This window comes from Lycium barbarum, chromosome 2 (genome assembly GCF_019175385.1).
Source record: "Lycium barbarum isolate Lr01 chromosome 2, ASM1917538v2, whole genome shotgun sequence".
Lineage (NCBI taxonomy): Eukaryota > Viridiplantae > Streptophyta > Magnoliopsida > Solanales > Solanaceae > Lycium > Lycium barbarum.
The window spans coordinates 9,918,630-10,062,808 of NC_083338.1; the positions used below are offsets into that span (position 1 = coordinate 9,918,630).

Here is a 144,179-nt window from a genome sequence, read left to right on the forward strand (position 1 = left end):
AAGTTTCAAGAAAAATGATGTTGTTCCTACTTTTAATTCTGTTATTCCAGTTCCTAAGAAAGATGTTAGTTTACCTTTTTCCAATTCAGTAGTAGCTAAGCAAGTTGATGCAACTCTATGGCACAAGAGATTGGGCCACTTACTCTATTCATCAATGAAAAATATCAAGTCAGTTTCTGCTTTTATTCATTGTCATTCTGAACTTCCTTGTGATATTTGTCCTTTAGCAAGACAAGCAAGATTACCTTTTAAATCAAGTTCTATTAAAACCAAATCCATTTTTGAACTCATTCACATTGACACATGGGGACCCTATAAAACAGGTACTTATGATGGATTTAAGTACTTCTTGACCATTGTAGATGATTATAGTAGAGGAACTTGGACCTACTTATTGACTACCAAAAACAATGCTTTCTTCATTCTTAAAGACTTCCTCAAAATGGTAGAAAGACAGTTCAATACTCAAGTTAAAATTATTAGGTCTGATAATGCCTTAGAATTAGGAAGCAGTCATAGCACCTCTGAATTTTTTAAAACTCAAGGGATTTTACATCAAACTTCATGTGTAGGAACACCTCAACAAAACGGAATTGTAGAAATAAAACATCGACATCTTCTTGAAACTTGTAGAGCTTTAATGTATCAATCAAAAGTTCCTGTTCCTTTTTGGGGAGATTGTCTCCTCACTGCTACTAGCTTAATAAACAGATTCCCTTCTAGTGTCCTACAGTTCAAAACTCCATATGAAATCTTATATAATCAGCCACCATCCTATGAGTTTCTAAAAACCTTTGGTTGTTTATGCTATGTTTCAACTCTTCCAAGTCATAGATCAAAATTAGAACCTAGGGCTATTAAAGGGATTTTTCTTGGTTATCCCACTGGAGAGAAAGACTATAAAATCATGGACCTCAGCACTAAGAAAATCTTATTTTCCAGAAATGTAGTCTTTCATGAACATTCATTCCCTTTCTCTACTCATTCTAGTCCTACACCTATATTTCCTCATACCTTTAACCCCACTCAATCATCAGATCAACCCTCAGAATCCTCTTCAGATTCTGATGTCTCACATCCTGATCTCTTCCCTGATTCTCCCTTTTTTTCTCCTACTATTTCACCATCTATCTTAGAATCCCCTACTTCTGGCCAATCCTCTCCTTCATCTGTCCTCCCTCTTAACAACACTCCTTCACCTATTCCTCCTCCTGCTATAGAATCAACTCCTCGCCCTTCTCCTATTCCTCTACCTCCACAAAATATTTTATCTACAATCTCTACTACTAAATCGGGCAGACCAACTCACACCCCATCTTATCTTAAAGATTATTATTGCAATGCTGTTTTCCTTACCAACTTAATTTCTTCTTGCTTTATCCCAGCTGTTCATCCTCAAACTCTACCCTTCTCAGCCCTTTCTTTGACTAATCAACACTTACTCAATTCTATTTCAAACATCACAGAACCCACAAGTTATAAACAACCAGCACTACACCCTGGCTGGCAACAGGCAATGTCCACTGAATTTGAAGCTCTGATTGCCAACAAGACTTGGGATGTTATGGAACTACCTATGGGTCATAAGGCTTTAGCATGCAAGTGGGTCTACAAGGTCAAAAACAGGTCAGATGGGAGTTTAGAAAGACTCAAGGCCAGGCTTGTGATAAGAGAGGATACACAAATAGAGGGAATTGACTATACTGAGACCTTTTCTCCAGTTGTTAAAATGACAACTATCAGATGCTTGTTTACTGTAGCAGTCAAGAGAGACTGGCCCATTTATCAACTAGATGTAAACAACGCTTTTCTTCATGGTGAGTTAAATGAAGAAGTTTACATGAGGTTTCCCCCTGGAATGCAGCCTCCTAATCCTAATTTGGTTTGTCGATTAAGGAAATCTCTCTATGGTCTCAAACAGGCATCAAGGCAGTGGTATTCCAGATTAATTGCAGCTTTAAACTTCAAAGGATATGTTTCTTCCTTAAATGATTACTCTTTGTTTTATAAAAAGGACAGGGATTTCATCTCTTTGGTTGTAGTTTACGTTGATGACATATTAATGACAGGCAACAATCCTACTGAACTATCTTCCCTTAAGCAATTTTTGGACTCTGAATTCAAAGTAAAGGACTTGGGGAAAGTTCATTTCTTTTTGGGCATGGAAGTCATTCGTGAACCACAAGGCATTATTTTGTGTCAAAAGAAATATACGTTGGAGTTATTGGATGAATTTGAAACTCAGGCCTCTGCTGCTGTCAACTCTCCTCTAGATCCCACTCACAAGCTCAAATCTGACGAGGGTGACCTTCTTCTTGATCCCACTGTTTACAAACGTCTGTTAGGAAAATTAAATTTCCTAACTCACACACGCCCAAATTTTTCTTTTGCCGTTCATCATCTCAGTCAATTCATGTCCAAGCCTCGTATTCCTCATTTCTTAGCTGCATTACGGGTCATTCGATATCTTACACTTGCTCCTAGCCAAGGCCTTTTCTTCTCCAGTTCACCTTCACTCGATCTCTTGGCCTTTTGTGACTCGGACTGGGGTTCATGCCCTAACTCTCGTCGATCTGTGAGTGGGTTTTACATCACTCTTGGGGGTTCTCCTATTAGTTGGAAATCAAAAAAACAATCATCAATTTCTTTATCCTCCGTTGAAGCAGAGTAAAGATCTATGAGACGAGTTGTTGGGGAACTAACCTGGTTGGTCCGTCTACTTGATGATTTCTCCGTTTCACCGTCGTTGCCAGTTCCGCTACATTCCGACAGTCAATCGGCGACCCACATCGCGAAAAACCCAGTTTTTCACGAACGAACCAAGCATGTCGAATTAGATTGCCATTTCGTTCACCAACAGTACCTCTCTGGCTTGATCTCTTTATCTTTTGTTCCCTCTTCATCTCAACTCGCCGATATCTTCACCAAGCCGTTGACCGGACCTTCGCATTTCTCTGTTCTTCGCAAGTTGGGTGTCGCACAGCTCCCCTCCACCTTGAGGAGGGGTGTTGGAATTTCATCATCTTCTACGAACTCAGATTCATCTTCCACAAACTCAGATTTACAGAGAAGATTGGAAGAAAAGAGAAAAGAAAAGGTCTTGCACAATGTTTTCAAAGACCCGACTGTTTTTGATACACAAAACACGTGGCAAGATGAAGTGGGCAAAAGGGACACCTGTCAACATACAAAAAATAGGGATTAGAAATTAGACATAAATTAATTTCAGTTTTGCATTTATTTTAGTCACATTGTATAGGGAATAATATTGTACAGGTGGCAAAGTTTGATAGGTTAGCTTATACAAGTTTGTTAGAGTAGATTCCTTTTGCTATGTATATATACGTGCACTGTGCACAATGAAAAACAGAGAGAAAATTTCCAAATCTGCTTTAATTTATTGTTTCATTTTCAGCAGTAGTTATTATTGATGTTATTAGTAAGTACTGCTATGTTCATGAACTAACCATTAAGATAATGATAACAAGTTTAACCTAATACATAAAGTGTAGATTAAAGTATTATAAGTTTGTCACTTACGAATTTTACTACAAGATTTTAATTTGTATACATGCAATTCTCAAGCGAGATTTTGATTTACTTTTCTTTGATCATAGAGATTTTGATTTACATGATAGAGGTTGCAATAATGCAAGTTGTATACTCCCAAAGTAAAAATAAATCTTTGAACGTTTACTGGTTGTTAATCGAGAATTTGCAGTTCATAAGATACAAAATTCCAAAAATTAATGTATAGTGTAGTCTCACTATAATCTGTGGATAAATTATAGACTTGCTATTTGATTCGAATATCACAAAAATATAAAGAGGAGCAAAGAAAAAGGAAAAAATATATCAAGTTAAGGGTGTTGTAGTAGTTTTCATCTGAATCCATCCCAAGGTCCAAAACTTTTTTGGTGTTCAGTATTTTAAACTTACTATACATAATATATTTCAGGAAAATGTTCAAAATTACCCCTAAACTATATAAAAATATTTAAATTTGCCTTCGGTTAATAATTGTAAATAAATATACCCTTATTGTTACAAAATGAGTCGGAATATTATTATTCACTAATAACGGAAGTATTTCAACACATGGACTTTTTTCACAAGGGAAAATGTTCAAATTTGCATCTGGACTACAGGAAATGGTTTAGATATGCCTCTGAACTTTGTGAAATTCTGCAAATTTTCATTTTTCTCGGCTGCCATTTATCATCGCTCTAAATCAATTACCAACACATAACAATTGATTATCTTCACACTTAAAAACATCTTGTGAAGACCACATTACTCCACCAATCACTTCATCCCGATGTACACTTGCCAAAAGAACACACAAATATTATGCATTAAAAGTCACCCTATTTAAACGATCTCTCTCACACCTTCATCTTTACCACTTTCTTTGTCACCATTTTACCTCTACCATAAGACCACCGACCCTCAATCACTGTAACCCCACCCGACTGCCATAATATTGTTGCAAATGATTTAGAAGCTAAACACAGTGTACATAGATTTATTTTAGCATTAGGAAGTAGAGGTGGAGCTCTGACGTTGCTATTGATGACCTGAAAAGGATTGGTGATGGAGTTCAGACAGAAAAGGAGATTCATCTTGGTTTATGCAATACTTTATTTGAGTTTCATTTGGGATGATTTCAGGCTTGAGGGTGATTATAGACTTTGCTTATTAGATGATTGCCGAAGAAGACAGTGTCGTTACTATAGGAACAGTGACCCCCTCTTAAAGTTCGCGAGAAAATTAGACCATTTCGCTTTGTTCAAGGAAAAATTTGAGTATTTTCTCTTGTAAAAAAGGTCCATGGGTTGGAAAGTTTTTGCCATTAGCGAATAATGATATTTTTTGGATCAATCTTGTAATGACAAGAGTATATCTGATTTTATGCATATACAATTTATTCGCTTTAATTTTGTCTGGTTTCTCTTAGAAAAATAAAAATCCACATTAATTATTTGATTATTGTTATAGATTTATATCGTGACCTATGATTTTATTTTTAAAAAATCTAGTAATAGATTCGATAAGGTTTGATTTGGCAAGTCTAATCGATTTTCAAAGAATCATTAGCATTTTTAGTTTGATGTAAATACTACAAGTAAGTTGTTGATTAATTTATTTGTAGGCCAAATTTGTGTACAACTCATTCTGGCAAGCCACTTCAATAATTGGACACGTTTCTAAGATACATATTAAGTACTAAACTTTTGTTATTAATCCACGTTTGTTTTGGCAGAGCACCCACGAAAAAAGGTCATTTAAGCTACTAGGAAGTAGTTTATGAGATGGTATTTTGGTTTGACAGGTTCAAAAGGTAGGGACAATTTAGGTAATTAAAGTAGTGAACCGCATGTTACTATCACAATGGACATGAGTTTGTCGTTTTTGGAGACAATAGGGAAATTTTAATTAAATTAAGACGACGATTTTTCCAGTTAATTTCCTTGTGCAAAGTGCAAAAACACAAGTTGACTTGTAAGTAATCGACTTGATATCAATTTGTCGACTTAAGTCTGTTCAAAGGTAGTTCTAATATAAAAAATTGTAAATTATTCCCCCGATCCAAAATTAAAAGGTATATTGACGAAATATCATTCATTGAGTTAACAATGCGTCCATGGTAAATTTGAAAAAAAGAATAAAATGTCTTCTTGACAGACTAAAACATCAATTATTTTGGATCAACTTTAGAGGTTTAATCCTCAATTATTTTGGACCAAAGGAGTATCCGTTTTGGATTAACTTGATTATTTTCAAAATAACATTTTCTTAATAATAATTATGTTCGAATCAACTTGCACATATCTGACTTTCACTTCCATCAGCGCAGATACCAAATAACTCTAACTAAAGTCTAAATATTAAATAATTACACAAAAAATAAAAAGAATCACCTAATAATTTATATCTTAGCTGAAATTTGAAGTTGAAATCTTATAGCTTTTCACCACTTTATTGACCATTAAATCACACATTTAACCATAATATCTCTCCATTTGCTTCTTATTAATTCTTAATATACACTTTGTTCGCGAATACAATTGTTTATCGAGTCGAGAGTCTATCGGAAACAACCTCTCTACCTCTAAAGTAGGGGAAAGTTCTGCGTATATTCTATTAATACTCTCCAAACCCCATTTTGTAAGATTACAATGAGTATGTTATTATTGTTGACACGATTGTTTAATTTATGTACTCCTTCCGTCTCATAATAAGCGTCACTTTAGCCAAAATTTTTTATCCCATAATAAGTGTCACCTTAGGAAATCAAGACATAAATTGATTAGTTTTTTCCAATTCTACCCTTATACAATAAAATAACATCTAAATGATGATTAAAAAAATCACATAATAACTTGATATTGTTGGATTCTTGCATGCTCTAATCAAAAGATAAAAATAATTTATTTATTTTATATAGAATAATTTGAAATTTTTTATATTGCATTATTAATTTTTTAATATGCATATTTTTTATTAACATCACACTTATAATGGACGAAATATCATGGGACGAAAGAGTACTAATAAAAAAACCAAATCTACGCAAAGTTAGTCCAGATAGGTACAAAGTTGTCTAGAACATTATCTTTATCGAACGGAGCAATTAAAAAAATAGGAAATGTAGTCCACCATTTTTCTCCTCTTCACATTATATTCCTTTACAATAAAAAACTCATTTTCCTCTAATTTACCAACCCAAGTATCACCCCTTTTCATTTCTCTCCATTAAAACATATGTACCTATGTTTTATGTTTCTTGAAATTCTCAAAATCCAAGGAAAAATTGTTTTTTCGTGAAGACTTAATTTTTGGTTGATAACTTTTTTTTTTTTCTTTTTCTTAAAGATTGTTTGTCTGATGGGTAATTGTTTTGTTTCATCAGCTAGAGTTGATGCTAGTCTCAGCTCATGTAACATTTCTGGTACATATGTACTTGCCTTTTAATTTATATTCTTGTTTTTACTATGCTCTTTTTTTTTTATTTTCAAGAACTTGTTGAACAACCTATAAAATTAAAGATTGTTGTTTTGTTGCTTATCTTTTTCTTCTTTGAGATGGGTGTAATTTTGTTTTTCCCCTAAACTTATTTTTCACTTTTATTTTATTTAGTATGATGATGATGATATGTAATGGGCTTGCCCTTTTAATTTTTATTCTTGTTTTTGCTATGCTCTTTTTTATTTTCAAGAACTTGTTTAACAACCTTATTTGAGTATGAATAAAATTAAAGATTGTTTTTTTCTTGCTTATCTTTGTGTGATTTTGTTCCCCCCCCCCCCCCACCCCACCCCACCATATATGTATTTAGTATGATGATGATATGAAATGAGCTTAAATGATGAAGTAGGGATTTATTTTTGTTCTTGTTATGCTCTTTTTTGTTTTCAAGAACTTGTTGAACTCCCCTTTTTTGGGTATGAATAAAGTTAAAGATTGTTTTTTTCTTGCATATCTTTTCTTCTTTGAGATTGGTGTTATTTTGTTTTTCCCCTCTATATATAAAATTTATTTTTTACTTTTGTGTTATTTGGCCTATCCTGACTTGTTTGGGATGATTGTTGTTGTTGTTGTTGTTGATTGTGATAATCTTGAATGGTTTCTGATTAGTTTATGAACAGCAGCACCAATTATCATAATTCCTCAGGGGTTCTTTGTATGAATCTTTAATATTCATTCATTTTCATTTGGATGCTTTGAGTCTCATATTCATAGGTAAATTAGAGTTCGTTATAATCTATTCACGTTGTACTTAGAGGCGGAGTCAGGATTTGAAGTTAATGGGCTGGGGATTTAGTTATGTTAAGTTACTTGGTTCTAAGTTAATAATTTGTACATAATCAATGAATTTCCTAAGACAAATACTTGATTTAGACCAAAGATACTAGGTTCGGCTGAACCCGTAAAGTATACACTAGCTCCGCCCGGGTTGTACTGACGTATGAATCTCTAGACACCTAAAATGAAAGCTTGAATTTATTAATTACTTAGTTTATAATAAGTAGTACCTCTTTATTATGACCTTGTTCTAATAAGTGGGAACTCAATGTTTTGGTGTATGAAGCACAAAACTTTTAACTTAGTTTGATTTGAGAAGATGATTAGGTATGGGATACCTGTAGCTTCTGATTGTTCATTGTGAATACTTGTCTGAATTTTATATTGTATGATTGTTTGCATTGGCTATTTCTGTGTTTTGGTTCAGTGAGACTGGGGTTTTTTGTTAGATATTTTGAGCTTCTTTCTCACTCTGTTTGCTTTTGGAACTCGTAGATGGTTTTTTAATGTTTTACGAATGATTGCTTCACTGAAGAACAAGGTTTTGAAATGAGTTGTTACCTGCATGTTTGCAATTCTAATGCCAATCATTAAGCTGAGCACCTTTTTTAGGTCATGTCCAGTTAAAGGCAAATTATTTGCAATTCTCTCCCCTCATGAGCTAGCTTTTGGGGTTGAGTTAGACTCAAGTGCTACATCTTTAGAAGAATAAAGCTTATGACTTGACTGAATTTACAAAGAGATGGTCAGCTATTGTCAAAGATGAATGCTTATAAGAAAGGGACAATTCACATTTGCAGAAATGAGCTATGCTGCATATTTTAATACTTGTGGAATAGGATATTCTTTGTTGAAGGTTATGGGTGATTCATTTTTCTCCCATATAGAATGAGTGATTACTGTGAAGACACGTGAGATTGTATTTCAGTCATAGCATCTTTGTTGATGAATGCATAACTGTGGCCAAGCAAATTGTTTTCTCAATAGTTATATGAATATCACTTACTAACAAACAGCTAAATGGGAATCTTTCTCCCGGTTGCTATTTTTTGTTGCGCATATGACATCTTACTACTATATAAACGCGATGCTTGTTGGTAGATCAAATAAACTAAATTTATTTGATTAGTGCATAACTGCTGACCAGTACATTTTTGGTCCAAGCTATATAGTTAAATGAGTATACTTTCTTCTGGTTACAAATTTGAGGCTTTTTCGGGTTAAATTATATTTTTCGGGTTAAATTATGATTAGATTATTACTAAATTTGACTAAGCAATATTCATTTTATGCTATTCTGTCTTGCAGCTTCTGAAGCATCCAGGATTCCCAGCAGAAAAAGCAATTCTTCTGTTCTATCAAGTCTAAGTATTCCATCTTATAGTCGGAAAAGCAGTGTTGATATCCTTTCTACTCCGAGATCCGAAGGCGAAATTTTGTTTTCTCCCAATGTTAAGTCCTTCTCATTTAACGAATTGAAAAGTGCGACAAGGAACTTTAGACCTGACAGTCTTCTTGGCGAAGGAGGATTCGGTTATGTTTTTAAAGGATGGATTGATGAACATACCCTTAGTGCTGCAAAGCCTGGTTCTGGAATGGTTATTGCGGTCAAGAAATTGAAGCCAGAGGGTTTTCAGGGTCACAAGGAGTGGGTGGTATGTTCCATATGCAGATTTCCAACTTAATTAATTCATAGCCTAATTTTGAAAAGTGCTTTTCAAAAAAGTACTTTTGGTGGGAACAGTTTTTGTTTGGCTAATCAATCTGAAAAGTACTTTGGAGCAGCAATTGGTGTGTGGCCAAACTTTAAAAAAATGCTTCTAAGTGTAATATTCCAAAAGTGTATTTCAAAAAGTAGTTTTGGGGAGAAGTTACTTTTTTCAGCTTCGCAAAAACAGCTACTGCTTCTACTCAAAAACACTTTTCTTCTCCTAAAAGTGTAAACACGTCAACTTTGGAAAAAAACACTTTTGGCCTTGGAGAAGCTTGGCCAAACAGACTACTTATTAAATAACTTATTAATCTTGTTGGCCTAGTAATTGATGACAAATCCTTTGCAGACTGAAGTTAATTACCTCGGGCAACTTCGTCATCCAAACCTGGTTAAACTCATTGGGTATTGTATAGAGGGAGATGACCGTCTATTGGTTTATGAGTTCATGCCTAAAGGGAGCTTGGAGAACCATTTATTTAGAAGTATGTCAGTTCACTACCTAAGCTTTCTCCCTTCCCTTTCTTTGGATATGCCATGCTATAGTAGTTTCAAATCTGTTTACGGAGTACCTTATTGCTGCATCTCCCTATTCAACGAATCGATTCTTTGCTACCTTTCGTGGTGTTTTTATTTTTCGAAAGCTTAGGATTGTTTCATACATCATAATGCATAGATGCGTTATACGAGTTTTTCTGGATTAGTGTAAGGAAGAGCTGTACCTTTTTTACACCCAAGAATATTTGGTCCTGATGAATACCTGAGATAGTTTTTAACTTTTTATCTACTGCTGCATGTTTAAGGTCTTAGAAAGCAGTTTGTTAGTAATCTTATGAGAGGAAATAGTAATGATAAGAGACCAAAAAACTAAAAGGAAGCTGAAGAAATGTATGTAGGACGTATGATCCATTCTATGGCTTAAATACCAAATATCTGATTCTATACTCCGATACATTAAAGTTGTGCAATTACAGGGCAATTTGATTATGTTGAGTTGGCTTCATTATTTCTTTCGTGAATCTTTTGTTGGTCTTCCTTTTGATGAGTATTCAAACAGTGTTGATGAAATTTGGTTAACTCGATGATGATTTCTGGATCAATCCATGGTATGAGTTACAGCCACTGGCGGAGCCACGAATTCAAAAAAGAAGATTAAAAAAAAATTCTTATACCAAGGGGATTCAACAACTTATGTATATGTAAAAAGAACTGATTTTTGCCCTATTTACGTAGTATAATTTTTCAACGAAGGGGGACCCCCTTGCACCCCCTCTGCCTCCGCCAGTGGTTACAGCTCTTGCATGAAATGAATAATATCGAACATCCAAGTGATGACTTGTATTATATGGGGATTTATAAATTGGTGATAATTCTTGGAATCTTGTTTAACAGGAGGGCCTCAGCCTTTGACTTGGTCAACAAGAATTAAGGTGGCTATTGGTGCTGCAAGAGGACTTGCTTTCCTACATGATGCTAAAGAACAAGTTATATATCGGGATTTTAAGGCTTCTAATATTCTCTTAGATGGGGTTGGTATTAATCTTTAACGCGCTCAAAAATTCAGTTGCCTTTCTTTCAATACAACTATGTCAGGTTCTTTTAGAACTAGTGAAAGATAACCTTTCTGTGTTCTGTGACTGCAGGAATTTAATGCAAAGTTGTCTGATTTTGGTTTGGCCAAGGCAGGCCCAACTGGTGATCGCACTCACGTGTCCACTCAAGTGATTGGTACACAGGGCTATGCTGCTCCAGAATATGTCGCTACAGGTTGATATTTTGCTTTTTTGGTTTGCTATATTGAGCATGCCAATTAGATTGTCCTTGAGAGAGATCCATTTTATAGGATTTGCGTTTAAAATGTCGAGAAAACAGTGATTCTGGAACAGATATACCCTAACTTTGTTATGCCATTTTCAACTTGAACATCGAGAACACGTAATCTTGTTGGACATATATTGCAAGCCTTTTTCGTGTATAAGTACTAAGAATGTCGCCAGTCCCTAACCTTGTTATAGAGTATGCTCTATTTTCACGGAGAAGAAAAGGATTGATTTCTTGTCAAAAGTGATCATAACTTTATGCAGTCAATTTGCAAGACTAAATGTGATGATTGTTCTTTAATAAATCTGATTGCTGGAATTCTGTTCTTGATATTGTTGGTTGTTATTGGGTACTTGCTGTCCGCCAGGTCGATTGACATCAAGAAGTGATGTATACAGCTTTGGGGTTGTATTGCTTGAACTAATATCAGGGCGTCGTGCGCTCGATAAAACAAAAGTTGGTGTCGAGCAGAATCTTGTGGATTGGGCAAAGCCATATCTAGGGGACAAGAGGAGGTTGTTTCGAATTATGGACACTAAACTAGAGGGCCAATATCCTCAGAAAGGAGCATATACAGCTGCTAACCTTGCTTGGCAGTGTCTAAGCAACGAGCCTAAGCTAAGGCCGCGTATGTCTGAAGTTTTGGCTGCTCTTGAAGAGCTTCAAGCATCGAAAGGCGCTAACAGAGGATCTCGGATTGAGCATCGAGCCACTTCCAGCTCTGTTCCAGTTTCTCCATTTAGACATCGTTCATCACTCAGCATGACACCCTCTGCCTCTCCGTTACAGGCCTATCATAAGTCTCCACGCGGAAGGTGACTCCAAGAAAACAAACTTATATTTTTTGTCACTGTAAAGTTTTCCTTTATGTAACAAATTTTGTTATCGAGTTTTCATGTAAAATCTTGGAATCAATGAATCATAACTGAACCTACTGATTAATAGAGTTAGCTCTTCTGCTCTTTGGCTGCAATGAGTCTTGTTTTCAATGTGGCATGTGACCTCCTCTGTCAATATGGAATGATGCAAACATGATGAGTTTGTTTCTTGATTTATTATGTCCATCACCCAAAGCATACATTCCTCATTCTAAAAAGGAAGACAGTGCAGAGGCGGATTCAGAATTTGAACTTTATTGGTTTGGGTTCAGGATTCTATCACAATTCATTTGATTTACTAGTTTTAAAGTCAATTATGTACTTGTTTAGTGAATTTTTGCTACTGGATTCAGATGCACGCGTAACTAATCCTCTGCATCCGCCCCAAGTTATTGGGGTTTAACTACCACGGCCCTTTCAATTTACGGCTCGAAGTGATATCAGTTCAGAAGTTAGTCAGGGATTATTGTTTCATAGGTGCAGTCATGCACTTTCTCATAAATGTGCGCTTCAATCAGTGACGCGCAAAGTGATCTTAATGAGAAACAATCACTTTAGCAGAAATGTGCGCTTCGACCAGTGACGCGCAAAGTGATCTTGATGAGAAACAATCTGTACTACTTTTGTACTAATAAGCACTTCTAATTGTTCAAACTTTGCCAAACAAGCTATTAATATAAGCGCTTACTTACCGTAAGGAAGGACATCAATAAGAAGACTTTCAGGGATGCCAAACAAAATGTAGTGCAATTGTAATCTACTTCTAGCCACTATATATATATATATATATATATATATATATATATATATATATATATATATATATATATATATATATATCCAATTTAGGATTAATCATATTTAAATGGATAAATAATAAAAAAAGTAAGTCAACGATATCAAAAGAATTCAAATTGTATCGGTGCATATAATGTACATCCTGAAAATTGTTGAGAATTGTTATCAACAGGAGAGTAGCAAAAGAATATTGTAACTCTGGATACAGCTATAGCTAGGGAGTAGTGTGTGGACATATATCGATAACAATGTGGCTACAAGTCAAAAGCCAAATTTTTGGAACGAGATCAGAGATTTGCACAATTAGGGTCCGGTAATTCGCACAAATGCTCCTATTTCAGGGTGTTCTTTATTTTTGGCCATCAAATTTGTGGTATTTAATTTTTACTCTTTGATACTTTTGGTGTGGCATAACTTAGATTTCGCTTGGCAAAGTTTACGTTTAACTTCGGCATATGTAGCATAAAATCCCACAAGTTATGTCAAAAAAACTTTTAACACTCAACATAATCTAAAAAAAAATATAAATTTAGATATCGCTTAACAAAGTTTACATTTAGCTTCAGCTATGCAGAAGCGAATCTGTGTAGTAATTTGTGACACGTGAACCCATGATCTTTTCATAAAACTAGGTATTTTATGTATATATTTTCTAAAATTGGTATAATATTATCGTTTGGAACCTATACTACAAAAAGGCTAACTGGTGCACTTGGTTTAAGGTTGAGTTATTTACCTAGAGGATTAGGAATCAATTCCCACTTAATACATATTCTCCTCCTTTTTTTTTGTGGTGAACCCATGTTTAAAAATCCTAAATTCGCCTCTGCAGATATGAATCATAACATCCACAAAAGTTATGCCGAAAAAGGCGAAAACATTCATCACTCAACATAATCTAAAAAATACTATACAACTTATGCCGCATAACCTAATTCCTATAGAACTTGTGCCGAGCGAGCAAACATTCAGTTACGAAGCTAAAAATGTTACAGAATTTATGCCGAGCGAAGCAGTGTAAAAATTAAAGACCACAGATATAAGGGACAAAAATTAAAGATCAGTGCATTTGAAGGGAAACCTGTGCAAAAATTTGATTAGGATCGGTATTTAAATGTTGTTGTCGCTTCTAATGTTTATGCGAAATTGGTCAATTTAAATTTAAGGCATAATACATAACACATGCCCTCAAACTTAGACTCAGCTAGCAAGTATGCCCTCCAACTTTGGGTGTGCACAAGTAGGCAGCTCGACTTATCTCCACGTTGTCAGTTGAACACTGCAACTTACAAAATGATCATCTGGACACCTCTAAATTTTATGTGCCACGTCAACATTTGTGTTTACGTGTTCATTTTTATACAAGTTGAGGTGCCTACTTGTGCACATCCAAAGTTAGAAGGCATACTTGCCAGCTAAGGCCAAATTTGAGGGTCTGTTTATGTATAATGCCTAAATTTAATGAGAAACATTTGAACTACTTAAAATACCTTTGAATTGAGAGGCAAAAATAGTAAAGAGACGCTGGCAAGCAAAATTAAAAGTGTGAATTGTGGCATGCAAATCATGACATACCAACATGAAACAAGTCATGACATACCAACATGACTTCATGTTATATTCAACCTGCTTTTGTATTGGATTTCTCACAAATTGTACCGGATCGTCATGATTATAAAGCCACAAGCAAAAAATTAATGAAGAAAATTAAATTCATTTCAGAACCATGACATGCAAGTTAATCATGACAAATAAGTATGACATGCTATATTCAACCTAGTTGTGCTGATGGATACTACACACAAATCATGCCAGATTGTCATGATCTCAAAAAGCTATCATCAGATCATTATGATTTTAATTCAAAGCTACAAACAGAGAAAAGAAATGACATACTTTTCAAAATGTTATATAATTTGTAGTTTTAGAATGAAATAATATTAAAGAATTCTATTTTCACGTACCACAACTCCAAAAGTGAATAAATACATCTATTTTAAAAATTATTTCTGAACAAGTACCATGAATGAAATGGATTTATTTAAAGGATTATTATTTGAACTACCATGGTGAAGTGGATTTATTTAAAAATTATCTCGCATGCAGGTATCATGCGTGAAATGGATTCATCTAAAGACACTGTATTTTCTATATGAGTGAAATACTATATGCAACCTATTTGTTTTATTAGATTACTCACAAATCATACTGTCATGAAATGCACCAACCCATATTGCATGGGAAAATATGTTATTACCTTGTTGGTAAAACAAGATACAACTATATATTTGCAAGATATATACAAAATGAGAATATTAAATAGCAGCCCCGCACGAATTACCCGAGCAATTTTTTGAGAAATGCCTCTTCGAATTTTTGGGCTCTGAATAAAACCCAATGAATTTAAGTTTGTTGCAACTGTCTTACCTGATAGAGACACCCATCTCAATCGCTTTATAGTGTAAAAAGATCTTGCTTTTGAAACAAAAAAGAAAATTAAAGTTGATTTGCATACATCATTTTCTAAATTAGTACTACAATAAGACAAAAACTCGTCAACTAAACAAGGTAAAAGGAGAATCACATCTTATAAATACTTCATGCATTCCTTTAAAATCTTGATCATTTATCTCTTAGCCAATGGCTCCTTCAACTTATAGGGGAGTCGACCATGGAAAGCTTGTTTCCCTAATGATCATTACATTTTGCTTTGTTCTAGATAGTACATCTGCCGAAGTAAGTATTCCTCCGTTTCAATTTGTGTGATACTTTTCTTTTCTAGTCTGTCAAAAAAAGAACGATATCTTTTTATATTTAAAAATAATTTAACTGTAAACTTCTAATTTTATCCTTAATGAGGTGTTTTAAGTCGCAAAATGTCTATATCATGTTTTGAACTACAAATTTCACGAGTCTGTCTTTCTTTCTTAAACTCTGAACTCAATTAAATACCACTACTAAAAATACTTGTTCTCCTATGGATCCGTCGAAAATATGCCCGTCAAAAAATATTTCCGACAGCTTTATCCTAGGAAATCGCTGGTTTCCTATGGGAACACCCGACGAAAAAACCCTATATTTATAGTAATACTGTACATCAGAAGCAGAGGTAGAGTATTGCTTACGGGATCGGATCAACCCAATCATTTTTTCTTAGACTCTATACTTATATCAAAAAGATTATTATGTACAAAAACTTAAGTGTGAACCCAGTAACAAAGACGAGCTATGTGTTCGGTGGTGACAGTTCAGAACTCATACATAATATACTTTAATTCCTGACTCCATCTGTATATACGTTCACATAAATTGGAATGGAGGGAGTTGAAATTAACTCATTTGGTGACTACTTTTCTTCTATTTTTTTTTGGAAAACTTTTCTAGTCATTTCCATGACACTTTTTGCATATGCTTGAACGAATATTCAGTGGTTGAATCATGGTGGCGACATAACAAATAGAAGGTCAGCTATTGGTGAAGTTTTGATCAGCTCAAGAACAATAAACCGCTTGAGATTAAAATGGAAATTCTTGGCTGGATTTGATATTACAGCAACACCAGCAGTTGCAAATGGAGTAGTTTACTTCCCATCATGGAATGGGAATTTGTATGCAGTGAATGCATTAAATGGAGGGCTCATATGGCAACAGAATCTTACAAGGCTCACTGGACTGCCCCCACCAGGTATTGGAATTTGCCCTGTTTTTCTTGTCATTAGGATTTTCTACCATATTTGTGTGTTACATCTAAAAGAAAAACTATTCCCTTTATCCCAGTTTACGTGGCACAGTTGGAATTTCAGATTCAAACTTCAGAATTTTGACCGTAAATTCGGACATAGAAGCTCTAAGTTTTTTGAAATAAAATTTATATGTTTAGAAACTATATAAAAAAAATACAATAACTCACAATAATAAACAACTTAAAATATTTAAAAGGTATATAAAAAGATTTTGATCAAAGAAAAACGTGGTTGACTCTCGACATCTGAGAGGTGTTGGGACCGAGAGAGTAATTCTCTAAACCGTCAAGGTGCCAAGATCAAACTCCAGCCGGGAGGGGCCGAAGACTTGATAGGTGTAGTGACTTAGATTCCATGGAGTACCGTCAGACTCTCATGTAGTTCCGTCTAATCAAGATATAAAAGAAAAAGAAAAGCTAGCTTTAGGAGAGAAACTACAACCGTGCCTAACTCTATCGGTCAAAGAAGCTACTGATGAATCTAGCTATGAGGGATTCCTCATCTCATAGATCAGGGTCTTTTTTAGAGGAAAGTTTTGAACTTTTATAAATTGAAGATGATTCTTTCTCACTCAACGATACAATAACATTCATAATGTAGTATTATAAGTCTTGTTCAATAATTTTAATTTTTTTCTTTTTTAGATTTTTAGATGTAGGTCAATTGTCTGAACCATATTAGAAAATTAGAATAATATGCCTCTTTTATTGTATTTTTCTTTGTTGTCTGATTTATCATCGTTCAAGATTCGCTATTATTAACTTTTGTATGACGCTTTATTATTTCATTCCAACAACAACAGGGAGAGCTATGAATTTGACAGTGTCAAGAGCAACTCCTGTTGTGGCTGATGACCTTCTAATTGTGGGGATTTATGGACCTGCTGTTGTGATTGCAGTGAGAAGGTTAACAGGATCACTTGTTTGGTCCACTCTGCTAGATCCCAGGCCTCTGGCTCTTATTACTCAATCAGGAACAGTTCATTTGGGGTTAGCTATTTCAATTTTGATTTGCTTTATGAATTTTTTCTTCAAGAAAGCATAAATAATACTCCTTCGTCTTACCGCCCGTTTGGATTGACTTATAAGTTGCTTATAAGCTGTTTTCAGCTTTTTTTGAGTGTTTGACTGGCCAGCTTAAAATCATTTTGTGTATAAAATAAGCCTAAAAAAATAATTGGGCCCGTCTGGCTTAACTTAGCTAAAACAGCTTATAAGTTGAAAACAGCTTATAAGCCAAAAAAAATAAGTTAGCCTACCCCAACTTTTTTTTTTTGGCTTATAAGTTGTTTCCAGCTTATAAGCTGCTTATTTTAAGCCCATCCAAATAGGCTCTTATTTTATGGAATGGTACTATTTGACTTTAAGAAAAATTAAAAAAAACGATTTTTCAAACTTGTAAAACTTGTAAAAACGATTTGTGTGGCTATAAGTAATCTAAAATAGACATTTTAAAGTTAAATTGTTACTAAATATAGAAAAATGTCATTCTTTTTGGGGAAAAGGGTCAAATTTACCCTCCATGTATGATTTGTAGTTTGAATTTGCCCTTCGTTAAAGTTTGGGATCAAATTTACCCTCCCCGTTAGAATACTTGATAAACTTATCCTTATATGAATGGAAATTTGACTTGAACTCCACAACACAAAAAATTAGTTACGTCAGATCCACGTAGGCTCCACGTCGGACCCCATACCACGTTATTTTACAGTGCACCCGCTAGTCCCACTCGTATTTCTCCCCTTTAGGATGAATTCAATTGGGATGAAAGAAAGAAACAAACAATTCCCCATATGAAGATAATGATTTTGCTTTCGATTTCAGTGGGCAATTGGAGAGAATTTCTTTCTCAGCAGCTGATGTTGAGCTCTTTGATGGTGGAAAAATCCAACCTTTGAAACCACCATCAAAGTTTCAGTGTGAAGGAAAACACATGGATTCTCCAAAATCTCCAAAAACATCGTTTAAGAAGAAAGATTTTGACCCATTTGTTGCAACTTTAGAACAACATAGTCGAACAGAGGACCCACAAAAGATTACAAAATGGGGAAGAAGATCATAATTTGGAAATGGACAAAGAATTCAGAGTATGTGACTTGTTATTTGATCATGAAAGCAATCAAGAAACCACGAAAAAGTCAGCCTCCTACATGGAACCTACGTGGATTTAACGTGGCTAATTTTTTAATGTCGTGGAGTTCAAGTCAGACTTCCATCCATATAAGGACAAATTTATCAAAATGGGAAGGGGGAAGGGCAAATTTGATCCCAAACTCTAACGGGGAGGGCAAATTTGATCCTAAACTTTGAGGAAGCAAATTTAAACTGTAAATTATACTTGGAGGGTAAATTTGACTTTTTTCGTTTCTTTTTGGGACTAACTAAATAAAGAAATATGGAGGAAGTAGCAATGGCAGCATAGGGGGTGTCAATTGCCAAATGATTCTTGAAAAACCGACTGAACTGAACATTACCAAACAAATTCTTAGGTGTTTTACCCTCTGTTTGGATGGTTGTTTCCCGTGGTTCATTAATGTACAGTATGGTATGGTACAGTATGGTGTTGTATTGTATTGTACTGTATTAATGAACACAATGTTTGGATAGACTGTATCGTTTGTTGTGGTTTAATAACATTTGTATTGTTTGGTTTGACTGTATGATACTGTATAATAACTTGTAAGTTTACTAAAATACCCTTAACTCTTAATTAGAAATTAGTGTATATATATTAATAAAACTCAGGTAGAGAATAAAATAGGAACTTTAAAAAATAAGTAGGTAGTAAGTGAGGGTGGTGGAGGGGTGGGTGGGATGAGGGTGGAGGTAGTGGTGGTGAGGGGTAGTGGGTGGTTGTGGGATGAGGATGGGGTAGTGGGTGGTAGGGTGGGGTTGGGTGGCGGAGGGGTGGGTGGGGTGACATGGGTGGTTGTGGCATAAGGGTGGGGGTGAGTGGTAGGGTGGGGTGGGGTGGGGTGGATGGTGAAGGGTGGGGTATAATGAGGAAATGAAATATGTAACCACGGAAAAACCACCAAATCCGTAGTTATAAAAATTAAGACTTTTCATGGTTATATAACTATGAGATGAACCACGGGTTTACATCACCATACCATATAATTTTAAGAACAATGGAAACAAACATGGTTTCATACAAAACCATACATTAATGAACCATGGGAAACCACCATCCAAACAGGGGGTTAAAGTAAAATTGTAGGTTTGGATATAAATCTATGACCATACCGAATAATAGGGGGATTTTTTTAATTTTTATAAAGAAAACCGAAAAAAGTATCGGATTGTACAGAATTTACATGTATATTTTATATTAAGTTTGGAAATAACAAAGCATTAAGTAAAAATAGATATATACACAAGGGTATAATCCGAGGCGGAGCTATGATTTCAACTTTATAGATTCCTGATTTTAGAATGACTATTTCAAAAGCTACTAACATGGTTCTAAATATAATATTTGTATACTATTTGAGCAAAAGCTGGCCCGTCTTTAGAGGTGTAGGAACGAATATCAAGTATAATCTCCTCTAACAATCGTAGTTGAAGGCGAGTTGCAAAGCTTACTACTATTTGCGAAACTCTAGATTTGAGGAGAAACCTTTTCTTGAGTTGTTGATGATAATCTAGTGATTTAACATCTTGGGACCAACTTTGTAGATTGAAGACACTAAACTTGTTCACAACTTTTTTAACAGTGGATATTATGTGGGAGTATCATCACTGGAGGTACAACTGCCAGCCTCGCAATGCTGCACATTCAGAGGTAGCCTAGTAAAACTAAATGTTAGAACTGGTGCCATTTTATGGCAGACATATACACTACCAGACAATGGTGGAAAACTAGGCGGTTATTCAGGGGCCGCGATATGGGGAAGCAGCCCTGCTATCGACGTAGCCAGAGGATTCGTCTACATAGGAACTGGAAATCTCTACATAGCTCCACAAGAGGTGCTGAGATGCCAAGCAGAACAGAACAATCGAACGACGCCACCAGCTGTGCCTGATCAGTGTTTTGGTGAAGATGTTCATTTTGATTCAATTCTTGCACTGGATGTGGATTCTGGAGAAATTGCTTGGGCCACACAGCTTGGAGGCTACGACGTTTTCTATTTCACGTGTTTGATTCCTAATAATCCTGATTGTCCAACGGGGCCTAACTTGGATGCTGATTTCGGGGAGGCACCTATGTTGTTAACTATATATTCAAATAGAAGATTGCGCGATATTGTGGTAGCTGTGCAGAAAAGTGGCTTTGCTTGGGCGCTTGATCGCAACACTGGCCATATTGTTTGGGCTAAGGTAAAGTCTTTATAACGAGAATTTTCATCTTTCAAGTTCTCTTCACCATCATCAATCAGGGTTTTAGTGTGCTTTAAAAAGTATACATAACTCTTAAAAAAGCAGAAGAGATATGTTGCTTTTGTGAGAAAAAGAGTAAAAGTAGAAATTAAATTACCATAGCTAAGCATTTTGGCCTATGGTTATTCAACCTTTGTACACTGACAATTCTAGTGTAGTGGAAAAGGATGTTCAAGAATTGCTTTTAACTCAAAAGTTCAAATCTTGGGTGTAAATTGTAGTAGTTTTTTGTTCCCTTGAATGAATTCTCGTCTCCCCACTGAGGTTAAGTGACATGCAACAACATGTAGAATACATATTAAACTTATTTGGCATGCGAAATAAAGTAACTAACCTGCTATAACTGATTATATTGCGAGGTGTAGAAAGCAGGACCGGGGAGCTTGGAGGGAGGAGGAATATGGGGTGCAGCGACAGACGGGAGGCGAGTTTACACAAACATAGTCAATGGAAACAGAGTTCTTTTCACCCTGGCACCTTCAACTCAAACAACAACAGCTGGTGGATGGGTGGCAATGGATGCAAACACAGGCCAAATCCTTTGGACCACTGCAAACCCTAGCAACGACACGTCCCCCGGGCCAGTCACCATAGTCAATGGGGTTCTTTTTGCAGGATCTGTGGCTCCTAATGGACCTCTCTATGCCATGGATGCCAGTACTGGGAAAATCTTGTGGACATTTAACACTGGTGCTACTATCTATGGAGGTGTATCAGTTAGCTATGGTTGTGTTTATGTTGGCCATGGATATTCTGTTGGTCTGGCTAGGTTCCATCCTACTTGGACCAGTGGTACTTCACTCTTTGCCTTTTGCATTTGGTGAAATTAAGTATAAATTAATGTATTTTCACTTTCGAATAAGAGTTGTAATACTAATAAGTTTCCCTAACGGGGAGATCGATCATGTTTCTAATAGTATAAAATTGCTTTGCATTGACAATGTATTAAATTTAAATATAAATAGTATCAATGATCTATTTTTTTCTTTTGTGTAAACAATAAGGGAAATTGATATGTATATATCACTTCTAATAATGGCTTCAGAGCATGCTTTTAGTTTCTTCAATAGCATTCATATGTTAGGGTCAAAGATTAAAAGATCATCAATATAGGGGCAAACGATAATATGTGATTTATTCCAAGACTTATAATAGATGCATTTACCTCTTTCACTTTCAATGAGAAGATAATTACCTCTTTTACTTTGACCGAGAAGAATAATTTATCTTTTTTATATTTTCTAATAAAGTTTAAAAAAATACTACAAATTACCTCTTTTAATTTGATTGAGAAGAATAATTTTTTTTTTTTAATATTTTCCAATAAAGTTTAAAAAATACTACAAATTACCTCTTTTACTTTGACCGAGAAGAATAATTTATCTTTTTTATATTTTCCAATAAAGTTTAAAAAATACTACTTCCTCAGTCCCAATTTAAATGAAAGTTGATCTATTTGGAAAATTAAACATCTTTTTCTTTGACTACAATTTCAAATATAGATTCTTTGAGTATTTTTTAATAAAATTTACATATTTGAAAATTATTAGAATTATTTTTTGGTCCAAGTGTTCCACTGCAGAAACTGTCAGAGTTAAGCTAGATGGTTGTTAGAGGGAAGAGCATATCTAAGACGAAAGATAACGGTGGGCTTTCATAAACCGATAGGTACACAAAGGGCAAATGTAAAAAAAATCGCAAACTTTAGGTATAACATTGAACCTTTTCCCCTAAACTTTCCTACGTTCGGAGCTAACTCGTTGGAGCTATTCTTTTGACAGTTTGTTAAGAAAGTAGGAAAAGTTGCTGATCCATGCCTTGCTGATAGCATAAATCTGTACCTTAACAAGCCAGAAGTTCAAAAGGCACAGCATGCCAACACCACTCATCTGCCATATGCCTGGAATTTTTGTTTGGGGTCAGTTTTCTCCTCCCTTTACTTTCTATTACCCTAAAGCCCCGTATTTAAAAGCTTAAACTGTTAAATAGACATGTAAATTTGATCTCAACAGTTAGTTTGACACTTAAACTTATCCAATAATCATGTAGACACTTTAACTAGGTTATAGTGTGTCCCTTAAACACATGATGTGGCGAACAGCATGTCTCAAAAGTCAGTTTTGAGAGTGTGAAGTCTTGTTGTTACCCGTTCTTTTTTATATTTTATTTGATAAACTTGAAAATTCGGTCCTCTCCTTCCCGCGTCATTTGATTAGAAAAATTGGTCACTCCGCCCTGAACTTCTCCCCTCTATTCAAAATCCAAACCAAAATCAGAACTCACTTCAAAGTTTGATAGATAAATAATAGAAATCTTAAAAACATGAAATTTCAAACTTAAAAATGTAAACCTAGATCCAAATAAAGGATGACAACTTTCTTTTTATTTGTAAATGTTTATCTAACAGTTGGGGGACTTCTAATTATACTTTGGAACTAAAATATAACAAGAGGTACAATTAAACAACCCATTCATTTAGACTTTGTCAAATTTAACGAACATAAATTGTTAAATATTTAATGGAGGCAAAATATTAACTTTTGACAACTTAAAGGATCAAAATTGTTCAATACATACTTAAAGGACCATTTTGAGTCTACCCTATAACATAAAGGACCATTTTTTATTATTTTCTCACATAGGGGTGTAAGTGTTAAAATTGAGTCAGAAACCTATGCAAGGAGAAGCAGATCTGTTATCAGACCAACAACATCACTCTCAATAAATACTTCACGTACTTAGAGGGTAAAAATATAAATATGATACTAGTCTGTTTGGTGAAATTTATTTTTCACCCAAAAGTATTTATTTTTTCAATAAGTGCTTATTTGAAAAAAAGTGAAGTGTTTGGTCAAGCTTTTGACAGAAAATAAGTGCTTCTGGCGAGTAGCAGAAACAATTTTTCAGAAGGTGAAAAAAACAGTTTTTGCCCAAAAGTACTTTTTTGAGAAAAGTACAAACAGAAGTACTTTTTAAAAGCTTGGCCAAATATTAATTGCTGCTTAAAAGTGTTTTTTAATTAATTGGTTATACACAAACTACTTTTCACCAAAAGTGCTTTTTTAAAAAGTACTTTAAAAAAAATACTTTTTAAAATAAGCTGATTTTAGAAGCTTGACCAAACAGAATATAATTCTTTAAGGGGTTAACAACAGTTTACCCGATAAGGCAATTGAGTGACTTTTTTCCGCACTGATAAGCCGTTAATTATAAAATTTTAATCCGTTCACCAACCGTTAATTCGATATCTCAACACCAATAAGATAATTTTACGGTTGAGTTATCAGTTACGGTTCGATTTTGAACATCCCCACTCAAGGACTGTTTTGAGTCTACCCTGAAACGTAAAGGACCATTTTTATCCTTTTCTCACATAATGGTGTTAAGTGTTAGATTGAGTAGGGGTATATAGTGTAATTTACTCTTCACGTTGGTAGTGACATGTGGAGGAATAGATATAACACGTGGCAGTGCCTACGTTAAACCAAAAAAATAACTAACTTTTGCTTTTGTTCTCACCAACATTTATGCACAGTTTTCGCGCAAATACATCACAGTTTAATTTCTAATCAATCTATCATCCATCTTTCAGATTAAAAATTTGCAGAACAGCCTTACAGGTACCAGTTTCATTATTACAGTAATATTATTTCCTATATTTGTGGCGTTTAAGGTGTATGTCAGCTACCTTTGACATGAGTTATCAGATACTCCCTTTGTCCCAATTTATATGATGTATTCTGATTTATGTGGTTATAGATATCTCGTTAGGCATAAATTTAAAGTTTAAGAAAATGTGTCATTTTTTTTGGATTGACTAAAAAGGAAAGTTGTGTCATATAAATTGGGACAGAATTTGTATGTTCATAATTTGGTAAAAATCGAATTATCAAATTAAAACTGACCAAAATCGAAATCAAAGTGTACTAAATTTTAATTTAAGTTTGGTTTTGGTATAGTATCTGAAATATTAGAAATATGGGATTGTACTTTTTCAAAACTGTACCTCTGTCTTTAGTTTCCAAATAGCACTACGAAATAAAGAATGTAAAAAAGAAAAGCATCCACACATGTGAAAATGAAAGTTATATATATTAAACGATTTGGAATAATCCGTTAATGTTTGTTGAACCTCGACATCCACGTGTATTCGATGTGGTTGTCGTATCGTGCAAGCCGTCGCTTTACGGGGGATGTCGACCTGGCGTGCCATGTCATCATGTTCATCGTTTTATCACCCTTGTTATACCCAAAATAGGAAGCTTCAAGTATCTTGGGTCCATAATACAAGGGGACGGGGAGATTGACGATGATGTCGCACACCGTATTGGAGCAGGGTGGATGAAATGGAGATTCGCCTCCTGGGTGTTTTGCGAAGTAGGTGTCGCCTAGGCTGAAAGGTAGGTTCTACCTAGTGGTGGCTAGACCAACATCGTTGTATGGGGCAGAATGTCTGCCAGTCAAGAGCGCTCACCTTCAGAAGATGAAGGTAGCGGAGATGAGGATGCTCAAATGGACGTGTGGTCATATTAGGAGAGATATGATTAGAAATGAAGTTATACGGGACAAGGTCGGAGTGACCTCCGTGGAGGACAAGATGAGGGAAGCGAGACTGAGATGATTTGGGCATATGAAGAGGAGGAGTGAGAATGTGCCGATTAGAAGGTGTGAGAGAATGGCTGTCGGAGGTAGAGATAGGCCGAAGAAGAACTGGGGGAGGTGATTAGACTGGACATGGCACATGTTACTGTGGACATGACCTTAGATAGGACGATTTGGAGATCGAGGATTAGGATAGAAGGTTAGTAAGTAGTTAAGTTTTGTCGCGCGCGATATGTGAGAGATGTGGGGGGCTAGTCTTTCCATCTCCTATTCTCCTTTTCTTGGTAGTAGTATTTAGGTATCACGTAGATTATTATCCTTATGTGTGTATTACTATGTGTTGCTATATTTGTTTTATATCTTGATATTTTGCTGTCTTATTTTTCTTTCAATCCTGCATTGACTATGTTTCTTTTGAGCCAAGGGTCTATCGGAAACAACCTCTTTACCCCACAAAGGTAGAGGTAAGGTCTGTGTACATCTACTCCCCCAGACCCACTTGTGGGAGTACACTGGGTATGTTGTTGTTGTTTTTGTATCAGCATGGCGTTTATAACATATCCTGTACACATCTAAGGAAGAAATGCGTTAATCAACTCTGATTGAATTCTGGGTCAAAATTGTTGTAACTGTCCATTTCTGATTTTTTCTAATTTTGGCTGGTGGCAAGGAGCTACTTGGGAACAGTCTCTGAGTATACCCGAGTCCACAGCTCAAGCATAAAGTACAGACCAAAAGAGTTTCACATTGTGATGCTTATTTCTGAGATGGTACCTAGCGGAGAGATTTTCTTGTTAACATTAGTTTCATCTTCAGAAATATTCTTAAGTGGAGTTTATTCTAATATAGAAAGTATGAGCTGTTATTACGTAAAAGTCAGATTTTTAAAGAAGCGGTGCAGCTACTTATAAGTGCAAAACATGTTGTGGCATGGAAATACAATGTTACAGACATTTGTAATAGGTTCTAATGAGTCATGGAACCCTTGAATCAAGTGTAGGCATATGTTGCAGCAATAAATTTTCCTTATCGATCTGGTCAGGCATTCTACTTACGATCTTGTTTAAATTTTTTCTATCTGATGGTTGTCTTGGCGCTTCTCAGGAATAGATTCTTAGAGCCAGGGCTTCTTCTTTGGGTATATTGAATCAAATGGCACAAGCGAAAATTACGGAAAATACTTTGAAACTTGCAAGCTATGATGCTTACTTTGAGATGGTCCAGAACAGAAAAAAATTGCCCCAAAATTTACAGGAAACTTTAACTGATGCATTTGCAAATATTCCAGTTTCATCCTTCCCTCAAGTCCCAGGAGGCAAAGGTATCTAAAATAGATAAGTTTTCTCATAATTATGTTTTTTCATATCCAATGTTGTATCCTAAACGGCTTCTTATACCTCATTCCAGTGATTGAAATAGACGCTGAGACTTCCATAGGCGATGCCGTCAAAATCCTTTCTGAATCCAACATCCTCTCAGCTCCGGTGAAGAATCCAGCTGCTCAGAATAGTACAGATTGGAGAGAAAGGTACTGTTGAAAATTGCTTCTGTCACCGTTGATTTACTAGAATATAAGTAGTTTTGTTGTAGTGAAAATTGCTTCCCTACTGTTGTTTCTTTTACTTAAGTTATCTTTACTATTTTTGTTAATACTTTCTTTCCATCGATATTTTATCATAACTTTATTACTCGTGTATTTTCCAAACCTGTTTTGAAAAACACTTTTCTTGAGCCGAGCGTCTTATCGAAAACATCCTTTCTACCCCAAAAAGGTAGGGGTAAGGTCTGCGCACACCCCACCCTCCCCAGACCCCCTTGTGGGATCACACTGGGTATGTTGTTGTTGTAGTGTTGGAGGACTCTTTGTTTAAATTTGAATTTAAATATTATAGTTGAGATATTTTAGGTATTTAAACTTATTCTGCAGATATTTTGTTTTTAAGTCGGCTATTTAAAGCCTCTATGCTTAATAAAATTGCAGAGACAATTTCAATCATTTTTAATCTTTTTGTTGTTCCACCCTTTTTTTTAAAAAAAAACAACAGGTACTTAGGCATCCTAGATTACTCGGCTATTGTTCTTTGGGTGCTGGAGGGTGCGGAAATAGCAGCAGCTGCCTTATCAGCAAGTTCGGCAGCAGCAGCAGGCGTCGGAGCAGGTGCTGTTGGTGCTCTCGGAGCATTGGCATTGGGTGCAACGGGTCCCGCCGCAGTTGCTGGTCTAACGGCGGCTGCAGTCGGTGCAGCTGTGGCAGGTGGAGTGGCTGCAGATCGAGGAGCGGGAAAGGATGCTCCAACTGCAGCTGATAAGTTGGGTGAGGATTTCTACAAGGTTATCCTTCAAGAAGAACCCTTTAAGTCAACAAAGGTGAGCAGGCCTACTAAATGATCGCCCTTAAGCTTCTACGAAATCACTCTAGCGTAGGGCTGGCAAAATGTTTTAAAAAAACAAGTAACCATCCAATCCGCCCCATTAGACATGGGTTGGATAACTTTTTTTAAAAAATGGATCAAATATGGATATTATTCATATCCATGTTATGCACTAAAAAATGGATATCCAGATGGATAATATGGATATCCAGATTATTAATATTCATTTCCATTAGTTCTTGCTTTATGGGAGTCCAAGCTTATTTTGGTTGTTAGCTTGTTCTCACCTGAATATTCCTGAAATCATGGATGATATGGAAATCCATATTATCCGTTGGTTAACTCATTTTTATCCTTGTTAAATATGAGCGATTTGGATATTTTATCCATTTTTGTTTAACCCATTTTCGACTCGCACATATCCGATTTGTCCCGCCCCTTTTCCGCTCCTACTCTAGCGGTTTGATTGATCAAAAGAGACTTTGCCTTCTTATGTTGCTTATGTCTAGATTATTTAGGCTTCTTCATGTCTTTAGTACTCTCAAACATGAAAAATAACGATCAAATTGGAGAACAACAAAAGCTGTACTAAATTATATTCAGAGAGTTTGACATGAATACATGTGACAAGGGCCAGTAATTATATTTGCAGGTGAGGTCCATTATAAAATCCTATCGGTGGGCACCATTTGTTCCAGTAGCAACAGACAGTTCTATGTTGAGTGTCTTGCTGTTGCTATCAAAATATAGGCTGCGGAATGTACCTGTTATTGAAAGGGGAAGTCCATTTCTTAAGAACTTCATAACTCAATCGGCTGTAATACGGGGTCTTGTAGGATGCAAAGGGAGGGATTGGTTTGACTGCATCTCTGCTCACCCTATATCAGAGCTTGGCCTCCCGTACATGTCCGCTGATGAGGTCAGCTATTTGTAGCCCCTGACATTATATATTTCTCTCTCTGTTCCAAATTGTTTGTCTTAGTTTGACTCGGCGCTTAATTTAAGAAAATAAAAAGACTTTTGAATCTTGTTGTCCTAAACTATAAACTATAAAGATATGTGTGATATACCAAAATGCCCTTTGAATCTTATGGTCTTTAATATGCCATGTAAAATGTTGGGTATAAAGAGTTGCTAAATATAAAAAGTGGCTTTCTTTCGATATAGATTAAAAAGGAAAGTAAGACAAACAAATTGAAATGGAGGGAGTATTTTGATCTTACAGGAGTTGTTGATGGCAAGTTTGTCTTTAAACGTGCACTTCAGGTTATTAGTGTCCGAAACGATGAACTGATTTTGGAAGCATTCAAGAAAATGAGAGATAGCAATATTGGAGGTCTGCCAGTTGTTGAAGGACCAAAGAGGAAGATAGTTGGCAATGTAAGCATAAGAGACATCAGATTCTTGTTACTCAAACCTGAACTATTCTCTAACTTCAGGTATGTCGTACATATAAATTGTTAGTTCCTCACGGATCTGAGTATTTGATAACTTCTAAGATAATTAGAGGTTCAATTCTAGGGAGACTTTCTTATGGTTGAACTTATGCAAGAAAACCAGAAAATAGATGACTATTTGATAACTTCTAAGATAATTAGAGTTTCAATTCTAGGGAGACTTTCTTATGGTTGAACTTATGCAAGAAAACCAGAAAATAGATGACTATTTGATAACTTCTAAGATAATTAGAGTTTCAATTCTAGGGAGACTTTCTTATGGTTGAACTTATGCAACAAAACCCGAAAATAGATGACTATTTGATAACTTCTAAGATAATTAGAGTTTCAATTCTAGGGAGACTTTCTTATGGTTGAACTTATGCAAGGCTTCCTCTGTGACTCCGTCCAATTTATGTGAAGGTGTTACTGTTTGGGGAGTTGAACAATTTTTTCTGACTATGATTTTCTCTAACTTCTTAAAAAATATTTTGAATATGTTGACTTGTAGTGCTTTTGGTGTAGTTTTCAAATATACGAATTTTGTCTTTAAATAATTGAAGAATTTGTACCCGAATTCATTGTCAAAATTAAGTGTTTTGACCCTCATATTCCAAACACCTTCACATAAATTAGGACAGAAGGAGTATATCAAAGTTGAACTCAATACTCGAATGGCAAAACGATTAGACCTCTATCATGTAGGCTCAGAGATGTTCTGTGTTTCTTTGTGCGTTGGTACTTAATTATGCCCGTTTAAATCACAGGCAGCTGACAGTCACGGGCTTCATGAACACAGTTGCTTCGGCAACACATGATGCCACAAAGGCTGCTACACCAATAACATGCAAGCTCGGTTCAACTCTTTGTAGTGTGATAGACACTCTCGCGTCCAAGTTAGTTCACAGGATCTACGTGACAGCCGAGGATGACGAAGAAGTCGTCGGTGTAATTACGCTCAGAGATGTCATTTCCTGCTTCATCTATGAACCACCAAACTTCTTTGATAACTATTTTGGATTTTCTGCACAAGAAATGCTCGGAAAATGATATGTTTCTGTTGGTGAATAAGCGGGATATGGGTGAGTAGAAGATGCAGTAAAAAGAATCAGTACCAGGTTTTTGGCATAAAAATACAAGTAATAGTCTCTTTTACCAGTTTAACATGTGCACGATGATCCTTTTATGTCACTTTTTGAGTTCCTTTTTTTTGTTTCTCCGGTTTATTCAAGGCCGTTCTGTCTTGCTAGCTAGCATGAAGGTTAAGGTTCCATAAAACTTTTTCTAGATAGAAAGTTCTTTTTCTGCATGGTTATAGAAAGCCATTGTATAGAGAATTTGGGATTTACCATTTTCTACCAAGTTTGATCTGTAAGGGTATTGGTCGAGTTCCCGCCCCCTTCGAGTTTGTACTTTACATCTACTTTAATAAAATTCAACCACTTCTAGGTTTCCTTTAATAAAATAACAAAAAATGTTGCCTTGATAGTTAAATTAGTTGGCCTATGTTATGTTGATAGTTAAATGTGTTAGAAACATGATCTTTAGGTAGCGAAACTTATTAGCATTACAACTCTTATCAGAAAGTGAAAGTACATTCACCCAATGCAAAAGGCAAAGAGTGAAGTCCCACTATTCCAAGTAGGATGGAACTTAGCCAGACCAATTGAATATCCATGGCCAACATAAACACAACCATAGCTAACTGATGCACCTCCATATATAGTAGCACCAGTGTTGAATGACCACAAGATTTTCCCAGTCCTGGCATCCATGGCATAGAGAGGCCCATTAGGAGCCACAGATCCTGCAAATAAAACTCCATTGACTATGGTGACCGGCCCGTGGGCCGTGTCGTTGCTAGGGTCTGCAGTGGTCCAGAGGATTTGGCCTGTGTTTGCATCCATTGCCACCCATCCACCAGCTGTTGTTGTTTGAGTTGAAGGTGCCAGGGTGAAAGGAACTCTGTTTCATTGACTATGTTTGTGTAAACTCGCCTCCCGTCTGTCAGCTGCACCCCATACACCTCCCCCCTCCAAGCTCCCCGGTCCTGCTTTCTACATCACGCAAATTAATCTGCACCCCATACACCTCCCCCCTCCAAGCTCCCCGGTCCTGCTTTCTACATCACGCAAATTAATCAGTTATAGCAAGTTATCTACTTTATGTTGCCAAATTAAGTTTTAATATATATTATACATGATGTTGCATGTTAGTGTGTTACTTCACTTCAGTGGCAGAAACGAGAAGTCATAAGAGATGAGAAAATACTAAAATTTCATTCCTAAGATTTGAACTTATGAGTTAAAGCAATTCTCGAACATTCTTCGTCACTATATTATAATCTTTCTTTATATTAAGGGGATTCAAAAGATTATATATATATATAAAAAGAATACGTTTTATGCTATATGCTTATATAAACAGTATAGTTTTTCAGCAATTGAAATTCCTACCTAGTTCCGCCCCTGCTTAACCTGTGACGGTGTAAAACAACTATGTGATGTTGTCAGTGTACCAAAGTTTAATAACCATAGGCCAAATGCTTAGCTATGGCTATTTAATTTCTGCTCTTCCTCTCACAAAAGCAACATCTGTCTTCTGTCTGTTGAATGTTTAAAAATGTTTCTACCTGTATACATACTGCATTATACTACTTTTGGAAGCACACTAAAATACTCATTGATGATGGTGAAGAGCAGTTAGAAAGATGAAAATTCTGGTTATAAAGACTTTACCTTAACCCAAACAATATGGCCAGTGTTGCGATCAAGTGCCCAAGCAAAGCCACTTTTCTGCACCGCTACCACAACATCGCGCAATCTTCCATTTGAAAATATAGTCAACAACATAGGCGCCTCTCCAAAATCAGCATCCAAGTTAGGCCCTGGTGGACAATCAGGATTATTAGGAACCAAACACGCAAAATAGAAAACGTCGTAGCCTCCAAGCTGTGTGGCCCAAGCAATTTCTCCAGTATCCACATCCAGTGCAAGAATTGAATCAAAATGAACATCTTCACCAAAACACTGATCAGTGGTACTTGGTGGTGTTATCCGGTTGTTCTGTGCTGCTTGACATTTCAGCACGTCCGGTGGAGCTAAGTAGAGATTTCCAGTTCCTACGTAGACGAATCCTCTGGCTATGTCGATAGCAGGACTGCTTCCCCATATTGCTGCCCCTGAATAACCGTCCAGTCTTCCGCCATTGTCTGGTAGTGTATATGTCTGCCATAAAATGGCACCAGTTCTGACATTTAGTTTTACAAGGCTGCCTCTAAATGTGCAGCATTCTGCAGCTGGTAGTAGTTCCTCCAGTGATGATACTCCGACAAAATATCCACTGTTAAGAAAGTTGTGAACAAGTTTAGTGTCCTGGCACAACTAATTTTGTTAGGATCGAAATAACCAGGTATCATTCGGAAGCTAACAAAGCAAACCTCGAAAGATGATAGATAAGAAGACAAAAGATAAATATACCAAAGGGAGATACAAAAATTTAACGTGGTTCGGTCAATTGACCTACATCCGCCAGAGGCGAGCAATCCACTAGATAAGAGTACAAAATATCGAGAGAAATAACCTCACAAAATTCACTCAGAAAAAAGAGGTTGACACAAGTGACATGCTAACACTTGTATCTCACAAATTCTCCACCTCAAACAAAAATCTCAAACCCTTTAGGGCTACATTGTGGATGCTACGAAGTGAGACGGAAGGAGCCTCAATTACAGAAGTCTAAAACTTTTTCTTTCAAAAAAAAAAAAAATTAAAAGATTAGCCAAATGTGAAAAAAGTTATATTTTCCTTATAAGAAATGAAAAATCCAAAAATCAGCGCAAACACCTAACAAATTATGGTTAATGACTTAATTAGGCCTATGATGTTAGTAATTTTTTTTTGCCCTACTAACTTATTAAAGTCAGTTTAAGCTCTATACACTGATGGTGTACAAACTATTTACACAATCAGAGTAAATCTTTTGATAAGCATTAATTAGAATTTGATAGAAATAGTAATTAACCGGCTATTATATTAGAGCTCGTTCTATATGCGTACTGTGATTACTTAAGAACATGGAAAATAGGAATACAAAATAGTATCAATGCCTGATATTTGATGCTTTTGGGAAATTCAACAACAACAATATACCAATGTAATCCCACAGGTGGGGTCTAGGGAGCGTAGGGTGTACCCAGACCTTACCCCTACCTCTTGGAGGTAGAGAGGCCATTTCTGATAGACCATCAGCCTCAAGAAAAGCATTTCAAAGCAGTTTGAAAAAGGAAATACAGAAAAGAAGAAAACATGGAAAATTAAAAGGAAAGCAGTACATAGCATTCAGAAAAAGGAAAAACAAAAAGGAACAGTAACAACAATGAAACAATGCCATAAGAAACATAGGGAGTAACAGAAAATCGAAGACTCTTTTTTTGGAAATTCATATAGCAAAAGTGACATAGCTAACCCCAAGTGAACTGTTCCTGATTGAGTGATAAGAGCCAAAGGCCTTGGATCTAACTGAGTTTTCCAAACAAGTGCTCCAGTTAACCTTCTCACTGAAATCACAACAGCAGGTCCATAAATTCCCACAAGTAAAAGATCATCAGCCACAACTGGTGTTGATCTTGACACTGTCACATTCACATATCTCCCTGTTAACGGCAACCCTGTAAGCCTTGTAAGATTCTGCTGCCATATGAGTCCTCCATTTCTTGCATTCACTGCATACAAGTTCCCATTCCATGAGGGGAAGTAAACTGCTCCATTTGCTACTGCTGGTGTTGCTGTGATGTCGAATCCGGCTAAGAATTTCCACCTTAATTTCAAGTTGTTTATTGTTCCTGGGCTGATCAAAACTTCACCAATAGCTGACCTACTGTTTGTTCTGTCACCCCCATGATTCAACCACTGAATATTCATTCGCGCATATGCAAAAAGTTAATGGAGAAAAAAAGCAGTGATTCAATGATATGATTTCTCTTCCTTCCATCTCAATTTATGTGAATGCACGCTACTACAGATATGCGTTTTTCCGACGTACATGATTCCGGTTGAAAATCTGAACTTTCTGTCGAAAACAGCTCCTGGCGAGCATATTCCCGACAGATCCCAATTTATGTGAACGTACACTACTAAAACTATGTGTTTTCAATCTAGCACCAACATATTTCTTTGTTCCACACTTGTTATATACTAGTCAATTAAATTGGTTGAATTGTTGTTCAAATTGAAAGAAGTCGAGATTGATAAGGAGTTGTTTAATGATTCTCGAACATGTACTTGTTTTGGACGAACATTCCCATAAGAAATCTAAGCTTTCCAATGGAAAGCCGTCGAAAACAGCTTCTAATGAGCATATTTCCAATGAAAATCCGTCAGAATTGTAGTGGTATTTGACTGAGTGCCGAGTTTAAGAAAGAAAGACTCCTGAAATCTTGTGGTTAAAAATATGTTATACACATTTTTGGGGTTATAAATCATCTAATTAAGAATAAAATGAAAATTTTAGTTAAAATTATTTCTTAATATTGAAAGATATCATCTTTTACAAACTAAATTGTTAAATATGTCGAATAAATTTAGATAAAGAAGAATACTTACTTCGGCAGATGTACTATCTATAACAAAGCAAAATGTGATGATTATTAGGAAAGCAAGCTTCCCATGGTCGACTTCCCTATGAGTTGAAGCCATATGTTTTATAAGATCAGGTAAATGATCAAGATTTTAATTTTATGGGAATGCATGAAGTATTTATAAGAAATCATTCTCCTTTTACCTTGTTTAGTGGGGGATTTTTTGTCTCATTGTGGTACTAGTTTAGAAAATGATGTAAGCATATCAACTAGAATTTCTTTTTTTGTTTCAAAAGCAAGATCTTCTGCACTAAAGTGATTGAGATGTGTGTCTCTATCAGGTAAGACAGTTGCAACAAATTTAATTAAAATATTGGGAAGTATATATGTCTCAATTTATGTGACACAGTTTGAATTTTGAGAGTCAAACATTTTAGTTTTGACCGTGAATTCGGGCATGGAATCTTCATGTTTTTTGAAATAAAATCTTACATATTTGAAACTAAGAGCCTGTTTGGATTGGCTTATAAGTTGCTTATAAGCTATTTTCAGCTTTTTTGAGTGTTTGACTGACCAGCTTAAAGTCATTTTGTGCTTAAAATAAGCTCACAAATAAAATTGGGTCAGTTTGACTTAGCTTATCTAAAGAAGCTTATAAGCTGAAAACGGCTTATAAGCCACAAAAAATAAGTTGGGCTACCCCAACTTATTTTTTTTTTAGCTTATAAGCTGCTTAAAATAAGCCCATCCAAACAGGCTCATAAAAAGTACTATAAGTCACAATGATTGACAATTCAAAATATTTAAAAGATATATAAAAAAATTACGATCAAAGTAAAACTTGTTTGAATGACGAAATCCGGAAGGTGTAACATATATTGGGACGGAGGGAGTATTTGTTTTCATTTTTGTATATCTTGCAAAATAGGCCGGTGCATTTCTTGACTATGCAGATTATTGTGAAGATCCAGTATAATTTGTGAGTAATTTAAATTGCATAAAGTATGAAATCATACCGGTCTATCATAATTTTTTTTGTTTTCCTCCTTTTTTGCTTGTAGCTTTGGGATCTTGACAATTCGACATGATTTGTAATCCATAGGATAGTAAGGTTGAGTATAGTATGAAGTCATACAAGTCTGTCATGACCTGCATGCCACAATTCTAAAATGTTTCTTTTTATCGTATTTCGCCTTTGGTAAATCACAAAATACATATTTAAATATTTGTTTCACGCATGGTAACTATAAGATAATTCTGTAAATATATTTAGAGAAAATAATTCTTTAAACAAATTCATTTCATTCATGGTACTTCAGAAAATAATTCTTTAAATAAATGTACTTCATTTGTGGTACCTAGAAATAGTTCTTTAACATTATTTCACTCTAATATTACAAATTATAGGAGTATAACATTTTGAAGTACATTTTTTTATCTTCTTTGTTTTTAGCTTTACTATGACAATCCGATATGATAGCTTTGAAATCATAACAATCTGGCTTGATGGCGATCCAACATGATACTAGGTTGTAAATATAGAAATTTCAAAACACTCAGTGAGAATGTAATATGATTTTTATCAAATATTTAAACAATCCTATTCGGTACTTCTTCACTCCTAGATATCTTCTTATCATGTAGTTATATTCTAAATTTCTATTTTTCCCCTTATTTTTATGTTTTTTTTTTAATCTAGACTCTGTCCAGTCACGAATTTTGTTACACTGTTCATCTCTTTCTCTTTAACCTTTGTTCTTAATAATCTTCTTCTTTAACCACACCCCGGACATGGCCAACATTTAGTCCTTCATCATTTTTGGACATTTTAACGGCCGCTTAACACCTAGGAATTTACAGGTTAATCCATCGAGTTTATTAAGAAGTTAAGAGAATAACCATTTACTGAGAGTAACAGATTCATAATAACAAGAAATTACTGAAACATAATTTTATGTAAACATGGGCATAATTTACATAATCGGGGGAAATAGTACAGAAACATAGTGAATAAAAACTTACATAATTTAAAGACGGAGGGAGGTTTCCCTTTCGGGAACCCTAAAAACTACTTCACACCAAAAAAAATTATTGAAAAACTTAGTACAATTTTACAATAGAGGTTTATATTACAAAGGTTTGGATTGGGGAAAGGATTTTAGGCATCTGATGAAAGAGAGAGGAATATGGAAGTTTTTCTGGCGGATGTTGTTAATGATCCCTCGCTTCTCCACAAATGGTCTTATTTATAGGCATCTGGCGGATTTCAACTGCGGATTTCAAAATATTAAAGAATCTTTTGAAGTTTAGTCGGGTGCTCTCCGTGAAACTTTCAGAAGAAACTTTTGCATTATTGTCCTTTGCTGATCTGTCTTTTGTTGTAGCTACTTTATTAAAGTCACTTTTATTAAAGCTACTTTATTTACTTTGTCTTCTAGGCTTTCTCACCGAATCTTCTTTTTCTTGTGTCTTTGACCTTTATGATTACTTCTTCAACTATTTTCTTTGTGTCTAGATTGTGCAGTGCGATAGAATTAAAACTCATTCCCGAATCGACGTCGTTTGGATCTTGTAAATCTTGAAATGCATTGTTCTGGAAATTTACCATATCATCTGAACTATGAACTGGAGACATTCCTGGGCTTGGAGATAATTCTGGACTAGGATTTTGAACTATATGTTTGTCTTCATTTTCTTTTGCTTGAAGAAATCTTTCTAATGTCTGTTTGACTATATTTTCTATTTTTTCATTCTTTTTCTTCTTGGCTAGTATACTCTTCTTTTTAGAGGTATCTCCTTGTGTTAGTGTCTTTGGTAGTCTTCGCTTTATCTGGAGAGATAAACATCCCTCATATTCACTTTTTGGCAAAGTGACAGCCATCAACGGATTTGATAAGTCTTTACTGGCTACCGTTTGAACCGGACTAGCTGTATCCTTATCCGATACAGTGGATCTAACTGCATTCATTGGGGAATGCACACCCGTCTCGTCCATTTTTGTCTGAGATGGAAAACTCTGAGATTGTGCTAACTCGAACTTGACTACTTGTAGACTATGTTCTAACATCTTTACTTGCTCCAATAACTTCATTTTTTCTTGCATCAATGTCTCATTTTTTTGGTTTAGTCTTTTAAAGGCTTCGGTCATAGAAGAACAGTGATCACAAAAATTACTTTGTTTGTGTCTTTTTGAATGGTATACTGGGGAATTTTGTCTGGGTTTTGTGTGAGTGCTGGAGAAATATAGTAATTTGGACTCAATATTCCTCTAGCATAGTCTAATGCCTCAGTAAAATTATTAAATCCTTTGAAAAGAGATTTTTGTATACCTTTAATAGATACATATATATATATGAAGTCCTGCAACTTACATGCCACAGTTCAGAAATATATTTTTTATCACTTGGTTTGTAGCTTTTAAATCATGACGATCCGACTCAATTTGTGAGAAATCCAAGATATGAGCTAGGTTAAATATAGAATGAAGTCATACTCATCTTCATGACTTGCATGTCACAATCCACCGACTTTTATTTTGTCTATTAGCGTCTCTTGACCATCTCTGTCTTTCAGCTTAAGGGTATTTTAAATCAAAAGTTTTTATTAAAATTTAAAATATAACTAATTCTGCATAAATATTAATACGAAAACAAAATTTAAAAACCGACCATAATAATGCAAATCTCTGATCTTGTATCAAAACGTTGACTTCTGACTTTGGCCGCATTGTGATCGATTATGTCCACACACTACTCCCTAGCCATATCCAGAATTTCAATATTCTTTTTCTATGCTCAAGTTGATAATAGTCCTCAGTTTTCAGAATTTAACTTATATATGCACTGATATAGCGAAAGAAAATTTGATATCATTAATACTTATTTAAATTTATTTAAGTAATATTAATCGTAAAGTGAATCTTCATATTATTTTTCAAATCTGATATTCCAAAATACTGACTGAAAATATTGGTCAAGCACAGTATATTTTTATAATAACAAAAACACTACTGAAATTTGGCTAAACACAATAAACATGGAACAATAACGATAATATATGCCCCTTGAAGCAGACTTAGAGCCTGTTTGGATGGGCTTATGCTTATAAGCTGCAAACAACTTATAAGCTAAAAAAAAATAAGTTGGGGTAGTTTAATTTTTTTTTTTTTTGGCTTATAAGCTGTTTTCAGCTTATAAGCTGCTTTAGATAAGCTAAGTCAAATAGGCCCAATTATTTTTTCGAGCTTATTTTAAGCACAAAATGACTTTAAGCTGGCCAGCCAAACACTCAAAAAGCTAAAAACAGCTTATAAGCAACTTATAAGCCAATCCAAACGGGCTCTTATATAGCAACTAGTGATTATTTTACTCATGCCTATTTGTGAAATCACATAAAATTTTCAATTACAATACAATGTTAAGAGCAACTCTATTGGCGTTTACTTCCTAATTTGTATGCATCTATCACATAGCTTGAGTATATATATAGTGGCTACAAATAGATTAGAATTGCACTACATTTGTTTGGTATCCCTAAAAGTCTTCTTATTGAAGTAATTGCTTGGTTGGCAAACTTTCGACACTTAGAATTACTTATTATTTCAAAAATAGTACGTATGTATTTACATTTAACGTTTTACTTTCCTCTCTACCCTATATTGTGTAACCTTTAAGTCTTAACATTTCACATGATCACATGTAAACAAGAAGGACATTTTGATACATTATACACATTTTTATAATTTAAGATTACAAGATATTCAAAAAACTTTCTTACTTTCTTAAATTTCATTCACAGTCAAATCAAGATACATAAAATAAAACGAAAGATCATATTACTTATTTAGAGAGTAAAGATGTTTGACTAAATATTTTGGAAGAAAAAAAACAAGTCATGACTTTGAATAGTAATTGAAGCAATTTTTCCAGCTATGGAAAGAAGCCCTACACAATAGAGGGTGAAAAATCATTTCTACTCACTTGTGAGAATAAAACTCTAAAACCCCTAGCTTTCTACCCTATAAAGGGTGAAAAACAATGGTAGAGCTAGCGTTTGGGTTATGATTGAATTCAGTAGATTTAGTTCAAATCCTATATTTACATTTAAAAAATTTATTGAGTATATACCAATTATTAATTTAAAATTCAATAATTTTAAAAGACTAGAATCTCAAATTCATAAGCTTCAAATGCTGGCTCTCCACTTATGAAAAATAATCTCTACTCCTTTGTGAGAAGAAAATTAGTTCTAGCTTTCTGGTGTGAGAAATGAGAGCTCCTCGTTTGGTCAACTATCTTAGCATTAATATAGGTTACTAGTTTTCTTTTAAAGTGAAGATTTTATGTTGTTATTTTGATAAACTTTTTTATTGTTTACACAAAACACACTGTAGATCATTGATACTATTATTTATATTTGAATTTATTTTATATACACTATCAATGCAAAACAAAATTATACTAATAGTTGGGGGAAACGAGAATGGCAACAATGTCGCAAAGATCATATAATGAGATGATTGGTGAATAAAGTTAATTAATATGAATAATATCCTATTTGGCCAAGCTTATTTTTTTCCCAAAAAGTACTTATTTTTTCAATAAGTGCTTATTTTAAAAAAAGTGAGGTATTGACCAAGCTTTTGGGAGAAAATAAGTATTTTTGGAGAGTAGCAGAAACAGTTTTTCAGAAGCTAAAAAAAATAGTTTTTGTCCAAAAGTACTGAAAAGTACTTTTGAGAAAAATACATATAGAAGCACTTTTTAAAAGCTTGGCCAAACACTAATTGCTGCTCAAAAGTACTTTTTAAATTAATTAGCCAAACACAAACTGTTTTTAGCCAAAAGTACTTTTTTGAAAAATACTTTTGAAAAAAGTACTTTTTAAAATAAGCTGTTTTCAGAAACTTAGCCAAACAGGCTATAAGATCTATCTCACATTTTATTCTTAATATTCTTTTCTATTTATCCATCTAATGTTTAGTTTATTTATCTAACATTTTATATCTCTGTACAACAATTTAATATCTAATATACAGGTAAATATAAAAATATTTTACATGATGTATCAAATGATTACATATAACAACTATATCTCTATATAAAGCAAAGATATATATATATATATATATATATATATATATATATATATATATATATATATATATATATATATAAAGCAAAGTTTTTCATCTAACTTGTATGCTAGCTAGTATCTGTGTTAGAAAACTTAGACAAAATTGAGAGAATTTTCTGTATTTCTTGATGAACAATCTGTACAATGCCTATCTATTTATACAAATACTAGTTTTTGGACACGTGCGAACATGTTAATCACTTCAAACTTTTTTATTGAGACGGGGGAAGTAAATAATATAAAATATAATGATTTAAGAAAAATGTAAGTTCAAACTTATATGAACGGTGAATCTATTCCATCAAACTTGATTATTGCACGTAAAAGATGAGGTATCGTCTGACTTGGGGAATTGAATAACTAAACGGTACAATGTATGTGTAATGAGATCAATTTAAAAGAACTGGTCAAATTTGCCTCTCTTCAATAAAGAGCAATTGAAACTTCAGGACGGTATCTTGAAGTTCAATTTTTTCAGTAGAAATTTAGGAGACTGTCCTCAGATTTTACTTTTGCAGTTGAAACTCAGGAAACTATGTTAGGTACTATAATTAAGAAGTTTTAGAAGAAATAATCCCTACGGTCCATAGTAAATGTCCTCTTAGCCTTTTTATTTTGGTCCAAAAGTGTCCATTTACATAATCAAGAAGGTATTAATTATTATTTTTCCAAATTTATATCTAGTTAGATAAGTCTGTTTTTATGTAATCAAGAAATTTTATTTTCATTTTTTTGCGCGGATTGCCCTTCTTTTGGGGTGGTCTTTAAATTTTGCCCCTCATATTTGTGGTCTTTAAATTATGCCTCTCATATTGATGGTCTTTAATTTTTGCCCTTCGCATTGCAACTCTAAACATTCACGCAGAAATCATGAGGTTCTGAGTTCGAACCCCCGCTCAAGCATAAATTAAAAAAAAAAATTGCAAGGCAAGATTTGGGTCGCGTGTATGCCGGACTCGGCATACTCTTGTTAAGGAATTACCGAATTTATGCCGGACCCGGCATACTCATGCCTTATGGGCAGACTTGGCATAAGTATGTCGGGTCCGGCATAACTTTGGTAATTCCTTAACAAGTTTATGCCGGTAGGGGCATACTTTTAATGGGCAAACTTTTATGCTGGACCCGGCATAAACTTGTGAAGGAATTACCAAAGTTATGCCGGACACGGCATACTTATGCCAAGTCTACCCATAAGGCATAAGTATGTCGGGTCCGACATAACTTTGATAATTCCTTCACAAGTGTATGCCGGTGGGGGCATAGCGAAATTAAACTCTGCCTTGCGATTTGTTTTTAAAATTTTGACTGTGTGGGGGTTCGAACCTGGAACCCATGAGTTTTAGCCGAATGACAAAATTTAAAGATTTCAAATATGATGGACAAAATTTAAAGACCACCCCAAAAGAAGGGCAATTCTGAATTGCCCTTTTATTTTTTCCAGAGAACTGCATAAAAACATCCAGCCAATTAAAACATCCCGCCAACGTTTTTATGTTTGTTAGATATTACACATCGCCCTTCTTGCAATAGGAGCACTGATAATTACAATTACAAAATTAAGCCTTCAAGAAATAACAACTCTAGCTGTTTTCTGATTTCCATTCTTTGAACCTTTACTTTCATATATTTATTTCTCCTAATTAATTATTCTACAGTTTATTGCTCAATGCAACTCTTCCGATTCTCCTAATTATGTATAGCAATGAAAAGGCTAGCACGTAATGGTAAAGTATAAAGGGCTGCATTTATTGTTGCTCCATGCTCCTGAACGTGAGGAGAAATAAGAAAATGGGCCGAAAAATTCCTTTTCATTATCATCGCATTTAAGGTCGTATTATGTACATTAATGAATAATGATCAATTGTTTATTCATTCTGCAATGAACTTTTACCTCATCCATTACAACAATTGATTGGCTTCATAACTGTTTGATTAAGAAATGTTTCTTTAGTAATTGAATGAGAAAACTTAAGGGAAAAATACCCAATAAATATTTAACATTTAATTAAATGTTTTATTACTACATCTTCATTTAGTGCAAGGGCAAAATTGTAATCCAACTTTGAAGATAGGAGCTTCCTACTTTTAATAATATATAATTTGCTAAATAAAGAAACTGTAAAAAAAAAAAAAAAATTATCTACAATTCTATCAATAGAATATGTCCTAGTGTATAATCTTGTAACAAACTATATTCCTATCTATGTAAATACACGGTTCTGTAAGTGTACTATTTTGTGTACGTGTCCCATGGTTCAGAACTTATTTTGAGACACTTAACTAAGACTTATGTTTACTTTGCACCCTTTGGAAACGTTTTCACCCAAAACTCATCTTCATCTTCTTTATTCTTCCTTGTTGAATTCAATACTCCATTTTTCTTTCTCAAACTCTGAAGTTGATCATCCTTAATTCCAACAATCTGCTAAACACTTTCAATTGACACTCTCTTTCATGTTGGTTTTTTCCTCCTTTCCTGCCTTTCACTTTGTCTGATATTTCTTTTTCCTTTTCCTTTTATTTTGTTGTGAAAGCAGGTGGTTCTAATGCAATATTCGAAGCTATGCATAAAATGTTATTCATACTATATTTTCAAAGTCCTAATTCTCTGAGCATAATATCTCAATATAGCCTAATCCAAATATGGATTCCTTCATGAGATGGCAGCATCCTTTCTGCTTTGCTCACCTCTTATTCAATAACATGCGAAGAGAATTCTCCCCAACTTCCACAATATACGAAAGAGTCCACCAAAAATTTACCAAAAAAATGGCAAATCTCTCTTCCACTTTTTCAAACCAATCGTACTATTTGCTCTGTGATTTGGCAAAATCCATTGGTATTGAAGCCTTCAAATTATTGCCAATTTTCAACCTTTCTTCTCCAACTAGTTGTATCGGTGTGCTTGAACTTGTTACTACTAGTAAAGTTCCTGACTTTTCCATTGATGAGTATAGAAAAATAAAGAGGGAACTTCAGAAAGTTGACTACACAACTTCAAACTATACTTTCAGGCATTGGCTTGCTGAGCATTTAGGGCCTTCAGTGATGTCTTCACTTCAACTATGTGAAGACCAATCGACAAGAAAATATAAACAACCATTAACATCTGACAATCCATTCCCTGATTTGCGTCGTGGGTTTCCATGCTTTCTCAGGCCGAGGTCAAGAATGTAGTTTCATTGTTATTGCAAGATTTTCTACTCAAAGAATGTAGTTACATTGTTAAAACTTGAAATATCTATCCAGAGCCTTCAAAGCTCAGTAGTTCTCATTTAGAAGTAGGAACAGTCCCCGTTGTTTCCTAGCTGGTCGAACTTCTGGAACTGGAAGGGGAAGCTATCCATCCTCAATCCCTTGCACCTGCTCAGGGCCTCTGTTGGGTCTCCTCTCCATCGCAAGCAACCGATCTAATAGTTGCTCCATGCGCCTTGTATTCCGACTTGTGTAGCACCCAAGGCCTGCTAGCCATTACATAATTCGAGCAGTAGCTCATCTTGATAAGCCTACTTCTCATTTATTAGTTTCTTCTTTGTACCTTCAGCCTAATTTTTAATGATTAAAAATTTAAAAAAAGAAAGCGGCGACGGCAGCGGAGGAGGCGGCGGCAAAGGAGGCAGCGGCGGCAGTGGCAGCGGTGAAGTGGGCTATCGGAGAGGATGGGTTGGGTTTTTCAATTTTTTTTAATTATTTAAATAGATTTTAAAATAGAGTTTTTGTTAAAATTATTTTTTAATGATTAAAAAAAGAAAAAAGAAAAAAATTGGTCTCTCACGCTCTGTTTAAAGCAGTGAGCTTCACGCGTGTGCCAGCTGGCACAAGGGGGTTCAAATGACACAGTTTATCTTATGTTCGGGGGTTCAGATGATCAACGTTTCAGTTGGGGGGGCTAGATGAAAAATCAGGACAAGTTTAGGGGTCCATCTATGACTTTGGCAAAAAAAAACCCAATTCAACGAATTCTAGGTTTTTAATTTTCCAAATCGCCGGCGCCAACAACCCAGATCTATGCTACGTAGTACAACGTAACATTCATGAAATCCATAGTCTAAGACGGAGAAATTGGTGTAGCAGAATCAACTGAAGCAATTAAGCTACAAACAGGGTATTTGCTAAAAAATCCAAAGTGTAACTATGTTTGGTAATTTTCGGGAAGTATCTGTATACGATGTTTAAGTTAGCTACACCGCGTAATTTTGCTTGGAAGATATATTCAATGATTTGTTTTTCATGCAATATACCTCTAAAATAAATTATCATCAGAAGTACACGAAATTATACTACTATATATTCTTCCAGAATGTTTGCAAAAGTTTCTCAGTTGACACATGGAATAAAAACTAAACTTGTATAGTTTTCTTTTAGTAGTCTATACAAACAATATGTAGATCAATTACAAATTAGTGGCAGCCATACAAAAAGACAACGGTTGTGGAGTTCAAGTAGAAAATCATGCACTATTTTGATATCAATTTTCAGTCAACTGGCTAGAGAAGCAACAAGTCGAAAGACTAATTCAATACTTGAAATTCTGACATATACCTGAAGAGATTAGTTTCGAGATATTCTCTTAGTTCCTGCAAGTTTTTAATGCATTTTAAGTGCATTTTCAGGTTTTGTAATTTTCTCCTCTCGAATTCATATTTTTTTATGGAAATAAAAGCCACTCTATATATCATCATGATAAAACTACCAAATTCCTTGCATTATCAAGGGACGGTCAAGAAAAATTTACACATAAAGCTTTGACAAAACGCCCAAAGCCTTCACTTATCGTGTTGAAAGATTGGACCATCTTAATTCAGGTGCATTAATTCAGTAGTATATAGAATGGTATAAAAGTTTGAAATTTGGTTAATAATGTGCATGTGACCGAAACACCAATTACCGACATTATCATAAAAAATGAGAAATTCTTATATACTTATTAAATATCATAACTTTTAACAAGTACAAATAGAAATGAAAGAATACTATCAATTGATACATCTTATTAAATAGTTTGTGGTTATTTTTTATTTGAGGATCTTGAAAGATACATATTTCAAATAAGAAAATATTTATACTCTTCCTCAAATTTCATGAAATTAAAGACCTGAACTTTCTATTGGTAATTTTAATAGTATTTAAGAAAAAGGAAAAACTCTAGATCTGAAAAAGGCCAAACAGTAAATTCTGAGGGTAAAGTGTAGCTTTTATTTTTGGGATAAGGCACTATTACCCCTGAACTATAACCCAAGTTGCTACGACACACCTTACCTTTCCTTGGTCCTATTACCCCCCTAAACTTATTTAAAACGGAATAATTACCCCCCTAAACGCTGATGCCCACTCTCATATGGGAGAGTGACATACACTCTCCTTGCCACATGTGTATTTTTTTGTTTTAGAATTTTTTTTCAGCTTACGTGTAAATTTTTAAAAAAAAAATAAAAAAACTGAATTTTCTTTAAATAAAAAAAAGATTTTTAAAACCCATTTTTTAAAAAAAAATAATTGAAAATTTTATTATTTTTTTTTTAAAAAACAAAACTGAAAACATGGATTAAAAAACTGAATTTTCTTTAAAAAATGATTTTTAAAACCCAATTTGAAAATTTGATTTTTTTTAAAACCCGTTTTTTTAAAAAAAAAACAAAACTGAAAACATGAATTTTTTTAAAATATGGAAAAATGGATTTGTTAAAAATATGGAAAACTTGATTATTTTTTTAAAATGTCTTTAAAAATCTTGATTTCATTTTCTTAGGACACTTTTATTTTTCAAATAAAATCCAGAAAGAGTGTTTTTCTTGTCAAAATGTGAAAAAACTGAATTTTTATAAAATTTTGGAAAAATTAATTATTTTTTAAAAATGTGGAAAACCCGTTTTTTAAAACTAAATTTGGAAAATTGGATTTATTTCATATTTTAAGAAAATACAGATTTTTAAGAAAAAATTAAGTTTTCCCATTTTTCATGTTTCTCGCTCTCTCAAAGAGAGTGAAACACACTCTCCTTGTCACGTCAGCATTTAGGGGGGTAATTATTTTGTTTTAAATAAGTTTAGGAGGGTAATAGGACCCAGGAAAAGGTAAGGTGTGTCGTAGCAACTTGGGGTATAGTTTAGGGAGGTAATAGTGCCTTATCCCTTTATTTTTTTGGTACAATGGAAAACAACTAACTAGAGATCTTAAACTCGTTCATATGCAACACCGCTTAATATCACCAAAGTCTATTTTTTAAGTACTCCATTTAATATTTCAACTAGCTTCATTACTTGACACCCCTTTCCTTTTGAGAACACATCAAAATACTATTCAGTTTCTTTTTATGTGATATTATTTTTTCTTTTAGTCTGCTTAAAATGTAGGCTAAAGTCATCAACAGACCCCAAAACTTGTCCTGATATTCCATTTAGACCCCCCAACTGAGATATTGACCATCTGGACCCTCGAACACAAGTTAAATTGTGCCATTTGAACACAGTCTAGATCAAGTGTGGTGCGTAAGCTTCACTTGCTGTGACATGGAAAAATAGACCAATAAAAATAAGTCATGTCAACAAAAAAAAATTAAGAAAAATCTATTTTAAAATCTATTTAAATAATTAAAAAAAAATCTAAAAAACCCAAACCATCCTCTCCGATCTGAACCTAGCCCACTTCGCTGCCCTCGCCGCCGCCGCTGCACTTCAAAATCTATTTAGATAATTAAAAAAACGGTGCCGCTTTTCATCGGAGATTTGTTTAAATAGATTTTGAAGTGGAGCGACGGTGGCGAAATGGGCTAGGTTTTCAGATCGGAGAGGATGGGTTGGGTTTTTCAGTTTTTTTTTTAATTATTTAAATAGATTTTTCTTAAATTAATTTTTAATGATTAAAAAAAAATTAAAAAAAAGGAAAAATTTGGTCTCTCACGCTCTTTTTAAAGCATTGTATTGCAAGCATGTGCCAAGCTGACACGATGTGTTCAAATGGCACAGTTTAGCTTGTGTTCGAGAGTCCAGATGGTCAATGTCTCGGTTAGGGGGTCTAAATGGAATATCAGGACAAGTTCAGGGGTCTGTCGATGACTTAAGCCTAAAATGTATTACACATTTTTATAAAGTAATTTAGTTTTAGAACACATTTCTATAACGGAAAAAGGTCAAATATACCCTTGTATTATTGAAAAAGGGCAAAATATACCCCTCGTTATACTTTGGATGCAAATATACCCCTGCCATTATACCATTAGTTCAAATATACCCATCCTCCATTAAAGTTGTCCACCATGGACATGTCATCCTATATGGCAATGAAATTTGATGAGGTGGATGCCAAGTAGCATTGCCACCTCACCACCCCTAACCCATTTTACTCCTCCCCTCTTCCACCACTAAAATTTCCACCCCCTCCCTTCACACTTCACAAACTGCCTCCTCCTTCCCCACCCACTCCCTTCACCCCCATAAGATTGCAGTCCTGTGAAGTTACTGAGAATCAATAACTAATTGAAGTTAATATGGATGAACTTGAAGAAGAAGAAAGCAGTTGGGAAATTTCTGATATATTTTCATTACTCTCAAATGTACATGATCGTGTGCTATATATACAATTGATCTAGCTTTGTAATGTAGTGACAGCTAAGACACAGCTAAGACTAACAAACTAAGTAACTAACCGCCTCATCATAATTACAATTAGAAGACTAACTAACTTCCTACTCAACTAACTAATCGAGCCTAATGACTAATGTCACTGCTGTTGGTATATCAGTAGTGTATACCACGACATATCAAGGCAAATCAACACACTTGCTGAGTTTCTTCACACCTCCCCTCAAGCTAGGTGCTATGAAGATGTTCTTCATACCGAGCTTGGACATAAGATGATTGTGAGGCCCTCTCCCAAGTGCTTTGGTAAGCAGATCAGCAGGTTGTTGAGCTGAAGGAAAAAAATATGGTGAAACTAATCCAGACTGGATCCTTTCCCTAATGAAGTGACAGTCGATATCAATATGCTTAGTCCTCTCGTGGAATACTGGGTTGGCTGCAATTTGTAGTGCAGATTTTCTATCACTTGACAGGGGAATAGGAAGCATAATATCCACTCCTAACTCATGAAACATGCCTGTTAACATACAACTTCAGCAACTGAGGATGCCATTGCCCTGTACTCAGCTTCAGCTGAACTCCTAGAAACAGTAGCTTGTTTCTTGGACCTCCAACAAATGGGAGATGAACCATAATTGACCAAATATCCAGTGATAGACCTTCTGCTGTTCACACAAGAACCCCAATCTGCATCACAGTGTACACTCAAGTGATTGAGGCTATGTGAGTTCATCAAAATCCCCAATCCAAGTGCTTGTTTGATGTACTTGACAAGCCTGATTGCTGCCTCCATATGAGACTCTTTTGGAGAGTGCATAAATTGGCTCAAGCATTGCACAGCAAGTGCTATATCAGGCCTAGTGGTTGTGAGGTAAAGAAGCCTCCCAACAATTCTTTGATAAGCTGTAGGATTGAACAAAAGTGGATCTGAATTTTCTGAAGGTATGTGATGATCAAACTCTATTATAGTCAACTTTTGGTTCACTTCCATGGGGGTATATGTAGGTTTGGACCCTGCAAGTCCCATATCTAAAATAAGCTCCAATGCATACTTTCTTTAGTGCATCAAAATTCCATCTTTGCTTCTAGCAAACTCAATGCCAAGGAAGTATCTAAGCTCACCAAGGTCTTTGATTTTGAAAGCTGCTTGCAAGGCTCTCTTTGTCTCCTGGATCAAATGATCATGATTACCAGTGATCAACAAGTCATCAACATAGGTCAGGACAATCACAATTTTGTCTTTATGGCACTTTGTGAACAAAGAGTAGTCTCTAGTTCTCTGATAGAATCCAGATGAGGTCAAAGCAGTGGTGAGTTTAATGTTCCACTGCCTGGAAGCCTGCTTCAGGCCATAGAGTGACTTCAAGAGTCTGCAGACTTGATTTTTGTCCTTCTCTCCACAGAATCCTTCAAGAATAGTCATGTACACCTCCTCATACAAGTCACCTTGCAAGAAGGCATTGTAGACATCCATTTGCTGAATGTTCCAGTTCTTAGCAGCAGCAACTGCAATAACTGATCTTACTGTGGTCATTTTAACTACTGGAGAGAATGTCTCCTGGTAGTCCAGTCTCTCCTTTTGGTTGTAACCCTTAGCAACAAGTCTAGCTTTCAGTCTTTCAACTTTTCCATTGGATTTGTATTTCACTTTATAAACCCATCTGCAACCAAGTTTTGTTATCTAGGAGGAAGTGACACTAACTGCCAAGTTTTGTTATCCTCCAGGGCTTAAAGTTCAGTATGCATTGCCTCTATCCATTTGGGATGTTTAGCAGCCTCTATATAGTTAGTAGGTTCAACTTCCAAAGAAAACTAGGAAACAAAACTTTGATACTTCTCAGACAAGTCAGTATAATCTATGACTGAACCAATTGAGTAATTACAACTTACAGAACCAGATTTAGTGACATAGTCTTTATGCCATATGGGTGTTTTAGAGGGTATTGTAGACTTTCTCACATCATGAGTGGTAGGTGGTAGAATAGGTGATGTGGCAGGATCAATAGCTGAGGTATGAGAAATAGGGGGATCGGCTATAGTTGGGACAGTAGCTATAGTTGGAACAGGTGGAACTGTATGAGTTGGAGTAGGATTAGGAACTAAGTCATCAAAGGAAAAGTGTTTATGAGGTGTGGCTTGACTGTGCTGATCAAGAGCACAACCTTTGAAAGGAAAAATGGTTTCCATGAACACTACATCCCTACTCATGAAAAATACTCTATTATCCATATCAAAGAGTTTGTATCCTTTCTGAGAAGTCCCATATCCGACAAGTATTGCCTTGACAGCTCTAGGACTGAACTTATCCTACTTGGTGAGATTAGTGGCATAACATAGACAACCAATAATCCTCGGGTGTGTCAAGGTAGGAGACTTCTTATACATGACCTCATAGGGTGATTTGTCACCTAATACAGTAGAAGGAATCCTATTTATCACATATACTGCAGCTTCTATACACAATCCCCAGAATCTATCAGGTAAGCTACCTTGAAACTTAATTGCTCTTGCAGTCTTAAGGATATGTCTATGTCTCCTCTGCACTACACCATTCTGTTGAGGGGTGTATGGACAGGAGCTTTCATATATGACACCTTTACTGAGAAAAAATTCTTTACAGTATTGGTTGAAGAATTCAGTGCCATTGTCTGATCTAACTCTTTTGATTTTCTTACCAAACTGTGTTTCTACTTCAATAAAGAAATGTTTTAACAGCATAATCACATCAGATTTGAGTCTCATCAGAAAAATCCAAGTCCATCTAGAATGATCATCAACTATGATCAAAAAGTACCTCACACCATTATATGTTTCAACCTTATATGGCCCCCATACATCCATATGCAGTAAGTGAAAAATATCAATAGTTCTACTATGACTATGTGGGAAGAGGAGTCTAGTTTGTCTAGCAAGGGGACAAACTTCACAATTATTCAAAGTAAATTTCTTATTACTCCTGAAAAGGGACAGTTTCCTCAAGACACTCATGGGCACATGACACAATCTTTGATGCCACACTGCTGCATCAGGTTCTTCTGTGATAGCCATGCACTTATTTGCTCTTCCTCCTTGAGCATGTGTGTTCAGATTTAGTATATAGAGTCCTTCATTCTCTTTACCAATCGCTCTCACCCTCCCAGACAAGAGATCCTGAAATATGCAGCATTTAGGAAAGAAAGAGACAGAACAATTCGGTTCCTTTGTCATCTTTGAGACTGAAATGAGGTTACACACGAAATCTAGGACACAAAGAACATTTCTAAGGACATCACCTCATCCTAGTTGGTAATTCCCAATATGTGACACCTGTGCTGAGTCACCAGTTGGTAATTGCACCTTGCCTACATTTTCTATCAAACCTTGACTTTGTAAGAATTTCTGATGACTAATCATGTGATTAGTAGCACCTATATCCACAATCCATTTCAAAATAAAGTCACTTTCAGTATCAGGAACATAGTTACCTGCTATGTTGGCATTGGCACTAGTCTCAGATTTGTGATTGTTACTATTGAGCATCCCAAGCAATTGTTGATGCTGATTTGGAGTGAACTGAGCCATTTGACCAGGTGCATATGGAATTGATCCTGGTTGTGCATATTGACCCCATCCTTGAGACAGTCCTGACTGTTGATAAGGAGAATGTTGAGTCATAAATTGAGGCGGTTGATAAGGGGAATACTAACTATACTGTTGCATTTGCTGTATCTGCTGCAAGTTGTGTGGTTGATAATGCAACTCCTGTTGTACTGCAGCATGCTCATTCAACTGCAAGTCACCTCCTGTTACTGCATTTGCCTTCTTGTTTCCTTTAAAGTCTTCAGGATAGCCAATAAGTTTGTAACATTTCTCTTGTAAGTGCCCAGGTCTATGACAGAAGGTGCATTTCATCAATTTGACACAGTCAGCTCTTACATGTCCTTTCATGTGACAAAATTCACAGAAGGAATTTGGATTATAAGGTCTCTTTAGCCTTGAATTGCCATTTCCATTCCTGGCTGTAAACATAATAGATGGCTCCATCACATCCTGCATTAATTGGCTTGATCCTGCAACAATTCTTTGGCTCTCATCCTGATTAAGCATTGCATATACTTGATTTACATTTGGAGTCTGTTGCATCATAAGAATCTGGCTCCTGGCTTGGTTATAGCTATCACTAAGCCCCATTAAAAACTGTAACATACACTAGTATTGTAGATGATCCACATATTCTTTTGACTTAGGACAATCACAAGTAGGTGGTGGGACAATTGAGTCATACTCATCCCACAAATCCTTTAGCCTTGAATAATACATAGAAACATGTAAAACTCATTGAGTGAGAGTGAAGATACCTTTATGCAAGTGGAATTCTCTTGAACTATTCGCTTTGTCAAATCTCTCCTTAAGATCCTTCCATATGTAGTGTGCATCTGTGTTGAACAATATTCCACTGAGTAGATTTTTACTCACATTGCCCATTAACCACGAAACTACAACTGATCCCATAATCTCTCGAGATCTCCTTGATAAATCTGTTCTCTTCACTGATCCATCAATGAATCCCAATTTGTTCTTCCCAAGCAAATCTAGTTTCATTGCTCTACTTCATAGTGTATAATTGTCCATTCCTGTTAATGTGATTTCTGCAAATAACGATCCTGGTGCATCAGATGGATACAAATACAAAGGATGATGATGATCAATGGTTGTGATCATCGATCCTGCAACTGTACTACTCGAATTTGCACTTGTCATTTTCGCGCCAAAAAAAACTTTGTAAATAATGAAAAAAAAATTGATTGCAACTGCAGATCCCTTGAATTCTTCACTTCATTATTGAAGTAATCCTCTCGATCTGTAAATTGCAAGGCTCTGATACCATGTGAAGTTACTGAGAATCAGTAACTAATTGAAGTTAATATGGATGAACTTGAAGAAGAAGAAAGCAGTTGGAAAATTTATGATATATTTTCATTACTCTCAAATGTACATGATCGTGTGCTATATATACAATTGATCTAGCTTTGTAATGTAGTAACAGCTAAGACACAACTAAGACTAACAAACTAAGTAACTAACCGCCTCATCATAATTACAATTAGAAGACTAACTAACTTCCTGCTCAACTAACTAATCGAGCCTAATGACTAATGTCACTGCTGTTGGTATATCAGTAGTGTATACCACGACATATCAAGGCACATCAACACACTTGTTGAGTTCCTTCACAAGTCCACATAACGGTCTCATTTATATTATCTTATACCTTCTTATCTTTTTTGGGTCCTTCAAAAATTATCAAGAATCAGCAAAGCTGATGTTTTATCAGCACATCAACACACTTGTTGAGTTCCTTCACAAGTCCACATTCATGGTTTTGCTCTTTCCATAATCTGCTCTCCAGTAATAGCTTATTTGGGTTCTAAATGGCATTGGTTCAACAATTATTAAGCTGCCGCTCCATCAGGGTAAGGAAAGGTTTCAGACTATTTCTTTGGCAAAAGTTACAGTAGAAACATACTTTGATTTTGCGAGGTTCATAATTAAATGACACTATTCAGTTAGCCCATGTTGTCATGGTTTTCTGGACTTAAATGTCAGGCCAATGACAACTGATTCACGGTAATGGTGGCAATGGTGGTGGAGGGGTGAAAATTTTAGTGGTGGAAGAGAGAGGAGAAAAATGAGTTAGAGGTGATGAGGTGGCAATGCTACTTGGCATCCACCTCATCAAATATCATTCTCATGTAGGATGGGATGTCCAAGGTGGACAACTTTAACGGAGGAGGGATATATTTGAACTGATAGTATAACGACAGAGGTATATTTGGATCCAAAATATAACGAAGGGTATATTTGACCCTTTTCTAATAGTACAGGGGTATATTTGGCTCTTTTCTGTTTCTATAAAGTAATATAACTTCAAACTTTCAAAATCCACGATCAAAAAAGAAAAGAGGACAAGGATACAAAATTAAATCTCGAAATTCTATTATCGAAATCTAAATATTGCAATCGATTAGAGGTTTATCAGATCGATAGGTTTATGCAGCTTCTGGGCTCAAATGGTGCTGTTCCTTCGCAGCAGAGGATGTCCTTTCAAAAATGCTCGAAAAAGTGTAAGAGCTTGTGAAGGAGAAGTAAAGGGTATTTCATGAGCCGCACCCCTAACCATTGCAAATGTTAAATATGTAACGTTTTTGCCTTCCCTTAGCCCTCCAAATGATTGACTCCATCCTCCAATCTGCAAATTACACATACACGAAATTAGTAGTGTCAAATGAGCGGATTGGATTGAATTTGAACGGGTTAAAACGGACTAAGTCAATAAGTGAGCGCGTCAACTTGGGCTGAAAATGAGTTATAAAGCGGCTCATAACCTAACTCGTCTAATTTTTACTAAATCTTAATTTTTTTGTTTGTTCTTTTATAATATTTAAAGTACCTAATAAAAAAGGAATAATTACATTTGATGTTAATTAGGGTAACGATGCTACCAAAATTGACCCACCTTTTTAAATCTTACAAAAAATGACTCACTTCCTCCTCCTCTCTCTGCCGCGCCTCCTCTCTCTCGATCACCAGAAAATCCACTCAGATCTGGTGGTGGTGAGCGAGGTGGTATGGCTGGTTGTTTTCGCCGGAGCTCCAGCGTGATCTCGTTGAGGGAGAGATAGAGATGAACGGAGAGGGAGAAAGTCCACCGCTACTGCTCCGCCGTTGGTGGTGTTGAAGTTAGTTTTTTTATGATAGTGTATAATAGTGTATGTGAGTGTATACACACCTCTTATACACTATTATACATTTTTATACACCTATATACATAATGTATCTATCTCGTATAAAAGTGCAATTCTTATTCAAAATCAGTTCAGATCTATGTTTATACCCACTTATACAATATTGTATAATTATGTATAAATGTGTATAAGTCGTATTTTTATGTATAATTATATTTTTAGTGTATATACCTACACATTATACACTTTCATACACCTATATACATAATGTACCTGTCTTTTGTATATAAATGTAAAACATTGTATAAAAGTGTTTTTGGGCTATATTTTTGCAATGTAAGTTTTGGGCTATATTTTTGCAATGTAAGTTAGCAAAGTATACTTTTATGAAATTTCCCCATAAAAAAAACTCCCTTGTTATGGTTATATATGACATAAAAAAAACGAAAAGTAAAAATATTTTGACAAGTTTTCTCATTGGTCAATTTGGGTTAAATATCAACCCAATTTTTCAGATGAGCTGAATTGGACGGGTTAAAATGAGTGAGCCAACAAATGGGCCAGTAAAAATGAATTGGGCGAATCATGTTTTCATGTGCTAATTTTGTCACCCCTAACGAACCTAACTTTCTGAATTTAGTTGATTCTTGGTATAGCAGCCCTATATCAGGAGCTGGATACTTACCTTATTATTATTATGAAGGGAAAAGAAAAACAGATTAATCTATCACATGGACCGCCTAGAATGAATTCTTAATTAATGCTTTATCCGAAAAAAGGAAGTTGATTTTCTTATTATATCTTCTTTTGATTAGATTAATCTATCACTCGAAAACAGATGTCCATGTCCTTCGTGGATCAAGGAGTTCATACGAACAGGTTCTAGCGCGAACGCACTTGTTGTAAACATATGTTTTTAATATTCTTTTTCGATATGATCCAAAATTGAGAACAGTGGATGTAGTCACATACCTGCAAGCCATCATACCAAGGACCATATTTGTCTAAAGCAACTAGCTTTAAATCACCAGCAAGCAGTTTAGCAATTTTCCTAGTTTGGGTCAGTGGGATTTTTGAATCTTGGTCTCCACTGGGGAAAAAACAAAACATGCACAATCTTATTACAGAGTAGCAGCTTTAACAAAATTTAAAAAGTACTACATAGTTTTTACAAGGAAAAGGCCAAATAGACCCTGGACTATTCGAAATAGGTCAACTTTACCCTCTGTTACGTTTTTGGCACAAAAATATCCTCGCTGTTAGACAACTAGTTGGGGGTGCCATTTTGAGCTAGTTGACTAACAGTGAGGGCATTTTTATGTCAAAAACACACGAATGGGTGAAGTTGACCTATTTCAAATAGTTCAGGGATATTTCTGGCCCTTTTCCTTTTCTACAATTGTGAAGATAGGACGAAATTTGAGTGTAGTAACTTCAAATGTAGTAATGAACTAACCTGTAAAGCAGAACTTGGATATGCTCTTTTAGGATATTTGACAGTAGAGGTATAACGTTAATCGCTAAATCACCTATCTTATAGTGAATGTGCCTGCAAGTTTTTTGAGATTTTAACTTACAGACATGTTTAAACGCGTTTTCTGTCTAACAGTTTAAGCTTTTAAATAAGGAGATGCACACGCTTTAGCATGATAGAAAGTAAAAGGCGGAGAGAACTGACCCCAAACAAAAATTCCAGGCATATGGCAGGTGAGTGGTGTTGGCATGCAGTGCCTTTTGAACTTCTGGCTTGTTAAGGTACAGATTTATCCTATCACAAAGGCATGGATCAGCAATTTTTCCTACATTCTTAACAAGCTGTGGAAAGAATAGGTTCAGGGAGTTAGCTCCAATTACAAAAAGGAAAAGTTAAGGGAAAAGGTTCAAATTTACCCCCTGAAGTATGAGACTTATCTTACATTTCCATTCATTTACCTATCAGTCGATGAAAGCCCCACCGTTATCTTTCGTCTCAGATTTGCTCCTCCCATTAATGGCCATCTAGCTTAGCTCTGACATTTGCCGAGGTGGAGCCACATAGACAAATTAAACATCCAAATTTACCCCTAAGCTATTAGATTAGTTTATATACACCTCTGTAATAATTTGAAAAATGCTCTTGAATAATTGAAAAAGTCCAAATATACCCCTACGTGGCTTCCACCACATTAGCCAAGTTAGACTAACTTTTTCATGGTGGAAAACCATTAGTGCGAGGGCCATATTTGAGACGAAAGATAACGGTGGAGGCTATCATGGACCGACAGGATACGAAGGATAAATGTAAGACAAATCGCTTACGTTAGGGATATACTTGAACCTTTTTCCAAAGGTATATTTCATACCTTTCCATGTATTGTGGCAAATTTTCCAAGGGCTCCTAGTTGTCCTGCTGCACTAGAAGATACACACGTTTGCGCAAGCAGATCGCCCATATCTGTATCGTTTCCCATCTCCTCATCGGTGAGTTCCGACACTTCCGAGCACTCGTTAGACATATTATTATGTATCGATTCCAGCAACATCCTCGTTTCATTACAGATTGTTCTTTTCATAGTAAGCAGTTCATCAGAAATTGCACCATGCGACCATAGATATTCACCAGATTTCACACTTAATTTGAAGATCTAGTAGTGGATTCCCCAGCTGCAAAATTCATTGGATTAAGAGAATATTTGAATGTGTAACAAATTATCAACAAATAGTTCAAGGTGTAATGTAAACATTACTGCAATTGATTTAAGCTTGATTGGTTTAACATTGGGCTTTCTGTTGTAGTCAAGCAGCAATACTGTAAGTTGTGGAATATAGTGACCTTAAAACCAAAAAAACCAAATAGTTAATGAATCTTTGCAACCAAAAGAACAAAATAGACATAGGCAAGTTAAGTTTTGTTGCTCAGACTCTTCAAAAATGTCGACGGGGATGTGTCGAATCCTCCAAAAGTAGTACATTTTTTGAGAATCCGGCACGGGTGCGAGAGCACTTTTGGAGAGTCCGAGCGACATAAATTAGTACATATATGTTAACCTGCATAACTCTCCCCAGCTAAGAACAAATCCGAGTTCCTATATTTGGGGAATTTCTTGAACCAGTTAAGGATGAAGTGGAGATTCTCCTTTGCTATTAAAGATTAAAAAGAACAAAATCAAACATTTCAATTGCATTGAATTACCAAATATTATTTGCTATTTCTGGAGAACTGGTGTACCTGTTGCAGCATCATCCCAATTGGTGTAGTCTGAGCTTGAATTCGAGTATGAAAATCCAACTCCAATCGGGGACTCCACGTATAACATGTTCGATTCTGTTTCGTGTTATAGCAATCAAAATCAGTCACTCTTGTTAGAAAAATACTACAATATTGATACTGAACATAAAAAATACCAACAACTGTTACCCAATTTTTGGGTACAAAATCTTTTTCAATATGATCTTTCGAGAAAAAAAAACAAGAAACATTACCTAAATTCCAAGAATACTTGTTTTTCATCAGGCTCCCATGTTTCCCTGGTTGAAAAGGACCATGCTCCATAAATGCACCATAACCCACAGATGAACAACCAGGGCCTAAGATTTTTGGGTTCAATCAAATTAGTACTCCCTCTCTGTGCCGATTTATGTGATACACTTTTCTTTTTAGTCTGTCCCAAAAAGAATGATACATTTCTATTTTTAAAAATATTTTAACTTAAAACTTCTCCTTTTACCTTTAATGAAAATATTTATAGCCACACAAATATCAATGACTTGTTTTAGACCACAAGTTTCAAAAGTGTTCTGTTATTTCTTAAACTCCATGCCTAGTCAATGTACGCCACATTAATTGGGACGGAGTAAATTTTAGTTCAATTCTTCAAGTGAAAACTAGTAGCTGATTGCCTAAACGGTTATTCAACTTGTAGTAATTATCATCAAAATCATCTATCTTTTTTTTTTTTTTGGGCCTTCCAAAAATATCTTACTTTACCTAGTTCATTTCAGTGGTCATCTTAGACGGATTTTGTACTTTTCAGTGAAAATTAATAACATGGTACGTTTAATTTTTTAAAATAGTTAAAATACCAATTTAGAAACTGGACAGTAAAAAAATTGCCTACGCGCTCATAAGTCTTCTCAAATATGAGTGTTTGGGCATTTTTTAAACTTAAACTTGCCACGTCATCTCTGAAAAGTACAAAATCCGGCTAAGATGACCGTTGAAGTGAACTCAGTAAAAAAGAAGATGATTTCTGGAAGAACAAAACAAAAAGATAGATGACTTTGATGACTAATTACCACAAGTTAAGTGACTATTCAGGCAATTAACTCTGAAAACGAAGGTCATTAGAAGAAATATACCTCCATTGAGCCACACAGTAAGGGGAAGTGATGCTGCATTTTTTGGATCTGCTTCAACAAAATAATAAAATATAGCTCTACCATGTTGAGAATTTGTAACAATATAACCAGAGTACTGTTTGAAGACAATATTTGGAGGCTGTCCAGGAAGAGAACTTATGAGCTCAGCACTTGATTTGTAGTAGAATAAGGAAGAAAAGATAGTGAAGATACAGAACCATGGAACCATTTTCAGATGAAAAAAAAATGAATGTTTGGGTCAAAAAGTTGAAGTACAATAAGTATCCCTGCAGATTGATAGAGAAAAAGATAAAAATGGTCCCTTAGTTCAAAATAGTTTTTTAATTATATACTTAACGATTTTAGTTCTTTAAATTTATTATAAGTTAACAAAAATAGTCTCTTAACTATAAGAGTAGGTTCAAAATAGTCCCTTAACTATGCACTTAACGATTTTTGTCCTTTAAGTTTGCCATAAGTTGACAAAATGGTCCCTTAACTATGGGGGTTGGTTAAAAATAGTCCCTTAAGTATGCACTTAACGGTTTGATAATGTCAGAAAATGATGTCTCGAAACACAAAGACCGACGGACTCTATCTATTAAAACTGAGGGAATCCATCGACTAAATAAAATACATTAGACTTTAGAAATAAATTAGAAATAGCAGAAACTAAAAAAGTTGTCACTACCAAAAACAAACGAGAAAAACGATGGACGGAAACTGATGGATAAAATCGAGGGACACTATTTTTTATTTTTTATTTATTGTTTTTTACGAAAACCAACGAAAGTCCATCGGTTATTTTTGAGGAAAAATGCGCGGAAGTCCATCCTATAACCGACTAACGTCCGTCGGTTTTGTCCCGAGTTATTTGACCGATCTAGAGTTCTCACTAATTTTTTCCTTTTTTTCATAGTTCTCGTCAAATCTAACAAAGAGTTCGATGAATATTTTGTCAAGACTAAAACTGTTAACTTATGGCAAACTTAAAGGACCAAAACCGTTAAGTGCATAGTTAAGGGACTATTTTGAACCTACTCTCATAGTTAAGGGACCGTTTTTGTTAACTTGTAACAAACTTAAAGGACTAAAACCGTTAAGTGCATAGTTAAGAGACTATTTTGAACCTACTATCATAGTTAAGAAATCATTTTTGTCTTTTTCTCCAGATTGATATCCAATTAATATTAACTTAATAGATTGACATCCAATAATTAACTGATTGGAAAGTAGGCCATGAAGATTTAAATATCGGAAAAGGGCCAAAATTACCCTTGAACTTTGGGAAATAGTTCATCCATACCCTTCGTTATACTTTAGGATCAATTATACCCTTACTGTTATATTATGGGGTCAATTATACCCTTATGTCTAACAGCTGCCACGTGGCATCATCCTAGCACTTCAAAATTATTTTCCCCTCAAATAATTTTTTACCTACTAAAATAACTCAACTCGACCCGAATTTGTTTTCCAGCCAAGGGGTAATGGGTTGGGTCCGTATCACTTTGGCTGGAAAAAAAAATTCGGGTCGGGTCGGGTTGGGTTATTTTAGTGGGTAAAAAATTATTTGAGGGGAAAATAATTTTGAACGGCTGGGATGATGCCACGTGACAGCTGTTAGACATAAGGGTATAATTGACCCCATAGTATAACAGTAAGGGTATAATTGACCCTAAAATATAACGAAAGGTATGAATGAATTATTTCCCAAAGTTCAGGGGTAATTTTGGCCCTTTTCCGTTTAAATATTATAGATCAACCTTTAAATATGCATTACTGCCAAGATTACTAAAATCTCACCTACTTCAAAGAAATGTATTTTAATCTTGAACCCAATCAAAAATGGCTTATTGCCGGCAGAGCCAGGTTTTAGTTTATGTGTTCTGAATCACAACTCTTTTTGCTTATTGGGTTTTAAATATATTAAAGTTTAAGCCAAAATTACTGGATTCTGCCGAATCCGTATTTACTACATTGTATCCGCCTACGATCAAGACTACAATCTAGTGGTACTGGCGAGAGTTTTTCACATAATAGGTATGGGTTAAATTCTTGTTGTCAGCCTTCCTCCTTGTCTTCCATGATCCTCTATGTAATTAAAAATAATAATAAGAGATATTCTTTTACTCTTTTTTTTTTTTTTTTTTTTTTTTTTAATAATGGTGGTGTTTAAAATTATTGCGTGTACTTCAACTACTTCACCGATTACCTACTCTCTTACCTAGGATGAGCTCGATCCTCCAAAACGACTAAATCACATCCTCCGGTGCCAAAATTAGGTTGACTTTATCTGGAATATATCTGGCTGCATTGAACTAATCTGGTTGAAAATTACAAATTCGTAAGAGCACTATTTTGTAATTGCTTATCCTCTCACCAATCACTAGGATTAATCATGCTTTGCAGATAGGAAGTTGTAATTTTATTAGCTTAAATCTCTTAGCATCTCACGCCCTTTCCCCCGAAACTATGGACATAAATTGAAAGGTTCGAACACTGCATTTAATGTCACATGGTTTAAGTCCTAATTGACATGTACAAAATAAGCAATTTGTCTCCGTATATGAGCTCTTCTAGTTGCACTTCTCCATCAACCTGAATATTGAAAGGTTCGAACACTGCATTTAATGTCACATGATTTAAGTCCTAATTGACATGTACAAAATAAGCAATTTGTCTTTGTATATGAGCTCTTCTAGTTGCACTTCTCCATCAACCTGAATCAGAGGCGGATTCAGAATTTGAAGTTTATGGGTTCCTATAACGACCTCAAATTAAAATACAATAATAATTGGGTTCACGGTCAAATATTTATCGATATTTTAGTAGATTTCTTATTATATATACATGGTACGGGCAAAAGCTAATGGGTTCCGTGAACGTGTAAATCGTACTCTACATCCGTCAGACGGTCACAGGCCTGAATCATGTGTTTGTATGCAAATGGAATCTCGCACATAATTGGGCAATTTGCACGATTGCCCTTCGTTGAAGGTGATCTTTAATTTTTACCCCTCAAAATGGTGGTCTTTAAATTCTGCCCTTCAGGCAGAATTTTGCTGGGCAGATTTGCAAAATTCTGCCTTGCGAATTTTTTTTTTCTTTTTAACTGAGCTGGGGTTCGAACCCACAACTTTGGGGTGTTAGGCGAGGGGTAAAATTTAAAGACCACCAATTTGAAGGGCAAAAATTAAAAACCAGCCCAAATAAAGGGCAATCCGCGCAAAAAAAAAAGTAAGTAATTGGTGCACGTGTGTCCACCACTGCGGCACTGTCTTGGACTCGAACTATATACATATATAAAAAATGTAAAGATATTCTCTAAACAAAATATGTGGAAATATTAATGGCACTCCAATGCTTTTGAATTATGGATTTGTCTCTGGATTATATAGGAAGTAATTACCGGGACCATTTAAGGAAACAAGCAACTCATACCACAACCAATGAGACACTTAACCACACAAAATGGCACCAAACTGTAACTCTTGGGAACATACAGCCTACAGAGAACTTAGACGACCTGTGTGGTTACTGCAGATCCGTTTCGCTAAGGAGAAACCCGTATATCTCCTAAAGTGGTATTTTTGCTTAAATACTACAAAACACCTTAAATATAAAAACAAAAGTTTCCACTGGCCCTCTAGGTAAAACCTATGGCTGGCCAAGTTATATTCAATAAGTAGGCTTATTTAAAATCCATCACAAAAAAGGAGTACTACAAATACTCTAAACAAAACTTGAGAATCTGTAATTGCAGTCTAGAGAACAGCCGAAAAGAGATTCATCGGATTGATTAGAATGCACAGCTACTGGGCTGCAATGGTGCTGCTCTTTCGCGGTGGAGGATATCCTCTCAAAAATGATCTAAAAAGTGTAAGAGCTTGTGAAGGAGAAGTATAGGGCACTTCATGAGCTGCACCCCTAACTGTAGCAAATGTTAAGTATGTAACGTTTGCATCGTTCCTTAGCCCTCCAAATGATTGACTCCATCCTCCGATCTGTAATTATTCAACAAATTATGTATACACATGTTTTCATTGTTAGATCCCAACAGCAGAGAGATGATCCAAGTTTTAGAATTAGTAGGTTTGAAGCGAGTGCTTTTATAATTAAGTGATGAAAAAACTCAAATATGCACTTGGACTATACGATTTAGAGCAGGTTTATCCTCCGTGAAAAAAGCGTCTTGTTTTTACCCTCACCATTACCAAAATGGCTCAATTTAATTTGCCCTTGTAGGCTAAAGGCAAAAAATAAAGGTTAAGTTTAGACCATTTGTAAATTCAAGAGCAAATCTGGTTCATTCGTGAAGTTCAAAGGCAAACTATTTTACTTCTCTCCTCCTAGAAGCAAATAACGTTTGGTTGCTTTAACTAAAAGATTTCTTACAATTTGTCGTAGCAACTATTCCAATTTGATTGGGCTAAATCAAGTGTTCTTTCTGTCCCAATTTATGTGACACTTTTTTCTTTTTAGTTAGTCCAAAAAGAATGACACCTTTCTACATTTAGTAACATTTTAAATTTAAGATATGCATTTTACCCTTAATTAGATGATTTATAGTCACACAAATATCTATGACTTATTTTAAAACACAAGTCTCAAAAATCTTTCATTATTTCTTAAACTCCGTGTCAAGTCAAACATCATCAAATAAATTGGAACGGAGGAAATAATAAACATCGGAAGACAATAAACTAAAAACCATAATTAAGTTCGGATTAAAGGAAAAAAGAACCCACATGTTCAATTAGTTAAATTGATGTACTCTGACATGTATTTATCTACCTCTTTTAATGGTTATCATAGTTAGTGAGACTTAATTACCTTCAGTTGGATCTAAACAAACTGCTTAGGGTAAAAATGAATTTGCCTTTGAACTTTGTCAGTGATCCGGATTTGTCCTTGAACTTTATGAATGGTCCAAATTTGCCTTTTATGCTGTTGTCGCTAGCCCAGAAAGGAAAATTGAGCTATTTTGGTAACATTGGGGTAAAAGCGAGACACTTTTTTAACAGAGGGTAAGTTTTCTCTAGATCGTATAGTCTAGGGGCAGATTTGGACCTTGACCCTATTCTTAATGTACGTTTTAAAGAGTTTTTCCCGTATGAACCAAACTAAGCACAGCAGAAAGCCGGAAAACAATGCAGGAACAGAGGAACATACCTGCAAGCCATCATACCAAGGACCATATTTATCAAAAGCAACTAGCTTTACATCTTGAGCAAGCAACTTAGCTATTTTCCGAGTTTGGGTCAGTGGTAATTTTGAATCTTGGTCTCCACTAGGGAAAAACAAAACATTCACAATCTTAGTATAGTAGTTTTAACAAAACCGAAAACACCTTATACCTAGACCGCAAAATTGTTAAAATTGTGAAGATCATATTTAGTATTCCTCCGTTTCACTTTGTTTGTCTTCTTTCTAGTCCGTATAAAAAAGAATATCTTACCTTTTTTGACATCTCTTTAGTTTCAACTTCCATATGCCATGTTAAAGGGCATTTTCTTACATTTCATATATTTTATTTTAAGACCACAAGATTCAAAAAATATTCTTTAATTTTTTAAATTTCGTGTCAAATTAAAACCAGACAAATAAATTGAAACAGAGGGACTACTTAATAAACTAACCTGAAAAGCAGAACTGGGATATGCTCTTTTAGAATGTTTGACAGCAGAGGTATAACGTCTATAGCTGCATCTTCTATCTTATACTGAAGGGGTCTGAAAATATTAACAAACTTGTTTTATAATTGCACAAGCAACAAGTAGACAAGAGAAAGTAAAGGTTATTGTAAACATTAAATAAATAAATATAATATTCTATGTTTATTAGTTTAAGATTTTAGATGAAAAAATAATTTTTTTTTTCATATTCAACCCTGAGAGGGCAACTTGAGCAATCAAAGCTACCCCTCTAGCACTGCTGACTATGAACAGGTGACAACTAATGATTTCTACTTTACTAAGCCAGTTCGGTAATGTAAGGTGAATTTGGAAAGAAAGAAGAAGATAAAGACCATATAAGGAAACCAAATGACCCTATCCCCACCAATGTGGGATATTCAACGAACCCCCCCCCCCCCCCAAACCACCAGCACCACACGGCACGCCCAAGATTGGACATCTGGAACGTCATCAATATAGATGGGGGCCTAACATCAGGTGAAACAAGATTGGGTGGGTCTGGCTCTGTTACCATGATAAATTAAGAAATGAATCTTGGGCCTAATTACTCAACTCCAGAAGTTAGCTCAAGAGGAAAGGATTGTCCAGGACCAAATGCTATACCCACCGATGTGGGATATTCAACACAAGGAGGCGATGGGGATTCAAATTCCCTAGGGGTTAGGGTACTACGAACACGAGAGAAGAGCTGTCTAAGAATGTGCCTAGACTACCTAGTTGTCAATAAGGGGAGCAGCAATGAGAGAAGCGATAAGCCCTTTAATCTACTCCTCAAAGTAGGAATGGGGGGCGCTTGGTTAATAATTCAATAGATAGTTCTGCTCACATCAAGAGAAACTGTTCATTAACTGAGAAGTTCACTAGCTCAAACATAAATAAATGTAAGTATATAGTTTCAACTTTTAGATAAGTATATAGTTTAAAGCTTTTAGATGAAGAGATACACAAACATTACTGCAAGGGAAAGTAAAAGAAGGAGAGCACCGACCCCGAACAGATCTCCCAGGCATATGGCAGGTAAGTGGTGTTGGCATGTAGTGCCTTTTGAACTTCTGGCTTGTTAAGGTACAGATTTATCCATTCAGTAAGGCATGGATCTGCAATTTTTCCTACTTTATTATAAAGCTGTCAAAAGAATAGCTGCAACAAGTTATGCTCCAATTCCGAGTGGGTGATATTATGTCTGAAACATAGTTCTCATGGAGCTTAGATTTTCATACCTTCTCGTGTATTGTGCCGAGGTTTCCAAGGGCCCGTAGTTGTCCTGCTGATACACATGCTGGCAAGAGTATATCATCCTTAACTATTTCATTTCCCATCTCTTCCATTCTGAGTTTCCACACTTCCGCACATTCGTTAGATATGTCATTATGTATATACTCCAGCATGTACCTTGTTTCATTACAGATTGTTGTTTGCATATCAAGCAGTTCATCAGAAATGACACCATGAGCCCATAGATATTCAGCAGACCTCACGCTTATTTCAATATCTAGCAGTGGATTTCCCAGCTGCAAATTCATTGGATTAAGTGAAGATTTGAAAAAGAATCAATTATCAACAAATAGCTGGAATATGAAAACATGGTTTGGTAGTTCAAGGATAACGTAAACGTTACTGCGATTGATTTAAGTTTGATCGGTTTGACATTGGACATTCTGTTGTAATCAAGCAGTAATGCTGCAAACTGTGGTATATAGTGACCTAAGAACCAAAAATATGTTAGCTGAACAAATCTTAGTATTCAAAATGAGTATATACAGTCAGTCCTCTCTATCACAACATTTCACTGTAACATATATGTTTTCTGTGGAACCGATCTTTCATGTTGTGTTATATTATTTGTTCTCTTAAACAACATTTCGCTATAGTAGTCAGAAAATATTGGGATAAACGATGTTATTATAGAGAGGTTTGACTGTACAACAAAAGGACCATATAGATTAGGCCAGTTCAGATATGTCAACCTGCATAACTCTCCCCAGTTATGTACACTTCCGAGTTTCTATATTGGGGGAACTTCTCGAACCAGTTGAGGATGAATTGGAGATTCTCCTTAGCTGTAGAAAGATTAGAACGAGTAAAAACAAATATTTCCTGCATTGACTTGCAAATATTATTGGCTATTTCAGGAAAACTGGTGTACCAGTTGCAGCATCATCCCAGTTGATGTGATCTGAGCTTGTATTTGAGTATGAAAATCCTACCCCAATCGGGGAGTCCACATATAGCATGTTCGATTCTGTTTCATGTTTACCAATATAAATCAGTCACTGTTATCAGATTTTCGGGTGTAGAATCATTTCAATATGATCATTCAAGAAATAAGAAACATTACCCAAATTCCAAGAATACTTGTTTTTCACTAGGCTCCCATCTTTCCCTGGCCGAAAAGGACCATGCTCCATAAAAGCACCATAACCAACAGATGAACAACCAGGGCCTAAGATTTTAGATTCAATAAATTAAACGATCTTTGTTTTTTTTTCCTTTTCATTTCAGGTCTTATAAGCGAAAATTAAGGCTGAATACATCCACAACCCTTGAACTTGCCGGCAAGTTTTATTTAGATGCTCAAACTATAACTTGTTTATATTGAGCACTTGAACACATGATAAAATGCTCTTACTAGACACTTTTGGCTCATAATTTTGGAAAAGTCAAGTGGTCCTTACGTAAAGATGTTAATCACATAAAATATGTCTTCTCCTTTAATTATATGCATCATCATCAATTGGAACAAGTCTAAGGTTTTACGACTTGTTGAGCCTAATGCTCATAATTGAACGTGTCTAATAGGAATACTTTATCATGCATTCAGGTATTCAATCGAAATAAGTCGTAGTTCAAGTGTCTAAATGAAAGTTACTGGCAAGTTTAAGGGGATATCGATGTATTGTGCCAAAAATTGATGTTATTAATTAGAGAAATCAATGTACCTCCATTGAGCCAGACAGTAAGGGGAAGTGATGCTGCATTTTCTGAATCTGCTTCAACAAAGTAATAAAATAAAGCTCTGCCATGTTGAGAATTTGTAACAATATAACCAGAGTACTGTTTGAAGAAAATATTTGGAGGTTGTCCAGGAAGAGAAGTTATGAGCTCGGCACTTGATTTGTTGAACAAGAAGGAAGAAAAAATAGTAAAGACACAGAACCATGGAACCATTTTCAGATGAAAAAAAAAAGTGAATGAGTGTGTCAACAAGTTGAAATACAATAATTGTACACCTGCAGATTGATATACATTAATATTTAACTTATTAATTGATAAAGAAGTAGGCCATGAGGATTTAACTGTTACGCCAACCTTTAAATATGTAATTACCAAGAAGCTAAATTCTCACCTGATTAAATTCTTTAACTTATTAATTGATAAGAAGCAGGCCATGGAACCTTTTTCAGATGGAATGATGGCTAACTTAACAGATTGACATCTAACTATTTAAGTGATTATACAGCAAGCCAACCGGGGTGTTCACGGTTTGGTTAAAAACCAATCCAAACCGATTAAATAAACCGATATTTACTTTGGTTTGGTTTTGAATTTTTAAAAACCGATAATATTTGGTTTGTTTGGTTTTGGTTTTACTAAAAGCAAACCAAAGAAAAAACCGAACTGAACCGACAAATTTTATACATAATTTTTATAATTATATATATATACATACAATATATTAGTTTTTATAAATACTTTTAAATAATTTATATACTTTTTAAGCAAAATTTTATTTATCTCTAATAGGCTAATGAACGTTATACTGTAAGCCGATTTTAAAAAAGAAATTCATGAATTCAAACTCATTTATTCAAAGAAACAACTATATGAGATTTATCTAGATTTATTTTTTGTATTTCTTATAAATTTTATTGACTTAATTAAAATCATAAATCTTAAGACATTTTCTCCATAATGCAAGAAACTATAGCTACCACAATAAAAGACTAATAACGGATTATAAGTTGGAAAATGATAGAAAATTCTCTCCTAATTGTAGGAAAAAAAACATGAAAGAGAGAAATACCGTTAATTTTCTTAAAAACCGAAAAACCGACCCAAACCAAACCAAACCGACTACAACCAAACCGATGAATATGTATTATATTTGGTTTGGTTTGGTTTTAATAATTTTAAAAATCGACTAGATTGGCTTAGTTTCGATTTTAACCTAAAACTGACCCATACCGACCCATGAACACCCCTCCGAGCCATATGGATTAATAAAGACATTTACCTTTAAACACACAATACTGCCAAGAACATCAACATCATACCAACATAAAATATTATTACATGCCAACCATAATTCAGTTATTTAATATCCAATAAAGTCTTGGTATAGTTAGTATGTACCTTCAGGTTGACTTCATCTAATTAGGAAGATAGCATAAGGGGCCTTCATCAGAAAATTACATTGTAGTCAAAATTATTCTTTTTATATACAAAGTTGATGTTGAATTTCCTTGAGTTCTTCATGTGTTTTTATTTTATTTTTTTATTTTGAATCTCCTTAGTGAAAATCTTATTTCCACCACTAGCTCAGACCACATGTTTGCTCTATCTAATTCAGATCAGGCTGCATTGGATTCAAGAAACTACAGATTTCAAAAAGTAGCAAGTTTCGTATTGTGCCCCACAATTCTCTAGGATACTCTTGCTTTGCAGATAGGAAGATGGAGCATATTTATTCAAATATGCAAATTGTAATTATTTAAATTGATGGAATATTTTATTTGGGCTTCTTTTATGAGAAATATCAAGAAACTTCAAAATATGTAGTGGCATTGAAAAGGGGGAAAATTACCGTCAAATATACAAAATATGTACACAGTGTTGAAGATATAATATACTATACTATACATATAATATACATATCTATACACAACATATACAGTTGAAGTATATAGGTAGAGTATACTTCGGTCATGTTGGTAAACTAGTTGGCCAAAGGGTACATTTACGTAAGTTCCCTTAAAAAAGATCTTAGCTGATATAAATGGAATGATAAATCAATTAAACCTCATGCCCACACTACTTGGGGTCGTGTATAAGAATCTCTTTTTATCTTGTTCCACTCTATTCAAGCCCATTTTTGTTCTAATACGGGTAAATAACATGTATTTTAAGACAACAATAGCTTGTCTTCAAGATAATAAAAATTAAATAACAATTAAGAAAATAGTGGCTACCACAAAAACCCATTTACTCCTTAAAGTATTCAAATTGAAGCTGTAGCCAAAACTTGAATTCTTAGGCCAAATGATTCAAAAAGGAAAAAAGAAAAAAGCAAAGTGACAAAACTACTAGCATAAGCACCAAATATGCTAATTAAGCATTGCTGTATAAGCACCTACAAAATGAAATAGTACTGTTTTCAACGGAGGATATGATGACTCATTGACAAAGAAGCCTACTGTAACACCTCGTGCATTCGGGATAAGATTTGACTCGTAAGACGGGGGTATAACGAACCCAATTTGAGTATTGTATAAATGGTGTTTGAAACCCAATCAAGACATGAGAAGATTCCTTGAGCAAAAGAAAGTCGGAAACTACCCTACGGAGCGCGTTTTCAAGTGAGTTTGCACCATGCCTCTATTAAAATGAGTATACGGAACAATCTGTAAGGAATTTGGGAACATTTCCTCCTTGAAAGTTGTAGATCTTTGAAATATCTTTCCAACGGTAGGTCGTCCAGCCCAAACAAAGCTACGTACAAAAAGTTATGCCCATTTTACTGAAACCTGTCTTCGCTGGAAATTCTGCCTGTGTTACGGTGGGACGTTACGGACCGTAACACATGTTACGGGCCGGAACATGGAGCCGTAACGTCCCAAAATTTTCCAGAAACTCACTGGAAATTTTCACTAAGGGACGGTCCCAAGTTACGGGCCGTAACACGTGTTACGGAGCGTCCTTTGGGGCGTCCTTTGGTTCGTTAAGTACGTTTCGGGTCACCTGACTTCAAGAGGCCATAACCCTATCATTAATTGGGAATTTGGGAAAACTCAAAGAATGAAAGTTGTAGATAATTTAAATACCTTTCCAACCATAGTCGTGGGCCTACAGGTGACATCGGGATAGGGAGATATGGACGTTTTAAGGCAGAAAGGTCAAGCTGGGTAGTGGACTAGGCCCAACCCGATTTCAAGTCGGGTCAGGCCCATTTCCCCTTGCTATTTAAGGGAAATGTTCACCCTAGCAGCCTCATTTTCTCATATATTCAGATTTTAGAGGGAGAGAGAGGAGAGTTAGAGAGAAAAAGTAGAGAATCAATCAAGTTGAAGGCCCCGAATCTCGAGGCTCATGAAGGATAAAGTGTAGTACAAGTTGTTGCCGTCGTTCTAAGCTAAAGATCGAACTTGGGGATGTTGTTTTCGTGGTGGCTGCTCATAAAAGGTAATGTTTCTACTCCCTAATTATTTATAGTTGTGAATTGATGAATTCTTGGGAGAATAATAAATGGGTTTGATAAAGAGAATTATATGAACTATGCTAGAGTTTTTGGATTGTTGACTTGGGATAGTTGTATTCATGTGGGTGATGAAGAATGATGTTAATGACATCTAATTGAGATTGTAGAATCAGCTAGAAGTAATAGAATGGGGATTGGGTGAAGAAAACACCATTAATGAAGGTTGTGGAACTTCATGCCCACCAAGTGTTTGATAAAATGCTTAGATGAACAAAGCATGGATATTGTTGCTAATATAGAGTCCCTATGACCTGTATTGCTATAGATTAAAGTTGAAGGGATTGAAGGACATTGTGATATGCTCAAAAGTGGGAAGTTAAGGTATGTAGAACTTCCATCCACATGTGGGAATCTCAACGTTCTTCCCCATGATCCGTTTCTTAAAATCTATGAAGTTCAAATCCTAGGGCATTAAACCCAACATATTGGTAGCCCGTATTTATGTATTTATGTACATGAATTTTGTATCTATATTCGTTATTGTATTCCTAATCTTCCATTACGGTTATTAGGAATCCTAGCTTAATCCATGAATCATGAATTCTTCCTCATTTGTTCTCATTATGTTTATATGAAACTTTATGATTTCATCCAGCAGGTTACCAGCATGTTTTCAAGTCAAGTATATATATATGATTACGAACTATTGTTATTACTCATGAACCAAAAACATGTTTTGCAAGACTATGACAAGTTATCTTATGAAACTATACAAGCAAGTTATGATTCATGAACACTATGTAAAAGCAAGTTATGATTCATGATATACCATGGGCAGCAAGTGCCACTATTTTACATGTTCATGTTTTGGGAGTTGCATTAATTACCGAGGAGGGCTTCAGATAGCCTGAAACTACGTAGCCACCGTAGGATGAGGATCGCTCCACCCATGTCCCGAACGATCTCTCATAATGACTGGATCTTTTCATATTTTATCAAATCTCATGTTCCCTGGAAAGGACTGAGTGTTCTGCTGGCGGGACGCAAGCACCAGACCATGGATCGGTTATAAGTTATTGCTCTCCCTACTTATCATGTTTTACTGATGATATATATATATATGTACTCATGCTCATGTTCATGTCCAGGTTTTCAGTTTCAGTTCTTATCATGTTATTCTATGTCCCATGTTATTTCTTTCAGTTGTTTTACATACCAGTACATTCAATGTGCTGACGTCCCCTTTTTATTGCCCGGGGCCTGCATTTCACGATGCAGGTACAAACTTACAGGACGACGCCTCCGCTCATTAGGATCTGCACGTACCAGCTTATTGGTGAGCCCCATCTCATTCGGGGTTTAGTTAACTTTTGTTTATGATTAGTTATGCATCTAAGGTATGCTGGGGGCCTTGTCCCAGTAAGTATGTTTTCCAGTCAGACTCATGATAGAGGTTTCATAGACTAGACAAGTCAGTTATGTCATGTCAGACATTCGGAGTCGTATAGCCATTTTGGCTCATTCATGTTATTTCCGCACTCATGTTTAAACAAGTATTTTTATTAAGTATTATGACTTACTACGTTTTTATAAAGGCTCATCATGCATTCACGTTATATTCCGTTTATGTTATGTATCATGATGATTCAGCAAGTCATGTGGTTCGCTCGGTCACATGCAGTCAGGCACCGAGTGCCGTGTTACGTCCAGGCCATGGTTCGGGGCGTGACACCTACTTTAAGGGTGCGTTTGGTACGAAAGAAAATATTTTCTTTCTCGTAAAATATTTTTCTGAAAAATAAGTGTGTTTCTTATTTATGTTCTTGTGTTTGGTAACTAAACAAAAAATATATTGTCTTAAAAGCATTTGTATATAACTTACACAAGCAATATGGGGATGGGGCGGGGGCTGGGGTGGGGGTGAGGGGGACGGGGACCATGGTAGTTGGGTGGGATGGGGTGTGTTGGACTTGTTTTATCTACTTTCATTAAGAAAATCATTTTTCTCATTTGGAAGATGTTTTCTTAGAGAAAATAATTACTAAATTTTGACCAACCAGCTACACCCTAGAAGAACAACTGCGTCCCAGTTCCAAAGTAACCAAACCTATATTTGGGGAGAGGCAGAACAGAAGTACTCTTGGAGTGTAACAGACTAACAATAGGTTTGATAGATAGAGGCAATGAAGACAGAAGCTGAAGCTGAGAAGACAAGATTTTTATAATAGAATTTTGGAGATTTTCCAAGTTTCTAACATTTTTAGTTGGAAACAAAATGCATTTTTGAATTGTTTCCCGTTAAATATTTTCTACTTTAATAATTCTGATTAAATTTTAATAATCCGAGTTTGGTAAATATCAAACCGAAAGTGCTTATTTTTGATAAATTTAAAGGATCAAAATTGCTCAACTAATACTTAAGGGACTATTTTAAACCTACTACTAAAGATAAGGACCATTTTTATATTTTTTTTCCAATCAGACCAGTTAATGAGTAATTATTTATAAAATTATTTACATTAATTAATAAGCTGATAAAAATAATACCACTCTGCTTCCCAAAGAATTTAGTGTATGCTAATATGATATTGTAATATTAAATTTGGAAAAATAATTTCCTCTAACCGAATGAGATCCTGTTTGATTAACATATATCGAATTCACGTTGTGTAAGGCCTATTTAAGGGGAAGTTGCTCCCGAACGGGATTTTTTCCATACCTAGAACTCAAACTCAAGACCTTTGACTAAAAATGTGTAGATCATATTCATCCCACCACAACGCTTTTTGGTATAAATTAGCTGGACTACATGAATCTTCCAATTCTCTTTGTATAAATTAGCAATTTGTCTCTATATCAAAGCTTAGTTGCACTTTTCCAGCTGCTTGAACCATGTATCTATCTGTCAATTGGAATCTCACATACAAGTAATTGGTGCATGTGCACCCACTGTCTTCCGTGGCAGAGCCAGTATATAACTTATAGGTTCGACCAAACTAAGTAGCTTTGGTTCAAATCTTGTATTTGTCTATATGTACAAACTATTAATTTAAAATCCAATAACTTTAAAGAACTAGAATCTCAAATTCGTAAACTTCAAATTTTCATCCTCCTCTGACTGTCTTAGACTCGAACTATAAAAATGTCACTCTTGGGAACATACAGCCTACACTGAATACAAACAGAGAACATAAATTTCTAGAAATCAAAGTTACCTTCTTTTTCTTTTTCTTTTTACACGAGAATTGGTTCATTCTTTGACAATACCTATACTTACCTTTTTCTGTCACAAGAATTGACAGGGAAAGAAGCTAAAACAAAAACGACAACAACTTTTATCAGAACCATTTCTCTCTTATCCTATTTTCCTACTGTCAAAACTCACAAATCTAGCTAGCTCCTTCTCACAGATGCATAATATTATGCACGTAAGAGGCAGGGGCGGAGCCAAGTGTAACCGAGGGCAGCAGAAAATTACAGTGTATATTGAAAGTTAAAATTATTTTTTTATGTATATATGGTAGGTGTTGAACCCCCTTGGCTTCTTCGTATGTTTACTTCTTCATATTTTTGAACCCCCTTACAGAAAATCCTGGCTCCGCCACTGGTAAGAAGATCATCGATTAACAAGGTGTGCCGATTTTGCATTTGCGCGCACCAGCATAGCGCGTAAGTCGGCCTGCATATGAACCAGGCTTGAACTTGATCCTATGAGGTTTTGTCAATGCAGCTTTTTTCTTGGTTTGTGGCCCTGACTCCACAAAGTAAGCTCCATTTAAGAAAGAATCGCCCTCCGATACCCATTGCCAGTTCTTCCACACGGATTCTGGTGCGTAATCCCTCTTAGTCACCTTCATTTAGCATCATCATGCATGTTAGAAATCCATATAGTACAACCAATAGTGCAGTGCTAACAACTATTCAAAATATGTTACATCTTGGCTAGGACCGATTTCCTAATGGAGAGGATAGTGTCTTGAGCTGATCGGTGGCTAAGCCAGGAATTTAATGTATTAGAATGTCACACTTCGGATTTGAACCTATGACCTAAAACAATTCTTGAAACCCTGTTGCTACTATACCGGAATCTTTCCTTACGTCAAGGGGATTCAACAATTTATATCTAATCAAAAATCTCGTATTTGTCCTATTTCTAAAGTAATGTCCCGATGAAGGGGATTCAATTGAGCCCCGTTCTCTCTACTTAGAGGTTATTGCAACACCAAAAGTGATTATCTAATGGCACTAGATACTTGTGAAACTACCTGATCTATTCATATATGAATTTTCCAAAAAGATGTGATGTGAATGGTGAAGCCTACCTGCTTAGTATTAGGATTATTGGCAGCCTTGAAACGATTACCCTGGCTGATAATAGTGGGATTTGCGCTGCCACCAATCGCGTACATTTCCCAATGAGAGTAGTCATTGTTGACAACATGGAAGAATCCCCACCTGCACCTTGGCATCCTCTGAATCAATCCATGCCCGAACCGATTGAATGCAACTGTGACTTGCATTATTGAATCTTGAGGAAAGGCATCAGTTGCCCCTAAAAGTATCACCTGAATCATCATTGTAAATGACTATTTAGTTATCAAACTAACTCAACTAGTTAAGTCAAACCTGTCTATAGCAGCATTGTCTGTCCGGAAAATTTTTGGCTGCTATAGCAAAATGTTGTTATAGAGAACATATAGCATAACATAATAGGAAAAATTAGTCCCACAGAAACATGGTTGTTATATGACTGTTCTAAAGAGGTCTGACTGTACATAATTATTTAGCGTAGGAAGAGTAACGTTACGTCGTTATGATGATTGAATTTGCAGTTAGAAATGGTAATTGCAGTGGAAGCCATAATGGCATCGACGAGTCCATCAGTACATTGTGACAAAGTGCAATGGTCAATCCAGATATGATTGGAACCAAAAATGGAAATGCCATCGCCATCGCTCACCGTCCTAATACCAATATGTTTAACAGAGTCCCTAATCATGCCACCAGAGGTAGATATGATATGGTGGATCCTAATGTTGTGGATTATGACATTATGCACAAATTGGATCGTTAGGCCAGCGCCATTGGCAATGTGAACAGAGACTCCTCTGCCATCGATCGTCTTGTCACTCGTGATCATCAATTCTTGCTTCAACTTAATTACCATTGATTTCTCAAAAATGATCCACAATGGCTCCTCTTGGATCACAGCATGACGAAGGGTCCCCGGTTTTGGATCCTTCACGTCATCATCCGAGTCATCGGTGACAACATAGTACCTTCCAGCTTTGCCACCGGTCGTTTTGTGGCCAAATCCTCGAGCACAATCTGCCAGCTTCTTCCTGTTTTCAGCCCAGTTTTTGTCACACCTAAAGCATCTGTCAATTGGATTGGTTGCCATGCAACTACTTTTTTCTTTAAGATGCCTCCTTAAGCCTGTATAATTTAGCAATGAACTGCATAGTACATCAAGTAATATTTAAGTCATTATTCTTAAACCTTGTGCAAGTGAAAGTAAATAAACAACTACTATAACTATGTCTCAATCTCAAACAAACAAGTTAGGTCGGCTATATGAAATCTCATTGTCCATGTCGCTCTATTTAAGCTCGTCTCAATCAAATGTTACAAAAAATAGTTTCTTTAACATTAGAGGTGCTCTACATTTTCTACTAGCATATAAATCTCGAGCTAGCCTAAAAACCTTCTAGCAAATATTGGACCTAAATAAATGGGCTCACATAACAAAATCTCAATCAACAACTAAATGATACTCCCTCAATTCATTTTTTTTAGTCTGTTCCAATAAAGAATGACACACTTCTAAATTTGAAAACAATTAACTTTATACTTTCCATTATACCCTTAATGAGAAACTATTATAACCACATAAATATTATGACATGTTTATGGTCACAAGTTTTAAAAGTTTTATAGCCACACAAATGATATGACATGTTAAAGACCACAAGTTTCAAAAATCTTCATTTCTTTCTTAAACTCTGTACTGGCTCAAACTATGTCCCATAAATTAGAACGAAGGGAGTATCGGTTATATACATCTTTCGTCCATTGAACCCTATTTTTCGCATGCTATGTTGCATGGACCCTCCAAAAAATGTTGCCGCACCATGGGCGGATCCTTAAAAAATTCACAAATTTTGGAGGATCTGACACACACCTGGCGGTATGATTGAAGAGTCCGAGCAACACAGTCTTGCATGCAGAGAAAGAAAAAAAAAAAGAATCAAGAAACTACTTACTCTCCAACTTCTTTATTGAATGTATCAGTAACTTCCTCGGGATTTTGATTGTATGCAGCAAGGGAAGAATTGAGGGCTTCCTTAGCTTGCTTTTCCAAATATTCATCAAATTCAGCAATTCCGGCATGCAAATTTGGGATTAATGAAGCTAAGCATATGAGCAATATTAACAAAACTATATTCCCACTTATAAAGGCCATAGCTTTTTATCTTCTTTTTTATGCAACTAATATTGTATCTATATCTCTTTTTTCCTATTCTTTTCTCTATTTTCGCTTGTAGTAATCTTTTTTGTGTTGTTTTTAGGTATTTCTTGCGAATCACTGGAGAATTGTTTGTGCCCAATCTCAAGGGGAGGAGCTAGCATGTCCGTTACGCGTTCGGTCGAACCTAGTATCTTTCATTCGAAAATTCATTGAATATGTACGGATAATTGATTTAAAACTCAATAACTTAAAAAGATTAGCATCCAAAACGTCATAAACTTCAAATCGTGACTCTGCCAGTTACTCGCCTTTTGCCTGTTGTTTAGAGGGAAGCCATGTATAAAGAGAAAGTTGCTTTACATAAATCCTAAATAAGTTCCTAAAAATAGAAAATATAAGGGAAATACATAGAGATATACCATTGACAATGGACTTTGAGAAGAAACACATGGCGGGTACAACGGGTGTCCAAAGACTCATTTTGAGGTTGGCAGTTATGTTTCACTAACTTTTTAACTGTTTGTGTGAAAGAAGTCCAGAAAAATTCAAAAGAAAATAGACTATTGATGATGTAAATTATTTTATATAATTAAGTCACTTATTAGGTAATTATAGGTAAAATCTCATTATAAGTATTGATGGGTAATTAGGTAAAAAAGGTAACTTAATTATCTAGTATCACAGGTTAAAATTCAGTGGTGGTATACATAAAAGTTACACTATTGATGTATATAACTTAAACTATTTATCATAAAATTTAGTATTCTGAGTACGGAAAACCCATTGCTCTTTCGTGCTACTAGGTGTGAAGTATATATTTTTTGTGTTTCAATTTATGTGACTTTTTGCTTATCAAGAGTCAATTTGACTAATTTTTCAAGCTAAATTGAATTAGTCAACTTAATATTTTAAAACTAGAATTTAGATACTCAAAAACTGCACGATAAATACTATAGGTTGCAATTTTTTTCATATCAATATAATTAAAAAAAAAACATATTTAAAAATATCATTTAAAAATTCATATAAATTGAATTTCGATAAGAACATAGACAATTAGCACATAGAGACTAGAGAGTGCAAATAAACACAGTTTATATGTTTCAGAAATTTCGTTTATAAGAAAACACTTGATGTAATTGAAAATGGAAACCATTTGTTTTTGCTCACCTCTTTCTACTTTCTTTTCCAATTATTTTATTTCACCTTATTTTCTTAAATCAAGAAAATATGGAGGTCGAGGAAAATAGGCCACTCAATATCATGAAGGGCCACCTGTGCTCTTGAAAAGTAGGAATTCAGAATTATTTCGAGCCTGATATCGGTAGGAAAATGAAGTTAAGTCTTTCTGCAAATGTTGATACAAGAACGTAACTTATCTGCACTTGGAGTTTACACCCGGCCAGTAGATAAATAACATGTGTCACTTTATTTAACTACAATTATTAGTATTTAACCATAGTTAGTATTTTGCTAATGATCTTAAAATAATACTAATATAAAGAATACTTAATAATATCTTGCTAATCTCCGTTAGGAACATAACATTAATGTCAAATAAATCGACCAAGGAATAACAGGAGGTTATAGAAAACCAGAAATCAATTGGGAAAAACTCAAGGCTCTTTTTCCATCCTTAGGCATACATTTATGTCAGAAGTTATCCACAAATTGTACAAGAGAATGAAGATGAATTTTATGACAAATTATTGATGAGGAAAAGAAGAAAAAATATAAAAGAAGAAGACTACTTCTTGTTCATGGCACTTTCATATACTCAATAAAAATATAAAGAAAATTCCACACTTGAGAAATTATTTTTGTAATTTATTTTTTTCTTACTTCTTAGCAACAAGTAATATCAACAAGTAATATCCTAAGCTTACCTGCAAAACTCTTTTTCCAATCTATACTCTCGATTTTGTTTTTTTGGCATAATACTGTATATTAGTTTCTAGTTGCATCTTTGAAAAAGTACCAAAATTTCTCATAAAATCACCAATGGAAACAAAATGTTAGAAGAACAACTGCGGGAAATAAAGAAAAAACAACACTGGCAGCAACCCTAAAACTTTCAAACTTACGTTATTACTATTCTCTCCTTTTAATTTTTTATTTGTAAAAATAAGACTCCTTAATAGAATGTAATTTGTCTTCTGTGATTAACTTAATTAAAGGTGTAGACACCTGGTGCGTGTAAGTTTTTACCTTATGTCTAATGTGATTCTATTATAATATCTTAGTAATAATATAGAAGACAGATACATTAACACAATTTGAGGGTGAGACCCAACTTATACTACTCGTTGAGTGAATCTTGTTCCTAGCTGATCAAAATGGTACTAAGGAATGCTGAAAGTTGTTTTAGTTACCACAAAAAAAGTTTTAGCATATAAATAGAGCTAGTAATTTTCCGTATTCATATACTATTTAATTTATAACGTAGAAAATGAGTCACATCACCATATTTAGCATCACAGAAATATGTATCTAGACATTAAAAACATCAAATTGATACAGAGTTTTACATACAGGCACCCTGCACTCACCAACAAGCTTTAATTTGGTATAACACCAAATAAGAAATACAAGTCACATGCTGTAGCCATGACATCTCCCACAATATGCATAGCATTTCCCCTCTTATTCTCATTATACGTTTACTATTTTGGAGGTAGATGGAATACAGTACAAAACACATAACAAGCCACATGAAAAGAAAAACACAAGCATCAAACTCTATCGATTCGAACTCATTCAGCCATGATTCACTCGCCAAGATATCCTGCAATTAAATTATTTTGACGAAAAAGAGGAAAATTAATTAATATAAATGCTTAGAAAATAAAGAACCTAAGATTAAAACTAGATAGGGATGAGGTCAAGTCCCCAGTATGCTTTTTAACTGACAAGTAAATGACATATAGCTCATCAAAACCAAAATAGGATTTGCATTGAATCACTAGGTAACGGAGTAATTTTAGAGGAAGTGTGGCTATGTTGATGTAAAAAATGTTGAGAACAATAGGAGTGCAAAAACAATTATAGCTAAAACGTCTTAACGCTTAACGGGGATGTGTTTTCACCCACTGTTCAACAACATAAGACTACTAAACACGCAATTTTTGTGAAAGTGATTTCATATCAAACAACATGGAGCCGAAGTGTGCGAAGAAAATTTTGCCCCAAAAAAGAAAGTATAAATGGTCTTACAAGCGAGGATTGTTGAATGTTAAATGGAGCATAAACTTGAAGACAATGAGAGGGGGAGAGTGCAGGTTTTCAGGGTTCCAAGCAAAACAATCAATTTTTGCACTACGATGTTGCAAGACTTACAGTAGGGGACGATCTTCCAGTGCTGGTTCCGGTTGTCTCCTTTCCACCACTCCCAAAGAGCAACAGTGGTCCCGTCGCGGACACCTCCATGCTCTTTATCAGCATTCCATGCATCCATATTGAGGTTAATGTTATTAACCATCCTAATTGCTCTATAACCATCACCCACATCCCTGCTCTCTGTCCACAAGATTGATGCATCAAGATGGTTGGGGTCATAGGGGACGAGCTGCACCTGTAAAAAAAAAATTAATAGGAATGTAACTTTCTATGCTCAAACCCGTTCAGAAGCCATGTAATATTAGTAAGATAGGGGCCTTGAACAATAGTGTGTTCATTTCCCTCGGGGCATAATAAATTCCATTTTCATGGATTTGCAGCAAAGAAGGAACATGGAGTCAAGAAAGGCTAATATTCAGATGAAGTTGCATATACTACGTGTATGCCATCTGTAGGCAACAGGACAATAGCAATTCCTATCACAAGGAATAAAGTTTAAGATGCCTAAGATCTTGTTTCATTAATTTCCCATTAACTATGAGGTTTTCTGCAGTTAATGGATTCAAAACTTAAACTTAACATGGCTATTTTCAATTTCTATAGTTCTAAAAGAACTTCACCCATAACCTCAGTCTATATCTATGTTTGGTCTACCTAAGACTTCTCCCAGGTTTGGTAAGCTTAAAGTTGCATTTTGTGCTTGCTTGGGAGATTACAAGAATGCTATCTTTGTGCTTATTATAGGAGTCTTTATGCCTTCCTCTTTTTTTTTTTTTTTTTTTGGGGGGGGGGAGGTAGCACTCGTATATTTATCCAAAAAGCAGACCTGCCACAAACAGTTACAGGTCTCCATAGTTACAAAGGAGTATTCAGATCTTCAATCCTATAACAAAAACTTATATAGAACCTAAGACATCCATAAATGATTCTAGATCTTCCATATACTCCTGTTTACACCAAAAGTATAAAGCAAGACAGTTCATTTTCATCTTCTGTAAAGAATTACACTTATATTCAGAACATCTAAGGTTATTTTGAATAGTCGGGTTAAGGAAACTATCTTGTTTTATTTATACCATGTCAAATTTAAGTTGCTAAGACCTTGTGAAGCTCAAACTGTGATTTGAACAAGTTTAAGGCTGGTTCTAGCCTTCTAGGACAAAATATATACTCCCTCCGTCCCAATTCATGTGGCACCATTGGACTTGGCACAAAGTTTAAGAAAGAAAGGAAGACTTTTGAAATTTGTAGTCCAAAACAAACCTTGGACGTTTGTGTGGCTATAAATCATTTCATTAAGGGTAAAAGGGGAAATTTTGAAGTTAAATGGGTTTTTATTATAGAAAAGTGACATTCTTTGTGGGAAAGACTAAAAATGAAAGGGTGCCACATAAATTGGGACAGAGGGAGTATATAATTTCGAAGTCGATTCTCTGAAGATGTCATGGTGTTATATTGGTCACGTGACTGTTTGTTCGAATTGATTACTGGGTTCTCTTTGGAATGTTGCTGCGAGGTTTTACTTAAGTTTTGAGTTCATTTCGGTTGAGTTCAGATTGACAACCTGAAACTAAAGTTCGAAGAACACAGTTCTAAGCTCTGGGCAAGCACAAATTTGAGGGTTGTGGTTGCTATTTGATGTTAGAGATCAAGAGTTGAGCTGAAACCAACCACAGCTACTGCTGGAGTTCGAATTCATTGCAGCTGAACTTGAAGAAAACGAAGAACACTTGCCGAACATCTCTGAACTTCAGGTACTATTATACCCATAGCTTCCTAGAGTTATTTGGTCTCGAAAATCTGAGCTACTCAGAATTTTGGAAGCTTAATTTGTAGTTTTTGGAGTGGAAACCAGTTGACTGAACCGAATAATACCTTTGTGCTACTGTTTCCAATTTCCTTTCGTACTGGAGGCACAAAATTTGTTCCATCATTGTTAAAATAACAAACTTCTTGGGTGAGTCTTGGATCTGAGACTTACGAAAATGGTGTGTTTCATTTAGTGTCTGATTTTGGATTATGAAGGAAGGACAAACCTTAAACCTAAGCGGTGATCCAAGAAATGAGCCTCCAATGCATGGTGTCAGGTCTATGTCCTATGACGAGAATGAGAGGATCGCCGAAATGACCATACGAAACATCAAACGGATGCAAGGTTGAATTCTGAAGGGAAGGAATCTCACTTGCAACAACAAGTGGAAGTAGTCCGACGCTTACCACTTCAACTACTACACCATCTCCTTTGCAAGTGCAACAAAGGCTTCATGGACCATCCATCCAAGTTGCAAGAGTGAGTCCACATCTTGGACAACCTTTCAAATGGTCACTCCTCCACAACATTTCCAAATACCACAAAAATCACCAACGCAACCTACTTCACCAAAGTTGCCTTATATTTCTCCACCTAACTACCAACCACGTACCTACTACCAACACCAATCTTACCACCCAACTACACATCAAGAACCAACTCCACCACCAGAACGTCAATCCTACTACCCACCACCATCTTACTATCCTTCACCATCCCACTACCAATCATATCCGTATTACCAACCACCACCCAAAACACCAACTCCAACACAACAACCACTACCTTTCCCACCTCAACCACAACTCCAACCTCAAGAACCACAAAGAAGAAAGATTAAAGTGTGGAGATGAGAGATACAAAACTGAGAGGAGCAAGAGCAAAGTGACAATCCAAGAGTAAAAAAGGGGCAAATAAGTTGAACAATAAGTGTGGATAGTCACAAGCAGAAAAAAGTAAAGAGCAGAAAGAAAAGTGAAGAGCGCAAGAGGTAAGAAGTGAGAGGAGAGAAAATCAAGAGAGCTTGAGTGAGCTTCTTTCTTTTACTAACTCTAACCTATCTTCTTCTTTGTCTTCTAGTTGTGTGGATTCCTTTGCAGGTATTCTCGAAGAAGAACATGGAAAGGAGCTACCTTTGGAAAAGCTTCAAGATTGAAAGAATCAAAGGAAGTTTAACACTTTCAAGTGAGCAAGTATTCTCCATTTTGGAAAACCAAGGTAAAGAAGAGTGTTTAGGAGCTACTTAAGGTAAAATGGCTAAACCTAACTCTATAGTTACTTAATGTGAGTTTGCCAGTGACTTGAGTGGAATTGTTAGTCCATTTAATTGTGAGTTTGATGATTCTTTACTTAGTACTTCTATGCAATTGAATTGTGGTGCTCACACATTAGTTGAAGATGTTGGTGACGTACTTGATAAAAACAACCATTCTTTGAGTTTTCCCTAGTTTTGAAATTGAAGATGCATATACTTGTTTGGACAATTTTAATGGGTCTACTTGTAAGATACATTCTTTATGAGCTTGTTTGCATTTGATGGTACTCGTGAGTTGGAATTTAAAGAAATGCAAACCCAAAGATGGGAGTTCTTTGAATTATGACTTTGAACTAACTCATTTCCCTTATTTTTCTAGACAACATGTGAAACATTCCCAGCAAGTCATAGCATTTGCATTAGGTAGAAATCTCTAATCTCCTATCTAGGACAAAGCAATCCGTTGCCTATCAAAGTTCATTCCTATGTGAAGTTTAACATTTTATAGGCATCATTGAGGTTATAATCAAGCTATAAAGCACACAAAACTAGCAATATCTAACCAAACAGAATGATAAGAAACAATTTTTTTAATTAATTTTTCAGAACTTATAGTCAACCAAAAATTAAACATACAGGATGACCGGCGCCAATAGAGTGCTTAATGGCCAGTCCTGCAGCTTTGTTAACCAGAGCAAAGCTTGGAAATCCCTCTTCATCCTTCACTTTAGTGCTGTACCTCTCATCTTTATACCAGTGCTGCAACATTTTCCACCCATTATGACAAATTCACAGAAAACAACAAAAGTAAATTTAAAAAAAAGGGTTAATCGCAATTTTGGGTATTCAATAATTGTTAATGCTAATTTTAATCCTTATGATATCTGACTAAGCACGTTTAACCTCCAATTAATTGAAATGTGCATTTTTGATCCTTTTGCTTTTGAATATTCACAAATTTACCGTAATTATTAGTCGTTCAACCACTTAATTACTCATGTGTTATGTTAATCTTTGTACTGTTGCCCCTTAATTGACGACAATATAGTTCTAAAAGTAGTTCAAATACAACATACTTCTTACATAAAAGGACTAAAAACACACATTTCGATTAATTGAACATGTGCTTCATCTACGTCGAATATCACAAGAACCAAAATCAGAATATACCTACTCCCTCTGTCTCAATTTTTTTTAGCCACAACTTAAAGGAAGGGGCATTTTTGTGGACTGGACGAGAGGGATAGTCATTCCGAACTTATGTGGCACACTTTCCTTTTTAGTCTGTCCCAAAAACAATGTCACACTTCTATATTTAGAAACAATTTAACAATATGAGATGATTTACAACCACAAGTATCTAAGGTTTTTTTTATTTTACCACAAATTTCAAAAGTATTATCTTTCTTAAACTCTGTGTCAAGTCAAACGGTGTCACATAAATTGCGATAGAGGGAGTATAATTTAGGGACCAAAAATTATACTCCCTCCGTCCCAATTTATTTGATACACTTTCCTTTTTTAGTCTATCTTAGAAATAATTTCACTTTAAACTTCTCCTTTTTACCCCTAATGAAATGATTTACAGTAACACAAATAGTTACCACAAGTTTCAAAAGTATTCCTTCCTTTCATAAACTGTCTAATCAAACTATATCACATAAATTGGGACGGAGGGATTATTATTCTTAATTAAAAAAAAAAAAAGGAACCTTACTTGAAATGGATCTGATGGATCATTAGAAGCAAGAACAACTTTCCCATCATGGATAGTAAGAGAATAATCAGTACCAGCCTTAGTATAAACCCTAAATGAAGGTTTCTCCATAAGCTCTGGATCTGAACTAGTTTGATGATGGAAAAATGAAGGCACATGTGGTTGAAAACGATGATGACGATCATCATCACGAACACTCTCACTCTCATGTGACACGTGTTCAACTGAGGGATATCCTGTTTGTGGTTGTGGTGGTGGTGGGCCATCATAATAATCAGATCTTGGTGGTGGTGAATCGTAAGATCCGCCACCGCCATAATTAGACTGCCCGTAATTATCAGGACGGCCGTAAGTATTATCCTCCATTGGCGGAGGATAATTAGGCCGCCCATAAGTATTATCCATCATCTGTGGAGGTGGATAATCAGGGCGGCCGTAATTAGGCTCACCACCACCACCTTCATGGGAAGCATGATACACATGGCTAACTTGAGGTGGTGGTGGTTCGTCGTAACGACGACCGGGAGGTGGAAATTCATCTTCACGGTCGTCGTCACGACGGTGGTGATGGTGGTGGTGGTGTCCAAAAGGGTCCATTATGAGATAGCAAAATTGAAGTAGCAAAGATCAGTATCTTTGATTTGATACTAGTATAAACTTTATATAGATGATGTTCCATGCTGTGTGTGACATCTGTCATGATTTTGTTCATCTCCCACTCAATTTGTGTAATATAATTTAATTATATACAAATTATCTCAATTTATGTGATATAATTTAGAGCCTATTTGACTTATAAGTTGTTGAAAATAACCTATAAGTTATTTTTAACTTTTGTGAGTGTTTTGCTGGTTAGCTTATAAGTCGTTTTGTGCTTAAAATAAGCCAAAAATAATAAGGGGCCCGTTTGGCTTAGTTTATAAACAAAAAAATAAATTGATTTTCAGTTTATAAGCTGCTTTTTTTTAAGCTAAGTCAAATGGATTCTTAATTAGATATGATGATAAAAAAAGGAAGGAAGATTTCTAAAATTTGAAATTTAAAATAAGTTATAGATATTTTTGTGATAGTAAGTTATTTCATTAAGAGTAAAAGAAAAAAATTTAAATTAAGTTATTTTTAGATATATATTTTTTTGATAGATAAAAAATATTATATATCACATAAATTGAAATAGATGTAAAGTGTTGTTTAGTTGTTAAGCTACCTGGATCGATTTTAAAATTAGCAATTAAGTCTTCTACATTAAATAAATAAATATCTCAGTTTGTTGGTGTGTGTGACATCTGTCCTGTGATTGGGTAGTTGATATATTTGTCAGGAAGAGTTGTTTACACATTTTTATTGGGAAAAGGATCAAAAATAGCCAGTCGACTCTAATACCGACTAGCTATGTATTTTAATTTTTAATTTAAGTAACAAAAGATGGCCGTATAAAATTTATTCATATAAATGCTTTCACATTTTAAGATCTTCCACCTTTAATGATGCATTTTGCACTCATCTTTTTTGCCTTTTTTTCCATCGAGTAACACACATCTCGTTATCATGGGTAGGGGTGTAAAAAATTTTGAAAACTGATGGTACCGACAGAACGTAATCATATCAAACCAATTTATAGGGTTTTTTTAATATAATTATGAGTTTTTATTTAAGCTTATAACCCTCTCGAATAATTCGGGTGGTCTTTTTCAATTTATAAAAAAAAAAGCGAAAAATTTCGAATCGGACTGAACAACGTTACATGTATAAAATATATTTTATATTTTATATTTTATAAATTGATAAACATGTGAAATTTAATAATAAAATACATTTTATAAATTATGTCTCAAATAAAAAAAAATGGCCTTTGGACTTTGAGCCTTTAGTGGATTGGATTTATTCAAAAGAATACTCAATTATCTATAGTAACCAAGTAATTAGTAAACTATCCCGCTTCTAGACGGCCAAACCTACTATTGGCTAGTCTTGATAGAGAATTGAAGTACTTCTTTGGAAATGAAATCACCACGGTATGAGTCCGGAACTTTTCTAACCAAAAAAAAAAAAAAAAATTGGAACTAAACTAACCCGTTAAAAAAAAAAATCAAGTAGGCTTCACGCACAGAATCTGTGAGTGAAAGGGCCAAAGTATACATTTACACTTTGGTTCTTTCACGCACAGATTCTGTGCTTGAAACTTCTTTCCCCCCAACCCTAACCTTTATTCTTTGGAAATCAAACTCAAAATTAAGCTTTTTCCCGTACTTTGACCGAAGATTAGTCACGTTTCAAAACACTAGAATATAAATATTTTATATAGAACTTAATATTTTTTTTAATGAACAATAATATCGACTCATTACATTAAGTATACATATACATTTGGATCGTCGTTTTAAAGATTGTAAAGTGCTCTGAAGTAAGTTTGAAAACTTGTTATATTTAGGTTTATATTAGGTTGTTTTTTTCTTTTATGTCTTTTTTATTTTGTTATTGTATTGTGTAATTCACACCCATGCTTGATTTGACAACACATCATGCATGCCAATTTCAGCTTTTTTATGACACATAAAGAACCGATTTGACAATACAATGCTGCATTTTTTTACCGTTTATTTGAATTTAATTCATATTACGTAACATTTCAATACGCAATAAATTGAACTATTTTTATGCCCTTCAAAAAATAATTAAATGTTGGATAAAATCGTTATATCTTAACTTTGTCTAATAGCAGACTTTGGTTTCAACTAGAATTTCGTTAGCGAAGAATTTTGGTAAATTTAAATTCATTCTTTTTATTGCTTTTAACCAATCAAATTAATTCCTATTATTATTCATGTTCCTCCTACTCATGTAGGAATAATTTTGAACTTGTGTGGATTGAAACACTTCATCACAAATTTAATTATTTTTGGAGAAGACCAACCAAATACAGTTAATTTTACCTAGGAGTTTTTTTATCTATCAAGCTAAGTGTAAGTCTCTCTATTTTATTTTTCTTTTAGAGTATTGTTTAGAGCTTGGACTTTCTTAAAATAATATAGATGTACTTGATTTTTTTAATAGAAAAATATTAATTACTATATCTGAGTTTGTGATCAACTTATTTTTTTTTAATAAATAATTAAATACTCTTAAAACTCATTGATATTCTTATAATGTAATTTTGTTTAGTAACGATTTCCAATACTTTTGTTACTCTCTTCTCAATTTATGTGGTAGAATTTAATTAAATATCGTAATAAAAAAGAAAGGAAATTTTTTAAAACTTGTAGTCTAAAAATAATTTATAGATATTTGTGTGATACATTTCATAAGAGTAACTAAGAAAGTTTTAAATTAAGTTATCTTTAGATATAGAAATATATTTTTTTTTCGGGCAGATTAAAAATAACAGTTTATCACATACGTTGAAATACATGGAGTATGTAATTGAGTTGTTAAGCTACCTTGATTGATTTTTAAATTAGGGAATCAAGTTTTCTATATTATATGAATGTTTCATTTTGTTGGTGTGCTGTTGTGTGTGACATCTATCATGTGATTTGAGTTGTTGAGATATTACTTGACTTTTTAAAATGGGAAAAATACTTGAGTTGTCATCTAATTTGCCACGAAACGTTGTTTACACATTTTATTTGGGAAAAGAACACAAATAGCCAGTTGGTCCTTTTCTTCTACCACCGACTAGCTATGTATTTTAATTTTTAATTAACAAAAGATAGCCGTATAAAATTTTATTCATATAAATAAATGCTTTCACAATTTAAGATCTCCCACCTTTAGTGCTTCATTTTGTACTCATCCTCCTTTCTTTTTGACCATCGAGCAACACACACCTCATTATCATGGGATTAAGTGACTTTCTTTTTCAATATCATATCAAAATTCTCACCTTCCACAATAATATCAACAACATTTTTCTATCGCCCTTAGTTTAAAGGAATAATATTTTTCATCGCCCTTAGTTTAAAGGAATAATTACTCTCTCTGTCAGTTAGGGCAACAGTGCTATTAAAGTTAACTCACATTTTACTTTATTATGCAGTTTGACATTCATTGTGGACGATTCTTTTTTCCAAATTTAAATACTCTTTTAACAAGAAAGCTTATGAAAGAAAAGGAAAGTGGTGATTTATTAACAAACTAAAAAAGATTGTTCAGTCACAAAGCAAGCATCTGTTTGGATGTAAATGTTTCCGGTATTGAAAATGAACTTAGCAAAGACTATTCTGCCCAATTCTTCGATAAAACCATGAGTATGGAAACAAAAAAGAGGAGAAGTAAAATAATATGAAGAAATCAATTACAGACATAAAGAAAGAAATTAATTAAAGGTGCCTTAATTAAAACAGTTGGAATGGGTAACTTTGTTAGTTGTTTGGATTGTGTGTTTCTCAAATCGATAAAAAATACCAAGCAGAGTTTAAAACTTAAATTAGTGATTCAGAGTGACTTAAATAAAGATGGTTCTTTTTTTTTTCAATAAGCAACAAACTCCCATCATCATGGGATTCAGTGACTTTCAAAAGATTATATCAAAATTCTCACCTTCCGCCTTCCACAGTAATACCAACAACATTTTCATTACCTTTACTTTAAAGGTAAACAATGCAGAGTTTGTTAAGTAATTAGAGAGTGACTTTATTTTGTATCAGTCAAAAATAGCATAAATAGGCAAGTGCACATGGAAAATTCATTTCTAAGATCAGTTGTTGTTCAGTTTCCTTGATTAAGTGCGGTTATTGTTATATCAAAAAATGGAAGAGATGGAAAATAATTTATGTACATTTGTGTAACACTGATTGTACACCGATTTTATGTGTACGTCCAAGATAAATTTATTATAAATTCTATATAAGCAACACATAATCAGTGTATAGATATTATATATTAATTATAAATCGACTCTATATTGATTATGCGTATAGTATACAACACATAATCAGTGTATAGATATTATATATTAATTGTACATCGATTTTACATTGATTGTACATATATTATACATTTTGAGAGTATACATCCAACACCATGGTCACTGCTGGCCACCATCCCCTCCCTTAATCACCAATCAATTTGATTTTGCTAAAAGATGGTCCCATGTAGAAAGAGAAAATTAACTGATATTGAAAGAATTGATATTTGGTGGAGCATCAAAGATTTAAGGGGAAAAACAAAGTGGGCGAGTCTCCAAACATGGGTGTGTTTAATTAGGTTTAAGGTTAAAAATAGTAAAGTACGTGTGATGGTTGTTTACGGAACGTAGTTTTGAAAAAAAGGGTTATTTTTAGTTTTGGATTCATATGGACTGCTAATTGAGTTAATTATTCTCTTTATTATTTTATCTTTGATTGTCGCGGTTCAAAATTGCAGACCTTGATTGGTATCCAAAGCATACTAATTTATAGCCTGTTTGGCCAAGCTTCTAAAAACAATTTATTTTAAAAATATTTTTTTCAAAAGTACTTTTCAAAAAAGTACTTTTGGCTAAAAGCAGTTTGTGTTTGGCCAATTAATTTAAAAAGTACTTTTGAGCAGCAATTAGTGTTTGACCAAACTTTTAAAAAGTGTTTCTATGTGTATTTTTCTCAAAAGTATTTTTCAAAAAAGTGTTTTTGGGCAAAAGCTATTTTTTTAGCTTCTGAAAAACTGCTTCTGCTACTCCCAAAAACCCTTATTTTCTCCCAAAAGCTTGGCCAAACACCTCACTTTTTTTAAAATAAGCACTTATTGAAAAAATAAGTACTTTTGGGGAAAAAATAAGTTTGGCTAAACAAGCTATTAATTAACTTGAGAAAAAAAGCAGTAATTAGCATAAATATAAAATATCATCACAAAGTGGTGAGGTAGAAAATAACTTAAAGTCAGAATACCCTCAAACTCAATAACACTACCAAGGAGCATCTAGTGAATACACTAAAAGTCAATAACACTATCAAAGAGCATCTAAAACACTATCAAAGAGCATCTAAAAATATCTGAGTATAACTGTGGGGCATATCTCAAACAAGAAAATCAGCATAAAGGGAATCGAATTGATGGTCACCACCACAACGAAGATGTGTTGGCTCGCCTCATCCAAACACAAATATTGCCTTTAACAAGATTAGAGTGTATCCACTGCAGTATTTTTACTAGAATTTATACAAAACTAAAACACAACAAGGATTATCCTAAAGCCAAGCAAGGTCACAATCCATCCCGTGGTCGTACCCCTTAGAGCAACAACAACAACATGCCCAGTAGAATCCCATAATGTGAGGTCTGGGGAGGGTAGAGTGTACGCAGACCTAACCCCCACCTTGAAAGGTAGGGTGGTTGTTTCCGAAAGACCCTCGGCTCAAGAGAGAAAACAAGACAAAAAGTCAGATAGGGACAAGCATATCAAAAACAATATGAAAACGAGGAATAACAAAAGCGAGAAAGTCATGATAGAACAGTCCGGAAAGAAAGGAGCATTAGTTACCATAGATAAATAAGATAATCACAGTACAAGGCCCAACAAATATAAGCAGAAATCAAATGGCAATAAACGAATGAGCAAAACTACAACTACTAGGATGAAAGGATAAGCAACCTAGTCTTCTATCCTAATCTGAGTCCTCCACAACCTCCTCTCTAAGGTCATGTCCTCGGTAAGCTGAAACTGTGCCATGTCCTGTCTAATCACCTCTCCCCAATACTTCTTCGGCCTCCCTTTACCTCTCTTGAAACCGTCCATAGCCAAACTCTCATACCTCCGCACTGGAGCATCTGTGTCTCTCCTCTTCGCATGCCCAAACCATCTCAGCCTCACTTCTCACATCTTGGTCTCCACCGATGCCACTCCCACCTTGTCCCGGATATCTTCATTCCTAATTCTATCCCTCCTAGTATGCCCACACATCCATCGCAGCATTCGCATTTCCGCGACTTTCATCTTCTGAATGTGAGAGTTCTTGACTGACCAACACTCCGCCCCGTACAATTAAGTCGGTCTAACCATCACTTTGTCGTATCCCTTAGAGCAAGTCTCCAAAATACTTTACATGTCATGTGTGGGATATAATATAATATATATATAGGTGCAACATCATAAATAAATGAATGGTATCATATATACATTTTTAGCTCAACCTAATTTAGTGATTGAGGTTAGGGATAATTCTATATAATTTAGAGATGGATTAATCCTAGTCTAGTGATTGAGGTTTGGGATAATCCTTCACTCTTAGTAGCCTAAAATTGGACTACGCTTGATGCAACTTGGTTAGGTTAAAGATAATCAACTAAATTAGACTCGCAAATTTATTGAAAAATGGTTAGTGGGTAATGAAATCTAGCAGTTGTTGGGAAACACTATTGGATAATGATTTCCAAAGCTAATTACATTGACTTAAGATTATTTGGTGAGTTTTACTCAATGCATCGGATCAAAACTGTTCGAAAATAATTTGTATTCTCTATTTGTGTGTGATATTGATAAACTTTATTCACTTTAGATTTATCATTTTTAGGATTTAGATCACATTGTCTCTCCGCAAAATGTTTCACTAGCTAAATTAAGGATAATACTTTATTTTCTTGATCGCCCTTATATTGTTCTTCGTGTGATTAAACCCCCCCCCCCCCCCCCCCAACATACGACTGTAGCATATCTCTTATTGAAGTGTGTTGTCAATGTTGTCATTTCTCTTGTGTGAGAACAAAAGAACAAAAGCAGGACGAGACAAGTAAAAAAGAAATTACTCTTTGTGTCTCAATTTATGTGACCATTTTCGCTTCTCGAGATTAAAACTGCATGAATTGTGACTAACATTTTAAGATGCAGTTTTTTACCAAATTGATATGAAAAAAGTTGCAACTTACGGTTATTTTCATGTAGTTTATATATATATATATATATATAGTTAATCTTGAAATATTTAGTTAATCAAATCAATCCAATCTTCAAAGTTTAGTCAAATTAACCTTTGAAAAAAAAATGTGTCACACCAATTGCGATAGAGGGAGTAATAAAAACTGTACAACAAAAGGAGTTGGCATGACTCTGTTTCAATTTATGTGAACCTATTTGACTAGGCACAGAGTTTAAGAAAAAAGAGAAGACTTTTGAAATTGTGGTGTAAAATGAGGCACATATATTTTGTGTGAGTATAAATCATTACATCTTTTTACTATAGAAAAGAGCCATTTTTTTGTCACATACTAAAAAAGAAATAGATTCACATAAATTGAAACGGAGGAATATATTTATGGTACTAAAAGGTATGAAAAAAGAAAATCAAATGAGAAGCATCTTCGAGGAATTGGCAATAGCATATTCTCCTCCATAATGATAGGCATAGAGAATAACCGCATATTCTCACATTGGTTTGTGAAAGAAGTGTGGACGGAATATGAGTTACATCGATTTTAAGTTATTATTACATTTTGTATTGTTTATAAAAAAAATTAAAAATTAAAAATTGAAGCAAAAAACAGAGAAAAACACTTAGAAAGGAAATTCATGAAGACGTGCGTACTTGTTTGTGTGTGATTATTTGCCAGCAAATTAGTAAAAAACTATCTCCATTTCTATGACCTGGATTTCATGCCTGTTGTTAATAATTAAACTGGTTGTTATACTAATGAATTTTCCAACACATAAGAAAATGACAAAAATGATCCTTTACCGTTGAAGGTAAATTTAATTGGTTCCTTATAATATTCTTGAACAATTTTAGTCCTTTAAATTTACTTTAAGTAAAGATTTTTTTGATCGCTCACAAATATTTAACAAATTCTGGTGGTTAGATTTAGCAGAAATTATGTTTTTTTTTTTTTTTTTTAAATATGAATCCATTCTGAAGGTGTCGTTCTTGCTAATCTTTAGAGTGATGCAACTTGTTAAGATATAGGTTGTGCTACTTTTTATATGTTTTGATACAAATTTGAGACTCAAAATAATTAACAATGCAACTTTAATGTGATTATTTCCAACTGTATTGAGTATCACACTTGTAAAAATTATAGTAGGGATTGTTGATGCAATTCTTGGTTTTGCATTTTTTAAGATTTGCCGAGATTTTTCTAGTGTTTCTGATTAAATTATTTTCCCATAATTCTCATAAAATATAACTGGCAGAGTATGTTAAATATTATTGAAGTCAAAAGTACTCACTTTTGACAAATTTATAGGACTAATTGCCCAAAAATATATTTAAGAGACCATTTTGAATCTACCTCAAACATGCAACATCAGTGTTGTCATTTTGCATAACAATATTAGACTTTGATTGGATCAGCTACTATCAATCTTTCCAAGTTTGTTCGGTTAAGATTGGATTGAGAAACGATCACAATCTAATCTGTCGAACTCAAATTTCTCTAATTAAACATGTTACACTTTTGTGATTTTAGATTAACAATTTTGAGAGCCCAATAGAATATGATTTGGCTCATTAATCTGCGATTAGACAAATTATACCAATAATCGTTCGCTCGCTAGTTAGAGTTATATAGGTTGTATTAGTAATGTAAATATCGTTATGCAGAATCTATTTTTCATGCATTTGTTATTTATATAATAATTATTCTATCATCTACTCTACATAAAATAATTAATTGATGCACAATCCACACACGTTTTAATTACGTAAGATGTAACATAATAAAACCGTATGTGATGTGTTGATTTTATACAAAGCAATTAAAAAACTACCAGACATATTTTAGCTATACAAGTGCCAGTTTTAATACTTGTATAATTCTCTTCTTGAATTGTTAAAAAAAAATAAAAAATCTCTTATTGATAAGCAACCAAACGATCCCACAGCAGTATAGTCATTTGGTACACCGAAAAGGTGGTATTCCAGGATTAAGTTTGACATGATTGACGGTATAAATATTAAATTTACAGAGATAAATTTATATAGTCAATCAAGCATAGTGTATATTTAGTCCCAGACTTAATCTTGAATATCCAACTTATCCCATGAAACTTGAATTATTTTATCTTGGCTTAATGCATATGCAACCCCCTAAACTTGTCATTTTTTTTTTTCATTTTGACATCTCAACTAAGTGTTGTTCCTATTGAACCCATGAACTCGTTCTCAAGTGTGTCTATCAAACCCTCTAAATCTGATTTTTATTAGAAGCAAAAATTAAATTGTGGTAATGAAGGTGAAGTAATATTTTAGACGTATAGTAAGCTATTCTTTAGGCCATGGATGTGTCGGTCTCTGCTGATTCTGCTCTTCCACTGCCAGCTTAATTAAGAGTTTACTCTTTTTTTTCCTCACAATTATTGCTAATCTTAGCTATAAGATGACATAATTAAATTAGAATATATATTAGCATGTTGCTACATTGAAGATAGAATACTATATAAGTCAAATTGTGTTTAAGGGACACACAGAAAGAAGAGTTCAGGGGTTCAATAGAAACAACACTTAGTTAAGGTGCCAAAATGAAAAAAAAAAAAAAAAAAAAAACAAACAAATTCAGGAGGCTACATATGCATTAAGCCTTTTATCTTACTTTTCAGATGGAATAAATTAATCTAAGAATTATAATCCCAAACTATAATCCCGAAATAATTTATCAGCAAATCAAACGACCACTTTTTAATATTCAAAATTGACAACGGATCTCTAGGCAGAGTCGAAGGGTTGTGAATGATCCAGGTTGGACTAAGAAAACAACAAATTCCTCAAAACAGAAAAATATAGAAAAGTCCTTTTCAAAATATAAAAAGTCTGTGTTGCCCTCATGTTAGATTTAATCAACAGTCTACAACTCCTTCCTTCACATCCTTCCTAATATCCAACGGTCTAAAACGAACCACCGAAATAAGTTAGGGTTATTCGTATTACTATATAATGAGTTAATATCGCTTTTGGTCCCTTAATTATTGAAAACTTTACTTTTAGTCCTTACATATTTGATTAAGCACATTTAGCATTTCAATTACTTGAATTGTGCACTCTTGATACCTTTACATGTGAGTAACGATACTTGAGGGTACTACTAAAAATACTCCAAATATGACATACTTCTTTCGCCTCAATTTATGTGACACTTTTGAGATTTCAAGATTTAAATAAATCTTTTTTTTATTGTAATTTTTCTTCTATCTTTAAATTATCAATTATTGTAACTTATAGTAATACTTTTTACGTAGTTTCCAAATATGTAAATATTTCAAAAAATTAAAGATTTCATGTCTAAAATCACTGTCAATATTAAATTGTTTGACTCTCAAAATTTGAGCTGTGCCACATAAATTGCAACACGGTGAATATTTCCTACCTAAATAAACTAAACCCCCGTTTGGCCATAAGAATTATTCACTTTATTCCGGAAATTTTTTTAACTTTTTTTTTTCCGGAATCAGCGTTTGGCCATGAGAATTCCCAATACAACTTGAAGTTGTATTCCGGAATACCAAAAACTCAAAAAACTTATTTTTTTTTTCACTTTTTATAACTACATTTCACCAAAAACTATAATTTTAGAAACTATGGCCAAACAAAACTCCAACTCCAACTCCAAAATTTCAAAAAAAAAGTGATTTTTTTTTTCTATGGACAAACAGGGCCTAAAAGGCACACATTTTAGTTAATTAAAGGTCATTACATATCACAAGGAGTAAAATAAATATTTACCACTAAATGAAGGATCAAAAATGCAATTCTCCCTACTATTATAATTTTTCTTTTGCAACAAACAAACCAAGTCATTTGAGAAACACCGGTTCTCTCTCTTTCTCTCTCTAGAACCTTCTTTTTCTCTTTTGCATTTCGATTTTCTATTTTTTTTTTTTTTTGCAGAAAAAATAGTCGCAAAAATGGTGATGGGACCTGGACTTTACTGTGATATCGGTAAAAAAGCTAGAGGTAATTTAATTCTCTTTTCGTATTGTTTCGTGTTTCATTTTATTGTCTGTTACTACGGTAAATGTCCTTTTTATTGTTTGTATTACAATTTTTTGTTTCTCGATTACTATGTGGCACAGTTTTAATTTCGAGTGTTCAACATTTTAAATTTTGAATGTAAATTCGGACATGGAAGATTTATATGTTTTGGAAACTATGTAAAAAGTACTACTACTACTACTGACATTTCAAAATATTTAAAATAGGATTTACATATTTGCAATTTTTTGTTTCTCGATGAAATCATCATTTTCATTACTATTTGGTACTCCTTATGTCCCAATTTATTGTTTGAATTTCGAGAATTGAACTTTTTAAAATTTTGACCGTAAATTCGGACATGGAATATTTAGTTTTTTTGAAATAAGATTTACATAGTTGGAAACTACATAAAACAAAATATTAATTGACACATTTCAAAAACCGTTTGACTCTCGAAATTCGAAAGGTGCTGCGTAGATTAGGACAGAGGAGGTATGAAAACCTTTGTTTGTGCAAAACCAAACATGGAAAGTGTTATTTGTTTTGGAAATATTTTCCTCCATACCAAACAAACCTCATGTATGTTGGTAATTGATGGATTGTATGTCTTTTTGTTGTTGTTTTTAGATCTTCTGTACAGGGACTATGTGAGTGATCATAAGTTCACCGTTACCACGTACAGCACAACCGGAGTAGTAAGTTCCTTTCTGGATATGTATTTGTTTTATTTGTAGTATTATATTCCGGTTCAATACTATGGTTTTATTATTGGAACTTTTGTTTATTGTTCATTTGTGATTGTGTTTGGGGTGTCAGATAAGGAATTTGGAGATTCTATGGTCAAGTATTTAATTGTCATAAATTTTACTCGTATACATGAAATTAGAAGAAGTTATGGGTTTAAGGTAATAATTTTGGTCTTATGCAGCTCCTAGGAAAATAGGGAAATAAAACTAATATCTCTAGGAATTGAGGAGTGAGATGTTAACTAATTTACATTTGCCGCATGGGTTATTATTTTCATCTTCTGGATGTTATTTATTACTATCTTCAAGCAGTGTGTGTGTATTTCTCGGGAAGGATTTCGTTGGTGTTGCCCCACAATGCATGTAGTGGATGCTTCGTGTTGTTTAGCAATGATCTCTTATTATTGAAATTGTCTTCTGGTCGATTATATCTTTAGTGTGTGTGTATTTCTTGGGAAGGATTTCGTTGGTGTTGCCCCACAATGCATGCCCTCACAATGCATGTAGTGGATGCTTCGTGTTGTTTAACAATGATCTCTTATTATTGAAATTGTCTTCTGGTCGATTATATCTTTAGTGTGTGTGTATTTCTTGGGAAGGATTTCGTTGGTGTTGCCCCACAATGCATGCCCTCACAATGCATGTAGTGGATGCTTCGTGTTGTTTAGCAATGATCTCTTATTATTGAAATTGTCTTGTGGTCGATTTTATCTTTAAGAGTATGTTGCTAGAGCTTATGTCTCACATTTCAGGCTATTACCTCGTCTGGTTTCAAGAAAGGTGAATTGTTCTTGGCGGATGTTAGCACCCAGCTGAAGAACAAAAACCTTACCACCGATGTGAAAGTGGATACCAATTCCAATGTGAGTTTGTCAATACTTTTGTTACCTATTATTGCTTTGTTCCTTCTCATTTTTCAGCTTTGATTACTGGCATAATATTTGTTCACCTAACTTTAGTAGTTTAGTAACTTCTATTCTTTTTAATGGAGATACAATATATTTATATATCTTTGGAGATGATAGGTCGCACCATGTCGCAACAGGATGATTATATATTTTATGGTTCAAAGCAGACAAGTCAGATGAAAATGCCACCAAATGCAAACTTATAGTTACAGAAGACTGAATCGTCAAGTATGATATTAAAAGAAAAGAGTTTCTGGTAGTCAAAAAAATGAGTTTGACAATCAAATTTCAAAGGATAGTCAATTGGTGGAGGAGAAATACGTTTTTGAGTTATCCAACTTGTTCTCCCCTCTCCCCTCCTACAAACTCTCACAAAATGTTCTCCGCCTTTGTAGGTTTTGATTTTTGAGACATTGATTGGGAAATTGACAAGTTCAAGTTTCTTTTGTTCAAATTGAGTTGGGCCAGTACGACACTATATTAATCAATTTGAATTGAATGATGCAGGTCTACACTACCATTACTGTTGATGAACCTGCCCCAGGACTCAAGACAATATTCAGCTTCATATTACCAGATCAGAAATCTGGAAAGGTACCTTTGCATTTAACTATATTTCTCTGTAGCTGGTTTGTTGGTTTAGTAGTATCGCGAATTGCGTGATTCTAAGCAATAGAATTGTGTTACAGGTAGAGCTCCAGTACTTGCATGAGTATGCTGGGATCAACACTAGCATTGGACTTACGGCAAGTCCTCTTGTCAACTTCTCTGGCGTTGCTGGCAACAATACCCTTGCTTTGGGCACTGATCTATCATTTGACACTGCCACAGGCAATTTCACAAAATGCAATGCTGGTCTGAGTTTTACTACTTCTGATCTGATTGCTTCCTTAGCATTGTAAGTATTTACGTGAGATTCTCCCCGGACATAATATATTTGTTAGATTCTTCATTTAACAAAGTCTGCCTTTTAGCCATTCGTTCTCTTGCTGGCTGTCAAATGATTTCCTTGTGACGTCTTGGTTTTCTGTCTTTCTGCAAGAAACACTTTTGGAGTTTGGATTTTTTAATCCGGGCTAAATTAATAAATCTTTTATCTGCTCTAATGAAATGAGGCTGTATAATTGCATTGAAGTTCTAGAATTTTGCGGAAATTGTGACTTGGGGACCAACATGTTCCATCATTATTTTGTTGTTTTCTAATCCTGGAACCTTTTTGTACTGAGTACTAATTTTATGCAGGAATGACAAGGGGGATACTGTCAGCGCTTCCTACTACCACACTGTGAAGCCAGTGACAAATACAGCTGTTGGTGCAGAGTTGACTCACAGCTTCTCAAACAATGAGAACACACTGACCATTGGTACGCAGCATTTGTTGGACCCATTGACCACGGTGAAGGCTCGGGTTAACAGCTATGGTAAGGCAAGTGCTCTCATCCAACACGAATGGAGACCAAAATCCCTCTTTACAATATCTGGTGAAGTGGACACCAGGGCAATTGAGAAGAGCGCCAAGATTGGGTTGGCTGTAGCCCTCAAGCCATGAGTTTGTTGCTCCCTTACAGAAAAGCGAGTGAAGCAGTGTCATATGGTATGGTCCAGAGTAATAAATTAGATAGGTTTCAGCACATTGTTCTTCTGCGCCAGTAAGAATAACCTGCAACTGGTAATGCAAACCCATGAATTTTTGCTTATATCCATCCTAAATGTTGATTGAGGGACTGGTTTCTTAACCTTTCACCTGGGCTCTCATCATTCACATAATTTATTAATCTTTCTTTGATCATTATTTATGGTATGAACATTCTGCCATTGTTGTTGGATCACATAAAGGCTCTTGAAAGAGAACTCTTTCGGCCTTTCTTCTTTTCTTAATTCCTGTCAGAAAAGAGTTTTACCTGAGACTTTCTTGATTGGTACTACTTGCCTGGCCATCTACTGAATGGATTACTCTGATATATTTGGTTATTGTCAAAGGTCTGGTCAAGCGCACTGCATCTTTTATAAAAGTTCCTATTAGCTTTGGTAGTAAGCTACAATTGCATAAAAAAGCTCATTGAATATCAAAACCATACAATACAATGCAGTGCATATATTTAGCCATTGCCTGTGCAAGAAACATAAGAACTCCATATTCTTTTCACATAAACCCCATATCCTTCTCAGTGTGTCTATCCTCACCCTCCTTGAAATTACTATAGTAAGATAACAAATGATACAAGTGTTTGAATAACTAGCCTGCGATGTGGTTCTAGATAAGATTGAATGCACACAGTTAGCTCTATAACTAGCCTGCGATGTGTAGCCAGAGCTGACAATACATGGACAGGGTGATTTGGAAACCATCCTCTCTTCAACAGCAATTCTGTCTTCCTTACAGAAATTTCAAGGCAGTTAGATACCTTCTGATCTTCCAAGTTTATATGTACAAAGGGAACCATCATGTCAGCAATCATATCCTGGATGTATTCCCTTGAAGCAAACTGTCTTTACCTCTGCTCAAAAGCCTCATCCTCTGGCTCATGAGGAATGAAAACAGCAGATGAATTAGAGGAGGCACCTATCTCCTTCATTGTATCAAAGTATTGGGTGATCAAAATCATGTCCATGACATCCCTGGTTGATGCCCCTGGAACACTCGTAGAGAAGCCAATCACACTTGCTTCAAGCCCTTCTACAATGGCTTGTCGTTGACGAGCAATTCCTAGCCCCGCTAAATAAGTTGATTCTGCTTCCCCCTCTGCTTGCTTTATCTGCAGAATCTTCTCTCCTTCTGCTTTCTCATATGCAGCTTCTCTCATTCTTGAAGCTGGTTTTCATGAAATTTTCAGCTCATGTTAGAAGAACGAAGGTCTACATGGTCATCAATATGCAAGCAAGAACTGAATACGTAGTTTACTTGGGACATTAACTTTGTATAACTGTTTTGACTCTTTATCAATGGAGCTTAATGCCAAGATGCGATAAAAGGGTAGTCTGATGCACGAATCATCCCGCTTTTTTGAGGGTTCGGGGATGAACAACACCCCATGATACAGGCATCTATGGCTGATATCGCGGGTGAACATGTGACTATAGGTAACATAGAGACAATTTTACCATTACTCCAATATTTTGCTAGTCCCTTTTAATGCCAAGATGTGCTACAAGCACCGACAATGCAAATCAAGTAATCACATGTTGAAAACCAAAAGGTGGTTATCGTCCAAAAAGCCAAAAAGGTGGATAACAAGTCTGGTGAAAAGGTACTCTTTTCCAACTTTCAAGAATATTCTGAGGCAGTGCCAACAACAACTGTATTTTACTTTCATTTTGGGTTGTGGGGGTTGGGTGAGGGAAGAGGGGGGTGGGGGGGTGGGGTGGGGGCGGTTGGAGAAGAAAATAAGCCAGTGAAGTTTAAAGATAACCATACCTGCATTAATCTCATTCATTGAACTTTTCACTTGATCATCTGGTTCAATATCTACAATAAGAGTCTGTACTATCTCATATCCATACAGAGACATTGCCTATGTAATTCCAGAAGGAAAATCAGATATGAATTGACTTAGTTTCTTTTTATTTGTTTGCTTAAGAGTTGGAGTAGTACTAATATAAAGAGAGATACCTTGGTGAGTTGCTTCCCCACTGTTTTTGCTATTTCAGTTTTCTGTTCAAAAATTTTATCCAGTTCCAATGTTGGCACAGTTGCCCTAATAACTGTTAATCATCAATAAGAACCTATTCAGTACAGAAGTTTTTGGATTGTGAAAAGACTTCTTCCTATGAAGATTGGCACGTTTTTTACCATAATCATGTGTTTACTTAACATAGCAGAATGAGAAAAGAACACATTTCAAGAGAGGAATAAGTATTATTTCTACAATATGCACAAGAGAAAGCAAGATCTCTTTAGCTAATGGCATTCACTATGTCACAGGTCTAAAATTTGAAGCTTATGGATTCTGGCAACTCCTTGTTTGCAACCGAGCCCCTAACCCCTTTGTGTTATTGGACTTACGGCCTCTTATATGTACATATTTAGTAGATTTGTCAATACATATATAGGATCTTGGTTAAAGATACTGGGTTTTCGTCGAACTCATGCAATGAAATTCGCCTCTGATCACAGAAAGCAATATTGGTCTGGGTTCAGATCCCAACATAGGCAAAAGACGCCAGGTAATCTCTTCCCATCTGTCTAGGTGTTGGCAGGCAGAAACACTAAATACCAGTGTTGGCGGGGTGTTGGCGGGAGGTAGCAGGTATCCGATAGAATAGTCGACGTGTGTGTGAGCTGGCCTTACCACTACCGTCATTAAAGAAGAAGAATTGCAGGAAGCAATCTTGAAAATTTTGGATACGGGGATATCCTAACAGTACGTTGCGCGAACTCTTTAAAAATGCTGCTGCATCCAAGTCGGATCATCCAAAAATGCACTACTTTTGGAGGATTCGACATGCGCCCGATGACATTTTTGGAGAGTCCCAGCAACATAACTGAGGAGTTTCTATGAGAAAGGTCTTAACAAACAGATAAAAGCTATGATGCACATAAGATTTTCATTCCAACCATCAAAGACATATGCTTGAATCTGCTCCTTTGTGTTGCTTAGTTTATAGAAGGCATCTGCTGCCTTATCTGCCAATGCTCTATACTGGATTGAAGCAACCAGAGTCACAAAAACATTATCCTGAAAATATAGCATTCATGAGAAACAAATAAAAGCATTTGGTTTACAAAATACTTAAAAAGTTCAAAGTACTATAGAATACTGCATACACATAAGTTTATAGAAGAAAAAAGCGTAGTTTTCTTGTTTTGGGTCGAAAAACCCCAAAAGAAAACTGCTGGCAAGTCGCGCAGATGATTCACGATTCTTTGATCAACCTCAGTTGTGGAGGCGAATCCAAGATTTTGATCAAGTGAGTGCAGAGCACTACTACTGCACCCACGATAAGTAAATTTAGTACAAATATACTTTTTTTTTTCCTTCAAAAACTTCAACTAAATACGTAATTCGAGCTAAAAGCAATAGATGCTTCACATGCTGAAAAGTTGTATCTGCCTCTGCCCTCGGGTCAATTGTCATGAAATAATGGGCAAGAAAGCAAAGATAGATACACTTTTGTGTATCCTGGAGACTATTGGTACCTTAATCATTTCAACTAATTTTTTTTTTTAATGATCAAGAAATCGATTTGCTATCAAACCTTAGGATCAACCGCAACTTTCGAAACTCAGAATAATAGGCCCTCCGCTCTATCCTTATTCACTTAAATACCAGGCTTAATTCGCGTTGTGTAGGGCTCGAACATCTAACCTAAGTCACCGGTCCATTTGAACTAAGCATGGGGGCAACTGCCAATTTTAACTTTTAGCAGCTTATAATCATAGGTATTTGCACAAGGGAATTAGCTGAAAAAAGGAATAACAGAGAAGGGGATTATATGAAGTACTAAGAGCTAGCCTTTGAGTAAGAGGATAAAGAAAAATAAAAAGACAACTATGCAACCAGGAACATGTTGTGATTTTTTGAAGAAAGATGCAACCAGCAAGGTTGAAAATATTTATGAAAATCTGTCTCATAATTAATAAACAACAAAGTAGTAGACTCTTATTATAACTAAGATATTCAATAGCAGTAAGAGATGCAACGTCCAACGGAACAAACCTTAGTCTTGGATTCACATAGAATGTCAAGTTGCTGCACTCTGAGAGAAAGATAACCAGCTAATTGGCTTCCAAAACACCAAGGCATAAAGTGGCAACCAGGACCAAGAACATCATTATACTTGCCAAAATTTTCCTTTATAGCAACTGTGGATTGATCCACTTGAATACAACCCAAAGCTTGTCCCATAACTACAAGAATAATCAATTATTAACATATAACAAAGAGGAAGGAAGCCCTTTGAAATAAAAGTTAATGGATAATATTATTAGCAGAATCTTGGTTTAGTCAGACATGCCCAGATCTTAACCGTACAAGTGAAGGACAAGATTCACAAAAGAGTTTCAAGAAAAGGATTAAATAAAACAAAAAATAATTAGTGGTCTGTCTACTTGGTTTTCAAATCATTAATGTTTAGATGATAAGAAGTTGATATCTATGGCTAAAATGGTAAATTAATGTGAAAGTCGACGTCTTTTCTTTTCTAAGAGCCCGTTTGGATTGACTTATAATTTGCTTATAAGCTGTTTTCAATTTTTTTAAGTGTTTGACTGGCCAGCTTAAAGTCATTTTATGCTTAAAATAAGCTCAAAAAAATAATTGGACCTATTTGACTTAGCTTATCTAAAGCAGCTTATAAGCTGAAAACAGCTTATAAGCCAAAAAAAATAAGTTAAACTACCCAACTTATTTTTTTTAGCTTATAAGTTGTTTGCAGCTTAGCTTATAGACATAAGCCATCCAAACAGGCTCTAAGCCACCAACTACTTTTGGATAAGACATCACAAAGTGAATACTACAGAAAACAGTCATTTTCAGCAAGAATTGGTCATTTTGTTATCATCCTAACCCCACACCCCCACCTTGCAAGGGTAACAATCCAATTTCGCCTCTAGAAATTTTTTGTTTCAAATTAGGAAATATACATTAAAACTATCCTAAACTATAGTGTTTTTTTTTTTGTTATTTTCATACTTAAACTAGGTGTTCACATAACCTCCGTGAATTATAAATTTCGTAGTTAAAACACCACTGAGAATCAACTGGCATAGACAGCGACTTCACTTTCCTTGGGGCATATTGAAAGAAAATTAGCCAAAAAAAAAAAAAAAAAAAGAGTAGCTACGTGGCATTTTTCCGTAAGTAAAGAACTTGATATAGTTACTAGGGGCGGAGCCAAGTAGTGGCTAGGGGGTTCACCCGAATCCCCTTCGGTGAAAAATTATCTTGTATACACAATATTAATATTATTTTATATATATTATATATAGTAGATATTGGCTTGACTTCTTCGTTTGGTTACTACTTTATATTTTTTAACCCTCTTAGTGAAAATTCTGATTCCGCCACTGCTGGCAACTTGAATACAAAATTCGATCACAACATCTACTACTTTTCATTTGAAGAAATAGAGATAGTTGTAAATACTCAATTTTTACGCTCACTTTTTATTTTTTTATTTTTAAAGTTATCTTATTTTTATTATTTATTTCATTTCACTTTGTCTTATACAACAATGAAAAATAATATTTTTCCCTAAGTTTAGATGTTTTACGAAGGAAAACAGATTATATACATGTTGAAAACCATTTCTAACTTAGTTTGAGGCTTTGAGCATAGTTCTTAATTACTACTTCCTTTTGGATTTTCATTAAAAATAAAGCAAAGGAAAAAAATAATGTAACATATATTTGTAAAGAAATTAGATTTAAAAATGATTATTTTGAAATGCCTATATTCTCTTTCATTCTTTTTCTTTTCTTTCATTTTTCTCTTTTTTGTTTCATAGTTTTCCTCCTATCACTTTCTTTGTTTCTTAAAAACTGGGCCCTTATTTCTACCAATAGTCCATGTCTTTCTCCCTTTTTCTTTGTCTTTGAATAATTGAACCCCTCTCGTCTCCCCTAATATCCATTCACATTTTTATCTTCCTAAACTTCTTTTTAACTCTTTCTAATAGTTATTCATATCTCTCATCACATTTTTATCTTCTTTTTATCACTTCTTCTCCTCCCAAAACTATCTTTGTCACAAGAAGGGGAGGGAAAGGAGATTAAATAATCTAAGATCAATAGTGGAATGTTAGTCATTTCCTTACCCAATTTTCTTCTATACATAATTAATTGCAAACAATTGTCTATTCGATGACGAAATATCGTGTTACATATAATTCAACATCTGTTATTTGTGTTATTCCAATTGAAATACCATCTTGAAGATAAATCAAAAATGATTTAGGAGTTTGATAAACCATAGGGTTTGAAAATAAAGATCGTGTTCAAGTTTTGCAAGACATGTACTCACAGAAAAAAAAAAAAAAAAAAAAAAAGTACTAACAATATATCAGCCACCCGATTTGGCACGATAGACAGTTGCATACACCTAGTGTTTTACATCAAATTAAATGATTTAACTTTGGCAATTACACGTTAAACTGTGAATATATCAATTAACTTAAACAGCGGTTAAGTGATTAACTTGCATTCATTGGTATAAATAATATAGTCACGCGTGATGTTTCACAATTTTATTCGTCTTTCCTTTTAACAAGTCTAATACATAGACTGCCTTCATCAAAAAAATTTGCTCTAGTGTCCCACCACAAATGGAAAGAAACAAAAGTATATTACCATCTGATAAGACATGAAGACTGCAGTTCAACCCTTGATATTGTTTACCCTTTTCTATGTGCTACACTACATGAAATCTGCAAAACAACCAAAAAAACAAAAAACAAAAAACAAAAAAAACTTTTAGAGGAATTGAATCCGTGACATGTTACTAGTCCCTCCTATGATGTGGTGGGCTGAAGAGAAATGGGAAGAGAGTGATATATCTGACACAAAAATAATATTTACTCCATGGTGCTTACACTACATTCTTCTCAAGTAGGAGTGAAGTACTACATGTTGTACGCCTATACTCTTTGCCAGTCACCCAAAGCATAAATGTGGACCAACAAAATATATTTAGAGGAGAAAGACGAGTAATACAAACATATTACTGTCATTCGGATTCTACGTTTTGCCTTTTGGATTTGGTGAATTCTGAGGAGGTTGATGACGGTATGGAGAAGCATGAGAACCATTTGGAATCGATAGGCTTCTCGGAGGCTGTTGTCCGTTCCTCGAGAATGATCCATGCGTTCTGAGCCCATTTCTTGTATTCGGGCTGGACCCGACCCGGTCTGCTTGTATGGTCTGAAAATAGTAGGAGGAGCTGGCCATGTCCTTGAGGTTTGGCAATGGCTTCAAGGCCTCGACCACTTCACTCATCATAGGTCTGACTTTGGGATCCCGGCTGAGGCATCGGGCAGCCAAATGTGCAGCTTTCTGCGCACCTTTTATAGAGAAATGGCCTTCGAGTCGAGGATCTATCAATTTATAAAACCTTCTTCTTTCGCCCAAATGTGGTCGGGCCCACTCAACAAGGTTGTGTTCCCCGTTTGGCCGGTTCTTGTCCATAGATCTCCTACCTGTCATCATTTCAAGCAGAACTACACCAAAACTGTAGACATCACTCTTTGATGTCAAATGTCCTGAGACAAAGGAGTGGCACACGTTTAGCTTTTAACTGAGGTTCAAGTCATGGAGTTATACAGAGACGTTGATAGCAAGAAAAACTAGATTAAAATGCTTTGAAGGATTTGTAAGCAAACTATATCCAACTAGGTTAGACTTGAGGTGACACTTGGGGTGTGTTTGGTATGGAGGAAAATATTTTTTGTAAGAAATTCTGAAAAACATTTTCCCTAAGAAAAGAAGTTCCTTAAAAATGAGGAAAATGAATTTTCTAGTGAAAGTAGGGAAAATAAGTTCCACATCGATTGTCTCTTCCCCACCTCTCAACACATCCCACCCCTACCCCCACCACCGTTGCCCCATCCCCATCATCCCACACCTCCTACCCCACCTCACCTACCATAATATTTGTCTAGATTATATACAAATGTTTTTGGGATAATATTTTCTACTTACGTCCGAAACACAAGAAAATAAGGAAGAAAACCACTTATTTTCCAAAAAAACATTGTTTGTAAAGAACATTTTACTTCATACTGAACACACCCTTAGAATTAGATAAAGCTGAGCGGGTCGTCCACGTAAAAAAGCAGGTAAGCATTTTACGAAGAAAGAAGCCACCGAGATCTCAATCTTACCCGTCATCACATACTCTGGAGCTGCATAACCATATGTTCCCATGACACGAGTAGAAACATGGGTCTTGTCGCCCTCTGGAGCATCTTTAGCGAGTCCAAAATCAGAAAGTTTGGCATTGTATTCCTGAGAGAATTTATTATTAGAAGAATGATAAAAATGGGCGAGAGATCAATTTGCCAATGTGTTTGAACACACCGCATCTAGCAGAATGTTGGACGTTTTGAAATCACGGTATATCACTGGTCTTTCTGCTTCCTCATGAAGAAACGCAAGACCTTTTGCTGCACCCAATGCTATCTTCATGCGGATGGACCACGGAAGAGGCAGGGACCCTGAAATAAATAAATTATTTCAAAGTTTCATAAAGGATATGCAAAGACATGAACTTCATAAGTACTAACATCAGTTCACCAGATTCAGAGTGCAATACTAAAAAATCAAAGAGATAAAAGCCATCATATTTTGGTTATTCAAGCCTCATTTAGGGGATCAAACAGGGATTGACCCATGCAGTCTCAACTTGTTTTTTCTCGAGTTCAAGGACAGATCAATCCTACTGATCAAAACACCCAGTGTCATTTCCTGTTATTATGTTTCATAAAATGTTATTGCTTTTCAAATGGGATGATTAACTGCCGTTCTTCCAGAATAGAATTAACCCCTCCCCCAACACACACAAAACCTAAAGCTAGCAGCCAACCCGCTTACTTCCTCTCGTCTATCTCTATCTCTAACTGTACCAGCCAAACCCCTTTTTCTCTGGCTCCAACCTACGGTACCGGTGCCCTTCTGACAAACTAGCTCTCTCTCTCTCTCTCTCTCTCTCTCTCTGGTCACAATCTCCAAATTCAAATCCTCACTTCCACACAACCTTGTCTTTACATTGATTCGGCTACATCTTCAGAAATCAGTAGCTACAAGGTTTTCTCGAAATGAAAGAGATAAATTAAATGGTCAACAGGGATACTGTAGATTTCACTTAGGAGTGAAAGGAAAACGTAGCTACATATTGCTTAGTTTCGAGCAATAGAAATAGGTCTTGCTGATTTCAGCCGACAAATTAGTCAAATGATTAATTTCTTTAACCACTGTTTTTTATTTCATTGGAAATGGATTTTTTTGTGAAGAAGGCAATAAGGGTAAAATCATTCCCCTGTTGGTAGCTTTGCTAATATGGAGAACTCCATATTACCATTCCGACCTTACATTTATGAGCAATGAACTGCATTATATCTAATAGAACAATTTTTCTAATTGGTATTGGAACATAAATTAGTTTCATCTTATCTTCATAGATCGTTAAACAGCAACAAGAGAACTCAAGTTATATTCCGCAAGTAGTGATATACCACATGACTAAAGCAACTAGTGGTTGCAGTGGAGGTCAGCATGATGCATATGAATTTTTAAATGGTGTTTAACTTACCTAAGAACTTACTTGTGTAACAAAATCTCTCCAATAATATAAAGAAAACATCATCTCTTTTTTTTTTTTTGGGTTGTGGTGGGTGGGGGGCGGGGGCGGCGGTGGGGGGGGGGGGTTATAAATTTGATAATAAACATTTTACAAACTGATCTTCAAATATAATCAAAATCCACAAAATACAACAATGTAAAGCATATTAGAGAAGGGCCAATTACATACTCCTGAACAGATGGTTTTCCAAGCTTCCTCGAGGCATAAATTCATAAACCAGCAACCTCTGATCATCTTCAATACAGTAACCAATTAATTTAACCAAATTTGGATGAATGAGGTCGCCAAGGAAATTTACTTCCGCCTGCCAAAATGAGATAATAAATTAATACAAACCAACAGGAAAAGCAAAAATAGAGAATGCACCATAAGCTTCTAAGTAAGGGATAATTACATTTTTGGACTACTCAAAAGAATAATAGCTAGCAAACGTATATGTTTTGTATATTAAGTATAAATATACATATGCTATAAGCAAAATAGACATATAATATACATAATCAGTGTACAGGTTTTGTATATTTTGGCTAGCATCCATAATTAATTTCGGCTGACGGACCAAAAAATAAAAAGAAAAAAAAAACCATTTAAATAAAGATCAAGAGAGAAGCAAACCAGCCATTCTTTGTGACCCTGAAGTCCATCATGATTTAGAGTTTTCACAGCAACAGTAAGCCCTGTTCCTGGCTTAACAGGTGCTGTCCCGTTCTCTTCAATCCAACCCTTAAAGACACAGCCAAAACCCCCTTCACCGAGAAGGGATTCTGGTCTGAAGTTTCTCGTAGCCAACTTCAAATCATTGAATGTGAACTTCCGAAGCTGCGAAAAAACTTTAAGTTCCTCTTCGAGTTTGGAGGTGGAAGAATTATTACTTTCAGCATTACTTGTGGTTGTGGATGAGATAATTGGAGCAACAGGCTGGTCTATGCTTGTATCATTTGTGGATTTACTTTCTGCCAATAATGATACAAGATATTAGGAGCATGGACACTAATTACCATTTACCACTAAAGGAAATATGTTATTTAGTTTAATCTTGAAAAGACCTTAAATATTCCTATCAGTTAGGAATAGAATAAATGGTTTGAAAAAACTACTGAAGCGAGGAAAGATGCAACTGACGTAAGTAATATGTGTGCATGTGATACAACATTATTTAAGTCTACAAAGTGTCTAATGTTTTTATTGATATGTTCTCATTATGCCAAGAGAACTATGACTCCAATGACATTATTTTCGCCTTCAAATCTTTATGTAGTCTATGCTTGCATCATTTGTAGATATAGATTTAATCTGTTGTGCTAATCTATAACTAGATGACATTAGCAGTCTAATTTACTATCTCTTCCTCAAGTAAACAAGGAATGGTTAAGATATTTTTTGAGAAAAGTAACATTATATTCATCAGCACAAAGATTTGTAGTAGCAGCTATATTTACAGTTCAGAAATGATTGGAGACAATGAAAAGGAACAGCCTTGTTCATCTTACAAGGATTCTAGAAACTATAACAAAGTTTCAGCTTCATCTGTATAGTGTTCTTCTCACCAGAACTAAAGAGACAATATATGATTCATCTTGATTTTCTGTTGCCATTGATTGTTGATTCAAAATAAGTTTGTCTTGCAGCTTTACATATCAAATGCGAATTTGTACTTTAAGAAAATTGTGACAGGCAAAACATAAGAGAAAGAAAAATAAAACCCAAGAACAACAAGAATGACAGGAGAAAACTCCATATCGCTAACGGCAACATAATTATCTGGAAACACAAACATTATTACCCTGACCTATGAAACAAATTATTTTTACCTATCAAAAGAAGTAATGCCTCTTAAACAATCCCGTTACCCATCTTGAATTTCTTTAAATTGCCATCATTATTAGCTCCTCTGCGTTAATATAATCAACTTCTACAGCTCGAAGAGACGTGTCTTTCCACATCATATTTTCAAATATTACTTGTACACCATTGGTGAAACTCAATGCATTTCACTACCTAAAAACTGGAGATTTACACTTCAAAATCAAAGCACCAAAAAGAACCTCGAGCTAGTAACAACCATAAAGAATGCCCTTAAGACTCAAATGACTATTCCAACAAAAACACCCCTTTCCATTTAACCTCTTTCCCCTGTGACAACTGACTACGAATGCTAAGTGACCAAAATTCTTTAGTAAAAGGTAGGATTAATATCAAGGAAAACCAAAGAACAATTCAATTAAAACTTCCAAGAATAACAAACAATGAAACTTCATAATGCAATTAAAACTTGCAAGCATAACAAATCAATGGAACCTGTTCAAAGTGAGTAAAAAAATTACCACAGCGAGCGCTGATGCCACTGATGGAGTTATCAACTTTAGATCTTGAAGAAATACAGCTACCAATAAACCTCAACTTAATCCAACAACCAGTCTGAGTCTCCTCCACATCCTCTTTTTCTTTTTTCTTCCTTCCTTTTGATTTCTCTACTTCCAAAGACTCCCCTTTTACACCATCACCACCTAATCCCATACTTAACAATACCAAGAATCAAACTCAAAAATCATCAAACCCAACCACCCAAGATACCAACCTTAAATTAACCCCTCACCTCACACAACACTAAAAATCTGTTCTTTTTTTAAATTTGTGTCTATTAATCACCAAAAACCCTTCAATTATCAGCTAAACTCAAAAATCAACAAACCCCACCACCCAAGATACCAACTTTAAATCACCTCACACAACACTAAAAATCTGTTTTTTTTTTTCAAATTTGTGTCTATTAATCACCAAAAACCCTTAAATTATCAGCTAAACTCAAAAATCATCAAACCCCACCACCCAAGATTCCAACTTTAAATAACCCCCTCACCTCACACAACACTAAAATCTGTTCTTTTTTCAAGAACCCTTAAAATATCAGCTAAACAACTGAACCAAAGTTCCCTAAATAGCACAAACATGACCTTATAGAGACCCAAAAAGGAAATTTCAAATATCTCCACTTTCTTCAAAGCTAAATCCTCCAATAACAACACAAAAAAAAAAGTATTTTAAGGGGGGGGGGGGGGGGGGGGGGGAGACAAAAATATAAATATACAGATGAAATAGCTCAGACCAAGTTCTAAAAATCTGTTCTTTTTTCAAACCCTTAAATTATCAGCTAAACAACTTAACCAAAGTTCCTTAAAAATCACAAACATGACCTAATAAGAGACCAGAAAAAAGGAAATCCAAATATCCCCTAGAAAGAAAGTATTATTTTTAAGGGATATAGAGATGAAAATAACTTAGACCAAGTTCAAAAGATCAAGAAAATATGACATTAAATAGCTCTAAAAAAGCTAAAATTTTGATTTCAGATCACAAAGACACTGTATCAGATAATACCACTTCAAAAAAGTGTCCCAAAGAAATATCTGCTAAACAAAGATACTTATATCTTAATTAACAAAGAGAAAGAGACTCAAATATGCTGACCAGTTCTTGGCTACTAAATGGAAAAAAAAAGAAGAAGATACACATGGTAATAAAAATAAATTTTATATAGTTAATTAAATTTGGGGTGGAGGTAAGGGTGAGCGTTCGGTTCTTCAGTTTGGTTTTATTAAATTTCGGTTTGAATATTTCGATTTCGGTTTTTTAAAGGTGGACACCAACACCGAACCCAACTAGTTCGATTCGATTCTTTCGATTTCGTTTGTTTGAAGTTTGGTTTCGATTTTTTCAATTTGATTTTTTTGATATGATATTAGAAGCGATTCCATTTACACTAATTCGTATTCTCAAAAGCAATAAAATAGATAAATTGAAATCAAAATCAAACGAACATGATACACAAGAACAGAAAATCATAACTATAATATAAGATTACTAGGTGTTATGCACAGACATTAAGAATAATTAAGGAAACACCTAAAGGATATACATTAATCCTAAAGACACATCCTAGTCACTTTCTTTTGTTAAGTATATTTGATTTTCTCAACTGAAGTGAAAAATTAGGAATACAAAAGTAAAAGAGGACTTGTTATAATTAGGTTTTTTTGGGCTTAAACTTAATGAGCCTGAACTATTTTAATTTTTTTGGGTAATGTATAAAATTTCGGTTCGATTTTATCAAACTTTGGTTTGATTATTTCAGTTTTGATTTTTTAAAGGTGGGCACTGAACACCGAACTCAACTAGTTCGGTTCGGTTCGGTTTTTCGGTTTCGGTTCGGTCCGGTCCGATTTTTCAAAAAAGTTACTCTTTCTTTTCATTTTGGCTACTTAAAAAGTCAAATTATGTTTGATAAACGCAGTTTAATAGAACAACATTTAATTTAGGTGTCAAAATAAAGAAAGGGATAAATTTAGGGGCTCTATATGCATTAAATTTTTTAAATATACATTACAAGAAGACTTACATATATAAATATAATTTGAAGGATCTAATAGCGTAAAAAATTATTTATCCTACAGTACATAAAACTGAAAGTCATCAATCATTTATTTACTTAAGACTTTTCTTATATTCGTTCTGACAGGTCTCATTTGTCTAATTATTAACTTAGAGTCCGTTTGGATTGACTTATAAGTTGTTTTTAGCTTTTTTGAGTATTTAGCTGGCTAATTTAAAATTATTTTGTGTTTAAAATAAGCTCAAAAAAATAATTAAACCCGTTTGACTTAGTTTATCTAAAACAGCTTATAAGCTGCAAATAGCTTATAAGCCAAAAAAATAAGTTGAGGCTCGTTTGACATAGCTTATCTAAAGCAGCTTATAAACTGCTTAAAATAAGCCCATCCAAACAGGCTCTTAAAATCATAACTGAGATTATTAATACTACAGGTTCTTCAAAGTTTACGCATGTCCTGTATAAATATAAGGACTGTTTGGCCATGAGAATTCCTAATACTGCTTCAATTTGTAGTAGTTTTGAACCCCTGAACTCGTCCTCAAGTGTATCTATCAAATACAATCCGACTTACATAGTATTCTATCTTCAATATAGCAATATGCTAATATATATTTTAATTTAATTGTGACATCTTTTAGCTAAGATCAATAGCAATTGAGAGAAAAAAAAAAAAGTAGCTCTTAATTAAGTTGACAGTAGAAAAGCAAAACCAGCAAAAACTGATACATTCATGACTTAAATAATAGCTTACCACATGTCTAAAATATTATTCCACCTTCATTTCCCCAATTTAAGTTTTGCTGCTAATAAAAATCAGGTTTATAAGGTTTAATAAACACATTTGAAGATGAGTTCAGGAGTTTACGTAATTGGGATGTCAAAATAAAAAAAGGGACAAATTTAGAGGGTCTCACATGCATTAAGCCTATTTCAAATGTTAATTAAAGAGAGAATACATAAAAAAAAACCTGCACTTTTTTTCAATAAGACATATTTACTTTTGAAAGGTCCTATTACCCCCCTCCCCCTCCCCCCCGGTACCACTTATAAAAAAAAGGGCAGCCCGATGCACTAAGCTCCCGCTATGCGCGGGGTCCGGGGAAGGGCCGGACCAGAAGGGTCTATTGTACGTAGCCTTACCTTGCATTTCAAGAGGCTGTTTCCACGGCTCGAACCCGTGACCTCCTGGTCACATGACAGCAGCTTTACTAGTTACACCAAGACTCCCCCTGTACCACTTATATATGTAATAAATACACACTTCTGACCTGGTTTGACAAAACGTGTGTGAAGAAAAAATTTGAGCTTCAAAGAAGTCAATCATATTTTGCCACGTGGCTTGCCAAACTTAAAAAAAAGAACGTTAAGTTTTTAGTGCTGTTATTTTCTGCATTTTAAGCTGTTTTTGGTGAGGTTTGTGCTGTTTTTGGTGCTGTTGAAAACTTAACGTTCTTTTTTTTAAGTTTGGGTAGCCACGTGGCAAAATATGATTGGCTTCTTTGAAGCTCAATTTTTTTCTTCATGCTCCTACAGAGAGTGCACACACATGTTTTATCAAACCAGGTTAGAAGTGTGTATTTATTACATATATAAGTGGTACAGGAAGGTAATAGGACCTTTTGAAAGTACATATATCTTATTGAAAAAAAATGCAAAGTGCAGGTTTTTTTTTATGTATTTTCTCTTAATTAAATTTAGAGGTGGGGAAGGGGGGCGGTTAATATCTTCTGATAAGTACAGGAATGTATGTCTGTGTGGGGGTATAATTGGTTCACAAAAAGTTTACTATTGATAAATTGACATTTACTGAAATTGAAAGCTATGTTCTATATGTAAGTTTTGCAAATCATAAGTTGGTTGCTTTTTAATAAAGAAAGAAAATTACTGCAAATTAACTTCCTCCTAAAAATTAAAGTTTAATGTTCTTTTTATCCCAATAAAAAACATATATTTGTACAAAGCAAGTGTAAATTTTAAGAATCTGTGATCTTTATATATAATCTCAGTTAATCATTTTAAGTTAGTTATAATTGATTGAAGACTCTAAGTTTTACTTATATACTGTAGCGTAAATAATTTCTTATACTATCATTCAAATGATGTACAGGCAAGCTTCCTTGTAATGTTGGAAATAAGATGTCACAACATGTAAAAATAATATGATTGTTAATAAAATTATTTATACTAACAATATATATTACTCAAACTCTTAATTGAATTTTAAGTAGTTGCTTGATACGAAAGAACAAATTGACCAAAAATTTACTCATAGTAGTATTTTACACTCAATCGATTCGATTAAAGACATAACATTTTATGCCTATATTTTTATTATTTAATTATATTTGATAAATATACATTTTCAATTTAATTTACCACATAACTATGATAGGTTAATATAACTTTTTTACTAATAATACACGGGCAATTCGCAGGAATGCCCCTTATTCAGGGTGGTCTTTAATTTTTCCCCTCAAATCGTCGGTCTTTTATTTTTGTCCTTTCGCCTAGAATATCCTAATGTTCTAGGTTCGAACTCCGGCTCAGGCATAAGAATAAAATAAAAATAAAAAATCGCAATGCAAGGGTTTTGGAAAGGATGCCGTATGCGGCATAGATTGTCTTAAGGCATAACTAAAGCTCTGTCGAATCCAGCAGAGGTTGCCTTATAAAGCAGACTTTTAGTTATGCCAAGGCAACCACTGCCGGAGATGGCATAGGTTCTCTTAAGGCATAACTAAAGTTATGCCAGATCCGGGATAGGTTGCCTTATAAGGCAGACTTTTAGTTGTGCGTTAAGGCAACCTATGCCGGTTTCGGCATAACTTTAGTTTTGTCTTAAGACAACCTATGCCGCATAAGGCATACTTTTCCTAAAGCCTTGCCTTGTGATTTTTTTTTTCTGACTGAGGGGGGCTCGAATCCAGAACCTTGGGGTATTTTGGCTGCTCTTTTAAGCGAAGGGCAAAAATTAAAGACTAGCAATTTGAGGGGCAAAGATTAAAGACCACCCCAAAAGAAGGGCAATCCGCGCAAAGAAATGATAATATACTATCAAATACAAGTAACTATTTTCAGTCAAGTAGGGCTGGCCAAATGCCAATGTGATTGAGAAAAGAGTAGAGGCGTGCAAAAACCGGTCTAACCGATAAACCACCAATAAAAATGCTATTGGTTTATCGATGGGTTGTTGGGTTAACAGTTTGTAAACAGTTTTGTAATTTTTTTTATTAGGTTATCGGTTCGGTTCCCGATTTTAAGGATTTAACTAATGGTTAAACTGATAACCCAATAAGCTTATATTAAAATTATATTTTTATCCCTAACTATATATTATTGACTTTAAATTCTATTTTTTACATACGAAATCTATTTCTAAATTACTTACAGCAGGCACGCTTATTCTAATTAATGTTCTCTTAATTCTCAATTATTCTAATTAATGTTCTCTTAATTCTCAATTCTCATACGAACCAGGGCTTGCATGCCTCTTTGTCTCTCTCCCTCAGTTCTCAAACGAAAGTATGGCTTGGAATTCTCTCAGTTTCAGGCGATACCGTTGAGTTGTTTCAGCAGTGGCGGATCCAGAATTTTAAGCTTGTGGGTGCTCACTTTTTAATATAAAGTTACTACAAATCAACATAGTATAAGTGCACAACTATTTAGATGCGGTACTTTAAAAAAAATGAATGAGAAAATGCGATTAATATTATTATTCAAAAATAAAACTCTTCATTTCTTAGAAAAAAATGAATTAACTTGAAAGATTTTCTTAGCCAACCAACATTTCTCAAGAAAAACAACCGAACACTGGTTTTGTCCTCTTTCTTTATCACAAGATATTACATAAAAAAATTAAAAATTAAAACGTAAAATAGATAAATAAAGTATAAACGGAAGAGGATGAATCACTAAAAGTTGATACCAAAGGAAAAGCCATAAATTAGTTAGTCTAAGAAAAGGAATGAAGAACTTGTATTGGAGAAAAAGAAGGAAAGCATTTGGAATTTTGTACGTGGGTCCGCCCCCGTGTTTCAGGTACTTTCTCTCAATTCAATTTTTCTCTTTTGGATTTTCTATTTGCAAGATGAGAATTTCAATGAAGCAATCATTCTTGTTCTTGATTCTCTGTTTGTAATACATATTATGAATTGTTTGAGGTATCAATTTTTGACTTTATGCATGAAGACAGTATATATATGAATAATGAAAATAAGAGAAAGCAAAAATAAATAGCGGAATATTTTTTTATTAATTAAATCGAAAATCGAATCGTTAAGGACCAAAAACTGATAAATCAAAAATCGATAACAAATATCTTATCGATTTGATTTTATTTTAAAGTATTTAAAATTAGAAAACCGATAAATCAAATCAATAGTTCACAAAACAGAATCGAACCGATCGATAAGCACACCCTCAGCAAAGAGTTATCTCGGGAGAGTATAGTTTTGGTAAAATGGAATTCAAGAGTTTAGCGGTCAGTTTTCAGAAAGTGGGAAGTGGAAAAATGTGGGCAACTATTGGGCAGGAGAGTGAAAGGAGGGGACCCGCAATGTGACGTGTCATTCAATGAGTTGCAGATGCCGTCATGTGCGAACTGATTTTTTGTAATTATTACTATGATTTTAATTTTAAGGGAAAAGGGTCAAATTTCCCCTACTACTGGAAAAAATTGATTTTACTATCTGTTATATATGTTTTTTTAATAATTGTGGTGTCTGGGCTAGCTCTCGTACCTCAACTAATTTTACGTGATACCTGCGACCTTCCACCAGCAACAGGTATCAGGTAACTCTGTTCACCAAGACTAGAACGCATGGAAACAATCACCTAGTGTATTTGTCTATGTTGAGAATTAAATTTGAGACCTCATGGTGCTCAAACCACTTCATCGACCACGAAGCCACACCCTTGTATACCATATGTTATATTATCCGTACGAAAATTTCTTCGCCATTACCTATAAAATTCAAATATACCCCTCTACGTTAGGACTATCCAAGGTGAACACTAAATCTCACGTGACACTGATAATTTGATGAGGTGAACGTCACGAGACGCACTACCTCAACGCTCCAATCCATTTTACCCCTATCCTCCGCTATTTAAATTCTTACACTTATTGTTTACACCGAGTTCAATTGGGATTTTCCTACGCTTATATTAACTTCATTGAAATACTCCCTCCGTTTCAATTTATGTGAACCTATTTGACTGGGCATAATATTTAAAAAAGAGTGAAGACTTTTGAAACTCGTGGTTTAAAATAAGTCTTGAATATTTGTGTGACTGTAAATCATTACATAAAGTAAATTTATTTTCAAATTAGGAAAGAGATCATTTATTTTGGTACGAATTAAAAAGAAAATAGGTTCACATAAATTGAAGTATGTTTTTTTATTGGCATTAGAAGGTGTAAGTTTCAAATGATTGAGATGTGCGCCCATAAAATTCAGATCTCTAAGACAAAGTTTAAGGCAATAATTACATCAAAAGCTGACTATCCATGGGTCACTTTACACCCCCACAACCTACAAGCCTACAAACGCGGGCTTTAAGGGGTAATATAAAATACTAACAATGATGGGAGGAATTCAGAAAATAAATTAAAAAAACAAAAGAAAAGAACGAGAGATATATAAACAATTTGAGAAGCAAATCAGAACAAGAGAGCCCTTTTGCGTGTGACACAAGTATTTTCAGTTCTTTTATTTGTCAAACAACTCTTTTATTCAACAGAGGCCTAACACCATTAACAACTACAATAATGTAACGCTCTATCTATTGTCAATCAATTTCATCTCAAATTTAAATGAAACATCAATTGTATGAACTTGTTGTATCTATTTCAATCCAGATTCATTTCATTTCGTAGCGCACATTTAATTAACTGAACATATTCAAGTAACTCAAATGATTTTTTTTTAACCAATCACAATCCTCATTTTTCTAGCTTGAAACTAATTATATCAAAATTTAGAATTTAAAATTTATGAATTCTTATAACCACCAGAGGATCTAAAGCACAACCTTACGGGTACACGGGAACCTAATGATGTACTTCTGCCCAGACAACGCTAGATTGCATTAAAAAAAAAAAGGCAATAAACATCCATTAACAAAATGTGTGGGATAAGTGGATAACATAGGCATGATGATGAGGTCAAAGATTTACCTGTTCAGTCAAAGAGTGGCTACAAAATACAATTTTAAACGTACAAGGGATATGTGCTAAGGTAGGCGTGAAACCACAATAAACCTTATTGTAGTTTTCTTAATATGGCAATTCAAAGTCTTTTGTCACGCTTCTTTCTTCAGATGTGAATAGTCCAGTTTAGCAAATTGTTTTTTTGGTCCAGAAACTCCGCATCATATTAGTAGGTATACTAGTTAATTATCTGCCCCTGTACTTTTTGACCCAGAAAAGAAAAGAAAAGAATTGGCTACATTGGATCTCAACAATTTTAGGTCAATAGGTGTAAATGTAGGATTTTCATAGTAAACTGGTGTAAGTGTTTTGAGTCATAGTATAAGGGTATTACTGTAGTTAACCCTTTAAATTAATACAACCACACTTTTTGTTAATATAAAACGGGTCGGATGATGTAGCTTAAGATTAATAATTAACACGTTATAAATTAATGATACCTTTGTTCATCCTCTTCATCTGAATATATACAGAATCCTAGCTAGACCTGAATATGGAGGCTTCGAGGCAGTGCCCAGTTGTCTATTTCCGCATTATGGGAGATAGGGGTGCCTTGTATCACGTCTATTTTGAGGATGATAAAGATAAAGGCAGGGAACGACAAAAAAATAAATAAAAAAATGTAGTCCTAGCATTATTGATGAGGCCTATCGCCGTGATATAGATTGTAGCAAGTGTGGTGAAGTTTACGACCTAGACCGTAGGGTTTGGGAAGATATTAATTCGGATATGATACTTTTTCTTCTAAATATGATCCTTATTTAGCTACTCATGTAGTAAAAGAAGATACTCGCTCCGTATCATAATAAGTGTCATTTTAGCCAAAAATTTTTGTCCCATAATTAGTGTCATCTTAGGAAACCAATACATAAATTGGCTAGTTTTTTCCAATTCTACCCTTGGACAATAAAGTAACATCTAAATAATGATTAAAAAAGCCACATAGTAACTTGGTATTGTTGGATTCTCAATGTCAAAAGGTTTACTTCTTGTGCATGCTCTAATCAAGATGTGAAAGTAATTTATTTTTATTATATAAGGGTAATTTGGTAAATTTCACATTACATTATTGATTTCTTAATATGCGTGTTTTTTTGCTAAGATGACACTTATTATGAGACGGAGGGAGTAGTAGGTACCGAGCCAACAGAAATTGTGTATTATTCCCTGGACTCTATGTTGTTTTATGATGTAGTTAGTGATCAATTCCGCACTTCTCAAGACCATGTCTCCTGTGGTTTGTCCAGAGCAAAACATACTATAGAAGGTCTAGGAGATTGTAGTGAAGGAGAGTTTGCTCTACTCCACTATGCTGCCAGATCTGTTACGACAGCATTCAGTAACAGTACATTCTATTGGTTTACTGATGACCCGCGCTTGTATGGATATGATATTAACAAAAGTAGATGGTTCTGATCTCCAAGTCTTAGAAAAGAATTTCAACCACATTTCAATGCTGGTTGGCCAACTTTGGCTGCCCTGCCTAATGATAAATTCATGGTGATTTTATCTGACATTGGGCAACATAGTGTAACAATGGCCTCCCTCGCAGTGGACCGAAGTGTCGACTCCTTAACTGTGTCCGTGGAGTATGTTCGACATTATTACTTTGATTGTTATATTCTTGTGGGGGACGCGAAGGCTAGCTATATATAACATCAATCAAGCAATGGATGCCACCATGAAGTTTAATGCAGCATTTCCTGTCGTTGATACTTTAACTGATGAAGAGATTATTGCACAAGTGATTGAAGGGGAAGAACACAAGACCGTGGAGACAAAAGGTGACAATGAAAGCGATGAAGAGATTATTGCACAAGTGCTTACATAATTCACGGTCAAAATAAAGAAGTTTGACTCTCCTTATCCGAACTGTATCACATAAGTTGAGATAGAAATACTGTGTAGAAATTTATGAGTTATGATGAACCCGTCGCGAATGGCTACATATGCATATGTGTTCTAAGCAGATGTTTGGACATAAATTTGGTGATATTTGAAAGAAAAAAAAATGAAGTTATTTGGAAAAAGTATTTAAAAATTGAAGTTGTGTTTGGACATGCATTTCACTTGAAAAATATTGAAGTTTTGTGAGGAATTTGAAAAAGTGTTTAGAACCAGTTTTTGAAACTTAGAAAACCCAACCTTAAGTTGGAGTGAACTACAATGTATGGGTCCGGAACCAAAATGACTCAATAAAAAACCAAGTGAACCAAAATAGCCCAATAAAAAAAGAAGTTACAAAACTACCTTTAGCGCGCTAAAGATTTTTTTTTGTATAGCGCAATAAAATACTGCGCTATAGCGAGCACTAAAAAAAAAAATTTGGTAAACTTTTTTTTTTTGCCCAACGATTAGTCGTGTGTCAAGACTCCGAAACGTCAATATTTTATAAGAACCTGATATTTTTTTCTGCGTACAATAATGTAGGCTCAATACATCAAGGATACGTAGACGTTCGGATCGTCATTTTAGGGGTTGAAAAGGTGCCCAAAGTAAGTTTTGTTTGAAAAAACTTAGTGTTTGACTGTAAGGTTATTTTAGTCAACTTTATATGTCGAGAAAATTAGTCAGCTTTATTTTCAAAAATTGAAATCACAGAAGTGAAATTAACATTCACAGCTACATTATCCCGGTATTTTTACGTTGAAATCTATTGCGTATCATCATATTATAAGTAAATAAAACTGAAAATTTCACTCCAATTTGGGGGAAAATTGAAATTGAATGGGATAAAAGGTGTTTTTTTTTAAAATCGGCTCGGCCAGCGGTTTGTCCACATAGATCTCGGAAAAATACCCAAAAAAAAAAATCGCGTAAATCGGACGTCCGATCGCAAAGTTATGACCATCTAAAGTTTGACCACTTTACAACTAGCTTTTCTCCCTATATTTTTTAAATATTTTTTTATCAAATTGAATTAGATTTATATTCAAAATAAAGTTATGTCTTGATTAAAAAATAACACGCTTAAATCAAAATCTTAAAAAATAAAACACCCAAAACTTTCCAAACAAAACTTACTTCGGGTACTATTTCAACCCCTAAAACGACGATCCGAACGCTTATGTATCCTTGATGTATTGAGCTTACATTATTGTACGCAGAAAAAAATATCAGGTGCTATATAAAATATTGACGTTTCGGAGTCTTGACACACGACTAATCATTGGTCAAAGTATGGAAAAAACACTAAGTGTTACAAAAAAAAAAAAAAAAAAAAAAGTTGGCCAAAAAACACTAAGTTTTTTCAAACAAAACTTACTCCGGGCACCTTTTCAACCCCTAAAATGATTATCCGAACGTCTACGTATCCTTGATGTATTGGGCCTACATTATTGTACGCAGAAAAAAATATCAGATTCTATATAAAATATTGACGTTTCGGAGTCTTGACACACGACTAATCATTGGTCAAAGTATGAAAAAAACACTAAGTTTTTTCAAACAAAACTTACTTTGGACACCTTTTCAACCCTTAAAATGACGATCCGAACGTCTACGTATCCTTGATGTATTGAGCCTACATTATTGTACGCAGAAAAAAATATCAGGTTATATATAAATATTGACGTTTCGGAGTCTTGACACACGACTAATCGTTGGTCAAAGTATGAAAAAACACACTAAGTGTTGCAAAAAAAAAAGTTTACCAATTTTTTTTTAAGTGCTCGCTATAGCGCAGTATTTTACTATGCTATACAAAAAAAAAAAACTTTAGTGCAGTAAAATACTGCGCTAAAGATAGTTTTGTAACTTTTTTTTTGTTGGGGTATTTTGGTTCACTTGGTTTTTATTGAGTCATTTTGGTTCCGAAGCCTACAATGTATAACCAACAGTTAGTTGAAAAAAAGTAGAGAAAAGACATGTTTTAAACCCTGAACTTGACACGAAAACTCACTTTAGCAACTAAACTTAACTTCTATTTATTTACCCCCTTAACAACTTACGTTTAAATTGTTTTCCACCCTAAAAAAATAATACCACTCTCACAATGGGAGGTGTATTACACTCGCGCCACGTCATTGCCACGTCAATGCCACATCATTGCCACGTCGTTGCCACATCATTGCCATGTCACAATTACCAACACATCATTTTTTGTTTTTCTTTTATTTTTTTTCTTTCTCTTTCTTCTTCTTTCTCCTCATCCTCACCCTACTTTTATCAACCACCATGCCACTGCTACCGCCACCGCCGCCGCAAAAAATTGGACGAACTGCCCTTAAAAAAAAATCATCACCATCATCTTTAACCCACACCCACCACCACCACCATCATCTCCCCACCAAATTTCATCAAATTTAAAAGAAAAAAAAATCACCATCACCATCTTTAACCCACATCCACAACCACCACCATTTCTAGCAAACCCATTTCTTCCACAACCATTATTAGCAAACCCATTTCTTCCATAACTTTATTTTTGAAAGAAAATCAAAATACCCACATCCACAACCACCACAATTTCTAGCAAACCCATTTCTTCCACCACCATTATTAGCAAACTCATTTCTTCCATAACTTTATTTTTGAAAGAAAATCAAAATACCCACATCCACAACCACCACCATTTCTAGCAAACTCATTTCTTCCACCACCATTATTAGCAAACCCATTTCTTCCATAATTTTATTTTTGAAAGAAAATCAAAATACCCACATCCACAACCACCACCATTTCTAGCAAACTCATTTCTTCCATCACCATTATTAGCAAACTCATTTCTTGCATAACTTTATTTTTGAAAGAAAATCAAAATTAAAATCAAGAAACCAAAAAATGGTGAAAATGAAAAGAAGAAGAAGCAGCGGGGGGGGGGGGGGGGGGGGTGTGTGGAGTGGGAAGAAGATGGTGGGTGGGGTTGTGGAGTGGGAGGGGGATTGTGAAGAAGATGGTAATGATTTTTATTTTTTAATTGTATAATGTTTATTTTATTTTTAATTGTATAAATTTTATTTTATTTTTAAATTTATAATAATATATATATATATATGAGCGGGTCCACTTTTTTTGTTTTCACTCTCTTAATTTTTTTTTTTTGCCACGTCAGCATTTGGGGTGGAAAACAATTGAAACGTAAGTTGTTAAGGGGGTAAATAAATAGAAATTAAGTTTAGTTGCTAAAGTGAGTTTTCGTGCCAAGTTCAGAGGTTAAAACATGTCTTTTCTAAAAAAAGTACTATAAAATTTGATGTCCAAATGGCTCTAATATAACATGTGCTGCAGACGGTACCAGTATGATTACATTGACATGATACAAGTACTGCATACAGATCAGTAGGTGATGACTAGATGAGTACACTGAAGTTTTGAGAATATATGAAAGTTCTTCACCTCTCCTGCTAATAAGGGAAAATTGTAGTTTCTTAGTTCAGATATGCAATCAAGTACTAATAGCAATTCTAACAAATATGCTTTCAAAATAGGACTAGACCAGACCAGACAGTTGAACAAGGAAACAGTAATATAGTGCTTTGTTTTTCCTTTTACAAACAGAATAGGAGAAGTGCTGCAACAATGATACCAACAGAATTACTATATAAAACAGAGATTCTCTTATTCTTTTCATTCACACACGATAGAAAAGTTTTATTTATTTACAAAGTATTAAATAAAACGTGCACTAATCTTAAATGTTTTGGCATAAAGAGGATAGCTAATACTTGTAATTAGTCATAAACTTTTGTTAGGAAAAATAGCACAATATTGCTATTGAACTTGGAATTAAAAAATGGGAATTTTACACTGTATGTCAGTTACGGCAAAATATTTATCCGTTTTAGCCCATCTTTTTTAAATTACCTGCCATAGCCATTTTTTTCCTCTTCAGTTTCTTACTAGTCTTATACATTATTATACACTTTTATATAAGGTTTATACATTGTCTACAGTAGATGTATAAAGTTATATATTGTTGTATAATATTGTATACTAGTCTTATACATTATTATAAACTTTTATACAAGGTGTATACATTGTCTACAGTAGGTGTATAAAGTTGTATATTGTTGTATAAAGGTGAATATTCAAGTTGTGCCATGAAATATTGGGCTGTAGGTTTGTAATTTAAAATGTGAGCTATGAATATGTAATTTTGACCCATAAATTGTTTATAACTGAAATTTTCCCTTAAAAAATAGTAGCCAAATTATCATAAACGCTGTGTCGTGGCAAGCCACTTCCTTGAAAATGACACAGGTACAATTCGTTCACAGCCGGTCGTTCCCCAAGATTTCACAGTTCTTCCAGAAACATGTACTCGTGGCTAGAAGTTGGAGTATTTTGCACAAAATACAATTGCCCAGATTTCTAGAGGAAACAAAAGGATAGAGAAAAGGATAAGTTTTTGTGTATTGATATGTTCTCAAAGGTCTTCAATTTATACGGAAATGCTAATGCTAATGCGTAGCATTTACAGACAATACGTTATTACAAATATCAATACATCAGTTGTTGATGTTTAATACCATGAGTTATCGTGAATGAGTTATTCATCCATTCAAAGAAAATGCATTGAAAGATCAGGAGTTTGTCATGAATAAATCGACATCATCTGATTTGTTGTTTTCTTCTGTGTTTTTTCTCCCGTCTGGCCTTCGTGTTTTGTTCTTTTTGTGCAGCCGATTCTCCGCTTTTGAGTAGCCGATTCTCCAGTATTTTTTCTCTATAATGGAATTCATTCATTCAAAGAAGTTACATTACTCCAACAATTAAAGACTTTGCATTAATCTCAACAGTCCCCCACTAATGCAAAGATAAAAATTAAGAACAAATTCTGGGCGAAAGGAAGGACATGTACTTAAGTGTCAATATCTTTCTATTTGAATTAACACATAGTGAAATGAGACAACAACTAATATTCACAAAGTGAAGTACTCTTGAACTGAATAGATATAAGTTGAAACCCCTATAACACATACCATATCCTTAATTTTGTGCAACCTCTGCGATACAAACAAAGTGCTTTTATGGTCATGCACACACCTTAGGTCTCATGAGTGCTCTAGAAAGACGGCCCAAGTCTTTCATAAAAAGCGACCACACCTTTACACTCACGTAGGTGATTCCATCTAGTCTATCTCAATATAGACCACCTTAAGGCTATGGAATCATTAAGAGAAAAATAAGCTCAACCTTATAAACACTACCACATGCCACAGGGATAGGAAATATGGTGTATATTTGTTATACCCCAATTTAACCGGGTCAAAGCAGAGTACAACATATTGGTGATTCCTAATTATTTAACTTAAGAGTCGCCACCTAATTATTTTTAAAGGTGAATTAGGACACCTACTTTAACTAAGTAAATGCTAAAAATTAACTCCAATTAATGGTCTGCTTAACTAATGTGATTCTAGGTAAGGGTTCTAGTTATCCTAAAGGAAAGGGGTTAAGCATCCTTTAAGATCCGTTAACTACGGTTAACCGGCCAAAATTAAGCTAATTATTCTAAATCCAATTATGCGATAGTTACATAAAATATATAAAACTTTTCAAAAAATAAAACTTTTCATAAAGTCAATTATTGATATGAGACTAGCTTATAATTTGAAATGTGGTACTTTTATTTTGAAAATATTGCTAAAACTCTGTAAGATATATTAGTATATAAAGTGAATAGTATATATTCAGTTTAATTAAGACAGTAGTTGGACATTGCTTTCAAAAGTGATCGGTCATGAAATGAGTTTGGAAACAAGACTTGCATTTAAACCAAAGATAATTAAAGCTATCAAAGAATGCCATTTTAAAGATAGCTTCCCATACTGCTTAGTAAATGTTAAAAAGAAAACCTTGAATACATATTTATATGAAAATCATTAGGACAAAAAGTAGTCACTAAAGCACTAGTTTTAAAGCCTTAAAAGAAAAGGGTATCATATTATACGTGATAAATTAGCTTCCTAATAGTTAAATATAACCTCACTATTAATCCTTTATTAATCGTGTGTCCTAACAATAACGAATAATTGAAAGTGAATTTTAGAATCAACCAAGTAAAACACACAAGTAAGCCAACATAAAGATGCAAATGAGTTTGGACGACTTTTGTGCACTCAAGTCAGCGAAGAAAGGTAGCGGACAGCTTGCATTGCCTCGCTCCTCTTTCATTTCTTTTGTTCGGAGGCAGTGTGAGGAGGTGAGGGAGATGAGCGTAAGAGAGATGCATGTTTCAAGTCTAGCGGCACACCGAATCTCGAAAGCGTGAGTTCTTACAGCAATGAGTCTTGTAGGAAGACTCCATTTTTTGCTCCAAAGTGTACATGTAAAGAAAGGAGAAATAAAGAAAATTAGCAGACAGTCCCGATTGATAACCAGGGATATATATATGTCACCAAAATACACTGAAACATTTGATGCAATAATATTCTTGAGTAAATTGACCATAGTAATTTTTTTACACCAAGTCATGCACCTTAAAATTACATCACACTTAAAACAAAATCTCATAATCAGTTAACATTTTACGAGCTTATTTAATAGGCTTTCTCCTAGATTTTACAGATAGCATGCGTAAAAATGCTAAAAGGAAGTAGTGTCTAAGCAAAAATAATTTCTTAATGTTCATGTCCTCTACTATTACTACAACAGATTTAGAACAAGAAACAAAGGAGTAATAAATGATTGTTTTGCACCATTTTTTCGCTAGAACATACTCATGTTAATAGATTTCAATATAGGAATTTCAAACAGAGATAGTATAATTGCTGATGACGTGACTAGTGCCATGATTTTTCTCACAAAATCTTAACAAAACAGATATGAAAATGGGGAAGGCCATAAAAAATGATTTGCTATACCAAACACTTTTTATACAATTTTAAGGAAAAGGAACTATAACAAGTTCGGATTTTCACCTGTTTTGGGTGCAACGAACAGGGGCAGGATTCTTAGATCCGACGTACTCCGACCTCCCTCACAAATAAAACGACACGATTAAAGCCAAGGAAGTCTCCTCCACGGCTAAAGTGGACAGAGATCTGAGAAGGAAAAAAAAGGTGATTTATAAAGCTAGTATTTTGAAAAATAATTAGTATTGAACAGGGTATTTTGAGAAGTTTAGAGGGGAGAGGCGGCCAAAAAACCTCCTGAAAATGAACTTGAAGCTAATATTTATAGGAGGAAGAAACAACTAGGGTTTCATTGGGCGGGAATTTTAGAGATTAGAATTTTGAAATGGGTTAAAAGACTGTTCAGATTTGAACGTTGGAGGCCTAGGACAGACTCATCAGAACGAAATCAGAAAAAGAAGAGAGGAGAAGAGGTTTTTACTTGAAATTGGCTAAGAGAAAGTGAAAATGAATAAAGTGTAAATTACCTTACCTCTTTGTGTTAATGCAGCAATGAGAAGAGATGAGTTTGCTTAGAATAGACACACACTCCTCTGATTTTGAGATATGAAAGTCAAAATCTTTTCTAAAAATGAAGAGGAGGTCAAAAACTTTTCCCTACCATTAAAGAAGGTGAAAGAGACGTCCATTAGGTTTTGAATCTATCTAATTTGGACTTAATTCTCTCCATGTTGGGCTGAGTTGGGAAGGAATATCATACACTTGGAATGGGCCTACTGAAATGAAAATACTAAAGCTGATTTGGGCTTCAGATTTATGGACAAAAAGATGGATCTCCTCCTTGCTTTATATTCTTTGGGCTTCTAATTAGATCAATACCTTAAAAAATTGCATCAATAATATATATGTATATATATAGTAATGGTAACCATAATAATAATAATAATGATGATGATGATGATGATGATGATGATGACGACGACGACGACGACGACAACAACAACAACAATAATAATAATAACTAGTAAAAATGGTAAAAGCTAAGGTATTTGATTTATTACCAATTTAAAAGCTCGAAGAAATAAATTGGAAGAAAGGAGGGTCAAAATTGGGTGTCAACAATATTGACGACCTATATGGCTTCATTTGAACACAAACGGGTATCCACCATATTACCTTAATCGATGGGCTTTAGTCCCACCCCCCTGGACGTTTCAAGGATCATTTTCCTTGCTAAACCCTTGGTTAAAGGATCCGCCAAATTTCTTTCGGACCTTACATATTCCAAGGAAATAACACCATGTTTCAACAACAGTTTAACTGCACCATGTCTTATGCGAATATGTCTTCTTTTTTCCATTGTAAACACTATTTTTGGCAATCCCAATTGCCGCCTGTGAGTCACAATGTAAAGAGATTGGTCTAGCTTGTCTTCCCCACAACGACACATCTGCCAAAAGGTTTCTCAACCACTCAGCTTCTTGCCCTGCCAACTTAAGAGCAATGAATTCAGATTCCATGGTAGAATGTGCTTTACAAGTCTATTTGGAAGACTTCCATGAAATAGCACCTGCATCCAAAAGTAAATACATAGCCACTTGTAGGGCTAACTTTATCATTGTCCGTCACCCAGTTGCATCACAAAAACCTTCTAAAACAGCAGGAAATTTATTAAAATGCAAACATCAATCCCTAGTACCTCTCAAATACCTTAGCAAACGATGAAGAGCATTCTAGTGTTCACCATTGGGGTTATGAGTATATCTACTTAATCTGCTAACAACATAAGCTATATCAGGTAGTATAGTTCATTAGAAACATTACACTGCCAATTATTTTAGCATATTCAGTTTGAGAAACACTAGATTCTTTATTCTTTCTCAAGTGTATGCTAGGATCATAAGGAGTTCTCATTGGCACAACATCAAAACAATCAAACTTTTTCAATATCTTTCAATATAATGAGACTGACACAAAGAAAAGCCATTAACAGTTCTTTTGATTTTAATCCCTAAAATCACATCTGCTTCTCCAAGGTCTTTCATTTCAAACTTAGAAGATAAATAGTTCTTAGTCTCATTAACAACATTCACATTAAGGCCAAAGATTAACATGTCATCCACATATAAACATATAATTACACAATTTGATCGTATCATTTTGGAATAAACACATGTATCAGATGCATTAATAACAAATCCATTATCCACTAATGTGACATTAAATTTTTCATACCATTGTTTAGGTGCTTGCTATAGGCCATACAAAGACTTCCTCAATTTGCATACTTTATTGTCCTGTCCTGGGACCACAAAACCCTCAGGTTGAATCATATAGATTTCTTCCTCTAAATCACCATTTAGAAATGTCGTTTTGACATCAATTTGGTGTACAAGACTAAACTATGAATAGCGGCTAAAACAATAAGAGTCCTAATTGTCGATATTTTAGTTACAGGAGAATAAGTATCAAAGTAATCAACGCCTTTCTTTTGGTTAAAACCCCTAACCACAAGTCTAGCCTTATATTTATCAATTGTACCATCAGGTCTCAATTTTTTCTTAAATATCCACTTGGTACTTATGGGTTTACAACCTTTAGGCAAATCATACAAGTCCCAAGTGTGATTAGAAACTATAGAGTCTAATTTACTTTTGATGGCCTCTTTCCAAAACATAACATCTATTGACCTCATTGCTTCATCATAAGTCTTAGGGTCTTCTTCTATTAGGTAAATAGATACTAATTCATCATTTAAAACATGAATATCAAAATTCTCAGTCAAGAAGGCCGTAATAAAATCTGTGTTGACACCTAATTTTGGCTCGACGTGCTTAAAATTAACGTTTTGGGGGGCCCTGATTCGTTAAAGAGCACGAAATACATTTTTTACACATTTTTTACACTTTTTCAACAATTTATTGATGATTATCATTATTTTGAAAATTTTATCAATTTATTGTCATTTTTTTCAAGAATCATTATTTTGCACATGTATAGCGTAATACTACCATTTTCGTGCACTTAATAATTGTTTTCTTAATTTTATAGCAATACATTTTCATATCTTGTACATTAATATTTATACATGTATTAATTAATTATATTTTAGTGCAGTCCGACAGTGCAGAGAAAATTAGAGCAATTAGTTTTTAAATGCAGAGCAAAATTTCAATCAAGTCAAGGTCTCGTCACCTTTTTAAAAGTTGACATTTGAGGTGATAGGTTAGGTTTTGATTAATTAAAATAAATAAGGGGACAAAGGGGTATGGCTTCATTATTTTTGGACAAAAAAGAGGTGTTAGTTTGTATTATAAAGAATGGACGGGGTTATTTTTTTTATAAACTCATCTTTAACACATCTTCTATACACACACACACTTTAATTTTCAGATTTTTCTCTCCTCTCTCTTCCAACAAAACCAAACCCTAAACACTTTCCCTCTCATTTGTTTTTCCCACAGCCGCCTCCGCTTCCCCCGCCGGAGCTCGAAGCTCCGGCGATGCACCCCAAACAGCCCCCGCACCTCCCTCTTCGTCTCCCTCTCTCTCTTTAACTTCCTTTCATTTCTCTCTTTAGTTCCCTGATCCGAATCTTGGGGTTTTTCAAAGTTCAAATCCTTAAGAATTTTTTATGCTAATTTTGAGAGAATTTGTTTCTTTATTTTGTGGGGTTTTGTCTTTCTTGGATTTGATTGGTTCTTTATTTGTGGATTTGGAATGATTTCAATCTTTTGGAGCTTGAAGGGGAAGTGAGGAAAGTGTATTATAGCTTTGGTGTATTGAAAAAAGAAAAAGAAAAAAAGATCCTGTAAGTATAGTGTTTTGATTATGATGATAATGGTGGTGAAAATGAGCACTATACGGTTCTTTTGACCAGAGGAAAAAAAAGAGTTTCAGATAAAAGAAAAGATGTCTATGTCCCCTCTACTGTCAAATCTTTGTTGTATTTGTCACTGAGCAAAAGAAAGAAGACAAAAGAGTGCAAAGACTCTTCTTTTCTTTTCTTTTTTTTCATCCACACGCTTCATTTTTCCTCTCTAAATGTGATGCTCCACTTCTATATTTAACATATTCTTTACTAGTTTTTTTGTTTTGTTCTCTGACTAAAAGGGTCAGCAAAAATGCCTATGTATTTGCCATCTTTTGATGTTTGGGGTGGTTGTTCATGGTGGTATTACATAAAAAACGTTGAGTTTGAAAAAATGATGGAGGAACTTGATTCAATTGAAATTCCTTCAGTTTTCATTTGTCCAATTTCTTTGGAACTCATGCAAGATCCAGTTACCCTTTGTACTGGACAAACATATGAAAGTATTTGGCCGATGAAGAAATTTCCGTCGATTTCCAAGGCCTTCCATGTACAAAGACGGGTTTTTATTTTAAGTTTATTTATTATTTTTTTTAATTCATCCGATAATTATTTATTCTCTTACTAACATTTTTATTAAGTCTCATGCAGGTATCCGGAGTTACTTTTGAAGATGACACTCAAAAGAAGTTCAAATAGCTTCTTAAATTCTGTTTATATTTTTTTTTTTTACATTCTTAAATTATACAAGCATAAAATATAGTGAAACTTTACTTTTTAGGGTGCAGGTTGGTGGTATTTATTTATGATCTGCTTAGGTGATTTAAATTTTATGTGTTTTAGACAAATTAATATTAGACAGTTATTATTTTTGTAGCTAATATTCTTATAGTTATCATGTTTCGCTAGAGTTTTAATTCAATAGCTTAGCACACTTAAGTGAATAAATAGGGTGATTTGCCTCAATATTTAGGCTTTGGAATATACTCTCATAATTAATTGATTAGGCGTACATACTTAACTAGTTAAATTAGTTAACTCACTTCGAGTGCAAAATAATTTCATGTCCATTTTTTTATACCTTTGTCACATACCCAGGTTTCTAAGTTGCACATAACTTTTCTTTTTTAAATAATTATTATATCACATATGTATAAAATACGTATTGCACGATTATTTATGTGAATAGTCATATTAGTTATTCTTTAGTCTAAATTCTACTAATTTTTGTAAATAATAATCAAGCCTTTTTACACATCCCTCGAATAGTTAAATTGGTCCAGCCGGGAACCACATTTGTGGATTCTGAAGGATGCCTAACACCTTCCCTTCGGAATAATTTGAACCCTTACCTAGAATCTCACTTATTTTCGTAGACCATGTTAAGCTGCATATATTAATAATTTATAGGTACCCTAGTATACCTTAAATGCTAGGTGGCAACTCTGTACATAATTAATTATTTCAGATCTCCATAAGTTGTGCTTTGTTTAGCCTTTGGTAAAAATAGGGTGCAACAACATGGCGACTCTGCTGGGGACACTTAGGTTCTAACCATATGGACTCAATTTGTTATTCGAGGTATGTTATCTTTATTTGAATTTTTCCTTTATTTTACTTGCATGTATTTATTCGTCATGTATATACTTTCCCTTGTTCCCTTATTTGTTTACGTACATATCTGCGTTTAATTTCATACACTGTATTATTGCCTTTTTTACTAGCAAGTTTTATTTACCATACTCATTTTTTACTTTATTGTAAATTATGCATATTGCTTTTACTGTTTCTCTTTAACTGCTATCTTTTTGTGGTTTTATATTAATATTCATACGTGTTATCGGTTTATATAAATTGGCATTCCGTTCATATTTCCTCCACTTCTGGAAAACTCACACTATCACACTATCACACGAGGTGTGTTTTGCGCACCCGCGATTTTTTTTTCCCGTAAAATCCAAATTTTAGGAGAGTTGGCGTATGCGCGGGGTGCCCGAGTAACGGGGACCGCGTAGCCTTCTCACTCGAGTAGTCCGCTCGGGAGCCTTGTGTCATTGGAAAACCAACTCTTAGAATTCCTAGGTTACTGTACATTCCATATTGCAGTTGTTTTTAGCTAGGTTGAATTTTATCCTTTATTTCGAACATTCTTTTCATTTTTCACATACTCTTTATTTGTTACATGTTTTGTTTTTAACTAAATATTGTGTTATTTGCTTTGCACTGCCTTAGCACTTTATCTAATTATTTTTAGTTGACTCGTGTTGAACCCTGCATTTTGTAAAAAAAAAAAAAATAAAAAAAAAAATTCAATCATGCATTTTATACCCTATCAGCAAGAACTACGCACACCTGATTCTCTTCTTTGATGAGATACGTAGGCAGCCCTTTTGGGTTCGATATTCATTATTCAAAAAATCACAAAAAAAAAAAAAAAAACTTTATTTTTGAAAAATCACAAAAATATTTTATTTTTTTCTTTCTATCTTATCTGAACGAACTACGCGCACCTGATTCTCATCAAAGATGAGATACGTAGGCAACCCTTTTCGGGTTCGGTACCCCTATTCAAAAAATACAAAACTATTTTTTATATTCATATCTTTGACTTGGTTGGTACCAACACAGTTAGGAATGTGCATAGGAAAGAAACAAGTAACAATCAATATGATGGGGAGGACTGACTTCGTGGTAAACTATAGATTCTTTTGGTACCTCTCATTCACACTTTAAGTGACACTTGAAAAATTCTCTTGCATGCTTGTAAGACGATAACAAAACCAATCTCATTGTTTCATGTGCATTGTGTGGTGAGCTTTAGATAGCGTTCAATTGCATTGCATTGTCATCTAGAACTTGGCCTGAATGTCTGTTGAGGCGAAATTATGAGTAACACTCAGCATAGAAAAGGATCGTAGGCCTTCTTTGACCCGTTTGAGCCTTTCTAGCCTACCAAATGACATTATCCCTAGCATTTCCCCTTTGAGCCTAGAGCCTTTTCTTTGACCACCACATCATAAGCCTATACCATTTCTGAGCGCTTATATGCACTATCTCTCTCTTGCCCAACCTCGCTGAGCGCACTAAAAATGTGCAATCGCGGATAGAGATCTGAGCTGAAGTTTCCAAAAAATAAAATAAAAAATGATTCGACCGTCCCAGAAAAACAAAGGCTAAGAACGACCTCCAAAGCAAGAAGGAGCCCACAAAAACACACACACACAAAAAAAAAAAAACCTCAGTCATTCGGGATCTCGGACATACAACCCGTTATTCCTTTTTATTTTTCACACTCAGGCATACAACCCGGAATTAGTATCAAGACCTCGGGCATACAACCCAGGTCAATTCTCTTAATCCCCACAGAGTCTCGGGCATGCAACCCTAAAAAAAAAAAAAAAAAAAAAAAAGGGCTTGCAACCCTAAACTAAAAAAAAAAGGGCTTTAACTTGCAAAAGAGGTCGCACAAGTACAAAAGAAAGGGACAATAAAACAAAGTAGATCAGCGTCAGAGCACACAAATACTAAGCACAGACATAGCGCAACGCTTAGGGAAGGATTAGTCACTCCTTACCCAAATAATATCCTACCCTTTTCCCAAGCCTACATTACAACCCCATAACAAGCCCTACGTGATTCTATGCTAAGGTTTCTCTCATTAGTGGATACTTACATGACGGCCAAGCTTATGGTATCACAATTGCAAGCATTGAACATCTTTCTCAGTTTGAGTGTACTTCTCTAGACGTCCCAAAGTTCAAAAATACTGAATACGTGTGAAAAGAGACTTTCTTTCTGGTGAGGGCACTTGAAACATGAGGGTAGGTATAGTTCAGAGTCTTTGTTTGAAACAAAATGAACCGATCTTGTCGATCCTTAGGTATGTCTGAGGTACCACTTGAAGCTGTAGGAATTATCAATAAGTCGATCTTGGTTTGTTGGACGATAAACAATGGTGAATTCTTATGCACAATACTAATTGTTGGTACCAACTGAAGTCGGGGCATGTTATATCAATCATTGTGATTATTTAAAAAAAAAAAAAAATTTTTTGCTGGATTTTGCTTTCGTGATTTTGTTATTTTTCTTAATTTTTTATTTTTTATTGTTGCACAGTAAATATAGTTCAATGTTGTGTTGTTACTAACTCTATGAGGTATCCACATCTGGTCTTACCATGAAAGATCCTCGTATATCTTCGCTGAAGCATGAAATTGGGAGAACATTTTTGAGTAGCTTAAAAAAAAAAAAAAAAAAAAAGAAAAAAAAAACCCGCAAGTGCACATCGCATTTCGCGGGAAGTATGCAAATTTTTGTTTGTTTTCTAAACTGGGACAAAATTTTTGAGGGGGCCCTCAAAAATTCCACCAATGGCGCATTTCGAGAGAAAGGGCACGGGCTCGGCCAGCCCCACAGTAGGACACTGCATTGGCTCGTCCAGCCCCACAGTAGGACACCGAGGGCGTCATAGTCTAAAGTCATCATTCTCATCGCCTAAAGGCACCATTTCATGGCCCAAGGACCTTACCTTCTGCACTTCATTCGCGCCGAAACAAAGGCGTTACCCTCTACACCTGTATTGCTTTATTTATTTTTTTTCAAATGCCCCGCGTATGCTTGCGGCCGCATTGCACTGCATCTGCATAAGGCTGCGCACCGCCTTCAATGCTGCATGGGCTGTGCACCGCCCTTTTAAAATTTTTGCATAAGGCTGAGCACCGCCTTTCATATGTTACATGGGCCATGCACCGCCCTTTGTAATTTCTGCATAAGGCTGAGCACCGCATTTCATATGATGCATGGGCTGCGCACCGCCCTTTGCATCGCTTTCATATGTTACATGGGCCATGCACCGCCCTTTGTAATTTCTGCATAAGGCTGAGCACCGCCTTTCATGTTGCATGGGCTGCGCACCGCCCATTTAAATTTCTGCATAAGGTTGCTCACCGCCTTTCATATGTTACATGGGCCATGCACCACCCTTTGTAATTTCTGTATAAGGCTGAGCACCGCCTTTCATATGATGCATGGGCTGCGCACCGCCCTTTGCATCGCTTTCATATGTTACATGGGCCATGCACCGCCCTTTGTAATTTCTGCATAAGGCTTAGCACCGCCTTTCATGTTGTATGGGCTGCGCACCGCCCATTTAAATTTCTGCATAAGGCTGAGCACCGCCTTTCATATGTTGCACGGGCCGCGCACCGCCCTTTGAAAATTTCTGCATAAGACATCGCACCGCATCTGCCTTGTTTTATTATTATTTTCTTAATGCCCCTGCGTATGCTCGCAGCCGCATTGCACCGCACCTGCATTGCTTTATTGTTTTTCAAATGCCCCTGCATATGCTCGCAAGCCGCATTGCACTGCACCTGCATTGTTTTATTGTTTTCAAATGCCCCTGCGTATGCTCGCAGACGCATTGCACCGTACCTGCATTTGTTTGTTTTAAATGCCCTGCGTATGCTCGCAGATGCACTGCACATACATTGCATCATTACTTTGCGAATGCTCGCAAATGCACTGCACATACATTGCACCATTACTTTGCGAATGCTCGCAAACACACTGCACATGCATTGCATTATCACTTTCAGATACCCTTCAAACGCATTGCATCGTGCCAGCTTAAAAAAAATAAAAATAAAATAAAAAAAGGGGCGTTATCTTTTGCACCTGCATTCCCGCCAAAGCAAAGGCATCATCTTCTGCACCTTCATTCTTCGCCGAAGTAAAGGCGTTACATAGCATGACATCCCGAATTATAGTCGGTCTGACTCCCATCTCAGGGATATGTAGGTAACTCAAATTTGAGCACGACCGTTCTTCATCCTACACTTGCTAGGACCATTCTAACAACACTGGGGCAAAATTTTGATCGGACGATCAAAATTTGTCACAACATCCATTAGTTATCACCTTTCGAACTACATTTATCTGATTCTCGTGATTGACGAGATATGTAGGAAGCTCTATGCAGAGTTCGGTCACATCGGAACGAGAATCATTCTTTCCCCAGCAAGTATGCAATCTTGCACCCTTCCAGTATCTCGAAGCTCGATACTGGGGCAATTTTGGAAGCGACGACGTGGGTATGCGAACATTTTTTTCGGCCCTGAACAATCCATCCCGTTTATCATTTTTCTTTTTATTGCAACACCGCCGACGAACTGAGAGTATTGTCAAAGCTCTACTAACGTCTGACCTCATTCTCCGTACATATCCATTTAGCAATTCTTTGTCGAGCCAAAATTGGTTACATGTCAACGTCTTCGTCCGAAAACTCTTTCATCGTCTCCAATCGAAGAGCGACAAGTTGTTGACACCTAATTTTGGCTCGACGTGTTTAAAATTAACGTTTTGGGGGGCCCTGATTCGTTAAAGAGCACGAAATACATTTTTTACTCATTTTTTACACTTTTTCAACAATTTATTGATGATTATCATTATTTTGAAAATTTTATCAATTTATTGTCATTTTTTTCAAGAATCATTATTTTGCACATGTATAGCGTAATACTACCATTTTCGTGCACTTAATAATTGTTTTCTTAATTTTATAGCAATACATTTTCATATCTTGCACATTAATATTTATACATGTATTAATTAATTATATTTTAGTGCAGTCCGACAGTGCAGAGAAAATTAGAGCAATTAGTTTTTAAATGCAGAGCAAATATTCAATCAAGTCAAGGTCTCGTCACCTTTTTAAAAGTTGAAATTTGAGGTGATAGGTTAGGTTTTGATTAATTAAAATAAATAAGGGGACAAAGGGGTATGACTTCATTATTTTTGGACAAAAAAGAGGTGTTAGTTTGTATTATAAAGAATGGAAGGGGTTATTTTTTTTTATAAACTCATCTTTAACACATCTTCTATACACACACACACTTTAATTTTCAGATTTTTCTCTCCTCTCTCTTCCAACAAAACCAAACCCTAAACACTTTCCCTCTCATTTTTTTTCCCACAGCCGCCGCCGCTTCCCCCGCCGGAGCTCGAAGCTCCGGCGATGCACCCCAAACAGCCCCCGCACCTCCTTCTTCGTCTCCCTCTCTCTCTTTAACTTCCATTCATTTCTCTCTTTAGTTCCCTGATCCGAATCTTGGGGTTTTTCAAAGTTCAAATCCTTAAGAATTTTTTATGCTAATTTTGAGAGAATTTGTTTCTTTATTTTGTGGGGTTTTGTCTTTCTTGGATTTGATTGGTTCTTTATTTGTGGATTTGGAATGATTTCAATGTTTTGGAGTTTGAAGGGAAAGTGTATTATAGCTTTGGTGTATTGAAAAAAGAAAAAGAAAAAAAGATCCTGTAAGTATAGTGTTTTGATTATGATGATAATGATGGTGAAAATTAGCACTATACGGTTCTTTTGACCAGAGGAAAAAAAAGAGTTTCAGATAAAAGAAAATATGTCTATGTCCCCCTACTGTCAAATCTTTGTTGTATTTGTCACTGAGCAAAAGAAAGAAGAAAAAAGAGTGCAAAGACTCTTCTTTTCTTTTCTTTTTTTTCATCCACACGCTTCATTTTTCCTCTCTAAATGTGATGCTCCACTTCTATATTTAACATATTCTTTACTAGTTTTTTTTTTTGTTCTCTGACTAAAAGGGTCAGCAAAAATGCCTATGTATTTGCCATCTTTTGATGTTTGGGGTGGTTGTTCATGGTGGTATTACATAAAAAACGTTGAGTTTGAAAAAATGATGGAGGAACTTGATTCAATTGAAATTCCTTCAGTTTTCATTTGTCCAATTTCTTTGGAACCCATGCAAGATCCAGTTACCCTTTGTACTGGACAAACATATGAAAGTATTTGGCCGATGAAGAAATTGACGGAAATTTCCAAGGCCTTCCATGTACAAAGACGGGTTTTTATTTTAAGTTTTTTTTTTTTTTAATTCATCCGATAATTATTTATTCTCTTACTAACATTTTTATTAAGTCTCATGCAGGTATCCGGAGTTACTTTTGAAGATGACACTCAAAAGAAGTTCAAATAGCTTCTTAAATTCTGTTTATATTTTTTTTTTTACATTCTTAAATTATACAAGCATAAAATATAGTGAAACTTTACTTTTTAGGGTGCAGGTTGGTGGTATTTATTTATGATCTGCTTAGGTGATTTAAATTTTATGTGTTTTAGACAAATTAATATTAGACAGTTATTATTTTTGTAGCTAATATTCTTATAGTTATCATGTTTCGCTAGAGTTTTAATTCAATAGCTTAGCACACTTAAGTGAATAAATAGGGTGATTTGCCTCAATATTTAGGCTTTGGAATATACTCTCATAATTAATTGATTAGGCGTACATACTTAACTAGTTAAATTAGTTAACTCACTTCGAGTGCAAAATAATTTCATGTCCATTTTTTTATACCTTTGTCACATACCCAGGTTTCTAAGTTGCACATAACTTTTCTTTTTTAAATAATTATTATATCACATATGTATAAAATACGTATTGCACGATTATTTATGTGAATAGTCATATTAGTTATTCTTTAGTCTAAATTCTACTAATTTTTGTAAATAATAATCAAGCCTTTTTACACATCCCTCGAATAGTTAAATTGGTCCAGCCGGGAACCACATTTGTGGATTCTGAAGGATGCCTAACACCTTCCCTTCGGAATAATTTGAACCCTTACCTAGAATCTCACTTATTTTCGTAGACCATGTTAAGCTGCATATATTAATAATTTATAGGTACCCTAGTATACCTTAAATGCTAGGTGGCGACTCTGTACATAATTAATTATTTCAGATCTCCATAAGTTGTGCTTTGTTTAGCCTTTGGTAAAAATAGGGTGCAACAACATGGCGACTCTGCTGGGGACACTTAGGTTCTAACCATATGGACTCAATTTGTTATTCGAGGTATGTTATCTTTATTTGAATTTTTCCTTTATTTTACTTGCCTGTATTCATTCGTCATGTATATACTTTCCCTTGTTCCCTTATTTGTTTACGTACATATCTGCGTTTAATTTCATACACTGTATTATTGCCTTTTTTACTAGCAAGTTTTATTTACCATACTCATTTTTTACTTTATTGTAAATTATGCATATTGCTTTTACTGTTTCTCTTTAATTGCTATCTTTTTGTCGTTTTATATTAATATTCATACGTGTTATCGGTTTATATAAATTGGCATTCCGTTCATATTTCCTCCACTTCTGGAAAACTCACACTATCACACGTACACGCGAGGTGTGTTTGGCGCACCCGCGATTTTTTTTTCGTAAAATCCAAATTTTAGGAGAGTTGGCGTATGCGCGGGGTGCCCGAGTAACGGGGACCGCGTAGCCTTCTCACTCGAGTAGTCCGCTCGGGAGCCTTGTGTCATTGGAAAACCAACTCTTAGAATTCCTAGGTTACTGTACATTCCATATTGCAGTTGTTTTTAGCTAGGTTGAATTTTATCCTTTATTTCGAACATTCTTTTCATTTTTCACATACTCTTTATTTGTTACATGTTTTGTTTTTAAATAAATATTGTGTTATTTGCTTTGCACTGCCTTAGCACTTTATCT

At 34.8% G+C, this 144,179-nt stretch overlaps 10 protein-coding genes and 1 pseudogene across 13 annotated transcripts; 4 read left to right on the top strand and 7 right to left on the bottom strand.

Moving 5' to 3' along the window:
• Positions 1-6,597: 6,597 nt before the first annotated feature.
• On the top strand, positions 6,598-12,311 carry LOC132626115 (probable serine/threonine-protein kinase PBL3). The gene is made up of 6 exons (XM_060340865.1): positions 6,598-6,952; positions 9,115-9,461; positions 9,867-10,002; positions 10,910-11,046; positions 11,161-11,284; positions 11,706-12,311. The coding sequence occupies exons 1-6, from the start codon at positions 6,889-6,891 to the stop codon at positions 12,155-12,157; spliced, it is 1,260 nt and encodes a 419-aa protein (XP_060196848.1). The 5' UTR covers positions 6,598-6,888; the 3' UTR covers positions 12,158-12,311.
• Positions 12,312-15,641: 3,330 nt separating this feature from the next.
• LOC132629307 (uncharacterized) lies at positions 15,642-22,171 on the top strand. The gene is made up of 5 exons (XM_060345001.1): positions 15,642-15,750; positions 16,443-16,698; positions 17,559-17,745; positions 20,472-21,075; positions 21,501-22,171. The coding sequence occupies exons 1-5, from the start codon at positions 15,655-15,657 to the stop codon at positions 21,957-21,959; spliced, it is 1,602 nt and encodes a 533-aa protein (XP_060200984.1). The 5' UTR covers positions 15,642-15,654; the 3' UTR covers positions 21,960-22,171.
• Positions 22,172-22,844: 673 nt separating this feature from the next.
• LOC132626116 (SNF1-related protein kinase regulatory subunit gamma-1-like) lies at positions 22,845-30,998 on the top strand. 2 transcript variants are annotated; one of them, XM_060340867.1, is made up of 7 exons: positions 22,845-23,053; positions 26,842-27,058; positions 27,145-27,265; positions 27,783-28,104; positions 28,762-29,028; positions 29,376-29,548; positions 30,313-30,998. In XM_060340867.1, exons 2-7 carry the CDS (start codon positions 26,890-26,892, stop codon positions 30,593-30,595), a joined length of 1,335 nt encoding a protein of 444 aa, XP_060196850.1. In that variant the 5' UTR covers positions 22,845-23,053; positions 26,842-26,889; the 3' UTR covers positions 30,596-30,998. The 2 variants fall into 2 exon arrangements, with proteins under 2 accessions (XP_060196850.1, XP_060196849.1); XM_060340866.1 differs by lacking the exon at positions 22,845-23,053 and adding an exon at positions 24,598-24,755.
• A 96-nt stretch (positions 30,999-31,094) lies between these two features.
• LOC132629308 (uncharacterized) lies at positions 31,095-35,257 on the bottom strand. Its single transcript, XM_060345002.1, is given in 6 exon segments — positions 31,095-31,517; positions 31,520-31,553; positions 31,555-31,602; positions 32,284-32,887; positions 34,013-34,455; positions 35,149-35,257. Coding segments are annotated over 6 exon segments (1,596 nt in total). The 5' UTR covers positions 35,242-35,257; the 3' UTR covers positions 31,095-31,143.
• Positions 35,258-54,709: 19,452 nt separating this feature from the next.
• On the bottom strand, positions 54,710-60,214 carry LOC132626117 (serine carboxypeptidase-like 45; annotated as a pseudogene).
• Positions 60,215-63,524: 3,310 nt separating this feature from the next.
• LOC132628330 (serine carboxypeptidase-like 45) lies at positions 63,525-75,363 on the bottom strand. The gene is made up of 12 exons (XM_060344119.1): positions 75,293-75,363; positions 75,179-75,186; positions 68,540-68,830; positions 67,939-68,043; positions 67,747-67,842; positions 67,568-67,660; positions 67,219-67,304; positions 66,821-67,111; positions 66,589-66,725; positions 65,544-65,636; positions 65,077-65,194; positions 63,525-63,908 (listed from the first exon to the last, which is right to left on the bottom strand). The coding sequence occupies exons 1-12, from the start codon at positions 75,361-75,363 to the stop codon at positions 63,717-63,719; spliced, it is 1,581 nt and encodes a 526-aa protein (XP_060200102.1). The 3' UTR covers positions 63,525-63,716.
• LOC132626119 (pectate lyase-like) lies at positions 74,894-80,803 on the bottom strand. Its single transcript, XM_060340868.1, has 4 exons — positions 78,279-80,803; positions 76,823-77,471; positions 76,338-76,580; positions 74,894-75,866 (listed from the first exon to the last, which is right to left on the bottom strand). The coding sequence occupies exons 1-4, from the start codon at positions 78,476-78,478 to the stop codon at positions 75,639-75,641; spliced, it is 1,320 nt and encodes a 439-aa protein (XP_060196851.1). The 5' UTR covers positions 78,479-80,803; the 3' UTR covers positions 74,894-75,638.
• A 148-nt stretch (positions 80,804-80,951) lies between these two features.
• Positions 80,952-87,241, bottom strand: LOC132626120 (ricin B-like lectin R40G3). 2 transcript variants are annotated; one of them, XM_060340871.1, is made up of 5 exons: positions 87,046-87,241; positions 86,603-86,985; positions 85,522-85,644; positions 81,821-82,055; positions 80,952-81,269 (listed from the first exon to the last, which is right to left on the bottom strand). In XM_060340871.1, coding segments are annotated over exons 1-5 (897 nt in total). In that variant the 5' UTR covers positions 87,200-87,241; the 3' UTR covers positions 80,952-81,267. The 2 variants fall into 2 exon arrangements, with proteins under 2 accessions (XP_060196854.1, XP_060196852.1); XM_060340869.1 differs by having other exon boundaries at positions 86,603-87,240.
• Positions 87,242-98,285: 11,044 nt separating this feature from the next.
• LOC132626122 (mitochondrial outer membrane protein porin of 36 kDa) lies at positions 98,286-101,921 on the top strand. Its single transcript, XM_060340873.1, has 6 exons — positions 98,286-98,454; positions 99,103-99,170; positions 99,974-100,084; positions 100,637-100,723; positions 100,819-101,027; positions 101,372-101,921. The coding sequence occupies exons 1-6, from the start codon at positions 98,406-98,408 to the stop codon at positions 101,676-101,678; spliced, it is 831 nt and encodes a 276-aa protein (XP_060196856.1). The 5' UTR covers positions 98,286-98,405; the 3' UTR covers positions 101,679-101,921.
• A 250-nt stretch (positions 101,922-102,171) lies between these two features.
• Positions 102,172-106,191, bottom strand: LOC132626123 (hypersensitive-induced response protein 2-like). Its single transcript, XM_060340874.1, has 5 exons — positions 105,787-106,191; positions 104,685-104,805; positions 103,740-103,831; positions 103,545-103,641; positions 102,172-102,941 (listed from the first exon to the last, which is right to left on the bottom strand). The coding sequence occupies exons 1-5, from the start codon at positions 105,973-105,975 to the stop codon at positions 102,622-102,624; spliced, it is 819 nt and encodes a 272-aa protein (XP_060196857.1). The 5' UTR covers positions 105,976-106,191; the 3' UTR covers positions 102,172-102,621.
• Positions 106,192-108,392: 2,201 nt separating this feature from the next.
• LOC132626121 (serine/threonine-protein kinase PBL34-like) lies at positions 108,393-114,910 on the bottom strand. Of its 2 annotated transcripts, XR_009577083.1 has the most exons (7): positions 113,748-114,910; positions 112,039-112,376; positions 111,592-111,727; positions 110,142-110,278; positions 109,946-110,069; positions 108,659-109,324; positions 108,393-108,493 (listed from the first exon to the last, which is right to left on the bottom strand). XR_009577083.1 is itself a non-coding variant. In XM_060340872.1 (6 exons), the coding sequence occupies exons 1-6, from the start codon at positions 113,938-113,940 to the stop codon at positions 108,804-108,806; spliced, it is 1,449 nt and encodes a 482-aa protein (XP_060196855.1). In that variant the 5' UTR covers positions 113,941-114,910; the 3' UTR covers positions 108,393-108,803. The 2 variants fall into 2 exon arrangements, 1 of the variants encoding a protein (XP_060196855.1); XM_060340872.1 differs by having other exon boundaries at positions 108,393-109,324.
• Between the last annotated feature and the right edge of the window lie 29,269 nt (positions 114,911-144,179).

Coding starts and splice junctions, on each gene's coding strand:
- LOC132626116 (XM_060340867.1), top strand. CDS start 26,890: ATGGCACAAGCGAAAATTACGGAAAATACTTTGAAACTTGCAAGCTAT. Junction 28,105..28,761: donor AACCCTTTAAGTCAACAAAG/GTGAGCAGGCCT, acceptor TTATATTTGCAG/GTGAGGTCCATTATAAAATC. Junction 29,549..30,312: donor GAACTATTCTCTAACTTCAG/GTATGTCGTACA, acceptor TTTAAATCACAG/GCAGCTGACAGTCACGGGCT.
- LOC132626122 (XM_060340873.1), top strand. CDS start 98,406: ATGGTGATGGGACCTGGACTTTACTGTGATATCGGTAAAAAAGCTAGA. Junction 99,171..99,973: donor CGTACAGCACAACCGGAGTA/GTAAGTTCCTTT, acceptor CTCACATTTCAG/GCTATTACCTCGTCTGGTTT. Junction 100,724..100,818: donor CAGATCAGAAATCTGGAAAG/GTACCTTTGCAT, acceptor ATTGTGTTACAG/GTAGAGCTCCAGTACTTGCA.
- LOC132629307 (XM_060345001.1), top strand. CDS start 15,655: ATGGCTCCTTCAACTTATAGGGGAGTCGACCATGGAAAGCTTGTTTCC. Junction 15,751..16,442: donor TAGATAGTACATCTGCCGAA/GTAAGTATTCCT, acceptor ACGAATATTCAG/TGGTTGAATCATGGTGGCGA. Junction 21,076..21,500: donor GCCATATTGTTTGGGCTAAG/GTAAAGTCTTTA, acceptor TGCGAGGTGTAG/AAAGCAGGACCGGGGAGCTT.
- LOC132626120 (XM_060340869.1), bottom strand. CDS start 87,199: ATGGACCCTTTTGGACACCACCACCACCATCACCACCGTCGTGACGAC. Junction 85,645..86,602: donor ATCCATCAGATCCATTTCAA/GTAAGGTTCCTT, acceptor AAAATGTTGCAG/CACTGGTATAAAGATGAGAG. Junction 82,056..85,521: donor CTATTGGCGCCGGTCATCCT/GTATGTTTAATT, acceptor TTTTTTTTACAG/GTGCAGCTCGTCCCCTATGA.
- LOC132628330 (XM_060344119.1), bottom strand. CDS start 75,363: ATGGTTCTGATAAAAGTTGTTGTCGTTTTTGTTTTAGCTTCTTTCCCT. Junction 68,044..68,539: donor TACTGTCTGGCTCAATGGAG/GTACATTGATTT, acceptor CTAAAATCTTAG/GCCCTGGTTGTTCATCTGTT. Junction 67,305..67,567: donor AACTGGGGAGAGTTATGCAG/GTTGACATATCT, acceptor TTTGGTTCTTAG/GTCACTATATACCACAGTTT.
- LOC132626115 (XM_060340865.1), top strand. CDS start 6,889: ATGGGTAATTGTTTTGTTTCATCAGCTAGAGTTGATGCTAGTCTCAGC. Junction 6,953..9,114: donor CAGCTCATGTAACATTTCTG/GTACATATGTAC, acceptor TCTGTCTTGCAG/CTTCTGAAGCATCCAGGATT. Junction 11,285..11,705: donor TCCAGAATATGTCGCTACAG/GTTGATATTTTG, acceptor GCTGTCCGCCAG/GTCGATTGACATCAAGAAGT.
- LOC132626123 (XM_060340874.1), bottom strand. CDS start 105,975: ATGGGACAAGCTTTGGGTTGTATTCAAGTGGATCAATCCACAGTTGCT. Junction 104,806..105,786: donor TATGTGAATCCAAGACTAAG/GTTTGTTCCGTT, acceptor CTATATTTTCAG/GATAATGTTTTTGTGACTCT. Junction 103,832..104,684: donor TCAAGCATATGTCTTTGATG/GTTGGAATGAAA, acceptor GATGATTAACAG/TTATTAGGGCAACTGTGCCA.
- LOC132626119 (XM_060340868.1), bottom strand. CDS start 78,478: ATGGCCTTTATAAGTGGGAATATAGTTTTGTTAATATTGCTCATATGC. Junction 77,472..78,278: donor TTCAATAAAGAAGTTGGAGA/GTAAGTAGTTTC, acceptor TGTACTATGCAG/TTCATTGCTAAATTATACAG. Junction 76,581..76,822: donor AATTCAATCATCATAACGAC/GTAACGTTACTC, acceptor ATGATGATTCAG/GTGATACTTTTAGGGGCAAC.
- LOC132626121 (XM_060340872.1), bottom strand. CDS start 113,940: ATGGGATTAGGTGGTGATGGTGTAAAAGGGGAGTCTTTGGAAGTAGAG. Junction 112,377..113,747: donor TGGCATCAGCGCTCGCTGTG/GTAATTTTTTTA, acceptor CATTATTGGCAG/AAAGTAAATCCACAAATGAT. Junction 109,325..109,945: donor TCCAGAGTATGTGATGACGG/GTAAGATTGAGA, acceptor CCTTTGTCTCAG/GACATTTGACATCAAAGAGT.